The 144,179-nt window shown below is 38.4% G+C and overlaps 1 long non-coding RNA gene across 2 annotated transcripts; it reads left to right on the forward strand.

Moving 5' to 3' along the window:
* Positions 1-56,018: 56,018 nt before the first annotated feature.
* Positions 56,019-111,204, forward strand: LOC129203568 (uncharacterized). 2 transcript variants are annotated; one of them, XR_008576077.1, is made up of 3 exons: positions 56,019-56,087; positions 59,455-59,500; positions 65,098-65,226. It is a non-coding gene; the product is annotated as an uncharacterized LOC129203568 (long non-coding RNA). The 2 variants fall into 2 exon arrangements; XR_008576078.1 differs by lacking the exon at positions 65,098-65,226 and adding an exon at positions 111,090-111,204 and having other exon boundaries at positions 56,033-56,087.
* The last annotated feature ends 32,975 nt before the right edge of the window (positions 111,205-144,179 follow it).

The following is a 144,179-nucleotide window of genomic DNA, read 5'->3' on the forward strand; positions in this document are numbered from 1 at the left end:
ATAATGTAGTTGGTTGATCATAGGACTTCCCTTTGAAGAATATCTTCCAGAACCCTACAATTTGTTCATATGAAAGACTTCTGCTTCTTGCATTGAGGAGAGTATCATAATATGAGTTATTCTGCAGTTACTTATTATATATCCTAGATTTGTTTTCACTTTTTTAGTCTTATTTATAATCCAACTGGTGCCAACTTAAATAAATGCACCCCTTGTCCGATATAGTTCAAATATGTAAATGCAGACAGAAAAAATGTACTAGAACCAATTATATGCAGTTGTATATCTGCACTTCAGAAAACCCACACACCTTAAAATTTCTTAGATAGTCCATACGTTCAGAGAATAAGTACAAATGTCAACAGGACATAGAAATCAGCAACAAGGAGCTTTTTGAATAAGGCTGTAAAAGATTTATACCTCAGGACTACTAGGGAGAAGGAAGCTCTGAAATTAATGGCTGTCTTTATTATCTGAAAATATGTATAGCATTGAAAGCTTCTGAATTTCTAAAGTGTTGTTCAGTTTTTGAAACAGTGATCTGTAGGTCTCACATGTGAAAAAATATGTTGCCTTGAATTTCAACAATGAATTAAAAAAAAAATTCAGGACTGACTTGCCTATTTTGTTCTGGTTTATGATATCTCTTAATTAGGATGGTATTTCAAGCTCCAGCCCCACTATTTGGTCTGCAGCTTGCCAATCAACAAGGAATGAAAATGAGCAGCAGTGCCACTAAATAGTTTACAATTCCAGATCCAATGATAGGACCATCTTCTTAAAACAAGCAACCTGGTTTGTACTTTTACAGGTAGCCGTTCTGGAAGGTTCACTTTATCTTTCTGTTTGTTTATTTGTTTGTTTGTTTGGTTGGTTGGTTTTTTGTTTTTTGTTTTGGAAACTTCAGACGTCTTAATACTTGACATTATTTTCTGCACACAATCAAAATGTGCAGACAAAATCACCCCTGGCTGGTAGTATGTATCTCTCAAACACTGACAACTCAGAGACACCAAAATTATCGTACTAAATTATTAAGAATCTTGATATTTGTCTGCTCTAAATGTCATTGTGTGTCAAATAGACTAGAAAAATTATATCCAATGATAACAGTCTCAGTCAAGTAGAAAGATTCATATTTAAAAAGAAATGCCAAACAACATTTAGAAAAAATTCCAGAAATAAAATAACTGTTCTCAATTTATAAGGTATATAAATGGGATATAATGTCAATTTATAAAGTTCAGTCTGTAGTCAGAACTCCATTTCATTCTTGGGTTTTGAAATAAATAACTTTAAAGTAGCTCCAACATTTAAAGTCTCATCAGACCTTTACTGAAAGACCAGCTCAACTAAACACCCAATATTTGTTGTTATTATTGAATCCCTGTAACTGTGAGCAACATTTAGCAAGTTTGCATAATAAATACCTCTCCTCCGAGCAGATAGACTTATAAAAGCTGTGCCCTATACCAAAAGCTCTGAAACTTTAAGATAAATTCCTGTGAAGGCAGATGCACAAGTGAAAATATTTACCACTCAATAAATTGGATCATACTGCTTTCTGTTGATGAAGCAGTTTCCATGCCGTGCGTAGTCTAAGTGAAATTGCTCTCAGTTTTAAAATGTTTTGCAGTAATGTCAAATGAAAAATCTATTCTATTTTCTGTCAATATTAACAGTCCAGCAAAATTACACATTTCATGTTAAATAATATGCTTTTCAATTTCCCTTTCCTGTCATCTATTCCTAAGTGGTATTCCAAAGGCATTGATTTACAGTTCTGTGAAACACAATGTTGCATATTTTTTGAACTTTAGGATCTAGCTTACTTGGTTCATATTAATGGTCAACCTTTTAAATATTTAATTATTATCACTTTATGAGGTGAGGGTTTTTTTCAGCTTTCACAACTCTGAAATGACTTCTTTCTACATGCTGTGGTTAGCATGAGACAGCCAGTATGATTCAGAGATTTATTAAGTAGAATAAATCTTTCAAACTTGTATTAAAATTGTTGCAAGATTTTGAACTCTTGACACTGCCAGAAATATAAGTGACTTTCTCTTTAATGTAGAGTGAGGTAGAAGCCTGATAACCTGGTTCAGGGTGCCAGGCATGGCCAACAGGAGCTTTCACATCCCATGAAACTATAGGGCCTCCTCTGCCATATAAGAATAACTGCAAATATTAAAGCTGCACAAAGATTGTCTTATTGGGAAAAGGGAACATAAAGATTTCAAAAATGTACCTCTTCCAGAGACTGTTTGCTTGACAACATTTCCAAGCATTTACACTAGGTTTGGGCAAGGGTTTTATATGTTGGATTGTTTTCTAGTGCAATGGATTTCCGTACTTAAAAATTGAACTATTTTGCAAGAACTTATTTCTTTTCCATTAAATTCTCATTTAGAAAGGTTTCCCAATGCCAAAATAAAATTTCAGGACAAAAACACAATTCCTATAAAAACCAATAGCATAGCAGTTATCTGCAGTATGAGTGATACAGATTGAAATTCATTGAAAGGTAAAGTGCTGACAGTCACCTACAACCATGACTAATTATAATATATCTAGCCCTTTAGAAGACTTATTCTGAAATATAACATCCTTCAAAATGTTTTAATACAGACTCCTTGCTTTTAGACAGTTAATAGTTTGAATGAATCAAGCTCAAATCCTTTTCTTTCCTAAGAAGCTGTTTTCTCCAGTATGTTATTGTAATTCTTTTTACTGAAGATATTACAGCTATAAGCTGAGACTCCTCAATAACAACTAAATCATGACATCAATCATTAGCTCATAAAATCAGTTAATATGATTTAATTACAAAAATACTTTTCTCAGTGAGAGAAAACAAGATTTTTTTTTGTTCTGAGAGTTGTGATGCAAATGGTTCTTTCTTTTTAAAGAACTAGCCAGTTCTGTCTAATGCACAGTTTCTCTCAGCAAAAGAGGTATGGGAAAGAAAAGCAGAAGAGAAGAGACTGGAAAACTTTCTATGAGATTATACTTCATAGTGCAATAAAATTGATATTTAACGTCTCATAGAGGAGAGCTCAAGAAATATATATGGCAAATGTCTTTCCTAGGCAGTCACGCAGTTGACCCCCTACCATGGTCTCACCTAAATCAGATTATCCTGCCCTGTTTGTTTCTAATTCCCATTTTACAGATGAGGAAGAGAGGCACCAGACAAAATAAAGTTCGCATGAAGAAAGGAGCTTAGGAACCTCAGCAGGCAGATTTGTAGCTCCTGTAACTTATGGCTTGCCTGCCATATGTATGATCCATAAATCTAAATCTTTCTTCCATTCACAATATATGCTGACTACTTCAGATTACAGTTCCGCACAGCCAGTAGTATTGAGTGAGGTCCCATCTAAACTACACAGTAGCAAAACTAGGAGACAAGGCTATCACTTTGCATACTACGGCTCTGCTGTTTGAATACCTTACTCTGTGAAACTGTCCGCACAGGACTTTGTGCTATGGACTTTTCTGTGAGGGTGTCACCTGAACTGTGTTTTAAAGAACTTAAGAGGCAGGCATGCTTTCATCTCAAGATACAAAAACAGAACAGAACAGAACAGAATAGAATAGACTATTTCAATTGGAAGGTACCTATAACGATCATCTAGTCCAACTGCCTGAACTCTTCAGGGCTGACCAAAAGTTAAAGCATGCTATTAAGGGCATTGTCCAAATGCCTCTTAAACACTGACAGGCTTGGGGCACCGACCACCTCTCTAGGAAGACTGTTCCAGTGCTTGACCACCCTCTCAGTAAAGAAATGTTTCCTAATGCCCAGCCTAAACCTCCCCTGGTGCAGCTTTGAACCATTCCCACACGCCCTATCACTGGATCCTGGGGAGAAGAGACCAGCACCTCCCTCTCCACTTCCCCTCCTCAGGAAGCTGTAGAGAGCAATGAGATCACCCCTCACCCTCCTTCTCTCCAAACTAGAGGAACCCAAACTCCTCAGTCGCTCCTCATGAGACATCCCTTCCAGCCCTTTCACCAGATTTGGTGGCCTCCTCTGGATGCATTCAAGGATCTTCACATTGTTCTTAAATTGTAGGGCCCAGAACTACACACAGAACTCAAGGTGAGGCCACACCAATGCTGAATACAGCGGGATAATCCCCTCTTTTGACCAGCTGGTAATGCTGTGCTTGATGCACCCCAGGATGGGGTTTGCCCTCGTGGCTGCCAGGGCACGCTGCTGACTCATAGTGAGCTGCTGTCGACCAGCACCCCCAGATCCCTTTCTGCAGGGCTGCTCTCCAGCCACTCCTCGCCCAATTTGTACTTGTGTCTGGTGTTACTCCGTCCTAGGTGCAGAGTCTGGCATTTTGACTTGTTCAATTTCATCCCACTAATCATATCCTGATGCTCCAATCTGTCTAGATCCCTCTGCAAGGCCTCTTGTCCCTCAGGAGAATCAACAGCACCTCCCAGTGCCATATCATCAGCAAACTTGCTAATGGTGCATTCAACTCCTGCATCCAGATCGTTGATAAATGTATTGAACAGAACTGGCCCTAGAATTGAACCCTGAGGAACACCACTGGTGACTGATCACCAGCCAGATGCAGCTCCATTCACTACAACCCTTTGAGCTCTGCCCTTCAGCCAGTTCTTCACCCAGCGCACCGTGAACCCGCTCATCCCACAGTTGGACAACTTGTCCAGAAGGATGCTGTGAGGGACAGTATCAGAAGCCTTACTAAAATCCAGAAAAACTACATCCACCACCTTCCCTTCATCCACTAGGCAGGTGACCTTATCATAGAAGGATATCAAAGTAGTTAAACAGGACTTTCTCTTTGTGACCCCATGTTGACTGTGCCTGATGATTGCATTATGCTTTAAATGCTTTTCAATAGTATGCTGTACAATCTTCTCCATGATTTTTCCAGGAACTGAGGTTAGACTAACAGGTTCGTAGTTCCCTGGGCCTTCCCTCACGCCCTTTTTGTACATTGGATTAACACTGGCCAGCTTCTGGTCAGCAGGGACCTCCCCAGACTCCCAAGACCTTTGGTAGCTGATTGAGAGGGGTCCTGCCATAACACTGCTAGCTCCTTCAGAACTCTGGGATGAATCCCACCATGGACTTGTGAAGATTCAGCTGATACAGCTGGTCCCTTACAATTTCAGTGTTCACAAATGGAAGTTCACTGATCCCATGCTCATGATCCTCTGACTCAGGGGATCGGTCAGCCCAAGGTCCATGAATATTATTAAAGACTGAGGCAAAAAAAGCATTGAATGCCTCCACTTTTTCTTCATTCCTATTAGTCAGATGACCATCTTCAACAACTATTGGTCCAATGTTTTCTTTAGACCTCCTCCTGCTATTAACATGCTTACAAAAGCCCTTCTTGTTATCTGAATCAACATTGGCCAGTTGCAACTCTAATTGAACTTTCGCCTTTCGTGTCTTCTCCCTGCATAGACGAACCACTGCTCCAAAGGCCTCCATTTGCATGACAGATTGGTGGATAAAAATCCCTGAGCACAAATTAGGGAAAATCAGAACAAAGCCTGAGTTATTTGGGAGAGAATTGAAACCCATGTCACTTATGTCCAGGAAGTATGCCTGATACTAAGCATAGCTGTTTTCTGGGGGATGGGACACTTGCACTTCCCAGATGATTTTATTTTCTGAATTTGTTAATTCTACAGAGCAGACCTCTCACTTGAGAAGGAGAAGCCATAAGTTCCTTTTCAACATATTCCAATCACTGTTCAAGTGTTCTCGTTGACATGGTGCATCTTATAGCATAGTGCTTTTTATAGTTCATATGTAAACAATTCTTTAGTATCTTTCCTCCCAACAGGCAACTGCCTGATCGTTCAGGCACTTGTACATAATATTGTATTTGTATTGTAATACATAATACTGTATTTGTATTTTAAAATCAAATTAAATAACTAAATGCGTTTATGGTTTGTTTTGATATTCATCAGCCCATCAAATAGGCTAGCATTTTGTCAAAAATACTCTATTTGTCAATAGAGTAATACTAGCCTTATGAGAAATTTATTTCTTCAATTCTTTGGAGAACAGGAAAAGGCAAGATATAGGAAAAAGTCTGATATTGAAAATTACTTAGTACTAGACAGGAACCTCTTAGGATCAAGCAGATTCCAATATATTCATTTTAAAAAGATTTGGTTTACATGCAGGAGTTACTTTATTTTTTCATTTCTTATAAAAAGAGAAGTACATCATGCAAACAACAGGCCACATGCTGAATTTCCGAACAAAGAACAATAAAATTAGGTTCTAGTGTTCCTGAATACATAACCAGCAGTGCATAAGTAAGAGGAAAGTGAGGTAGCTGGGGAAGATTAGGCAAGGTTTGGGTTTTTTCTTTTCTTAAATCAATACCTTATATTTTCTTCATTAGCACTCAGACATATGATCCCTTTGCCATTACAGAAAACCTGCACAAACAGCTTTTTTCCATGATATAATGAATCCCTTGTTGATATAAAACGATCAAAAGACTATGATGAGAACTTTAAACTCTATGATAGAACATTGATAATTGTACTGTAATATTCAATACTGTGACCCAAATAAAGTAGTTTTCTCTCTTTTGAATTCAACCTTAAAGCTTTATAAAAGCTGTATATAATCTTTTGTAAGTCTTATTGTATCAACAGTTCTATAACTACCAATTATCTGCATAACATTTTGTGTTATAACTGCCAATAAAACTTGCAATTCAGGCTGCAATGAAGTATTCCATTTGGATTAAGTAGCAAATATAATTAGTTAAATGAATGAGAATTGTTTTAAGCTATCCATAAATGCTTAGGAAACTTGAATTAGTGTTGTCCAGGGCTTTTTCCACATTTTTGGTCTGATTCTAATTTGTGTAATGTGTCAGTACACTTAGGAAATTCATTAAAATGCCTATAACATAAACTAATGGGCAAACTTCAATAAGTGTCTATTATACAATTACTTGTTAATATTGCAAGCTCTTAATTGTTTGCTTAATTAGCTGATTTAATTCATGTAAATACCACATTACTTAAGCACTAATATTAATTTCTATGGTTTTAAGTCATTCAGCAATATATATTGGATCAGTTCAACCACAGTACTATGACACAAGAGAAAAAGTGAGATTTTTTGATAGTTCACTTTTTACCTCCAGTGCCAAAATTTATTTTATGCTAAACAGGTCTAATCAATCATTTTAATTAACAACCAGAGGTGGGCTGAGGTCTCCCACTGAACTGAACAGTGACTGCTAAGTTTAGTGTCATCTGCTTCAGGGCAGATTCAGGTTATTGAGTTTGTCTGGTTGTTGAGAAAGACTCTTGGATATGAAAATAGCTCCCCTTCTTTCTACACTTGAAGCAGGTCTCTATGAAATGTGGCATTTTGTTTTGTGAACAGATATAAAACTGTTTAATGTTTGTTTTTAAACTCTGTTTTTGTGACTGTGGATACCTTTATGTTTAGACTTCAGGGTATTTTCAAAGCTGTGTGTAGGAGTTCAGAAATTATACATCTGAATCCCATTATTTTCTAACAGGATTTGAATGCATATATTTGCCCTAAGATTTAATTATACTTCTTTGCAAATGTAGATCAATTAGACAACTAAAAAAGCTGCTCTTTGGGGAAATAACCGCCAGTTTCTCTTTTTCTTAGTGTCGTAATTATACCAGAAAGTTTGCTCTACCACTTTTTTCTTGACTTTCATTTTCAGAGTAAAAAAATAATATATATACACACACATATTTCTAAATTCTTAATTTTTAAATTAATGAGTACAGAATTATAGAACTGAGCTGGAAAGGATCTCAGGAAGCAATTGGTCCAACTCTTTGCTTCGATATGGAAAAAAGTATGATTATGTGCAAGATGTTTCTTGCCAGTTCTGAAAAATTTTCTGCAGTAGAGACATCACTGACTCTGAAAGTGGCCTATTCTAATATGTCATTATGATTATTATTTCGACATGCAAATTAAACTGCTATTTAAACCTATTAATTACCTATTGTCCTAACATTACTAACAGAGAACTGACAACTACTTTCCTCTTTCAGGTAGTATTTTACATATTCGAATACCCTTAAATCTTTGTTCTTCTTTCAGAGAACCAATCCCAAATCGCAGAGTTTCCCCTCACCACAAAAATTATCCAGATCTCTGATTATATTAATTTTTCTCCTCTGAACCATTTGCAGTATTGCTGTATAGCTTTCTTGATGGCCCCAAATGCTCCCCAAAACAGGTTACTCTACTCCAGCTAAGGTTTCATACATGATGAACAAAGCAGAGGAATTACTTTGCATTTCTTGTGACGTGTACTTCATTTTGTAGTTGGTGAAATATGAGTCAGCAGTGTACCCAGATGGCCAAGAAAGTTGATAGCACCCTGGTTTGTATCAGAAGCAGTTTGGCCAGCAGGACTAGGGAAGTGATCATCATCCTGCACTCAGCACTGGTGAGGCCGCACCTCGAGTACTCTGTTCAGTTTTGGGCCCCTCGCTACAAGAACGACATTGAGGTGCTGGAGCGTGTCCAGAGAAGGCAGCGAAGATGGTGAAGGGTCTAGAGAACAGGTCTTATGAGGAGTGGCTGAGGGAACTCGGGTTGTTTAGCCTGGAGAAAAGGAGGCTGAGGGGAGACCTTATCACTCTCTACAACTACCTGAGAGGAGGCTGTAGCCAGGTGGGTGTTGGTCTCTTCTCCCAAGTAACAAGTGATAGGACAAGAGGAAACGGCCTCAAGTTGTGCTAGGGCAGGTTTAGATTGGATATTAGGAAAAATTTCTTCACTGGAAGGGTCATCAAGCATTGGACCAGATTGCCCAGGGAAGTGGTAGAGTCACCATCCCTGGAGGTATTTAAAAGACGCGTAGATGTGGTGCTTAGGGACATGGTTGAACTCAATGATCTTAAGGGTTTTTTCCAAGCGAAGTGATTCTGTGATTCTATGATTTACATATCGCAGCACGATGTACAATGTTGTCCTTTACAGCAGCATGACACCACTGATTGATATGTGGCTCATGATCTACTGAGGATTATCCTCAGATCCTTTGATACTGAATTGCTATCTAATGAACTCATGTAGAACTGCTATCTTTGTATTCATGCACCTGATATTACAACCCAAAAGTAGAAGCCTGTAGTCACTTTATTGAATTGAATAAGACATTTTAAAATCTTTTTTTGCCTGTTGTTAAAATTACTTTGAATTATAATACAGACTTGCAGTTTATACCAGGAAAGCATAATCAGCATACTTTCTATTCTATCACCCAGGATATCAATGAAATATAAACTAAAATTCAAGTAGGATCCACTGAAGAGCTTTACTCAAAAATAAAGCTCCTTCCATTGACAATCTCTCTTTGAATAGCATCTTGTGATCCACTTTGCTATAACACTGTGGTGGTCTCATCTGTGAAGCTTAACTACAAAACTATGTGAAACTGAATCAGAAGTCTTACTAAGGTCACAATTCTTAGTATCTTTTGATTCTCTACCATCCATAAAACATTAAATCCAAATTAGATGTTACTTCATTATCTTTTAAAATGTTACAAATCATTTGATTGTGACAATATTTTAGAGGAGAAGAAAGGGTGGAACAGAGCAGAAAACTGAAATAATTTAGCAATAATTTCCCAACTCTTCTTCCCATTCCTCTTAAAAAAAAATATTTTTTATTTTCCAGTCTTCTAACATCTCATTAATTTTCCATGCACCCTCAAAAATAATGGCCAACAATTCTGACATAACTTTAATTGGTTCTTAAAGCAGTTTAAAGTACATATCCAGGCCAAAAGATTTGAGCAGATTCATTTTTACCAAGTATGCTCCAGCTTATTCTTTCTCTGGCAGTAAGAAGTTGTCATTGACATCAGCTATGACTGTAGTTGAACATTTCAGGGAATGTTGATAGAAATACAAGGCAATTTTCCCCTGTTGACAGACCATTGCCATCCCTGGCTTTTTTTTTCCTTAAATGTACTTGCAGAATGATTTCTTAGCACTTTGTATGTCACTTCCTAACTGTATTTTCTTGAACTATGTCTGTTCTGGTGTTGTTCCTACTTATGTGAGCTACTTTTCTTATCTTTCTAAGTTTCTATTTGACCTAGTTTCCATAGTCTCTATGATCCTTTTCATGGTTTAGGTCATTTGACCTTTTAATATACTTCCTGTTCTTCCTCTGTAATTGGATAGTTTGCACTTATGCCCTTGATATTGTCTCTTTAGAAATCAGCTGACTCTCCTTACCTCATTTTTCACTAAATTTGTTTCCAAGTGTCCCGAGTTTGTTAAAGTCCACCTTTTTGAAGACCATTATTTTTATTCTGCTTTTCTTCTTCCTAAGGATTGTGAATTCTATCACTTCCTTCCTACTAGTTAATATCAAAGCTAAAAGAGCTTCACCTTTGACTTTTTTTTTCCTTTCTCTGTGTAAAAAAAAAAAAGCCATTTGTACATTCCAGGAGCTAATGACTGAACAAAATGATTACTCAGACACAAACACAGGTTTTGTAAGAAACTGATAGGCTAAGCACAGTAATGTTCGAGGTTATTGTATGTTTCTTATCAGTAATTTAAAAAGCTATAGTTTGAAAAAATAATTCCTACTTAATAATTTTTCTATGGCTAGGACCTTTTTTTTTCTGATTTTCAATTATCCATGGCAAGTGTATATGAAATTACTGAGCCCTACATGTCATTCAGAATTGTTGAGAAATTACCAACCACTTCTTAGTTTGTGAATGGTCTGAAAGGAACTCTTTGCTAATACAATGCAAGCCCACAGTTCTGGGTGTCTACAAATATAACTAGTAGCAAAGCCTTCTTTCATCATCATTCCTATGGGCATTGTGCAAGCATCAGTAACACATGTAGAGTAAGCATACAATACTCTCAGATCAGAATGGTAACATTTTATTAACATGCTGCTCTAGTGTATATTACTGCATATTTTGAAGAACGGTGGTGATAGAGGGCTCAAGACTTTAATATTCTAAGGATCTCCTGAAATAACTTAGTCATAAACATACTGTCTATGTCAAATTGTAAATTTCATTAACTGACTACAAGAACATTCCTGGAATAGCATTCTATGTCATTAGTATCCAAACACGTCAACCCATGATGTCAATAGTGCTTTCCATACTAGGATTTCTAAACATAAGCAAAAGGCTCCTGACTCCACTCCTTCTCTGAAATCTCAAATGGTTATGGTTATGATGTCATTCCATTTAATGACCTTACACTAAGTCAGGCAGGAAAGAACAACAGACTTGTAAAAATCAGTCCAGCTGAAAATGAAAAAAAAACCACAATAAGTATATTCTCTGAAATCAAACGCAAGTTTTATTTCAGTGATAAGCACGTGAAAAAAAAAATATGCCAGCTGAAAACTTTTAGCTGGGAGAGGGGTGGCAGTCCAATGACTTCCAGATGCCTCTATCAACCTGAATTATTTTGTCATTGCTCTTGAAAAACAGACTCCATGCAAATAATTTCTTTTGCACTCTCTGCATTAACCAATCAAGTTAAGTTTGCAAAATTGAAATGAAATTATGCAGGTTTTATGAAATACAAATAAAAAAATATTTCTTATCAAAATTCCCCTCAAGTATTCTAGGATGGCTTTGTTTCCTTTTATGACTGCTATTTCCTGTGTTTGCCAAGAATGCGGGAGACTAGTTTCCATTTGAGAATTTTTGAACACACATACATCCCCTGTAGGGCAGCTCCTCAACCATCAGACCACGGTGTACTCTAGCATATGGGCTTGTGAACACGGGACAGATATCCGTTGGTTTTTCTTTGGTTTTCATAATCTTCTACTAAATCCAGACATCCTACCTTTATGTGAATGCCATAGCTATCATCCTGGAGAATCTTTAAAGGTTTTATACAAAAATATTTCCTGCCCCTCAGGGAAAGCTGAGAAGGACTCAAAGACTCTTCTTCAAATATCAATTACGTGGCTCAATAGAAATGTGTGATGCAGTTGTTCAGGTACCTCTGGAAGAATGAAACCAGGATCTGCCACCTCTGAGGTAAGGACGTTAAGCATGAAAGCACCTTGAGCTTTGATCAAATCCTCAAATCCTGCTATTAAGTTTTGTCTGTATGCATAAAGCACTCTTACTCAGTTCTCCATCTCTGAATTTCTTACACTTGGAAACTGGCTCTGAACCAGCACTCGATTAGGTAAGCACATTAAATTAAGTGTCCTAAGTAGGCTTAGCATGTTCCATTTGGAATTAAAGCATAGTTAATCTGTTAATTAATATTAATTATTGAAACAGACTTGAAGTTTAACAACTGCAATCAGGTTTATTTTACACACTCCTTGGCTTTTAGCTGGAATGTGGTTTAGGTTTCTGTTTTATTTATTGTCTTACTCAGTTTTAGGTCAATAAATTTGATGGGATGCAGCTTGAACCATGCTGTGATCTAGGAAATGCATTCATGTTCCTGGTGCTGTCATGATCTTTGTATATAGCTTGTGACAAGTCACTGAACATCCACTTCTCTCTGAACCAAGTGGAAATAGGACTTCTTTATACGTCTGTTTCTTCTCCTGCAGCATATACATAAATATACTTTCCAACTTTGATAAAATAAAATATTCTATTTATTTATTATTTCAGCTGAAAAGACACTGATGAGTTTTGAGCTGAGTAACACCTATAGATTTAAATTCAACTATTTTATTGTTCACATTAAATCCATCATTTACCAGATTTGAATATCCCAGTGATGGAGAGCTCTTGTATGTCAGGTATAAGAGTCAAGAAATGTAAACTTAATAATTATGTTTTTACCAGTCAACATACCACAACATGATAAAACACAGATACATTTCGATTCCTTTGATTTTGTGGACTTCTAGTATTTTGAAGTACAGCAGTCTTGCCTAGTCAGAGTGACAGGTTGATATTGATTCACTCTCCACAGATATATTGTAATTAACTTCCTTTCAGCCAATTTTTTTATGAAACACATATATGAACACACAATACAGCTGTCACATTTTCTTATATTTTGTTGGATTTTTCACAAGTTTCTAGTTTGTGTCTTGAGGTGGAATATTGACAATGTTTTATTAGTGATCCCTTTTATTTTGTCAATAATCACAGAATTGTTACTTTTAAAAGCCAAGACCTGCTACTATTAACTATCCAGTAGAATCTGACAAACTGCACTACCCCATGTAATTTGAAAATTGGAATAGAACTAGATATATAAATTATATAAGCTTCTGACCAGCATTCTGATATCTTTGGGTAAATGCTGTCAACAGCATCTAGACTATAAGTTATCATCTAGAAAGATGGCACAGGATATATTTCTCTATAATTTTAATGGGGGCTCCATCATCTTCAAATCAGGCTTGATAACAGGCTATTATTGCTATTGATCTTTAAACTCTACATACAGAAAACTATATGTTAACTAATGAAAGGAAAAATCCAGAGTTCAAAAATACCATCTTTTAAGCATGCCAGCAATGCATAAGCATCAAGAAAAGACCATTAAACACTACCAGCTAAAATTATTAGGGAAGATATTTTAAAGCAGTCTTGTTTTAAATCATGGTTTATTATATGTCAGTTGTAGCTAAGTATTTAAATTGTTTAGGTTCTTCTGTAAATTCTCCACCAGGAAAAGAAACATTACAAAGGCATACTGAAGTGGAATTTCTAAACATTTCCGTGAACATCCCCTACCCTACTATACCAACATTAAATTTCTCTTATTTTTTATGTCCTATAGTGCCTCTATGGTTCCAAACTCACTGACACAGTACATGCAAATCCTGTGCATAAATGGTGAATAGATCATTCTGATCACTTCTCTCGTCTGTAATTTGAAGCTATTTGCTAGCTGTTAGGAAGATTTCTTCTTTTCAGAAAACCTAGGAAGAAGAGCATGGTAACCAGACATCCTCTTCAACAGGATAATTAAAAAAATCTTGCTTTCAATCTCTTTTTATAAATGCTGTTTCATTTTAATTGTATGCTATAGTCTTTTTTAAAGCTCTATACACTAAGACAAAGGTACATAGTGGGCCTGCCATAGAGGCTGATCCCCCAAACCCCAAAATACATAAAGTTGCCATAATTAAACTATTTGACATCTCTAATAGAATCAAATACTGTACCATCAATAATGAAGTTAACTAACAAGTATGCAAAGATCAATTAGTTATATCAGAGATAGTTTTACCATCGTCTGTCATGGGATAAGGACATCAATCTAGATGAACATTAAAAGGGCTAATGTAAATTCAGTTGTATGTATCGCTTTATCTCTACATTTGACTGTCCTCTTAATCTAAGTTTTGTTCACAGTAACTACTAAGTACCTCCCCAATCTACAACTCTGTTTCCTTAGTGACATTATGTTGAGCAACAATAGTTTGCCATAAATAATCGGTAACAATGATAATTTTTGTAAGAATTATCCGCTCCTCTACCACAAATTATATTCAGACTGAAGATATTAGTATAAGCTGCATGGGCAGCTTCTTTTTAAAGAAGCCGAACTATACAACCTTAGAAAAACAAACAAAAAAATCTCATGATGAATCCTTAGCAGAGCATTTTGATATTAAAGATTTGCTGAAGCATGAGTAAAGACCAATATTTTTTGTGTTAGAACAAGTTTTAATGAGCATGAATTCCTAAAACATCTATCAAGAACTTCAGGGTTCACTTAGCCCTCCATTCATCACACATGCTCTGGGAATATCTAAACTATATTTTCCTCTTTTCATGACATCTGTGTGCTCTGTCTAGCCGCATGAAAGTAAAATCACATTCTTCTGCAAACTGGAGGAGTTGAAAGTGTTCAGCAAGAGCAAAACAAGATAAGAATATGGCAAGATGAGAACTCAGTGGCCAAGCTGAATATGTGTTACGATAAAGGTGAATTCCATATTCTCATCACTGTCAAAGCATATTTCCTGTATCTTGTCTCCAGAGAAATATATGCCATTGGTGGAAAAACACTGCTTTCTATCTTCTGATTAATGTAATGTCATTCAGTAACTACAGATACCGCATTCATCTTCAAACAGAACTGTTGTTTATAACATTTAAGTAGAGGAGCCATGAGCAGGATACACTTACACAAGGATGAGCAACAAAATTCTCATTTTTCAGGTTTTTTGTTTGCTTTTTTTGAGGTAATGAAGTGATAAAGAAAAGCTGTAAATAAATGTAAAGTTTTAAACTTGATTATTTTTAAGCTATTCAGACTTATTCAAAATGCTTCAATCTCTTCATGAAGCTTGAAACCTCTTGGGACAGCATCTCATAGCAGAATATATAACATTTTTAAATTTATTTGTTTTGGGTTTTTTTTCCCCCACCTTGAAATATATCAAAATAACTCTTAGAATGTATATATTTCACTATTTTTAGTTTTGTAAAGAGAATAGGTCTGGGTATTTCTTACATAGTGTGATTGACAGAAATATGTAAAATTATTTTGAAAATATTTACTTAATTTTTTTTAAATTCTGTCAAAATTATTTTGCCAGTTATTCTACCTTCCCTCTTAGAATAATAAGGCATTCTATTGTTCTGCTCTTTATGGAGAACAAAGGAGAAAGGACAGGTTCATAAATCATGGGTTTTTTCACTGTTTTCCTCAGTCTCTGACACTGACTGTGTGTTATAGCATGATGGGAAGATACTCAAGTTAGTTGGCCCTTCCTGTTAACTTTCCTGCAAACCGTATTTCTGAGAAACCTAGGCTTACTCTAAGAAGCAGACTACTACAGAAATTACAATTTCATTTTCCTCACATTTTTCAAGCACTTACCAATTAATCTGAAAGATGCCAAAGTCTCCACTGTATGGCACTTAATTATAATACTGGCATCATTTACAAAACTGCTTGATTGCCAGGACTGATCGAAGGACAGAACCTCAGTATTGACCTTCTCTCTGGCTTTCTATGTCTCAAACACCAGAATTCTCTCAATAACTCATTTTACATTCTTTTAGAGACATAACACTCTCAAGTACTTCCCTCATCTTCCTTCACCAGTATTTGAAAAATGTTTAGCTTGTTGCTATGGAATCTTAAAATGAACAGAAATTAAAGCATTCCTGGGCCTGTAGCCATGCATGTTTGGGTGTTAGCATTCTTAGTTCAACCAGAAAAAATACTGATTCAACCACCACCTATCAGATCTTTTGCAAGGCAAATGTATACTCCAAGATATAAAAGTAGACTGTATCATCATATTAACAGAAAAACAATGTGTCGCCAAAAAAAAATTCAAGCACGGTTCTTGTAAAACCCAATAAATTCTGACTTTTTGAAATGTTTGTTTCTGGGTGGAAGCAGGACCACTCAGGACATGTTCTCTTAGAAACAAGTGACAACACAGAAGAATCATATTAACTAGTACGAAGCAAATACTCTTCAATATTAAAAGGTTAGAGACACATGCACATACACAAAAATATCATCATAAAGTTATGATGGAAGGAGCACAATCCCCAAAGCCAACAATAAAATCAGAACTTGAAATTTTGAGACTTACTGTGGCTGTCCTGGTTTTCGGCTAGGGTAGAGTTATTTTCACAAGAAGCTGGGAGGAGACACAGCCAGGACAGATGACCCAAACTAGCCAAAGGAGTATTCCATACCATATGATGTCATGCTTAGCATATAAAGGAGGAGGGGCCACAGCTTTGGGGATGGGCTGGGTGTCCAGTCAGGTGAGCGAATTGTATTGTATATCACCTGCTTTTATATTCTAAGTACTGTTGTTGTTATTTTCCTCTTCCTTTGCTGTCCCAGTAAGCTGTCCTTACCCCAATCAATGAGTTTTACTTTTTTTCTTTCTATTCTCCTTCCCACCCCACTGAGGGGAAGGGGGTAAGGGGGAGCTAGCAGCCATAGGGTGCTGAGCTGCCAGCTGGGACTAAACCAGAACAGTCCTTTTTGGCGCCTAATATGGGGCACAAAGGGTTGAGATAAGGACAGATCTGACCTTAAGAGTGTGTTAAAACAAAGTTGATATACACATTTATTATATTAGGTAAACAGTTGCTGGCCACAATGGTGTTTTGTTTGTTCACATGGCTGTGGTATGTAAACCTGTACTTGCTGTATGCATTCCCTGCAGCACTGTTTATCACCTCCGGGAGATGGGTCAGGATTCTCATTTTGCTGGACTGTGTAATATTGACTTATGATATGATAACATCACGGGTCATAAGGTTAAGCTGGTATTTGCGTGTGGCATTGCTGTCATGTCCATACCATGGATGACATCTCTCGGAATTTATTAATAATCACACCCAATGTATGGGGAAGATGGGGGGAATACTTTCACCTTCCCTTTTTCCATCATGCTGGTTACAACAGCTTTTGAGAATTTTGAATATCCTTGGGATGTTCAAGCCAGCATGTTCCTATCGCTATGTCTCCTGAATGTGTTCCAGGTCTTGTTTAGAGTTACAAAAAATTGTGTTAAGAATACCACCCAGAGATCTGCCCTGAGGCTGAATAGTCAGGGTTGGCGTGGCATGTGGAAGAGTATGGACAGGTATCTAGAGACCTTCTCACCCCCAATGGTTTGGAACTTCACTGCCAAACAACTACAGGACCCTGATAAAGTGATAGAATATTTGAAAAGAAAATGCTGTGGCTATTCCAAAGAGGCACAACTTACCACACTGTGCTGGGCCCTGGCCAGTATCTACCAAATACTGCTCGACAGTAGGCAGCACCCTCAGGGGGAAAGAGAGGGAAAACAGAGTGACAGGCACTGTGGCCACCCCAGCCCTGGGGACGGGCACTGACACTACTCAAATCCCAGTGACAGGTAGTGCAGCTGAACCAAAAAACCAACCCGTGCTGGTCTCAGTATCATTCTCCACAATGATTCCACTCTCTAGCTATGTTCAGTTCAAGTTTTGCCAATTACCTCTTCTGATTACTATTCTTATCTCAAATTCCTCAGGCCCCACTTTGGGTGCCAGAAAAGGACTGTCGTGGTTTAGTCCCAGCCTGGTTTAGTAGCTGAGCACCACCCCCTCCTCTGGTGGGATTGGGAGGAGAATGGGAAGATAAAGGCAAACCTTGTGGATTGGGATAAGGACAGTTTACTAGAACAGCAAAGAGAGAGGGAAATAACAACAGTACTTATAATGGAATATACACAATGGATGATAACACAAGGCAATTTACTGACCCTACTACTGACCAGACACTCAGCTCACACTCAGACCATCCCAGAGCTGCGCTGAGATGCTCCTCCCCAACTAGCCTCCTTTCACATTTTCCTTGTCAAAATTAACTCTATCCTAGCCAAAACCAGAACAGTGTATCACATCCCCTATCATGCACAAGCCTCCAGAAAAATGGAATGATACGATGGACTGTTAAAGACTACACTGAGAGCAATGGGTGGTGGGACCTTCAAGCATTGGGATACACATTTATAAAGGCCACCTGGTTAGTTAACAGTAGGGGGTCTACCAATCGAGCTGGCCCTGCCCAATCAAAACTTCCATGTAGTGTAAAAGGAGATAAAGTCCTCATAGTGAACATGAAGAATATGTTGGAGAAGACAGTCTGGGTTAGCCCTGCCTTGGGCAAAGGCAAACCCATCCATGGGATTGCTTTTGCTCAAGGACCTGGGTGCACTTAGTGGGTGATGCAGGAGGATGGAGAAGTCCAATGTGTACCTCAAGGGGATTTGATTTTGGGTGAGAATAGCCAATAAATTAAATTGTATAATGTTAATTGATAAATAACCTTGCCATTTTATGTTATCACTACTACAACTGCTATATGCAGTATCAATGGTATTACAGTAAGAATCACCTAAATTAAAGAAGAATGAACTTCGATGAAACTGAGCAAAGTGCAGCAATGATGGAACTAGAACTGACTTCAGCAAGAAGTGTCCAGCAACTTCCCTGAAATCAACATCTTCAACCCACAGACTGTGGGCATGGGCTGTGCCAGATACACCAGCCATGAGCTCTGGATGCAGCATGCAGCAATCCAACACCACACACCATTGCTCCTGCCCTGAGAGACTGTCGTGACAGATGGAGCCCAAAGTTATGGACTAAATGAACTCAATGGACATTTTAGAGGGATTGCCCATAGACTAAGGGAATGATATCTGTGTATATGTGTATGTGTGTATATATATATATAAAAAATATATATATAAAGACAGGAAAAGTTGTGATTAACTGGATAGTGTAGGATCTAGGCATCATGTAGATGGTATAGAGTCACGGGTGGATAATGCCCTGTTTTTTGGCTGGGATAGAGTTAATTTTCACCAGAAGCTGTGACGGGACACAGAAAAAACAGGTGACCCAAACTAGCCAAAGGGGTGTATTCCATATCATATGATGTCATGCTCAGCATATAAAGGGAACTGGCCAGGGAGGAGGGACCACAGCTCAGAGGATGGGCTAGGTGTCCAATTGAATTGTGCATCACCCATTTTGTACATTCTAAGCATTGCTGTTGCTATTTTCCTCTTCCTTTGCTGTCCCAGTAAACTATCCTTATCCCAACCCCTAAGTTTTATCTCTTTCTTCTGATTCTCCTCCCCATCTCACCAGGGGAGGAGGGGAAAGGGGAGTGAGAGGCCACATGGTGCTTAGCTGCGGGCTGGGACTAAACCGTGACAGTGGTGCAAGACTCACAATAGAATTTACTGAAGGAAATGGAAAGTTTTCTATGACCTCAGTCCATGTGGGTGTTGGCCATTCAAAGTATAAGGCACCTTGAGTACTGTGTTCAGTTTTGGGCCCCTCACTACCAGAAAGACATTGAGGTGCTAGAGTGTGTCCAGAGAAGAACAACGAAGCTGGTGAAGGGTCTAGAGCACAAGTCTTATGAGGAGCAGCTAAGGAAACTGGGGTTGTTTAACCTGGAGAAAAGGAGGCTGAGGGGAGATGTTATCATTCTCTACAACTACCTGAGAGGAAGCTGTAGTGAGGTGGGTGTTGGTCTCTTCTCCCAAGTAACAAGCGAGAGGACAAGAGGAAATGGCCTCAAGTTGTGTCAGTGGAGGTTTAGATTGGATATTAGGAAGAATTTCTTCACCAAAAGGGTTGTCAAGCATTGGACCAGATTGCCCAGGGAAGTGGTTGAGTCACCATCCCTGGAGGTATTGAAAAGACACGTAGATGTGGTGCTTAGGGACATGGTTTAGACGTGGACTTGTCAGTGTTAGGTTAACAGTTGGACTTGATGACCTGAAAGGTCTTTTGCAATCTAAATGATTTTATGATTCTATGATTCCTTCATTTTTATCTTTTATCCAATGAGGCAAATTCAGCACAGATGGGACATATAAATATATCTTATAATGTTGCCCTTTTCCAATGAATGCATTACCATGAAATTAAGATGTGTGTACTTTGCTTTTCCCATCTTAAAATACACACTTTATCAAGCTTAAAAATAAAACCCCTTTCACTTCCCACTTAAAGTGATTTTACTGAATATTCTTTTAATGGCTAAGTGTAATTTCTTGACTGCATATTTTTAAATGGATCGTTATTTCTCCCTTTTAAGAGGACAATGATATGTTGGAATATCTTCAGAATGCTGAAAACTGGTGCCTATAGATAAAAATAAATAAATAAAAAAAATCATTACAACATCACTTATTTTTTACCAAACTGAAATAGCAGGAACTTTGAAGAGCAAACAGAAGCATGATAGAGACAGCAATATCCTAACCTTTCTTTAACTATTTATTCATAAAAGGCACTTCACTGTCAAATTTATAATTCTGTGTTGATACTACTTTTGGAATTTGCATTAAATGACATTTTGATTATAGTATTCAAATGCATGTGCCCTTAAAACTTTGCCATTTATTTTGTATGCAAAAATCTTCCAGCTAAATGTCCCCATTTCCATTTTACTCTGGATTCCACTGAGACTATATAGGAAAGAATAGCTAAGTTTCTCTTCCCCCCAAAAAAAATCTTGTCAGGTAAAAGAAATTCAAATTATAAGAAGGAAATTATGCATCAGCTGTTTGATTTTTAGCTCTAAATTACAGTGTTGAACTGATGTGATGTTTTTCTTTTGATAAAATTAGATTTTTTTATTTTTTTTTAAATCTTTGTCCCTAATAATCCAGGAAAACTCCTTGGCTGACATACTTAGACAAGGCAAGTATGTGTGCTTATTATGTAAATTCTCTGACCATGCCTCTGAGCCATAACCTTTTGAAACCATTGGGAGTTTCAACCCAAACAATTAGATACATTCAGTGAGGGAAAGAAAATTACTAATGATATTAAAACAGCAACAGGGATATGACCTCAGGAAGTTCTTAAGTCAGAAAGTGCTTGCATCTGCAAAACTGCGACCTGGGAAACTATTACTATGCGATTGCCCTGTCTCCTCTTTCCTTAGGTGTATACCACTGACCACTGTCAGTGATAAAAAAGTTAGAATGGTCATCTGTTTGAGCAGAATTAAGCATGTGTATATATTAAGCTTTACTATATATTCTTTTTTTCTTTAAGCCAGATGGAACACATTTTTCTTCCACTACAATCGCTCCTTGCAATTAGAAAACAAGACCAGATCATAATATCTCACTTTACATTTTCTAAAATGTTTTGCATCTGCAATGAACTGGCATCTACCAGTTTGCATTCTTCAGTCAGCCACTCATTTTCCTAAAAGTTCACTGTAGCAAACAAAAGCAAAATGCAAAACAGAACTATGTTTGCCAAAGTCATGGTGAGCCCAGGGGCACAGATGAGGAAAATGAAGATTTAAAAGCATAGCCAAGATGCCCATTAACTTTTAACATATTTTTTTTCCCCACTTGAATATAAAAGTAGTGTTTCAAAAGCACACGGTGAATATTGTATTTAAAAATCAAATCAAATTGCTTGGCAACAAAGAGTTACCTTGAGCACAGAATATTAAAGGATTAACTACTGTAAAGTTTTCAGAGTTTTCCAGTTGCTGGGATCCAAAGCAGCACAAAATGTAAACACATATTTGAAAAAAAAACCTGAGCAAATCTACTGTCTTAATCATCTGCCTAAACTCTTGGCTAGACCCAGGTTAGACTGTCCACTGTCCTTCAAAATCAAGTTCAATACACGCTTAGGACATGGTAGCCTGCGAGGAATACAGAGAAACTGTCTGAGAAACCAGGGATCAGGTTAGGAAAGCCAAAGCCCTGATAGAAATAAATCTGGCCAGGGATGTTAAGGACAACAAGAAAAGCTTCTACAGGTATGTTAGTGATAAAAGGAGAATGAGGAAAAATGTAGGCTCTGTCTGGAATGATATAGGCGACCTGGTTACCCAGGATATGGAGAAGGCTGAGGTGCTCAATGACTTCTTTGCCTCAGTCTTCACTGGCAAATGCTTGAGCCACACTGCCCAGGTCACAGAAGGCAAAGGCAGGGACTGGGAGAATGCAGAACCGCCCACTGTAGGAGAAGATCAGGTTCAAGAATATCTAAGGAACCTGAAGGTGCACAAGTCCATGGGACCTGATGAGATGCATCTGTGGGTCTTGAGGGAACTGGCGGATGAAGTGGCCAGGCCACTCTCCATCTTATTTGAGAAGTCCTGGCAGTCTGGTGAAGTTCCCACAGACTGGAAAAGGGGGAACATAACTCCCATTTTTAAGAAGGGAAAAAAGGAAGACCCAGGGAACTACAGGCCAGTCAGTCTCACCTCTGTGCCTGGCAAGATTATGGAGCAGACCCTCCTGGACACTATGCTCAGGCACATGGGAAATAAGGAGGCGATTGGTGACAGCCAACACAGCTTCACTAAGGGCAAATCGTGCCTGACAAATTTGGTGGCCTTCTATGATGGGGTTACAGCGTTGGTGGACAAGGGAAGAGCAACTGGCATCATCTCCCTGGACTTGTGCAAGGCATTTGACACTGTCCTGCATGACACCCTTGTCTCTAAATTGGAGAGACATGGATTCGATGGATGGACCACTTGGTGGATAAGGAATTGGCTGGATGGTCGCACTCAAAGAGTTGTGGTCAACGGCTCAATGTCCAAGTGGAGAACAGTGACGAGTGGCATTCCTCAGGGGTCTGTATTGGGACCAGCACTGTTCAACATCTTTGTCAGTGACATGGACAATGGGATCGAGTGCACCCTCAGCAAGTTTGCCAATGACACCAAGCTGTGTGGTGTGGTCGACACGCTGGAGGGAAGGGATGCCATCCAGAGGGACCTTGACAGGCTGGAGAGGTGGGCCTGTGCGAACCGCTTGAAGTTCAACAAGGCCAAGTGCAAGGTCCTGCACGTGGGTCAGTGCAATCCCAAGCACAACTATAGGCTGGGCAAGGAATGGATTGAAAGCAGCCCTGAGGAGAAGGACTTGGGGGTATTGATTGATGAGAAGCTCAACATGAGCCGGCAGTGTGCGCTTGCAGCCCAGAAAGCCAACCGTGTCCTGGGCTGCATCAAAAGAGGTGTGACCAGCAGGTCGAGGGAGGTGATCCTGCCCCTCTACTCCGCTCTTGTGAGACCCCACCTGGAGTACTGCGTCCAGCTCTGGGGGCCCCAGTACAGGAGAGACATGGAGCTGTTGGAGCGAGTCCAGAGGAGGGCCACAAAGCTGATCAGAGGCCTGGAGCACCTCTCCTATGAGGACAGGCTGAGAGATTTCAGCTTGGAGAAAAAAAGGCTCCGGGAAGATCTAATTGTGGTTTACCAGTACCTGAAGGGGGCCTACAGGAAAGCTGGAGAGGGACTGTTTATCAGGGAGTGTAGTGACAGCACAAGGGGTAATGGGTTTAAGCTGAAGGAGGGTCGATTTAGATTAGATGTTAGAAAGAAATTCTTTCCTGTGAGAGTGGTGAGGCACTGGAACAGGTTGCCCAGAGAGATTGTGGAGGCCCCCTTCCTGGAAGTGTTTAAGGCCAGGTTGGATGAGGCTTTGGGCAAGTGGAGGGTGTCCCTGCCCGCGGCAGGGGGGTTGGAACTAGGTGATCTTTGGGGTCCCTTCCAACCCTAACCATTCTATGATTCTATGATTCTATGACATGATCCTCTAATGAGTTGTGCTGAGGCACACCTCTGTGCCTTCTCATAGCTCAGAAAGGGAGACATGCATTTACCTTGGATGTACCATGCCAAGTTAGTTGTACAAAATAGTGAAACAATCCTGAAAAAAGGTACTACTACCAATAGTACAGTAGTATATTTTTCTTCATTTTGTCAGACTGACGGTAATATTTGTGCACTCACTTTGACAGGATAGTATAAAAAAACCCCACAGCTGGGGATCAGTGTTGACTCTGTCTATGAAGTAAAAATATCTGGGGGTTTTTTGTTGTTTTGTCTTTTAATTTTACCTGGAAGAAGTAGTTCAAGACTGTATTCCATGCAACCTCAGAAGTGCTCAGATGAAGTAGTTAAGTTTTTTGGAACAAAACTTTGGAAAACTTTAAGATCAGCCTTTTAGTACTAACTGCAGTTATTCAAGTTTTTATCATACCTTTTATTTCCAATATTTTAAGTAGACTTAATTTGGAGTGTTTTATTTGCTTAAAATAAAAGAAAACATGGGAAGTCCTGATTGACATGATAATAGGTTTGCTATTAAAATGTGCACTGTAAATCAACCAAATTACTTCACAGCTGAACATTTCTGCAGGAAGATGAAAGCTAAGCATATTTAAGTTAAAGATGTCATTTTTAAAAGCTCTAATTAATGCTTAAAATTTTTTTTTTAAGAGTTCTACATTAATATTGCTAAAGAACTTCCTGTTATAAATCTGTTGCACGAGAAAGAAGATGTAGAATTCAAAATAGAATTATTATACAATTTTTCTATAGGCCTAAATATCTTTATCGACATTGCCCTCTAAGAACATTAGCTCAATTGTGTCTGTTTACATAGTCATAACCATCAAGAGCACTGAAAAACACCCAAGGCAGTTAAGTCATAAGCCATTGGGTAGAAATAAGCCACTGTGTGTGCTAGGGGATGTTGCCCAGTACATTTTATTTTTCCACCACTAGTAAAATTTTACAGGCTTTCTATTAACCTCACAGTTCAGGGTCTCAGGACTTGTCAAGACTGTGCCTTTCCATAGTACTCCCTCTCAGGTAGCTGAGATAAGCACATATGTTTTCCTGAAGCAACATTGGCCTCCTCATAGATTTTTCAGCATTTCCTCACACAACATCTTTCTCCTCCTTTGCATTCACACATAAAATCCTTCTGCAAAAAACATTATGCCACAAAATTATATACCACCTCCTCATTTATAATACTGCTTCATTGCCAGTCAGGGATAGGCCCCAAATTACTTCCCCACCCTAGGACTAGACAACTTATAACATAACTTGTTACACTTAAAAAATTCATACCATCACAAAGTTGTCAACACCTACTAAAATTAACACATGGGAATTAGTGCATAGAAAACCAGTGTCACAGCCAGATGAGTCCTAGATTAAGGAAGCTCCTACATTCCTGACCTGACAATCCGGCTGAGAGGATTTCTGTGAAAAAATCTGGCAGTCTTGTGCCTCCAGCTAGATCAGGGTGTACTGTAAAACAGCATATGTCCAACAACCACCTACCTTCAAGCCTTCCACAGTTCCCCATAGATAATGCAAGGATTGACATTAGGAGTGCCCATATTATTTCCCACTTTCTCTACAGAACATGACAGAAAACGGAAGAGGAGCAGTGCAGGTCTTGCTACCCACTGTCACCTCTCCCACAGAAAGCCTGACAAGGGACAGGATGTGTCCTCCTGACTAATGCTGTGCAGATCCAACATGACTGCTACCAGTCTGTGGAGGAACTGACTCATGAGGGGACTGAGAAAGAGAAATAACCCCGTGGACACAACCCTGTGAAACAGTTCCTTGAATGACCTCTCTTCATGGAGGATAAGTATAGGCAGAATCTCCTATAGGAGTAGGAGCTTCATATTCTTCAAGAATAAAATCTTAAAGTCACAGGAGCAGGCTATCCCCATGTGCCAAAAGATGAGCTGGAGGGGAAGAAGACAAGCCTGGGTGAACAGAGAGCTCCGGATGGAACTCAGGAAAAAAGGAGAGTTTATGACCATTGGAAGAAGGGGCAGGTAACTCAGGGGGACTACAAAGATGTGAGGTTATGCAGGGAAAAAATTAGAAGTGCCGAAGTCCAGCTAGAACCTAATTTGGCTACTGCTGTAAGAGACATTAAAATTGTCATTGGCAGCAAAAGGAGGGCTAAGGAGAATCTCCCTCCTTTATTGGATGCAGGGGGAAACATAGTGACAAAGAATGAAGAGAAAGCTCAGGTACTTAATACCTTTTTTGCCTCAGTCTTTAATCATAAGATCAATTGTTCTCTGGGTACCCGGCCCCCTGAGCTGGAAAACAGGGATGAGGAGCGGAATGAAGCCCCCATAATCCAAGGGGAAATGGTTAGCCACCTGCTACACCACTTAGACACACACAAGTCTATGGGGCTGGATGGGATCCACCCAAGGGTGCTGAGGAAGCTGGCAGAGGTGCTCACCAAGCCACTTTCTACCATTTATCAGCAGTCCTGGCTAACCAGAGGGCTTCCAGTTGACTGGAGGTTAGAAACAGTGATGCCCATCTACAAGAAGGGCTGGAAGGAGGATGCAGGGAACTACAGACCTGTCAGTCTGACCTTGGTACCAAGCAAGGTGATGGAGCAGATCATCTTCAGTACCATCATGCAGCACACACAGGACAACCAGGTGATCAGGCCCAATCCACATGGGTTTATGAAAGGCAGGTCCTGCTTGACTAACCTGATCTCCTTCTATGGCAGGGTGACATGCTTGGTGGATGAGGGAAAGGTTGTAGATATTGTCTAGCTGGACTTTAGTAAAGCCTTTGACACAATTTCCCAAAGCATTTTTCTGGAGAAACTGGCTGCTCATGGCTTGGCCTGGCGTATGTTTCACTGGGTAAAAAATTGTCTGCATGGCCAGGCCCAAAGAGTTGTGGTGGATGGAGTTAAATTCATTTGGTGGCCGGTCACAAGTAGTGTTCCCCAGGGCTCAGTTTTGGGGCCAGTTCTCTTTCGTATCTTTATCAATGATCAGAACAAGGGCATTGGGTGCACCCTCAGTAAGTTTGCAGGCAACACCAAGTTGTGTGGCAGTGTTGATCTGCTTCAGGGTAGGAAGACTCCACAGAGGGATCTGGACAGGCTGGATTGATGGGCAAAAGCCAACTGTATGAGCATCAACAAGGTCAAGTGCCAGGTCCTGCACTTGGGTCACAACAACCCCATGCAATGCCACAGGCTTGGGGAGAAGCGGCTGGAAAGCTGCCTCATGGAAAAGGACCTGGGGACATCCTGGCTTGTCATAGAAACAGTGTGGCCAGCAGGACTACGGAAGTGATTGTCCCCCCGTACTTGGCACTGGTGAGGCCGCACCTCGAGTACTGTGTTCAGTTTTGGGCCCCTCGCTACAAGAAAGACATGGAGATGCTGGAGCGTGTCCAGAGAAGAGCAATGAAGCTGGTGAAGGGTCTAGAGAACAGGTGTTATATGGAGCAGCTGAGGGAACTGGGGCTGTTTAGTCTGGAGAAAAGGAGGCTGAGGGGAGACCTTATTGCTCCCTATAGTTACCTGAAAGGAGGCTGTAGCCAGGTGGGTGTTGGTCTCTTCTCCCAAGTAACAAGCAATAGGCCAAGAAGAAATGGCCTCGAGTTGGGCCAGGGCAGGTTTAGATTGGATATTAGGAAAAATTTCTTCACCAAAAGGGTTGTCAAGCATTGGAACAGGCTGCCCAGGGAAGTGGTTGAGTCACCATCCCTGGAGGTATTTAAAAAAACACGTAGATGTTGTGCTTCGTGTCATGGTTTAGTGGTGGACTTGGCAATGTTAGGTTAACAGTTGGACTTGATGATCTTAAGGGTTTTTTCTAACCTAAATGGTTCTATGATTCTATGATTCTTTGACTGGTGGCAGAAGAAATACCTTGCCGTCCTAACATGATACTCCCAGTTTGATCACAGGCCACAAGAGCAGATTAATGGCTTGCTACTGTATCATATCCTACTTCACAAACAATACACATGTGAGTATTATTGTGTAGTGAACCGCTGACCAAGCTCCTCTCTGCCGCTCCTTCCTCCTCACACTTCTCCCTGCTCCAGCCTGGGACCTTCCCACGGGCTGCAGGGAAACACCCGCCCCACTGGGGTCTCTCCCGGGGCCGCAGGGGCACCTCAGCGGGGGCGCCTGGAGCCCCTCCTGCCCTCCTCCCGCTCTCCCCTCGGGGCTCGCAGGGCTGTTTCTCACCCCGTTTCCCTCAGCCCTGGCTGCCGGGCAGCGCTTTGCCCTTTCTTACCCAGGCTTTCCCCGAGGCGCCCGCCCGTGGCTGAGGGGCTCAGCTGTGCCCTGCGGTGGGGCCCTTGGAGCCGGGTGGAACCGGCTGTGTCCGGCACCGGGCAGCCCCGGCCGCTCCACACAGGGGCCACACCTGCAGCCACCCATTGCCAGCACCTACACCCAGTGCAGGTTGCAATCTTTATGGACTGTGGCACAGTGGAGGCAAGTACAGTAGATCCTGACAAAGGCAGTAATCACCAGAAAGAGAGAGAAGGCTGTATAATATTTTGTAGCCAGCATTTCATCACCTAATAAGTCACTTCAGCTGGAGATATTTAAGTTAATAACTATTGCTGAATCCTCTGACTTCTCGGGAACTTCAACATCCAGTCTGTAGGATCGCAACCACCTGTGAGATCTAACGCAATTAACATTGCACCTAGAATAGAATATAAACGCATTTATTGGTAAGCAATTGAAAATGAAGATATTTAATTTAATCGTCTACAGAATCATGACTAAACAAGTCTAATTCATCATGTATTATCACAGAATACACCAATTAATAATAATTAAACTATATAATGGACTTCAAGCAGTATTTTAAATATGAGAATTCATACTTAAAATGCTCAGATGCAATAAGCATAGTACAGATGACTCCTCTATGTATAAAAATGTTATGAGAAGAGTTAATACTGAAAGATTTATTATTTTTTTTTGTTTAAGAACCAAAACAGGAAACTAAATTTCCTCTTATGTATATAATTAAGAGTCCCCATTACAGGCACACTGGAATTTATTCTGATGACTGACAACCGTGAAATTCTAAGTGACACTCTGAAAACTCTGTCATTTATTTTCCTGCTGTCCAGCTGCATTAAACTATCTGTCCTTCAATTTCTCAATATGAATACATTTAGACATTAGCTAATGTATCATTCTTGACATCTATTCACCTTCAGTAGTGCATTAAAAAAAGACAATAAATTTAAAGCAAAGTCAAGGGGCAGTCTTATCTGATGCACGATAAAATACTCTAATGCAAACAGCATGAAGTGCATGTAAGGGTGAAAGTTATACAATGCTTCTAAGTATATACTCCCTTTCAAGTTGTAATGTTAAGTTATATCAAGGTTTATCCTTATTTTAAGGACAGTGCTGCAGTACATTATGGGTCCATACATCATTACACACTCCAAAGCTTCTGAAAGCATATCCGATGTACCAATTCCTTTGGAGTTGACTCTGCTCTTAGTTCAGCCAGCAAAACTGTCTTTATTGTCTCCACCTGCTTTAAATATGATTAGCTTCACAGTCTGGTACTAAATGCTTAAATTTCCTCCATTTTATAAGTTTTTCTGCTTATTCTACTTTAAAATGCTAAGCGCATTACACATTCTCCAAAGCTGAGGTGAGAATATCTGTTGAGAATATAAAGCACGCATGGACAAGGTTGATAAGTCATAGAAATAAAATCATTGTATGGAAATGTTTGCTTTATACAAGTATTATGCTTTTTCAGATATGTGCCATAAAGTAGCACTTCAGAAAGCGAAAGTCAATTACAAATAAAACACAGATAAATTTAACAGAGACATCTGTAGCAAAGCTTGTATTATTCCTAAGCATTATATAAAAATTAAGCTTGAGCTGCTGCTGTGGCCTATCCAAACCATCCTGATCTCTATTCCCTTAGTGCTCCTGGTCCCAGGTGTTGTGTTCTCCTTTGCTATTGGTAAACCATTTCTTTTTCTTTCTATGTAATAAGTGACAGTCATGGATTCCCCTTTGGTGAACCTCTCTGTGCCGCTGAGGTTCTTTGTTCAGTCTTTGGAGCACACTGACTACCTCCCAGACTGGGAGATAGGCTATTTGTTTCTGTCAAAATCTGGAGGTGGAGCTAGGTACCTCAGAACATTACTGAGTCATGAAAATATGCCCTCATTTTCCATATTTTTACACATGAATTAGCTGGATAAAATTCACAGAGTGCTGATGTTGCTTTACTATTCTTTTGCAGTAAATTACAAACATTCTGACAGCAATTGTCCCAAAATGGATTCTTGCACAGAATGAGGGATAACAAAATATTCAGCAATATATCAGAGATTTTCCTGGTGTCAGATGGCAGACAATGTTGCCTAAAACCCCAAAACTAACTCTAATGTAGCCAAAGCTTTCACACAACAGTATCCCCTATCGCAAAAGCACTTTGGTTCAATTCCCATTTATGTTTAGCATTACAGACACTTGCAATCAGGCTCATTCAGGTAAAGAAGTTTGTTATAGTAATCAATGGTAACATTTTCTTCTTCTATACTTCCAGCTATAAGTATCATTTGTGTTTAGCACTGTTGTGAATGAGATTTTGTTGCAGGGCTTTGGTTTAGCAGCAATTTAGGATTTATTAATATCACAATATTAGGTTGTATAATTTTTAACAGCACTTAATCAGCCAGTTTAACAGAATGATTCAATGGAATTTGTTGCAATCAAAATAGTGACTTAGTTAAAGATTTGAAAATGGCAAGGGTTGCCCAAAACTTACAGCAGGGTTGCACACGCAGATGGGGGTTAAATCAAATTACATGTACAGACAGGCAGACAGACAATCCTGGATCAAATTACACAGACAGACAGGCAAATAGTTCTGAACGAAATTGGGCACACATACACACACATAGACAAATAGTTCTGAACCAACTGCACACATACACACAGAGGTTAACCTATGATTCAAATTTCCCTTTCATGAGTTTCATAAATTACTCACTTTTATGTGCTGGCATTCATCAACGGGCAGGCAGTGAACCACGAGAAATCAGGTCTGTAAGCCCTCGCGAAATCGTCGATGGACGATCTTTCAGTCCTGGCGAAATCTACCCTGCGAGGCATCCCGGCTTGGGGAGATCCTGGGTCACACAGCCCGCTGCGGTCCCGGGGAGCTCAAGGGTCTCGCTTTTGGATCGCTGTGTATAGGATCTAGAGATGATTGGCTTTGGTCAGGATTCTCCAGCCTGGCCACAGTTTGTGCTGAGTCACTCTGGTAGGCAACTCAGGCAGCAGGTGGCCCAAGCGTGGCCAGGGAGTGCCTGACCACCCCAGCTCCAGGCTACTGCTTTTGCGACCAAGATAGCAGCACAATGGGGCTGAGATCTCAGAGTGGTCCAGGGGGCTGCACCACCACAAGCACAGATAAGCATATTATCTGGAAGATCTTCTTCTGTAAATGAAGCAACCATATACTACTTAAATATACTGACTTATATGAGATGTGAAACTAATCTAAATTGGAATGATTTCCTCAGAAACATGAACATCTGCATGTTAAGCCCTAACACTGCCAAAAAAGAAAACAAACCTTAAGACAGTATGAAAATCAGCCTGACATTACAATAGGATTTTCTAAATATTTCTTTGTCCTTATTTTCATAAAAAAATAATTAATTTACAAGAACCTAGAAAATCAATACTTTTTAATGTTTTCTGTTGAGTGTATGCTTAAAGGAAAATGATTTGCTTAGGGAAGAATAATTTTATATTTCAAATATATCACTAATAGTTGAGGCTATGTGGAAAGACACCCAAGTCATAAAACAAAGTACTGTCAAGGAAAGGGTAAAGAGTGGGAAAGGCAGATTATTAACCCTAAGATTCCCTTGCTTGTAGGTTATTTTACATGTGCTGGTTTGACTTTTCACCTGCCCTGAGCTTTGGTGCAAAGGGAGACATGAACACTGTTAGAGAAAATTACAGCTTTGTACTCAATCATCTTTATACTTAAGACTGATATCTGGACAGGTGCTGAAAACTTCTCATATCTTCTACTTTACATAGCAAGCAGTGCAGCACCAAATGGGCAACAGTTAGTATGTGCAAAGAGAAACTAGCTAGATTATTCATGGTACAGAAAATATCATGAGAACATGTTTTGGAGAGATTAAGTTATATAATGAAGCCAATTTTCTCAGTTTTGTACCTTCCAGCCTGACTCATCTCTAAGTACAGGTGGCTCACTGACTTCACAATTTGACAGACAGCTTCTCAAAAAAAAGGAAGAAACAACATTCCTGACATAAAGTATACTGCTGGTGCACTTCATGGTTTTGTTTTCTATTTGAAAAAAAACCCAACCAAACAGTCCCAGATACGGGGGTAAAAAATGTACCTCTAAGATGGTTTTGCAATCCTGACGTTAGAGGTGAGGCTAATCAAAACTTAACAAGGTATTTTTCCATGCCAAAATTGACAAGCCATTTAGCATATTGTCTTACTAACTAGTATGAGTTTTATCTAGTGGTAGTTCAGTCAGATTAAGTATTTAGCGTAACTGGTGGTATGGGGCACATTAATCAAATGAGAAGCAGTTAGATATTCTTTGCTTTGTAAATTATAATAAATAAATGGCATTCCTAGTTGTTATTTATCTACCTTCAAACTTTAATGAATATTTCTAGTACTAATTGCTGATTTTCTATATTTAGAGGGAACAGGCACATATGGAGATAATAGCACAATGTGATATTTATGAGGTGCCAGTTCCCTTATAAATATAGAAATTGAGTAATTAGCACTAGAAATATTCATTGAAATTTCAATGCACACTTTGGGATTTGAAATTAAATTGAGCTAAAGTTGATGATCCTTGTCATAAATTAATATTTGGGGATTTGGAATTTAACTCGCTAGAGGTATGCCTTCAACTACTGAATAATTTAAGTAAAAGAAACATTGGACATAGCAAGCACATTTGGTGAAAGGAAAGGCATCACAGGTCAATTACAGCTATTTGACAGTGTGGGATTGTTGTTATCACAGTTTTAAACACATTTGTTATTTCCCATTATATCAGTCTATTTCACTCTTTCACTTTCAGTAGCAGATAGGTGATTTAAAACAGTGATGAGACTTACACGTTTTCCAGGTCAAGTCAGTACCTACAGAGGTATGAATCTATGATAACACAGTTATAAATTACACTATGTAAACTAAATGCTTCATTGACATAGATTGATTTTGAATTATTCTTTAAAACCACTAATAATGTTTTAAATAATAATAATGCCAAAATAAAATTGCTTATGAAGACTTAAAGTTGGTTTTGGTAACTTGTGCCCGCTTCATCAAGTTGGCCATTCTGCTGCCAAAGATTCCCTTGCCTCTTCTAAATAGGAGGATACCATCCCTCCCTAACAGGCTATAGTCATCAAAGAATGTCCGGTTGTCATGAAAGCCAAAATCCTTGCGATGGCACCAGCCGCATAGCCAGGAGTTGATATGCATTATACATCTATTTCTGGTTGCCCCCTTTCCTCCAACTGGTAAAAAAGAGGAAAAGATCACTTGGGCACCAGTGTTTTTCACTTGCACCCCCAGGGCTTTATAGTCTCCCTCGATTCTGCTGCCCAGGTTCTGGCTTGCAGTGTCAGTCATGCCCACATGAATAAGTAGCAGTGGAGAGCAGTCTGTGCTCTTGACAAGCTGTGGCACCCTCTTGGCAACTTGGACCTTAGCTCATGGAAAGCAGCATACCTCTCATGACTCCCTGTCAGGTCAGCAGATGGGGACCTTGGTGCCCCTTAACAGAGAGTCACCCACTATGAGCACTTGTCGTTTCTTTTTATGGTATCCACTATGTGCTGCTGGTACAGTTTCTCCTTGCAGACCTTGCTCGTGGTGTCTGCAGCTGTTAAAGCTTCATATCTGGTTTTGGTTGTGAAGCTGGAGGGTGGAGACTGAAGCAGAGTCCTACTTTTGTGGGTCACCAGGGTCCAAGGTGCCTCATTCTCTGTGGTGTCTGCTACTGGAACTTGATTACAAAATCACCTATCTCCACCTCAGCTCCTCTAATACTGTGCAGCCTTTTAACTGTTTCCTGCAACTCGGCCACCTGACATAACAGATCATCAACCTGTGCACATCTTATGCAGGTGCTTACCTTTTCACCAGGAGAAGGGTCTGGGCACTCACAACCTACCACCTGAAGTCTCCTTCCTTACGAGTTCCATCTCTGTGGATGAATCAGACATCTCAGGGGAAGATGTTCTCTGTATGAACACCAGCTTTAGCTGTGAAGTGAGTGCCCACCAAGATGCCCCTCTCGAATGTGAAGCTGCTATAGGTAGGAGAATGCAATCAAGAATCACCTTCAGTTACCACAAACATAGTTTTCTGTAGGAGGTGGATGTTTTTCACATCTTTTAAGCTGGCTATTAATGTATCACATACCCTAGAGAGCAAATTACTTGGGCAGATTTCTTATTTTTGTGCTCCAGGTACTAGCATAGCTTCTCTAAATGGATGTGACTGTTTCTATTTTTTTTATAACATCCATATTCCAATGCACTTACTTGCTTTTATCTATCGAAGTAATTTATTTTAAAGACCAAGATAGAATACTGGTTGGAGTTTGTGACTGTATTATGAAAAATAATTACAACACTCAATGTAAGAATATACTGATTTTTTTAAATGTGAAAATATTTACTTTGCAAAGAAATTAAAGTTAAGAACATAAATTAATCACTTCTTGAGTTGCTTCCTTAACTATGCAAAAGTGAAATAAATCATAATGTGATTATTTATGCTAAATAGCTTGGGTTTTATAAGAAGCTCATTAAGTGACTCCTTATCTAAGTTAAATGTTTGGGAGCTTTACTTTCATTAAATGTTATCTACATTCACATGAACAAATTCATACATAAATTCCTATTAATCAGTTTAAAATAGATTTTAATAAAAACTCTAAACAATCTGAATGAGCAAACGCCTTTAATATATACTGTAGACTCTTAACTTATTAGCATTGCTGTCCCAAAATGATAATGGCTTATTAAGCTTTAAAACTAAATGCATCTGACTACTGAATAAGTAAAACTAAATGAATGAAAGCTTTGAAAGCTCCTTGTCGTTAAAATTGGACCTGGATATTAAGGTGATTTTCTAATTAAAGTGAAATTAACAGCCTGTAATTCAAGCATGATACTTTGGAATCTAAGCAGTGGGCTCAAAAATTCATGCGATTCTGTAGAAGAATCATATTCTTCTAATATAATTTGGAAAGCTTCATTACTAAAAAAGCATGTCATACCTTAAATGCAGAGATTTTGACTGCAATTTAAAGCAGCAGCACATGTTCTCACAATGAAGATCTCCAAACTTGACACGTTTGTATGCCTTCCATTTCACAGTTACCTTCCATGTTTACAACCTTCCATATTAATTGAGCACTTGGCAACAGTATTCAAAAGCAGATGTGAAGTCTGCCTCTTTAGTGAATTAATACTGCGGCATTATGTACTACTTACTGATTTCACAGTTATGTGAAAAGAGTTCATCTAAATGTAATTCAAAGTGGACACAGAGAAACATCACAGCATTTCAAATTGCAATGAAATTCCTCATCTACAAACTGTGATGAAGGTTAATACAATTAGAAGAGTTCACTTAATTCTATGACCACTTCTGCTGTAGTATGCTGTTAAACAGATAAATGGCTCCCATAGACACTTGCTAGGTTTCTAAAGAAGTAGAAAATTATTTCACAGTTCTCCTATGTTTTTAGCAGACAATGACATTAAAAAAACCCACCACCAAACAAACAAACAAAAACCCCACAACATAAAGAGCCCAAGGAGATCTTGTGCAAAATAGATACATTTACAGGACATTGTTTTCCAAACAATGGAAAAGCTAGCAAGTGCCAGAACTATATTGTCACAGATAATCCTTTAATTCATCATATTTGTGCATATGCAATAGAGATTCCCAAATCAGCTTCTGAATTTAATCTGGATGTTGCTTCCCCTTTAGAAAGTAAAAACAAATTAATCCATCCAAAGCATTTGATAGTCAACTGTTAAATACATCAGAAAACTGCAGGAGGAAATTAATACTTCATTACTGAGAGCTGAGTCTGAACAATGTGGACTAATACAGGAGTAAAACCATGCCCTAAGCAAGGACAAAACATATAGAGCAGGTGCTGCTTCTACACACACTGTCTATCCTGCACAGTCAGTCAGGAAAAACTGAAACTCTTAATTTGACATTATAATTGTGCTTTATGTGCATTTTTTAATCACCTTATTAATCTGGAAAAATCACTTCCCGATCTTGATGCCTGACTTTTAAATGTTAGTATTCTTTTATTTTTTTTAATATTTTATTAAAAAAATCTTGGCATAAATGACATGTCTCCAATTATATTGACTCTCAGAAAGAACTGATCATCAAGAAGCTAAGAACTTTCAGATACTCAGAGCTTAATTCCCTGAGGAAACAGGGTATGTGATCATAATGATAGAATCTCACAGTTTACATGAGTTGCACAGCACATGGAAACTGGAAAAATTTTCCAGTAACTATTACACTATTTCTGATATCAAGGAAATGCTGAGGCACAGGAGTTGGCACTTCTGCCTTCTTCAGTATCCCTTTGCTCCAGCCTGTCCTCGGCTCTAGTTTTTACCTCCCATATACGTCTCATTTTTTCCCTTCCAGCATCTCATACCCATTGCTATTCCACCATTCACTCTCTTCTCCCAGCTCCTCCCAGGCTGTATTTTCATGACCACAATAAGTAGATGGAAGCCATTCAGCATCAAAGCAGCAATCTTAACACCTCATTCCTTCTCCCTGGCTCTCATTTCCACTCCCACTGTGTCGTGTGCTGGGTTAAAGTGAGGTGTGTTTTTTGCAAGCTAATGGACTGGAGAGTAGGAAGAATGTGTGAAGACTAGCAGCAGGTGATGGAAGCAGAGTGATTTATGCCCATTTTAAAATGACTTCTTGCCTTCATAAAGTCCTAGTATTTCTCCTATTAGTGCAGATCTCTCTCCCAGAATCATTCTCCTGAGCTATCTCACTCCCTGGCTCCTTAGTCTCCTCTGTTGCTTCAAGTGCCTCTCCCCTCTCTGCTCTAGTTGTCCTGTGTCCCATCCTTCTCCTTACAGCAGTTTTTGAGAAGAACAGCAGGGAGAAAGCAACGCTGCCTCTGCCCTAATTCCTGTAACAACACCTTGTCACCTTCACTTCTGTCATGCAATTAGCAGCCATCACCAGCCACCTGCCTGTTCCCTATAAATCCTACTCACATCTTCAGTCCAAACTTCTGGCCAACGCAGATTGAAACCTCAAAATATTTGATTATCAGCTTTAACTGCTTGTGTGCAGCAGTTTTTCATAGGAGTATATATTAAATAAATGTTATTGTCTTTTCATTTGGAAAAGAAGGAAAAAAGAAAAAAAGGTCAAAGTTGACACCAAGATGACTACATTTTATGTCCTTGTTTCTAGGTGTAAAAGTTTTGTTATATGTGCAAGATTAATTTCTGGACAGAGCTTCTCCTATTCTTCACTTTTCTCTTTATGAAAGTCACCCTGGCAAGGCCACCTTATCCAAACAGCTCCATGCCAAACAGTTAAACATGGCAAACATACACAAAAAAAATAAGATTCATAGTGCTATTTTGGGCAATTTTAGACATTACTGACAGCTATTCCTTAAAAAAAAGCACATTTGCATAATCAACACAGAACTGTAGAATATAATACTTTCTGTCAACACACTGTACTTTTTTTAGATAAAAGTGCCAATCTCAAAGTCCCATGTAAAACCAAACTGGGTGTAAAGACAAAATTAACTCTGACGATTTGTCATGTTCCCGAGAGCACTGTTAGCCCTGACAGAGTCTGCCCCGCGCCCCGGGTTTCCCCCCCCCACTACCCACAGCCCAAGACCCCATTTCAGCCCCCCGGGGCTGCCAGTCCCTGCCCCGGTGATGCCACAGCAGGGCCAGTCTCCAGCTCCCCACAGCCCTGCCTGCCTGGCCATGGGCCCCACCACATGGGCCCACCCACAGACCCACCTCCTGGCCTGGCCTCAGCCCATTCCCATCCCCAGGGAGGTGCCCCCAGCTGCCCTGCTCCTGGCTGTGGTGGTGGGATGGGCCATGGCTGCCAGGCCCTGCCCTGGCCCACCTGGTGGAGCCCCTGACACTCGCTTACAGCCCCAGGGAGCCACTGAACCTCCTGATGCCTTGACAGGATATTAGTGTCTGGCCAGATGCAAATTAATTCACGATCCTTTCCATTTCACTATTAATTAAACAAAAATAGTTTTCATTATATTACCAGCACTGGTGAAGCCACACCTGGAGTCCTGTGTCCAGATCCAGGCTCTCCAGTTCAGGAGAGACATGGACATACTGGACAGAGTCCAGTGAAAGGCCACAAAGATGATGAAGGGACTGGCGCATCTCTCCTACGAGGAAAGGCTGAGAGAGCTGGTACTGTTCGGCCAGGAGAAGAGAAGGCTCAGGGGGGATGTCATCAATGTCTACAAATACTTGAAGGGAGGTTGCAAAGAGGACAGGAGCCAGGCTCTTCTCAGTGGTGCTCAGTGACAGGACCAGAGGCAATGGGCACAAACTGAAACACAGAAGATTCCTCCTGAATATCAGATAACAATTTTTTACTGAGAGGATGATTGAGCACTAGCACAGACTGTGCAGAGCGGTTATAGAGTGTTCTTCCCGGGACATACTCAAAAGTCACCTGGATACGGTCCTGGGCAACCAGCTTTAGGTGGCCTTGCTTGAGCAGGGGGGGTTGGACAAGATGACCTCCAGAGGTCCCTTCCAACCTCAACCATGCTATGATTCTGTGATACAAAAGAATTATGCTACCAAAACTGATATTAGTGTATGGCCTATTTGGTCATAGTTCTCCAGCAGGCTGTATGCTGGAGAAAGCTCAGGAGAAAAACCCCAAGCCATCCTCCATCCCCTCTATTAACAAACAAGAGTTAAAGCTCCTTGTCCTGACTGTCAAGACCATATAACAAGACCATGTAGTCTTAAGTTCTGTCTGGCAGATAGTCAGACTTCCAGCATGCTCTATGAAAAGCCTTATTCACTTCCCAAAAAAACCCCAGCAACAACAAAAAAAAATGGAGCATGATCCCAATCCATACACAGGCTGAGTCCACCAAAGAGGGCAGGAAATCTCTGCCACTATGCACATCTCCAGTTCTGGTTGCTACCAAAAAGTATTTCAAGATCTAATTAAATTGCTGTCAGTGTGTCTTTCCTGGTGAATGGAGAAACATATGAAAAAATAATTAGGTCATGTTCTCTAGCTGTACAAGGCAAGCTGAGAAATTTAATTGGTGAAAGCTCTCTAATAGGTATCATGAGATATCTACACAGTGCTGCTCAGACCTTCCTGACGGCCTGGAGCAGCTGGAACTCAGGAGAATTCCTCTCCTGTTAATAAAAATTTGCATTGCTTCCACCTACCTGTTCTTGAAACAGAAGCTACTGAAAACCTAAAATATGCACCCAGTGGTAAAACCTAATTGAAGGTCATAAAATCTATTCCACTCACCAGAAAACACAAGGGCAGCAGCTCCTGATATGTTTTGCACAAGGAGGCAGCTTTAATCTTCATGCTTAACAGATTAAAAGCAGTCAGTATATAGGAAGTCTTAATGTAACTCTCAATTTCTTGTTTGAGCTAAGAGAAAAACAAATCACCACTACACACAAGGCTGTCTTTAGTAGAAATTGATTCTCACCTAAAGGACTAAGCTTGCTAAGAGGCTCTCAGAGGGATTCATCTAACCTCAATCAAGACAGAATTAATGAAGAAACAGACATCTCCTGACATATCTTGGCACATCACCTCAACAGGAATCGCTCTGTCTCAACATTTGCACTGAAATTAATTTAATTAACTCATCCATTAATAATGAATGATCTACAAGCTTGAAAATAACCATACATAATTGGTTTTGACTAGAATTTTCCAGTAAGCTGCAACAGAAATGGATATTTTCACTCCAGGGTAGATTTATGATATTAAAACAATATTAGCTGGGGCATACATAGTCTGCTGGAGTTCATAAACATCTTAGGTATTCAAAAACAAAGTAGAAAAATATCTGTTTGTTCTTCCAGGCATGAAAATAAGAACTGATATTATAGTGCATCTATTGGGTCATTAAATCATAACTTTCAATTTACCTTGTCACAGGCTGTTCTTTCTTCTAGTCTGAAGGATTATGAAGCTGTGGTAGATCTACTACAAATTATCAGAAATTAAGCAGCTCTCATGATAACCAGATCAAATACTCAAATCTCTTACTTGACCTATGCTTAATTCCAGTGGCCCTGAAAGATGTTAATGGAAATAAATATTTTAAAGAGCATTTAAGAGTAAATCTGAAAGGAAGGTTAACAATCAAATTCATAACACTCTTGAACTGAAAGCTATAATATTTATGACTTTTTTTTCATGAGAGATATCTCAACATCCCCTTCTGTATCAAAACAACAAACAACTTTAATAACACATTAAACTTGTAAAGAAATATTTTAATTACTAATTTACTGCTAATTTATCTCCTTCTAAGCTTCACATTACTGGTGTCAAGATAATTTACTCTTCATTGTTAAAGCCTATTCTGAGTATTGCCAAGCATTGATTTAATTTTTCCTCTTTCAGGAATTCTCCTGGAAGTTGACTAAGTAATTAAGACTGTCTTTGCATCTGACTGCCATTAATTGTTGTGACAGATTGTGATCAGCCTGTATCACACTGGGACCTTCATTTTGTCCTAACTGTCCATTTTGAACTTCATGCTGAAAACATATTTAAATGTAAACAATAGAGATTTACGTTCCACGTTTATTGTTGATAGCTCCTTCTACAGTATTCACTGAGAAAATCCCAACTGATTTAGTGCCTCAGCAGTTTCTTTTGACTACAAACCCAGTCACCTGACATTGTGGATATTTTGCCTTCTTCAAAGCCTGAAAAATATATCAGGGAGAGACTCAAATCATCCAGGGCAGGGAGAAGATTGGGACACAGCACTTGAAAGGAAAGACAGTTGCCATGATACAGAAAAGTAGCACATTGCTGATTTATTGACATGAATTACATTTCAGGAGCTCAAGGAATTTATCCAAAGAAGCCAAGTTCTCCAAAGAAATACTTTCAAAGGTTTCTGAAAATATTAATTATATAATACAGCAAATGACCACACAATAGAAAGACAAAATAAAATGCAATATTACAGATTTAACAGAAAGAAAGGATTGTTAATGCTACATTCTGAAAACCACGAATTGATGATTTATTTCTGAAGTCTTACCCAAGTTTTAGATGTTAACATGCAAAACATTAAGAGTATCATCACTCCTTCAGGTGGAAACCTTGGAGTGAATATAAGGAACATTATGTCAGTCATTCTTCTATCAAATCACTAAAATAAGACTGCTTTAATATCAAATGGAAAATGGATATCTCTAACTTGTTGCATGTCTTTGGGAAGATTAGATCCAATTTTTAGTCTAATTTTGTAACGAGGCTCTTTTCTAAAGTAGTCTGATTTTTTATCTGTGATTAGTTCAAGCTATTTCAGTTAAAAGGATGCTCCTTTTACAGTTTCTCACTTATCATTTCCTTTCCTTCTTTTTTCATTAATATCTTTTGGGCCCCACTTTCAAGTAAAAGGCTTCATTTATCATCTCCAAAGTACAAAATATATGGTCCTACAAAGCATCCAAAACCAAGCTAAAAGTCTAAAAAAGGTATTTTAGCTGTTTGGCTCCTTATCTGGTTTTGTTTGTTTGTGGTTGTTGGGGTTTTTTGTTTTGGTTTGGGGTTTTTTTCCCTTAGAAATTATCTTTTAGATCTGTTTTTTTACAAGTCCTTGTGCAATAGAGCTTTGGTTCATGGCTTGGGTTGCTGCGTGGTGCAGCAGAAGTCTCAGTCATACAGGGAAGTGAATATGAGACTTCTGTCTTAAGTGAAACGCTGAGAAGACTGAAAGAGAGATAGGACGGGTCAGTCAGTTGGCTAACTCTAAAGAGAGTAAAGTGAAATGGGTAAGTGGTGAAAAGTTTCTTTTGCTAAGTTTTTGTTCCTTGCTTTCCTGCCACCTTACATCAGGATTAAAGGAGAAGACTGGAGTACTCAGAAATTGTTGATGGGATGGCGGGGAAAGTGGTGAAAAATTACTGGAGAGAGAAGGGAAGGTCAGAGGGTTTTGTGTTCTGGGAGGTTAGAGAGATCGAGTGCCTCATCCTAAGAAAAGGCGTTGCTTTACACTGAATCTGACAGTATATCCTAAGTCCCAGAAAAAGACGGAATGTTTAGTTGCTAATCCGAGGCAGCTAACTTAGAAACACTTGAAATTACAATGGTTTTTTTAGTGTGGAGGGAGATGAGGAATACTTGAATAAAATTGGTCAAATGCATAGCTTAAAATCAGCTAGGCTTTTTTGACAGAAATAAAAAGAATACAAATTTATTTTTAAATTTAGTCAATAATGGCCTGACATCTGAGGTAGACATTCCTGCTGTTCTTGAACCAGACAAAAAAAATGCTGTCTTCTTCACTACTGCTCATTAACATTCTTGGTGAGGGATAAAGCTTGTTCAGTGCTTTGCATGTTAGTTTACTTTTTGAGAAAACTGGAAAAGTGCACCCAGAAATACACCAACATGAGCTCCTATCCAGTTCAGAACAGGTCTAATTGAAATAAATAGGTGAATACAGACATCAGAAGGCATTAATACAATCACTGCCGTGTTTCAGGTGCTTGGTAGACTATTTTGGTACAAAATTTAAAAAAGCTAATAACAAAACCACTGTGAATCACATTTAGATCATCTGCTTCTTGATTACCTTTTGTGCTTGTTTCTTGCAAACCACAGCAATAGTAGAATTGTCATTAATTAAAAATAACTACTCTTTTAACTTTCATCCTCTCTTTCTCTGTCAATTTATTTTTTTCTCATTTATGTCCAATGTATGACTCTGTGGAAGCTCAGGGTGGACTTGCCTTGATTTTATTAAAGCCAGTTTGGCCAAAGAAGCTGTATTTTAAGAACTTGAAATTTTTGCTTATTACTTGCATTTAAAACATCCTTCAAAAGGAGAACGAAAGGAGAATATGCTTTGTTCATAATTCATAATGCTGTCAAGTAGTAGAATTATTAGTATCTTAAAATTTTATGACATTTTCAAAAAGACATTATAAAAATACTTAGAAAATCTGACTTTATTGCATTTCACAAACTCAGCTTACATTTGGACTTAAGTAATAATTAGCATTTTTGAGCTACTGGAATTATATATCAGATAAAGTAATTTCAAAAGTTCAGTAGCAGTCAAAATTCTAATTTAAACTTTAGGAAAGCATTAAAGCTGGAATCATGTGCAAACCAGTGGAGCAGTATGCCTAAAGCATCAGCCTGTTAACTAAATTAAACCAGTTACCCATTGCATTGAAAAGACGTAACATGTGCAGGTGCAATTGCCCCAGGAGAGTATTTGCATTCTAGAGCGTCCAGACTTACCCTGTTCTGAGTTTTTAATTCAACAGTAATCCAGGCAAGACTGCAGGTAGACTCCCTCAATGGAAAATTACTAATTTTGCAATGAACAAAATGAATTTGTTCATTCCTCTCCTCCCTCCCTCCCTCCCTTTATTTTTCCCTTCTTTATTAGTTGTCATAATATTGGATAAATTTTTATTTCCATCTTTTTATGGGTACACAGATAATTTCAGTTGTTGGGGAGATTTCCTCAATTTACTGCAAAGACCCTTGCTGGTTATTTTTCATGAGAAAACTATGTCTTTGGAGTTTACGATGATTTTTTTAAGATTCTGTAAGACAAATTTTGCTAGGAACTTATACGCCCAAAGACACCAATAGACATCAGGGGGATTTTCAAACACTCTTACCTCCCATTCATTTTTGTAGAAGTTAGGTAATTAGGTCCTGTTCATAGGATTTCTCTGCAAGTCTGCCTATTGTCCCAAAGTCTCTAAGGGCAGCAGGATTCACCAGCAGTTTTAATGAGAACTAAAGAGCTTAGCAATTTGCAGAAGATCCAGATATATTACTTACCTCTCAGATCTGGATCGGCAGAAACTTGGACTAAGCTTAAAATAAAAATCTGTTGACAAAACAGCGGTTTGAATCTTCACCCAGAAGCTGAGGAAAATTTAAGCTAAACTTGCTGGTAAGCTAATTTTCTCTATTTGCAAATACTAATCAATTAACTTACCTAATAGCACTTTACTAAGGGAGAAAAGAAGATAGACAACTAAATAGAAATACAATACCATCCAATTCCTAATTCCTGAAGTATAACTTTAATTATATCACAGTTCTGTTGTTTATATCCAAGGTAATTTTGTGGTAAGGTAGTTGCTTCCCTCTTCCTCTAGCTACACGTCACATAACAGGGATTTTTAAGTCTCTAGCAGCATGGCTAGGTTTCAAGCTGCTGCTCAGCCTGTAGTGCAAGTTGTGCCTGCTCCACTTCTGAGTCCTTCCTCAGCATGCTCTGCTCCACACCCAAACTGCAGCCTTCCCCCTCCCCAAGGCTGGCATCCAGCTGTCTGAACAAAGTGATTCAAAGTTAGTTAGGAAGTTCTATGTGTAGCTTTGGTAAGAGTTCCTGTTAATTCAGTTCTCTACTTAAACGAAACATGGTACTTCAGAGCTGACGTGATCTTCTATATATTAGAGAATTTTAACAGATCTTCTGTTAGCTTCAACAGCCAATCACTTCTGTTTTCCTCTGTACTTTAATTTTTCAAATTCCTTGGTTCTTAAAAACTTCTTCTTCGAATTTCTTAAATTTCTTCTGTTCTTTAATTTCTTCTTCCCAAAGCCAAAATTATTGCCATAGGTTAACATGACCATTTACTCCAGGAAAGTTTAAAGTATAGTTAGTTGTCCAAGAGTCATATTTTTATTATTTTTTCTCTGATCTTACAAGCTTCTCAACAAAATATAGCAACATACATAACATAAGAATACTGTAAGCCTTTCCAATGGTGCTTTCATTTATCTTTACTTTAACATATGTCAATAGAACATACGTTCTTCTTTTTGGATACTCCTCACCTTTAAGATAGTTTTGAACAGGAATGGACTACAGTTTAGTTCTTTTCATAAACTGAATGATAGTCACCTAGAAACAACACAAGTGTGTAGAACATATCTGTGTTATACAGCTAGACTATTCAATAAATACAATTTGATAAGTAAATAAATCTGTTATATATGTGACGTGGTAAATGAAAAGGTCTTTATCATTTAACAACAATGAAAAATGTAATTTTTTGTGAAGTTAATATAAATTAGTCTTAAATCAAACCTGCATTTCACAAGACGCAATAAACTTCCTCAGGAAAACATTGCTTGAGACTTCTCTTGTATGCCTTTGCTTCCAAAAGACAGCCCAGAGAGGTCTCACCAGAGCCACGGGAATCCCCAATTCAGGGCTTGGGGTCTAGGACTCTGGGTTTCAGGACTACTAACCTGTATCCCTCTCTTCTGTGAAAGGAGTCCAAACTACCAAGTTTCTTGCACAAAAGATGTGCAATATTATGTGATGTTGCTGTGCTGTAGCTATGGGGTTTAGAAGTGTGGGAATTGTAAATCCCATCATGAATTAGCTAGAAACTAGGATTCTGTTAGAAGCCTCTGTGTTAGGTATGTCAGAGCCATCTCCGTTTTCTTTAAAAGTCCATCAACACAGAATGCCATTCAGCAAGATGCTTTGACTTAAATTAATTAGATATTTTTATTTAAAAGTGCTTGTTGAGAAAATTCCACCAAATGATGTCTAGAATAGTTTTTGTACTTTCCTTATATATTGATAGTGTGAAAAAAACCTCAAATTATATATTTTTTAAGATGATGTTTGGTAAGTTTGTGAAAGGGAATATATACGGTGGCCTGTTACTTCCTTTTACTCTTAATATCTTTTTGTCAGAGGCTCAAATCTATCCTGTTTAACTTTTGACATTCACAAAATAACTGTCGAGGTTGCAAGGTACCACTGAAGATCATCTAGTCCAACCTCTGTGCTCAAAGCAGGGCCAAATAGAAAAGGTTGTTCAGGAACATGTCTAGTCAGGTTTTGAACATCTCTGAGGACAGAAACTCCACAACCTCTCTGGGCAACATCTTCCAGTGTTTGAACACCCTCACCATAAAAAAAAAAAAAAAAGAAAAAAAATTTTCCTTAGGTTTAAATGGAATTTCTTGTATTACAGTTTGTCCCCATTGCCTTTTCTCCTGCCACTGTGCACCACTGAGAACAATTTGGCTCCATTCTCCCTACTCGCCCCACCAGGTAGTTGTATACATTGGTAAGTTCCCCCTGAGACTTCTCTTCTCCAGGCTGAACAGTCCCAGCTCTCTCAGCCTCCCATCATTTGTGAGATACTCCAAACCCTTAAACATCTTTGTAGCCCTTTGCTGGATTCACTCCAGAAGTCCATATCTGTCTTGTACTTCAGAGTCCAGGCCTGGACCCAGCCCTCCAGATGTGTCTCACCGGGGTTAAGCAGATGAGGAAGATCACGCCCCCTCTGCTTGTTGGCAATGCTTTTCCTAATGCAGCCCAGATGCTGTTGGCTTTTTTTGCTGTGAAAGCCTGCAACACTTGATTTGGGGCCCCTTCAGCCCTGTTTCACTGATTATGTGGCCTGTCTTCTCCACATCACACTGCACACTTTGCTTGTCAACCTAGTTCACCACTGTCTTACTTGACTGCGGGTCATCCTTGCCCTCCTTCACTGTTCCTTACTTAAAGTTCTCCTCATGAGGCTGGCCCACCAGTTAGCAGAAATATTTCTTCCCTGCCTAGATAGATAGATCTTCTTTCTAGCAGTCCTTGGCCCTCAGAGTTCCACAGTTATAAAAATCAAACCTCCGATATTGACACCAGCTGTGCAAAGACTTGCTGACCCACAGCATCCATCTGTTTTTTCTCAAGCCCTTCCCTATCACTGCCAGGATCAAGAAGAAAACCACTGCCCCCCCACCGCCTTCACCCTCACCCCCAGCGCTCTGCACTCATGTTTGACTTGTTCCAGGTCTCCCCTGGCAGTTTTGTTGGTACCCACATGGAAGAGCAGCAGAGCATAGTAGTCTGAGGGCCATACAAGCCTCAGAAGTCTTTTCATAACATCCCAGATTCAAGGCCCTGACTAGCAGCAAACCTCTCCAGACAACAAATCAGATCAGCAGATGGGGGCCTGCATCTCCTGCAGCAGAGAGTCTCCCACTCATGTCACTTGCCTTCCTCCTGCAAAGTCTGCTGACTTCCCCCTTCAGCTCCATTACTTGGTGACACATATACTATATGACACACACCTCCGGCAGGTGAGACCATCTCCTGCTGCCCCAGGCACCACTTCAGCCCCAGACCTGCAAATTTCACTCAGGAGCTCAGTCTGAGCCAAGGCCTCTGATGTCACAGAGAAAGTTGCTCCAGATGGTGCTGGGGACTGTGCCATGACACATCACTCCATTGTGGAGCCCAGTGACGCGGTTTCCAGCTGCTGGCCCCTTCTGTGCACCCTTTTGCATAAAATGCTTCACAGTCTATTGCGTCCGGTGGCTGTGCTCTGCAAGCTGAACTCTAGGTGACTTTAAATAAGATGCCCAAGTTAGGAGCCTAGTTATCTTAGCCTACTTCTACAAGTCATTCAAGAAATACAGAACTCCAACTGGCAGTTCAGCCAACCTAAACTTCTATTGGTCCTTCCATTCCCAAATGGAGGTGGTCCCCTGGACTGCAGAAGAATTCTAGAGGAATTAGTCTGCTAACTTCAGGTCTTCATTTGGTTACTAAAACACATGAGCACAAATCCTATGTGTCTTGGAAGCATCCTTTCAATTGTTCAAAATGGAGCTCTGCTAGCTGAAACCATCTTTTGCACCCTCTTACTGATGTGACAGGATGTTGTCTTAGCAGTCTTGACTTGTACGTCTGAAATTGGATTTGCACACGCATAATATATTGTGCTCACAGATAGACATATATAACTATATTCCAGTACACTCATTTATCTTAGATAGAATATTTGATATAGAGAATATATATATATTTATCTCATAAATAAAGAGTAAATTAAATCTATCTGCCTGATCTGATGTAGGCTTCTGTAAACTCCCATAAATTTTGTCTCTGGTTTTAAATTAATCCCATAATTTGCTATTACTTTGCAATGTTAGAGCAGCTTCACAATTGGTGACTCTATGATAAGGCTGTTACTGTTCTCTGCAGCTTCCGTTGTCATTTTTCTGAACTAAATATCCAACCTGACAGTTTTGAAATAATCTCTTTAAAACTCGTTTGTACACTGATGATCTGGCATGATCCCTTACTGTTCAGAAGTGATAAACTGATTACTTGTAAACCAAGAATACATAAAGAGCCAGCAGGATGAAGACAGTCTCTTAAAATGTATCTAGATATTTTTTCTTCTATGTAAAATGGAGAATTTAATGTTAAACATAGAAAAGTTAATATAAAACTAAGATAAAAGTTAATTAATTCTAGTGTTTTTAGAAGTGAACAATGAAGGTGCTAAGCAGTTTCACCTCAGAATGACCCTGTTTCATTACTTGCTTTCAAGTACCATAATTCATTTTAGTCTCAGATATAATGGTATTCTACAGAAACAAGAGCATCTTCACTTTTATTGTCTGAAATACTTGTGACTCCCTGCAAAAAAAGCCCCAGACCCCTACATGAGTCAATCTGAGGATGGTTTACCTAAGAAGATTAATCTACATAAAATTTATTTCATCTGATTTCATTTAAAATGAATGGGTTACTTATTTCTGTCCCTGTTTTCAGGTTCTAGTACACATTGCCTTAGACATATGGATCCTGGAAGCAAGTTCAGAAGCTACAGCAAACTCAGATCCAAATCAAAACAGCCTAAAGCTAGGATAGAAAGCAAGTAATCTGGAAAGACAGTTTCATTCTGTGCTACTATAACATCTACTATACAATTCTAGCTATTGTAAGGAATATTTCAATATTTCCCCCCACTGATGGGAAATGGAAGGAGATATCTGAACAGCTAACCAAGCAGGATTATATTAGAAGTCAAGAAATGGCATTGTATGGCACATTTTCTGAAACTGATTACCAACCCCAATGTGATGTATTGGTTTCAAGACTTAACTAGAGCTATGTGTATCTTTAATTATTATCCTTTGATGTAAAACCATGATGCAACATGCTTCTATAAAAAGTAATAAAAGTTCTTAAAGAAATTATGCTATTAAGATATTATTTCTCAAGTTTTCAGTATTTTTTTGAGTGTTCATAGACATAAAGTTTGATTACTGAACTACAGAGACTGAAATATTCAGCAAAATGAAGCATGATGTCCCAAACTTGTACTAACCCAGACTAATATGCCCATTTTGCACAGGTCTGGAGCACAGACCTGTATACTGATTCTGTAGCCAGTCACCTAAAATTTATCTCCTGGGCTTCTAATTCCAGGATTAATCTGAGTTCAGTGAGGTCAAGAGTCACACAGGAATTTGCATCACTTATTCTTTATTTTATGTAGTTTGAAAACAACAGTCTTTTGATCACTAGAGGGAAAAAAAAATATTCTAAACAGTAATTGAAGTAGAATTGGTCAAAAACTTTATGACAGTTCTGAATTTTCTGCTACTTATCAGAGTTTTTCAAGAATAGAAAAAGAAAAAAATCAGATTTGAGAGACTAAAAGACTGAGAGGCATCATTGCTGAACTACAGCCCTTGAAGCCTGACGACCAAACCAGGAGTATGTGTCCTTGAACCTGTAAATCTCGCTTCATCTAGTATCCTTATAAATATGCGCACTTCTCCAGATCAAGGATCACAGAAGCCTTGCAAGGTCTGTGAGTTCTGCAGCTGTGGAAACCTGTCTTTTATGCAGCGATTCAACTGAGCTATGAAGAAACTCAGCAGCTGCAGTGGTCTGGATTCCTCAGGCTTCTTTGCTGTTTTCTGGAAGTTCACAGAAGTTCATATTTTCAAGAAGTCCATGAAAAAAATTTTGGTGAAAATCGAGATTGAATCTTCATTTGAGTACTGTGTCATCAACACCTTTTTTTAATTGCTTTTTACCTTAAAGATGCAAGTTTTTAAATCCAAAACTCACTAACAATCTCTGCTTATGACATGAAAAGTCCTAAGGCATATGATAATTTTGCAAGTGTAAGAGATGTTGATAGGATCCTGAAACAACATTGTTGCCACCACTGAATATTTCATTCTAAATCTTTTGAATTTAGTGCATTTTTGAATCTCAGATGCTTATGAATTTATGAAACTTTACTTAAAAATATCTCTCTCAAGATTATTTCGAAAAATCTGAAACTACAAGGCCTGAAGATTAAAAATAGTTTTAAAAATCCATTCAAAAATAATTTTAAAAATCAATTAAAAATTGTGGGGTTTGATCTAAAAATAATTTTTAATTCTTTAATCTTTTTACACCATCCATTCTTACCTCACAATACTGGAATTTAACACTCACACTAATAAAAAGTTGTATTTTTTTTTCACTTGAAAAATTACACATTCATTTAGTCCTAATAGTGAACTTCTTTTTATTTCACTTCTAAAGTTATAGCTGACATATATTTGGTTGATTTATTTTAAATATCTCTACAAAGCAGGTACCACAGGAGTATATTTTAATATACTATCTATTCAATAACTAAACAGTTAGTAAAAACTAAACAGCTATCAATAACTACTAACTATTTAACAACTTAAATGCATTAAAAAACCCCAAACCAACCCAAAGCCTGAATTGCAAAGACAGAAGATTCACCGGACTACATCTCATTCAATGGCACTTGAATAGTTTTCCTGATCTTGTTTTCCGTTTTTAACTACAAATCAAAGACTAGCAGATCAAGTATTCCTAGGATGCTGCTTTTGCAGCACAGTCCTTGAAGCCCTTATGCCCCTGGCTCCACAGCAGCCCATGGAACAGGATTGCTTTGACCTGAAGTGATGTGGGAAACAATCTTCTCTTTTCCCATCTCTTAAAAAAAATCCAGAAGCTTTCCTATTACAGGACTAGGAAAAATAAATAAAATAAATAAATAAATAAATAAATAGACACCTTTTGAAGTATATGAAGAAGCAGTAAGATATCGCTGTCTATGATTCAGAACATGGATCTGATCCCTCCAGAGACATAGCAAGGCTCTCGCCACCTGTGACAGTGCCACGATTAGGATCACTATAAAGCAGCTATACACCTACATGTAAGCATCTGTTAATGATTGCTATTAAAAGCAGACCGGCCTTTGGACTGATCTGGATTTTTTAGGCTATGATTTTCATCAGACTTGAAACTTCTTGATGCTGTCAGCTGCTCAGTGAAAATTATTTCCTTTTAGCTTTTCTATGAACACCAAAAAAAAGTGAAGTGGCTGAAAGTGAAGAACTGTCGGCCCTGGAGGAAAATACTAGGCCCTGGAAGGCACAAGGCCCAAGAATCTAAGTTCGTTTCTTTGGCATGACCACCTGGATTTAGCAAAAGTTCATTGCACAAAAAGTGTTTCTGAGTATTTCTGAGCTCACTGACACTGACTTTTTGCTGAAAAGATGTTGTGCGGCAAATTTCACACTGAAGGTTAAAACCTAGAGAAAAGTCAGTAATTTAAAAAACAACATGGAGGGCTTATCTTTATGTTCCCTCCTTTGCCTGCAGCAGCACAGAAGATTGACAAAATAGAGCAGATTTCAGTTGAAAGAGGATCAAGTTCCAGTTAAATATACTTAAGCAGTGTATCAGAATCAGATAGTCATGACATTTTTACCATACTATCTTTTTATAGTACAAAAAGTGACACTGTTGTAACAGAAAGAAAACTAAACTGTACTTCATAGGCAAGTGGCTTATGCACTCCATCAGTTTTCTGTAAAAGTTCTTTCTTTTCAGTACACTAGGGAATTTAAATGACTGGCTCAATTTCTAATGCACTGAAGAAGAGCAGAACCTGGAAAGGATGCATGTTCTCCAAAGGAGCATTTAATAAATCCATTTAACTAAGATTAACGATGAAAAATGTCTTACAAGCCAATAAAATTTAATCAAAAATATACTTTAATTAAAGAACTAAAGCACTTGCACTGTCAAATTATAAAAGAAATTAGAAAATATAAAAATGTAATCGAAGATCCCATATATCTGCTTTTGAAGAGAAATGAAGCCAGTTAAAATTCATCTATACTACACAGAAACAAGTAACACCTACACATTGCAACATTCCTGATCTTTTCTACAAAAGGTTTGCAATACACATATTTATGAATTTCTTCTTAAATTCCTATTGTATCTATATGACCTCATCTAAAGGCAGACACAGTGAAGGCAGGATGCAAGTGTATCATATATACTGAGAAGCTCCCTTTATTTTAAATAGGGAAGAATGAAAAATAGGTACCCTGAAAGGTCACCCGCTCTATTTCCCTATCACATGGCAAAACACATTACACAACTGCCATGCACATGAAGAAAAAGTGCAAATGATACAATAACTGTATTTAAACAAGGAGACACTGTGCTAGGAATTATAAGGAAAATTTAGTATTATCTCATAATATTCACTTATTTACAAAAATGAGTGACAAATTGTTACTTTTTCAAAATTAGTAGTCATAATCTACCAAAATTCTAAAAAATAATTCCCCAAATAACTCAGTGAGAATTACATATGTGAAGGGGATATAGAACAGGCATGTGAATACCTCTGGGTACTGTATAATGATAGACAAGAACTGTAACCTGAGGTCATGATAAAATGATTGTATTTCAGGCCAAAGGAAAAAAAAAATAGTCATAGCTGTCAGCACAGTGACTGGCAGGGTTTCTGACTTTCAATAGTTTGGCTGCCTCTATCATACCCTGTCAGTATTGTTTAGGGTTGTTGGGGGTTTTTTTTATTCTCTACTTGCTTATTTTAAGGCAGTTGTCAGGGAGCAAAGCTAGCACAAAAGTGGTCTTATTCTCTCCTTAGACTATTATAACTCCGCTGAATTCAGAGAGGATTGTTCCCAATTTACACCAGAGAGAGAGAAAGAATGAACAAGCTAAAAAGAAACAGGTTTGATTGACTGCTGTGAAAATTGTTAAACATTTAGGCCTGACATAGAGTAAAATTACTGAAGCTCAATCTCATGTCACTGAATCGTCAGAAACATGCAACTGGTTGCACTGAAGCTTATTTGCTGGTGTGCCACCAGTTACGACTTTGATGCAGCCATTAGTGAAAGAAAAGCATCACTCCTTGGTTTTAACATGATAACTGCAAATATAGGTAGATTTCAAGATATGTATGTCCATAGGAAAAGGAATTACATTGATTTTATTATTTTTTTTATAATCCTGGCAAAAAGACTTTTCATTAACACGGCAGTGGGAAGCACCATTTAAAGCAGTGGGTCTGACATTCCTCAAGAGAGTAATTTCTTTTAAAACACTTAGGCAGCAGGAGTTTCCTTATCAGTGTCAAAGTGGGGGTAGGTATAGTTTAAAGTGACAGATTTAATTGTTTCTAATCACAGCCTTAACTTCCATGGCTAAATGTTCCTCTCAGAACTGAACAGAAAATTTATGCACTCCTTCTGCCCAGGTTTTGTGAATGTCATTTTTTTTAAGTGGTCAAATCATCACAAATTCTCTGAAACACTGGGAGCATGGGAGAGGATGGAGGAAACAATGGGAAAAAACCTAACTGGCCACAGCTTTAAGTTATCTATAGTAATACTTGTACTCTCTCATCAACTTTCAAAACATGTGTGGTGGTAAGGTTACCCCAGTATTTTGAATGTTGTGCATTTTCAGAATGTAATAGCATATGTTTCCATTTACCAGGTTTGATTAGTTGCAACTTATTGTAATGAGAGACTTAAATCTGCAGCTGCTGCCCAGACCAGGAATGTCACTGAAGATGAAAAGCATCTTGTTAGAGAAGCTGCTAGTCTAAGACAGGGTGAGGAGTTAGACCGCGGTTGCTTGGTGCTGGGGGCAAATGAAGGTAAAATGGTGAAAGGAATCAACCTGGACTCATGGAGGAGGAGGAAAATATGGGATATCTGCTCTAAAACTGCTGTATGAAACAACCATTATGTGACTTGTTAGAGGAGAGGGTTGTCTAGGAAGCACTAATGAAGATGGAGATCAGTTTGGAGAATGTGGTGGTGACACCGGAGTTCTGGTTTTGCCTGTGGCCTATGCTGTTGAAGGAGAAAGGACAGATTTATTTCTAGGATAGCAGACAATATTGGGAACAGGAGATTGTTCTGCAAAGCCCAAGATGTTCAATCCATCCTCCTTCCAAACATCTCTCAAACAACCTAAGCAAATGCAACTGACCATAAGCAACATAAAGTTTGAGAAGAACCCTGTGAAGCATCACAGACTGCGGAAAATGACGTGTCAAAAGTGCCTGCTATGAGACCTAGTCAAAAGTAGTCAAAGGTGGATCTTCTTCAGGATGCTTATGGATGAATGCAAACTAAAGATTAAATGCCTATTCCTCAATGTAATTTCTTTTGCAAGGGTTACTTTCTAGGGATACAACTACTACTATTTTCCAAACCACACTTTTGACTGACATGACAGTGACATTTTCAAAAGCAGAGGGTCAATTACTTGATATCTATTTATATATTTGCAATAGAAAATGCGAAAATTATTAGATTAAACATTACAATGTAAAGCTTTTTGTATGCAGTATTTGTGTGGAAAAAAACCAAAGAGATTATTTGCCTAAGATGTTCTATGGCAGCAGAGAGCTGATTTTTATAGCCTAGTTCAGTATGCGAATAGTCAGTTGAGATGACAGCTGAAGGGTAAACACTTCTGGTTGAAATCCTGTGCAATAAAATCTGGCTTCTTTTAATTTTTTAATTTTTTTTTTTTAATTGGAGCAATGCGTACGTTATACTTGACATGACAGCCGCCTTGTATCTTTTTGCCTCATCAACATCTCGTTTTATATCCCGGTTGAAAGTGCTTTTTCCCTTCCTAGCTTGTACTTCTTAATTTCTGTCTCCCTTTGCTATGTTTTCCCATTGAACTTGGTAATTGTATCATCTGGGATTTGGTTTGTATGCAAAATTCTATATCGAACATTTTATTTAATCTATTCCTACCATTATGAAAGAAGCCCCAAACTCACTTTTAAAACAGAGTAAGTACAAGGAGGTAAAAATTCTGGATATGAAAATCCCCTAATTTAGGAAAGTTCTGAAAGCTTTCCACTACAACTAGTTGATCAGCTGATAATAGCCTTTATCCTACTGGTCTAAAACTATCACAAACTTCAGGCCAGACTTGATGCACATGAACAGCCAAAGGAAATACTCTGACTGAAAATATCTGCAAGTTTTGAGGAGCAGAAAAAACTACATATAACTTGCCGCTTGGGGACTTTTAGTAAAGCTAACCGGTGAAGCACAGGAACTAAAATCCTCTTCAGTCTTTCTAACTACGTGAGAATCTGCTGCTGCTGCAAAATTCCTGTGTTGCTGAAGTCTCGTTAGCCAATTATAAATGCCAATACTTTGTGCCTGCTCTTGTTTTTCTTTGAATTCTCAGCTCAGCATTGTACAAACTTGATTCAAGCTGCTGTATAATCCTGTTATAAATTCATTGCCTTTTCATTTAAAGCCTTCAGTTTAATTCTTTCCTGGATGGATTTGTCAATTCATTCACACTGAGTAGCCACACAAGGGCTTTATTTCTGGCTTTTTAATGTGCTAGTCACGGATAGACATGAGATCCAACTGCAGTATCTCAAGTGAGCTTCTACAGTACAAATGTTCACACAACTGCAAGAGACAAACTTCATTTCATCTGGTGAGTCTTTGGTTGACACTAAGATTAAGAGCTTAACAAATGCAATGCTCTGCTCTGTTACCATTTGAGAGTTTCTCGCTTCACCGTGCTATGAAAGAGAAATGAAGGACTGTCTGACTATCTAACATTTTCTCATCTCTTGAGTGTTTTATGCGATTAAAAGGCAGGTGGGGTGAGGAGATTTGGGATAAGTCACACAAAATATCCAAATCTGTACCCACAGGAACCTTGTCCTTTGGCCACCAAAGTGTCTTCCTTTCAGACTGCAGCTTAAAATCATCCATTTAATCTGAACCTGACAGAAAACAGACAGAATGCTAAGTAAATGTAGCAGTAAATGAGTGCATTTGAATATGCTGGAAACTGTTCTGCTTTTTTGTCACAGTAAATCCTTGCATCATCAATTTTTTCTTTCTTGTTCTAAGATTTAATACCTTTACAGCTGATCTTATTTGGTTTTCACCTTTTGGGATAACTTTCATCTTTACTTTTTACCATTGAATACCCCATTTCACCTGAAAAAAAAAAATGCCATTTTTTTTTTTCCTCTTTGGGGAAACAGACAAAGCAGTGTGTTTTTAAGTTACTGACAAAGCTAAAAATATCCTATAATGCCTCCAGTGAAGTGCAATAATTTAAAGGACTGGATACAACGCCTTTAGCAGAAGATGAAAACAGCATCTCCATAGGGTAAAAAAATATTACTGGTCTTATATACCCATGATTATGATGGTTATTATTAAACTGTCACATCACATCAATGTGTAAACAAGTAGCTAAGCCTAGATCATATTAACTATTGTGACAGCTGTAAATACTGCAGTAATGACTCTCCTGCGGGCAATAGAACAGATAAGAAAATGATTGAAGCTCCATGGGTTTACTACACATTTACAGGTGATTCTGCAATAAGTTAGATAATCTTTTAAGTAAGAACAGCCTGCTTGCCTTAGAGGTAATGCAGTGCCTGAATAGCAGTCTGAGCTGCATGCTATTGAGCTTTCATCAGTAATATAACATTTGATTTTTATACTATTTTATAAAAAAATGCAAATGAAGTAGAATGAAAGTGATTCTTCAAAGGTGGTCTGTAAAAGAGAAAAACATCCACCTGTGTCTCTACTTTGTTTTTGATGTATAGTTTGAAGGTTTTTTTAACAGGGTGGGAGGTGGTTGCTTTGTTTAAGGAAAGGTTGTGTGCCTCTCAAAATATCAGGAATACTAAATGCAGTTTTCCTCCCCTGCGTACACCACTAGAGAGAGTAAGTAAAAAGATCTGTCCCTATGCAATTAGTATTCATTCACAAGCCTCCCCAGTTCTGTGTCTTTCTGCTTGCCAGCTCAGCAGATGCCATGCAAGGAGGAAATAATGGTATGTGCCCTATATCCAAATTACTAGGGGTGATGATTTCTGAGAATGCAATTAGAAGTCACGCCCTGGAGAGCCCCAAGTAGATGAGGAGAAGACAACTTTTTTATGCTTGCCGACCAATACTGCAAAAAAGAAAAGGTCAATAATATTTGAGCCTTAGAATCTTAATTAGCTAATTATGGTTCCTGCTTACTTCAAGCACAGGTCCATAAAAAGGACAAAACACAAAAAAATGAAATAAAATGATGTTGTGAAGCAGTGGAATGAATTCCATTTTTAAGGGGGTATTTTTTAGTTTTTTAACTGTACTTTTGATGTGTCTTCAAATCTACTCTTGAACTTAATGGGATTCATTTAAATAATCTAATAGAAACTTTAAGATTTCAGTATCACTGTTTTTAAAGCTTTATATTAAACAAAATAAACACCTGAATGCATCCTTTTTTATTAAAAAACATCGGGAAGAGATTTCCTAAGTCCTAGGATTTGACATATGGCTGCTGTTGAAGTGCCCTTTACTATCTTCTGCAAATTACCTAGAGGACTAGGCTATGGATTTTATAGTCACAGTTATTTAAGGATGCAGAGAAGGATATTAGTATCTACAGCAGTTTACAGAAGAATTTTGACTGAGAGAAAAAAAGAACCTTTTGATTTTTCTGTATTCAATGTCAATATATGGTACATCATGAAGGAGTATTTATTAATGAATGCTGATTCTTGAGATCATTCTTATAAGCAGTTTAAGACTTGTGCACAATTTCATATTGCATATTATGAAAAAGAATTACAAGTAACTATTTATTCTTGAACAATGAGGGATCAGAAGTTGTAAGAGCAGACAAAGAAATGTCTGCAAGATACTATTTTGTGGAAATAATGTGATTTCCACAGTTACTGAAAAGTTTTGTGGAACTAAGGGGTAAAAAGAATATTTTTTTTAAAGTATCTAATTTTTTTATTCTGACATATTTGTATTAAATATCATATATTCATTAATATGAAATAGGCATTTATTAAAGTACTGACTTGATCTTTGAGCTACATAAACATGTTTTCGGCAGCATAGTACAAAAGCCAATGCGAAGTATTTAAACTATCATGAACCAGAATATTTCAATACAAAAAAAGTTCAGTACAAAATTTAGAACTGTTGTTTAAAAAAAAACAGAACACTTAAATAATGAGAATATGTGTCTTAGACTTTTTAGAGTACCAGGTAAAGCACAGTTGCATGCACCTACATATACTTTATCTCTCCATACACATACAGAGGAAGGTGGTTTACATTTTACGTTAGTTTCACAATGCTACTTGATTTGGAGAAGCTACGGCTTCTGCAACAAAAGGCCTGTTTCCACATGCCTTGCAGTGAGTAACATTAATACCTCCTCCGGTATTAATTGAACACTTAACACTTGCTCTTCCATGCACAAATGAGTATGTACCTGAATATGTAATTTATTCTGAATATGTAATTTAAATGCTGTAGTTTCATTGACATTCCTCAGATACTATTCTGCCAGTTCATACAAACTGTCAACCTTTGCTACATACAGACATCTCTCTCCCCTCCTCTTCTCAAACCCTGCCTACAATAGGTGCACCAAGCTTGCTTCTGCAGTGCTCAACCCATCTTGCTCATCCCCTTTCCTCCAGATTTCCTCTCACGCAGCAGCAGTTCCTGCCACTCAATTCATTTGCCTCTGCTGCTACAGTTAGATTTAATTGAATAATTGAATTTCATTATCTATGTAAATATTTTTTTTTCACCTTAGTTAAGGAGTAAGTAACAGCATTAAATCACCTGTACTATATTCATCATTCTTACGGAAGTAATGATGTACAGGGAAGAGGAGTGAAAACACTGAGGCCATGGCAAGCCTCTGAACAACTGGCCATAACCTATGTGAGAAACAAACGAGCAACACAATTTTTTGCCACTGCTGCCATTTAGTAATTAATCTGTACAGCTCTCATTTTGTTACTTGATAGATTTGAACATACCAGTGCAACGACATTTGGAAATTGGAAACTCCAGGTTAGTATGTTTTACCCCTGCATCTTTTCACCTTCATCACAATGCCCCAGCAGAATACATATAAATCAGTACAGGAATGACACTTTACTGCTCAAGGATATGAGCAATTGTGACGCTCACTCGTAGGATTCCAACGCCTCTGCATTGTCAACCACAGACTCTCAGCACTCAAAAGAATTTCAGTGCTGCCACTGCTTAGAAATCCAGTGATGGGTAGGACCATCAAGAAGTTGGATTTAGTTTAGATAAGCTGATATTAACTAAACACTGTATCTCCTCAGGTCCCTGTTCAAATGTAACCTATACTGGCCTTGTAAGGTTCCTTTCTAACATTTCCCCACAAGGTGAGATTATTTCCATTGTACATGGTGTTGTGAAGCAGGATCCAATCATCTGTATTTGACGCAAGCCAGGATATCTCTTTCCATTGACCATGTAGGAGCTAGGCTAGGTGACCTCAGCTGAGGATGTCTCTGTTTATGTAAAAACTTCTTGGCCAGTGTACCATTTTTATTGAACATTTCTCTAACTGAAGCCACTTCAACCCTTCCTGAGCATGCCCATCCCTTTGGGCAGAACTTACTCCCAAGACAGAAGGACTCCTAGCATGTTGCTGGTGCTGGTGGTGCTCACCCACCACTGAACCCCTACCAGGAAGTCACCTGGTCCTGTTCTCTGGGTGCTGGGAATGTGGACTGAAGGTGGTACATGGAACTAGGGCATTTCTCTGCTACCACAAGGAGAATGAGTCAAGAGTTGTTAATATGGGGCAATGGGGAGCCAGTGGTGGTATCAGGGCTGGGGGCACAGGGTGAGGAGGGATCAGGGGAACCCCTGCTGCAAGGGGCCTACAGGAGTGTAGGCCTCGGTGTGGGCACCAGCACCCTGGAATGGGCAGGGCACTCCCATACTTTTGTGAGGCACGTGTGTGACTGTTCCTCGGCTCGTTCCTCTGTCTCTCCCTGCTCCTGCGAGGTCGTTGCTTCACTGTTGGCTCCATGGGCTGCTGCTCTGTGCACACTGCAGCACCTCTGGGTGTGCTTGTGTGCCACAGCGGGGGCAAGGGCGCGACATTTCCTCTCCTGAAATCCTCTCATCTGTGTCTCCTTCTGCCTGTGCTGTCTTCAAACTCATAAGACCTCCCACCTCGAGGATGAAAATGCACAGAAATGTTAATCTGGATCCTACCCAACTGTGACAGACTGGTTGCAATCAGGATTTGTCCTTGACACATGGCTGTAAGAGGACAACTGCTGAATATTTTACATGATCAGTAGAAAGACTTTGCCCCAGCGTGGCTCCGGTCTCTGCCCAAGATGCCTACGTGAAGCAAATGGATTTCTGACTGTGAAGAAAGTGATCAGGCTCAGAACTGATCATTGCTAACCTGTGCTTGGGATTTCTCCGTACTGACATATTACAGAGAGAAGTGACTGGCAGCTGGAGGGGGTGCAGTGCTGGACGCTTAGAAAGAGCTGTCAGGGGTGCTGCAAGGTTGTGGGCTGCAGAGAGTGCTGTGCCAAAAGCTGGCTGCCTCGCGAGGCGTCAAGCGAGAAAAGAAGAGCTCCAAAGCTCAGATTAGCCTGAAGTGGTGACATTCATCAGAACACACAATGGAGGTCCTTCAGTAGTGCCTTTCCAGCATGTTTAAAACTGTCGGAAAGGGTATGGAAAAGCTGGACTGTATTTCTCGACTGAATTAGTCAAGTGAGGGAGTAACATGAAACAGTCTTGCAGCTGTATAGATGGCAGCGCTCTTATACAAAAGCAGTGACACACCATCTCAAAATTAAGAATATACAATTCCGTGCCTGAGGATTTACACGGAAAAGCAGCACTCTATATACATCTTTGCTTTCTGAAAAGGTGAAAGGAAGCTCATGAAGCTGACACAACAGAAGCATGTTATTAATTGTTTTCTTTTCTAGGCCAGTATTAAGAAAGGCAATTTTCATGCTATCAGAAACATATAGAGAAAAAAAATTCTGTATCATTATGGTTGGGATATTCACCTATCTATAGATGCTCATTTTCTATTAAAACATTACCAGGCTAAAGCAACAATAGTCCCAGGAATTCAGGGCTCATCTACTAGGTGTCCTAGTTACTAAACTGCAAGATAGACCCTTCACCTTCCGAGCCACATGATTTTTCTGCTACAGAAGTTATGTACCATCTTCACTTGAAAAAATAAAGTTGCTCTAATGGCATTTTCAGGAAGCCCTATCTGAATAGCTTGTGCTAGGTAGGCTTTGAACGCATTCACTAGGTGCTCTCGGGAGACTTAGGCTTCATTCCACCTGGTTCCTGGATTTCAACATCAGAAAAGGCATCTCATTGCTTATATCAAGGCAGTTCAGAGGAAGCAAAAAAAGCTAGCTTCCAGAGAATATACAAAAGGTGAAAATAAAATGCCTACAGATTTTGGATACTTGCAGGGGTATAGTAAAAGAGACTTTTAAGTGGCTTTTTGGATGTACACGCTTAAAGCCCACCTATGTTCTATTTAAGACACCCCTATCATTATTTTGACTGTGGCTTCTCCTTTCTGAATGCATCTATAATTCTGTGTATTAAACATCTTATTCACTGATTGTCCATTACATATACATGGAGAAATACATTTAGGAAGTGTGACTTCTAAATCTGTTTTTCATAGACCTAAGATATTATAAAGAAAGCCTAAACCCACAATGATTTAATGCCTCCTAGAAGTGATTATGATACCATATAGGAAATGAGTGTAATTTACCAAGAAAATAAATCAAGGATTTACTAAGAGTCACTTTTTTAATAAATATGGAAATTAAAAGACTAGATTATACTTTTGGCTTTACTGTGTGACTGACTGTACAGCTGGAGTAGAACAGCACCTTGCACAGTGCACAAGGCATAAAATAGTTACATTCCCATCAGTAAATGACAGATTTTGATGTGTGTAACTTTATATTACATAAATATTACATTATTAGAATAAATATTAATAAATCACAATTGTATAACTGTTAACATATTTTTATTGATAATAAAACAATGTAATTAAGTATGATTTTTATCTTATATCATACTATGATTGAACATTGGATTTTAGTCCTGATCTGTTTATACTTCCTATGTGCAGGTCTTAACCAGAAGATACTAGTCACTAGTACTGCCAACCAGCACTTCAGATTGCTTATTTCTTCCCCTGCTGCCCTTTTCAAAGGGATCAAGCCCCAGTATTATCTGAATATAGATAGACACTACTATGTGTTCACTCTGCTATGTTGACTCTACTCTTACAGCTAAGTAATGGATTATTCTGACTTCTGATTTAAAGGAACCTCAAGCGTAGGCTTGAAGTTTTATTGGTATATGCAGGAGATGCATCAAGGATCATGCTGAGGTTTCTGACTATGTTTTATATGAAAGTAAACTTTAGGAAATGGTAGATCATCTTTACATAGGCTTGATTTACATAGACTGTTATGTTGTCCTGTATGCACTCTTTCTACTTCATTCACAGGTCGAATTAGTCCCCATTGCTCATGAAGGTCCCATAATACAACCATATATGCTCGTCTCATAGTAACGACAAGAGTAATTTGACTGGATCTTTTGTAATATTTAACAGCTTACTGCTGAAACTATAACCTCAACTGAATTTCTCAGTTTGCTTTTAAATGTTTTTTAAATTTGTCTGTAAAAGTTGTGATTGCTTCAGTTCTGCATCAGAATCTGCCATTGAAATATATGGCATACCTTCCAACAACATCAAGTCAGCTCACTTGACTAAGCTATTCAGGTTTACTGGATGACACTCTTAAACTGTATAGCTGAGCTGGGAAAACCTAATCTATTTTAAAATGGCCAAAACATAAAGATAAAAATCAAATTAACAAAAAGATACTTTTAACCTTCTCTCAGAAATGCTACTGATACTGATTTAAAAGCCCTTTTGTTTGAATTCTGTTTTTCATCTTTCTTCATATTAGTTTCTGCCTTCTATGTTTTTTAGCATGATTCAGAGTAAGAACAGTTGCTCATTAAGTTGTGAGGTATTCCTGTCTTCACTCACACACTGCTACTATCAGCTTTGAAGTGCAGAATCAGACATGGAAATTCAAACTGCTTGTTAGTCATAACAAGTATAAACTATATCAAATCAAGAAGCTAACATACAGAAGGTAAAAGAATCACGTTACCACATTAACTTCAGCTTGGTAGAGACTGGAACTATAAAATGAAACAGAAGTTGGCTCAATATTCTTATTTATAGGTAGTTATTTTTTGTAACTATTCTAGATAAACATTTCTGCAAGGTCCTGTTCATTCATGAGACATAGTGAAGGCATAAGAACTCCTAATTTGTATGAGGTGATCAGTAGCTGACTCTGAAAATGACTTTGTTATACACCTACATGACATTATATATTTTATTTGACCAATACATAATACATAATCCTACTTTTTATTTAGTACTTTTAAAAAAAGTTAATATAAAATTAACATAAACAAGAAGAAATGTCTAGAATGACAACTTACAGCAAGTAATTTGGATATGAAATTCCAAGTACTTGGAATGTGAAACATGAGTCCTGAATTTGTCTTAAGACTGCTTTTAGGGTGACATATCTAAGTGTGTGGTAAGCCAAAAACGTAGCTGCTGTAAAGCTATAAGTTTAGACAACTTTCTGAAATGTTGTCTCCGAACCTCTGTATCACGCCTATATTAGATTAGAGACCCTGGAATGTTTATCTGATATTGGAGTTACAACAAGTACGTTATAGTACTGTAGGTTATAGCAGGATGATAGATTGCTGCATTTATCCTGCATATTAAATTTGCTGATTATCTATGATCCAATATATTTCAGCTTCTGACCATCTGTTTGAAAAAGCTCGGAAGCTTCATTATTAGGTAATTGTTTCATAATTATTCTGAGAAGATGTCTAATGTAAATTTTCTTATTTAAATTATATTATAATTTATCAAAGAAATTTTTAATCTACTTGCTTTTTGCCTAATTGTTTTCATCCAACATCTGCCAAGTATGAAAGCTAAAAAATATATAGAGAGCCTCATATGCATCAAGGTTCTTCCCAGTGTTCAGTAAACACAGCAAATGTCCGGTAACAGTTGGCATCCACACAGAAAAAGACACTAACCATATTGAATACCTTCTTCCAGCTGTTGATGCAGAGATTTAGCCTAGGGAGCTGTTTACAAACGTATTTGGCTATTTTACCATCTGGTATTTACTGACTCTGGGTGCAGTCCTGCTTCTAGTCATGTGATTAATGCAAATCAAGTCTATAGGAACCAATTCCAGAGGCATAGCTGGGATCAGTTATGTTAGTCAAATAGTAAGAATTTGAGGCTCTTTAAAGAAATCTATAGGTATGAAATACTCAAACTTAACAGAAAGATTCAAGTTCCTTTGAGCACTATCTTTTCTGAAATTAAACATTTTTTTTCCTCCCTGTGAGACATTTGGTCTTCTTACTCCAAAGGAAAACTTCTTATTGCTTAAAGCTTTCAGCCTTTGGCTAAACATTTGCTCTGTAAATGGAACCGTTCACCATTTATTTAAAAGGAGTTTAAAAATTTCTTCTAGTAAAGAAGAAAGAGTCAGAAGGCAGGAAGAGAACTGCTGAAGAATGTGAAGAAAGGATGCATATTTAACCTAAGTTGACTACATACATGATGCTTTGGAAACCACCTTCAGTATTCCTCTAAAACAGGCAGTGGGTTCAACTACTTTGAAAAAAAAAAGTAAAATGTAAAAAAAATAAATTAAAAGGCTAAGAATTATTTATATGCTGGAGATATTTCAATTTTAGTGTGTTATACAAGATGTAGCAAGAAGCACATGGAGGAAACAGATGAATGCTGGGATAAAATAAGAAAGGCTAATATATTCCTGTAAGCAATATGAGATAGATATAAGTAGTTGGCTTTGGAGTGCAAACTATAGTTATAAATAAAATGTAGTATAACATGGAAGTTAAAAAAAGAAGTGAATTAAAAGCATTAGGTCTGGTTGTTTTTCTGAAACCATCCAAGATAGTGAGCTGGCACATCCATATGGCTGTTGGAAGTGTTGGACAGATAGTTCATTAGAAAGGTGATAGAAAGTCGATGAATACTGGAAGGGACTGGAAGCTAGAAGTTTTATAACAGAAGTTTTATAATAGAAAAGGAATGCCAGGTTTTGTTGTAGAATGGGGAAATAGGAATATTTGTAGGGAATTAGTGACAGGATTGTTTATAAACATCATTTGGCTAATGCTAATATGTTTGCTAGTCATACTGCTATGTTCAGAGACTCCTAAGAACAGAAAGAATGAATTACTATACTTCTCTGATATTTTGTATAAAATAGATTAGGTTCTACAAATCTATAACACTACTGTCAAAACCAAAATTGACTGGAAGAAAAATTCTGAGAAGTTCACAGCACAGCTTGGAGCTGGGAACTCTGCTATCTTGTGGATGCATACATACTTTAAGACGTTGTCCCCTCTGTTTTCACACCCTGAATTTATCAATATTTGTATGGCAGGTTTCATTCTTTTGTGCTACTACTTACTAAATTTCAAGAGACATAAACTGTTAAAAATCTTTCCTCCATTCAAGGTGCTTATGGGCTGTAATCAAAACATAGAATCATAGAATCATTTAGGTTGGAAAAGACCTTTAAGATCATCAAGTCCAACCATAAACCTAACACTGCCAAGTCCACCACTAAACCATACCCCTAAGCACCACATCTGTGGTATGCCATGTATGGTCATGAGCATCATAACCTCTGAGTACACAGTATTTTTGTTATTTTCTATACAAATGCATTAAATCCCAATAAAATCCCAAAAGCACAATTAAATCTCCACCATACATCTATAAGCACCTTCAAAACAGACTTCCATTTGGAGAACAAAGTCAATTTGATTGAAACTAAAGACAGGAAAGAGTCGATCCTAAACTAGTAAATTTCCTACAGATGAAGTAATAATTTTCATTCAGATGTCTAGCAATCTTGCAGGTTCCTACTGAGAGACTTTTATGCCAATGGAAAGGTTAGAATTAGAATTAAATTAGAATTAGGACTATATAATTAGTTAGGACAAAAACAAGAGTATTAGATTTCATGAGAAAACTTTCTTCATGGTTCATTAATATAACCTTAAGGCAAGGTTCATACAAGAGCTGACAATGGCCTTCCTAATTGCAGAGCTTCTATATATGCCCAATTAAAGCCTCTTTTCTACCACACTATCTGACACATCTATTATTAATAAGGCATGAAGGGAATATTGCCCGTTTACCAGTGTGATAACACTCATACAAATCCTGTCCTGATAGAAACTAAGAAGAAAAAGATGTACTAATAGTTAAAGTATTGGTTTTAGGATCATGCACACAGTTAGTTAAAATTCAGCTGACAAATTTGGCAAACATTTCTTGGTCTCCAGCTCTCTTTAATAATCAATTTCATGTTGTTTGTCCCTGTAACTTGGAAGTCTCATGAGGTCCCAATAATGTTTTAAGGATAAAGTAAAAGTATGTGCTAAAACTTTATTTTTATTACAGGCCATATGGAGGACTATAGTTTTTTGGCCATTGAAACAGACCTGGTTTTTAATATGAGGAAAAGATAGGAAGGACAAAGTACCTTGGTGATGTTTAAAGATGAAAGACTGAACATCCGACGGATTAAAAGCCAAATTCTGTGAAGTCTATAAGCATGTCCTTAAGAAAAAGATTTTGAATGGAACTCAGATGACATTCTGATAATTGTGATGAGACTAAGAACAGAACCCGGGCTTGTTACAGTCCAGCATCTTTTGTACAGAAACACTTTTCTTATGCACATGGAGCAAGGACTACAGTCATCTAATAATTGCTTAAATCACTGAATCTATATTCAGCCAGCTTTTGAAGCTCTTGTATTTAGTAATCAAAGTTAATATATAGGACATACTAAATTTAGACACTAAGTAGCACCTGTTTGTTCCATCGTGCACCACTCAGTCCCTGCTCTCTCACTTGTGAGTCGTTTAGTCATCCCAAGCGTAGTCTGACAAAAACTCCTTCATGCAAACATACATATTCTGTGTCTCATTTTAAGATAACTCCACCTTTTCATCGGTGGATTTTAAAATAACCAGCAGTTATACTTGTGAGTCTCACTGAAAACCAATGCAGCAGCTTCCCCTGCTGGCTATTGCGGAGATTGACTAACAGACATTCCTCACCTTGCCTGGTCTCAGCCCTGCCTTGCTACACAAATGCACAGAATTAAGTCAAAGAGAGCTACGTGAGGCTAGTCACATGTATACATTTTTCACAGGGCAACAGTTCATCGGTGAATACTGAGATGCTTAGTATCTGTCAGAAGAAAAGAAGTAAGTATGCCAGTTGAAATGCTGTTTAGATCTGCTCTGAGGAATTCTGTACAGTTGCAGCCATTTCAATATATTGGCTACACTTGCATGAACATTTTAGTCTGCCAGCACGACAGTGTATTTTAGCTATGTGACTAGCTACACCAGACCTGCTTTCTTCTTTTAGGGTCAAAGACATTGTGTTAAAGCATCTAAAGATGTCTGTATGCATTTTTATGCTCTGTTTCATCAATAAAATCATTCTACTTCCTTTTCAGAGTATTTTTTTTAATATTAAATTATCTAATTCCTACCAAAATTAATGGGAATCATACAACACTCCCTAATGTATATCTTCAAAAGTATCATTGTACCCGTAAACGGATAAGCTTTGACATTGCTATCCGCAGGACAATACCCTCTCAACTATTCTGTCTTCTGTAATAAAGCACGTAGCAAATCACCTGTAGGGCAAAAGATAATGGACCCAATGGTGCGAATTGTGATGGTCAAGACTTTCTCATTTAGCTTAATGGAAAACCGCAGGACTTTAGCAGCCCACAGGAATGGCACTGTATAATATCTCACACAAGGTCAGGCCAAATATTTCAGATAGACTGGGGATTCAGCGGCTATGAAATTTTTGAAGCTTTCTGTAATCATATAATCAACTGTTTATTCCTAGCCACTAGGCTAGTAACTGATCATGATTATTCTACAGGGTCATGCAGTGTCCACTTTAATCAGATGATTACCAGAAAGCTTTTACTATTAAATTTTATGTTTATTAATATATATTTATGACCCCATTTATTTAAAGCTGCAGAAGACGAGGAGGGAAAGGACAGAGCCAGTTATCTGAGTGTCCTGATGATAGAGTAAAAGTAAGGAGAAAATTGCATTTTTCTATTTTTTTTAAATATTTTTACTTTACAGTGCTGAACTCCTCTGATGCCTTGTTGCTGGTAATACTATTTCAAAGCCACTATGAAAGTAGGAAGGTCCTTGTATTCCCCTCCATCAGCCAAAAGCAATGAAGCATTACAATTCTCTGCCCATTCTATTAATAGACTTGTAACTGAAGCAGAAGAAATTCAAGGACTTTTCTTTCCTGACACATTTTACAATATCTCTAAGCAACATAGCACAAATCAAGGTGCAAAGCTTACATGTCTTTTCTGATGAACTAGGGCATTTGTTTAAGAAGCTGAAAATTAATTACACATATTACCTAATTCCTTTGGTAATGTCTAAGGGTAACATAGTCTCAAGCATTGCAGCATTTCCGCAGTGCACTAAGTATCCCATTCAACATTCAGTGTCAGAAAAAATATTGCAACAGTTATGCTCCGTAAAGCTAATGTGGTCATGCTCACACCTAAGTGAAAGGATTTTCTTCTGCAAGAACAAGTAGAGTCAAATGTTAAGGTATGGATACAATCACAGAATATAGCCTGAGAAAATATAAATAATGGTGGCTTGCCAACAAAAAATCTACTAGAACAAATTTCCTGGTTTTGTTAGACATCTTTTCTTAGATATTGTAAGGTCTATATTTCTTATCCATATATTAGATACATTTATCCATGCTTGTGACACTATGACTTTTTATATTAAAGTATTATTTCCTGCAATATGCAGAAGCTCCATCCAGGAACTCACTGTAATCTTGTATACAACCCAAAATAGCCCTGACACATTCTGGTCTGTTTTGCTTTTTGCCACATCTATCTTTCCCAAGACTGAAGTCAGTATGTGCATTTGCTCACAGGAATTGAGTGCTTGTGAGGCCACACCTGAAATACTGTGTTCAGTTTTTGTACCCGCTATGCAAAAAAGATGTGGACCGGCTGGAGAGGTCCAGAGGAGGGCCACCAGGATGGTCAAAGGACTGGGAAGCCTGCCGTATGAGGAAAGGCTGAGCAAACTGGGTTTGTTTCAGCCTTGAGAAAAGAAAGCTTAGGGGTGCCCTCATCACCATGTTCAGGTACTTAAAGGGTGGCTACAAAGAAGATGGAGACTCCCTTTTTACAAGGAGTCACACAGGAAAGATTAGGGGTAACGGGTACAAGTTACTTCATGGGGAGATTCCAATTGGACACAAGAGGAAAAATTTTCACAATGAGAACAATCGACCCTTGGAATAATCTCCCCAGGGAAGTGGTGGATTCCCCGACATTGGACATTTTTAAGATTCAGCTCGACTGGGTGCTGGGTCATCTTGTGTAGACTGTGCTTTTGCCAAGAAGAGTGGACCAGATGATCCTTGAGGTCCCTTCCAACCTGGTATTCTATGATTCACTGATTCTATGACATAAGTATGCTTTTATGTGGCTGTTGTGGTTTAACCTAGAAGGCAGCTAAACACCATACAGGCGTTTGCTCACTTCCCCCCACACAGTGGGATGGGGGAGAGAATCAAGAAAAAAAAAAAAAGTAAAACTCGTGGGTTGAGATAAAGGCAGTTTAATAGGACAGGAATATAAGAATTAACAACAACAATAATAGCATATACAAAACAAGTGATGCACAATGCAATTGCTGACCACATGCTGACCAATGCCCAGCCTGTCCCCCAGCAGCAAAGCCCCACCTGGCCAACTCCCCCCAGTTATATATATAAAATATATATATATATATATGATATATATATATGTCATATGGTATAGAATATCCCTTTGGCTTGTCTGGGTCAGCTGTCCTGGCTGTGTCTGCTCCAAGCTTCTTGTGTATCTGCAGCCTTCTCGCTGGCAGGGCATGAGAAGCTGAAAAGTCCTTGACTTAGTATAAGCACTACTTAGCAACAACTAAAACATCAGTGTGTTATCAACAGTATTCTCATCCTAAAACCAAAACACAGCACTATACCAGCTACTAGGAAGAAAATTAACTCTATCCCAGCCAAAACTGGGAAAGCAACCGATAGATTTAGGAGTTTGTTCCATTTCTTTTTCTAGTTAGGCATGTCTAAGTTACAGATAGATTTTAGGGCAACACTTTGGATGACTCTAAAGATTCTTACTGGTTTCCAATATCCCAAAGGTTTGAAAAGCTGTGCTGCTTTGTTATTGATGCTATAGATAAAATGCCAGATGAATACTCAATTTTGAAACTGGAATAAGTAAAAACATTTTTATTTAGCCCAGGGTGATCCAAGTTTCTGTGAAAATACCTATTTTAGCAATCTGAATGAAATTTGTAGGAAGGAAAACAGTTGCTGGAGGAAATAACTTGGAGAAGGTATCAAGAGATCAGTTTATAAACATGTTTAAATCCCAGCTAATATTTCAATATCTCTGTAAATATTTCTTCTAAACAATGAGCCATTTTAATTACACAACAAAGCAGTCCTCCCACAGTGCTACTTAATATATGACAAGCTGACATTTAATTGAATTCAGATCAAGACTTTCTTTCTTGATGGTATCCTTTTATATATTAATTTTTTTCCTTAAGCATCTAGGAAAAAGTAAACATTTAAGATAGATGAAGTTCTGCAAGGTCTCTAGAAAGTGTCTGAATTAAATCCTAGTCACAGCAACATCATTACAGTGATGGCATAGACAAGTTTGTACTTTTTTCTTTTCACTTTGGAAAATGATCCTTCTGCTTTGTATCAGAAAAGAACAAAGTATGTTAATATATGTTTTCTTGTCTTAAACAGCAACTACACATAAATACGTTAACTTGGATCTCTGTTTTCACGTAAGCAAATGTACCTCTGTCAGTAAATTAAAGATATTAAATATAAAGATATCAGTCTAATATCAGAGAAATATTTATTTACTAATCCTGACAGAGGAACAAACGATTCTTTCTTTAAAAAAAAAAAAAAATGTTTCTCACTGTTTTTCTCCCTCTAGTAGGCATAAACAATTCTCAAAACTTTTCTCATACTTAGATGGGATGTCAGGTTCTGGACACAACAGTATCTCTGTCTTTCTATATCTCTATCTCCTTTTTTTTTACCCCTGGAAAAGCTGACTCATATCATACTCATAGGCATTGTGCTTTGTGCACAGAAGCCAGATTACATGGGCAGCACTATTTACTCCCATACTCTTCATGAGAAACTTCTGTACCTTTGTGAAGGAGAACATGCCATAGAACATAGGTCCTCCTTTTTGACTTTTATTTGATCTTGCACAAGTAAGTATAAGGAATAGTTATTTTCTTCTTCATCGGGCCCTTCAGTAAGAGTTTAGGGCTCAAAGTACAAACCAGGCCAACCTAACTGAATCTGATTCAGTGTTTTCACATAGAATTTTCAGAAAAAGGCAAACACTACACTACATGAACACTAAAAATACTCTGACCATTTGCATTCTCCAGGTATTGCGCTTTGGTTAAGTGCCTTTTAACCTGAGCACTGAACATTTGGAAATAATTCTGCACCAACTTGTATCTGCCCAATCATATTGGTCAAAGTTATATCACTGCACATTTCAGTACTAATAAAACTAATGAAATGTACAAAGAATTTAGACTTCATAAGAATTTTCATTTTCAAAGAAATAGTGGTGTGAAATTTAATGTGCCAGTAACATTTGGACTGGTTTTGCTTATCTAACCTATGAAAAGGTAATTCTGCTAAAGCTACAGCAGAAGCACTTGTACAGCATGTCATGGGAAACAGTGCAAAATGGTTTATTCATTAGATCCTATTAGAACCCATGCCTTATTAAAGCATTGATGTCTCAAAAGGGTTTACAGTAACCATTACTGAAAAATAACCCTTCCCTCCCATCAAAAGCACTAAGAATTGAGAAATGTAAATAAAAGCTTCTGCTGTCACTGAGGGGAGTATGATAGCATGTATTTAACCACCCTCCAAAATTTCCTAAAATAGTGTAAAAAGATAAAGTACTCCGCACTAATACAGCAAACCACTTTAAGGAATTTGATACTATTAGACATTTTTCAGTTATATCAGGCATGGTAGTTAAAGCTGTACACCAAATTCAACAGAACTGTAGTTGATGAAGAACCAAAGAGAAAGAGCAGAGGAAAGCATATAAATGATTCTATGATTCTATCTCTAATTCACACAGGTTTTGCTTGTCTGATATTAGTATATGCTGCAGGTGGGCCTGATTATATTTTTGGCAGCTCCACTGAGGATCACTGGAAGTTACACAGCCTGGGTATACCCATTGAATGGCAATGGGTAGCACAAAGCATAAAACTATCACTGTATTTCTTTTGCATGAACCAGAGAAGCCTGGAAGTCCTATCACTTAGAGTTGCATTTGGCACTGGTAGAAAATTGGAAAAGGTGTTTCTAGCGCTTCATTAAGAACATCCTCTGTGGGATTCCTACTGGGTTTTTACAACCAGGCCTAGGCAAATCCAAAGGCAACTCCTCAACAAAACTAGTTCTCTTACTTTCCCTTTTATTCAGTTACAAAACATTTTCCTGAAAGCCCTTCCTGACCATTACAGTAAGGTGGGGTTTTTTTTAAAAAAAAAGTCTATGTAATTCTTCTTACATTGATGTTAAAAATCACTGGATCATGATTTGTTCGCCCTTATTCTCAGGGATCAGTATCATAAGGAGTCTTCTACAAAAATTTTTTTGTGCCTTACACCATTTTATTGCCAGTTATGAATGTGTATGTAAGTGCCACTATACACATCAGTTCTATTGGTGGCATGTTTCATTTCTTCCCCCATTCTTCACATACTACAGAGAAGTAGTATGAGACCTCTCCTTAGTTCCACATTTCTCCTACTTTTTCCTTTGCATTTCTCCATATGCCAACTCGAGGCTGCATGCAGTTCCATATTTCCCACATTTACACTTTTTGTTTTCCTCCTCACTCTATTCTTCTTTCTTGTAGAGAGAGGATAATTTAAATTATCCTTTAAGTGTCAACCTGTTCACTCGTACTGGCAGGAGGCAACTCTAAGAAATAGAGAAACAATATTGTCATAATAGAGATCATTAATGGGTGACTTTGACCAGCTATTTCACCTACAGACAAAATTCTCAAAACCATGGTTCTGCTAAACAGATGAGAGAGACTACATATTTTTTCCATTTAACTCCTTGCTGCTGTGATTTCTCGCACAAGAGTAGGTTGCTATCAAATAATACCATAGTCACTTTTAAATTTGATTTTTTTTTTAAATTAATCCCACTTCTGACACAAGTTTTTCTGATACCTACAGACAGAAGAACACAGAACAGCCTCCTGAAAATACACATGACTACACTAGAGACTATAAGATAGGTCTCAGCAGAGTTCCTCTTAGTGGAGAGGAAATACGTGCTTCCAGTCATCCTGCCAGCTCAGCTATATCATGTTCCTGAAACAGCACAAATAGTTAAACTGACAGAAGCACTCTGCATTCAGTAAAGCTGCACTGACATCAAGAGTTTTGAAGGCATAGTTGCATTAAGTAGAGCATATGCTTTCTTTCCCCACAGCTTTGACATCTTGGCAGAACTTAACAATAGAGATCAGTTCTACTGGTGGTGGTAGACAAGCACCAACACTCCCTGCTATAGCTATGGCTTGCCCACACATCACTAGTAGCAGCTTTTCTAGCAAAGACAGCAGAAGGGTAATTGTATCCTATCCACTGCTAAGCCTACTGTTTTAGTTCAAACTTACAATCCTCTATGGCTTAAGTTTAGACACTGAAAAAACAACTTGAAATGGCTCAGGCGCAACCTTTTGCCCCTTCTGTGACACAGGTAATATTTTTCAGAAGTGAGGCAGGCTAGACAATGGGGAACCATAACATCTCTAACTTTTGCAGCAAGATTTACTGGAGCATGGTCTATATTTTTGGCAGCCTCAGTCAGAACAGGTAAACTCAAAATATTTGTACCATGACATTCTGAAACATCTAAACATGCAGGGCTGCTGAGTTGCCGCTCTGTCTTTTCAGTCACCTCACTAATAAGTGTGAAAGTCTGTCTTCATATTTCATAAAGAGAAAGAGGTCTTGAGAGATCACAGAAATGAGCTTAAAAAATACAGTGCTTGTGAAAATACAGTTTATGTATCAGTTGAAATAAAGATTATTAATCACTGCTGTGACTCCTATATATTGCAAAACAATCATTATGTTTCACCTCAGACACAGTTTTAAAAGGTTGCTATAGGCCTTCCTATCTCTATTTGGAATACATTACACAGTAAACATATGGAACACACATCCAGAGAAATATATAAGTATAGATAGAAATTTCAGTTCCATAAAGCTTACAGTGGAATAAAGAAGTAAGATACCATAAAATACTGATTTATGACAAATTTAAAGAAAAGTGCATGAGCGTATGCAATCATGAAAGATCTACCTCTCGGACTAGCCCAGGAACTAGTTTCCCAATTAAAGAACAGAATCATTCATTAAGAGAGGGAAGAAAAGCAATTGTTGACAGTCAACAGGGAAATCAAATTAGACCAACTCATTATTTAAATGTTTTGATTTAAAGGCAGAGCTGTTAATGAGCTACCAAGAGCTATAATTATCTATGTGTCCAATTTCAGCAACAAAATGAAAATCCTGCAATAGATTACAAAGAGAAAAAAAAAAAAAGAAAAAAGAAAAAAAAACCAACGAACCAACAAACCATGCAAAAACTTTAAATGTCAGAATATTGGCATTTGCTCAGCTGTTGGAGGGTTGGCTTTTTGGGGTAGAAGGATTGTTGGGGGTTTTTTTTGCTATTGTTGATTTACTAGCTGTACAACAAATGAAAAGGATTTTCAAAAGTTAAGAGACAGTGCTCCAGAAATAAGATACTAGGGTCAGCCCTGCTATGTCTAGCCATATATGATCGTGAGTGCAATTTTGTACAGCTTTTTAGGGAACTAGTGGGAAAGTTTCTTGCATAGCTCATGAGGAGGTTGAATGGAATGGCAGAGAGAACCAGGGACAATTTCAAGATTAGAAGGGTGTGTGTACTCTGTCCCAAAAGCGATATCTAGTTACTAGCTCAAATATCTTCCTGTATGCAAGGATGAGGAGTAAAATGTATCTCTGACAGAGATATAGTAGTGACATGCTCATTAAGCTGCCTGTACTTCTTGTAAATTCATTGTCCCCTATTGTAAGCAACCAAAATGGTATAATCTAATTGTCAGAAAGACAGGATTTTGTGAGCTAATTGCAAGTAGTGTAGCTGGAGATCTAACTATTAAAGGAGCAAATAATTCAACCAGAGCAAATAAAACAGAAGCCCAAGAGATTAAATTAACAGTTTCAAAGGTATATCTCATCATGGCACTGGTAATAGCTAATATACCTATGTCATTATAACACTGTAAATTTAGAGGCCTGTGACACCAATTATTAGGCGCTGATATTACTACATTGCTGCATCCTCTGTAGCAATACTAGTGCTATGCCTTGCTCTGCACAGTCCAGTGCATTTGAACTTAGTCTTTCTCATCTCCCATTTACTTTGTCATGCTCCACTACCATAACCTGTGCCCAAAACAGCAGCAATAATACTGATACTTGCTCCACCTCTCTGCTGGGGAGGGGAAAAAGTTGGAAGGAGACTGCATTTTAGCCCCATACAGCCTGTGGTGCTCCTTCCTCTCAGAAAAATGCCACAACAGAGCTCCTATGGATCTTGGAAGAGCAACAGACAAAGAGAAGGTTGTCTGAAGGTAGCAGGACTTGAAATCGCAATGAAGGCCAAGCATGCTCAGTGTTGATTTTGCTATAGCCTCTTCCAGGAAACAATGTTTGACTCAAGCAGAGGCTCTGCCCCCATTGCAAGATGGGTATTAACAAGGGCAGAAAAAGAGACTCTTGCCCTCAACAGCAGTATTATGAAATCCCTCAGATGCCTTGTCAAAAAGGTTTAATAGCATTGCAGTACAGATAATACTGTAATAATTTACTTTTTGTTAGCAGTAACTCAAAAGACTCAAAGGATCTGAACTCTCACCTGAGGGAACCATATCCCAAAGCTAACATACGAATATACCGTTAAATCTTTTGGCCTTTTCTCCAGTGAACCTTTCTCCTTAGGGATGAACTGTTTGATACAGCCATTCAAAAGTATATTCTGTAAGATTAGGGAGGAAGAAAGAATTTCACACAAAAAGTTTGCTTAAAGTAACTAGACCCACATTGCCCATAAACCAAATTAAGTTAGACAGCATGCTTGTAGATCAGCTACAGAGCTGTGGTGACATTTTAACAAAGATATAGACTTAACTGCTTTTACTACTGTTTTGGAGCAAGAGGAAGACAGTTGAAAGCAAAAGAAAGACTCAAACACTTCACAACTAGTCAGTCTGATTATTAAATCTCATCACATCAGGAAAGATTTTTGAACAGCTGAGTTGTTCTCAAGGAAACTAACTTATAAAGAACATTCATTCATTATAAGTCTGTCCACTCATTGCTCTTGAAGTTAAACCATCTGGCTGGGATGTTGGGTTTTTTTCCTAAAGTTGAAAGAAATTTCCCTTATGCACTTTGGTTATGAAATAGTCATTTATTATGAAGTCATTGTCCGTCTGTCACAATTATTATCAAATCCTCATCTGAGACATATAATTGTATTGTGTATTAGTGCAAAACCATGTGGGACCCATGCTGAAGAAAATGGCTTTCCTCTCCCTTAAATTATTAGGCTTATGATAATAAAATTCTGTATAATGCATTATTATGGTAGTGAAAATGTTGTTTCATTGAGTAATAAACATTGTGTTATATTTATGAAGATGAACATTTTCTCTCTGTTCTTTCTAATTGGGCAAAAATTTTTTCTTATGGCTTCTAATATAAAAAAATGCAGAGTCCTTACTGGATTCTATATTCAAGCAAAATTCATAGAAAAGTAAAATACTCAAATCTTGATCCTGCTGAAAAACTAGGAGCTCTATTATTGACTTTAATACAATCAACAGTGTCTAGAAATTAATATAAAAAAGCAAGTGTGAGATTCTTATGCTTGCTCTGAACTCTTTATGCCAGGTGAAAGGGCCAACGCTTAGCTTCAATACAGTAAAGTCCAAGCATTGCCAAATACCTCATAAGCATCCTCCTGCAAATTCTATATGCATCCAAAAGATAGTTCCTAATACAGGATATTTCTTAGTCTTCCCTTGTGGTGCAGTCCTGCTCCCTTGGATTTACTTCTGTTTCTTGCAAATTCTTTGCACACTGTAGATCTTGCAGTACTGTTGGGATGTCTCACTATAGAGTCCCACTGGACGTATGAGTGGATATGGAGTCCCATGAGTAGTGCTGGAGTCTCCCCAATCCCTGAAACAAGTTTTGCTTGCTAATAGGAAGGATTACAGATAGCACAGCTTTTCTTAAGTTACAAATTGCAGACAGGCCTTTTCAGAAAACTTCACGCTAGTTCAAATTGGATTTTTCATCAGCAAATTTAACATTGACATGAATGTGATAAATAGAGCTGGTCAGACAGGAAAAAATGCTGTTTCACTGAAGCTGAAACATTCTGACACATCAGTTTTGATAAAGTTTTTGTCAGAAGGAAGCAGAAAAGAAAAGATTAATCATTGAATTCTTAAGCATGGGTGCAATAACTTGGTTTGAGGAGTCCTATAGAGATCTAGCATTGTGTTCCCTCTATGACTGATTAACACTCATCTGAAAAGGGAAACTGTGCTCAATAGGAAATGAACTACTACATCAGAATCCTCTATACATTATTGTAAGTGGAAAACTATGCCCCAGGAAGTCTCCTTTGACAAAGGCTTTCTTTATAATTTTTTTAGAGCTATTGTTTTTTATTATCTTTGTATGAAACCCAACACAATTGGCCCTCCATCCCATCTGAAGTCCCAAAACACTTCTATGTGTTAATGTTTAATAATAGCACTTCACCCATAAGCTCGTTTAGTTCTCAGTTATTTGTGAAACTATGGCAATATATTCAAACATTTCTAGCACACCAGCTGAGCAACTGAACCACTTGCTGGCTTCATCTGTTTTCCTCAAAGTTCAAAAGGACATGATTTCTTCCGAAAATCAGAAATTGCCAACACTGTTTGCAAACCACGGGCTTTTTTTTCCTAACACATATTGCCTTCAGCATAAAATCACCGAAAAGCAGTGAGAACTTAAAGCTCATGCTGTTTCTTAAAAAACGTTACTAGAATTGGGGCTCACACCATCTTCTTTGAGCTGCCTAAGAAATAGGCATCTTGTCATTGCTCTAGACTTCTCTAATGTCAATGAAATAAGTTTGTTACATTCAAAATATAATTTCACCCAATGATGATACAGCCAACCTTTTTTATTCACCATACTTATCTCTGTTCCTGTTACTTGTATTGGAAGCCTAAACAATCAATGTAAACTATATACTGAACTTTTATACACCTGAAAATCAATAATAGGAGCTCTGTTGTCTCATTCCAATTGTATTGCCTAATGTTAATGGAAATGTTCTTCATGGGATGTTAATCTAATTTCCAGCTGTGTATTACTAACTCACTCACTGTAAATGTATCTACATAAACACAGCAGTTCAAATCATGGCTACTTCTGAATCAAAGTTTCTGATAATTTCCATTTACTAGACTTTTCACTCTAGGGATAGCTTTAATCCAGAAAGTGTTTGAGGAGTGAATTTAATGCCACTTAATGGAACCAGTCTAGAATGAGTTTGAAACTTGAAAAAATAAAAACAAAGAAAGCATTTGACGTGTATAGCATGCACGTCAGGTCCTCGTCATCAGATTTTGCATTCTATAGTAGACAGCTACAACATGGACATTAGTTTCTCAGCACTAGCATTTGTGCTAAAAATCTACTTCTGCTTGTCCAAACTGTTTACCACTGTAGTCATAGTCAGAGACTTGCAGGACACAAAAGCTCTACTCATTTCCAGATCATGTTTGTGCCCTGCTTGCACCCTAGTATTTATGAAGAAGTTTTAGTATATGTTAAAAGGATGATATAATGTGTTCTGTGCTGGTGACAGAATATGGGGAGTATCCCCTTATCAAAGAATAACTGAACTGGCAGTGTAGCACAAATCTGTTATTAAGTTTGGATACAGACATAGTCATTTGCGGGCTCACTTTTTCACACCATCACTTCTGCAAATAAGCGATACAAAACATACATTACAAAGCAATGTGTTTGATTTACAGAAACAAAAATAGATGGATTCATATGAAGTACTTGCATACCAAAAGAGATTTCCATAGGGTTGTTCACAGAAAACCAAATGTATGCAAATTGTGAACATCGTTTCAATGCTTGATCATGCCCATAGCATATATTTTCCACTTGCCTCATTCTAGAATACAGTGTAGCATTTTCAGTTTCTGGTACACTTTGATGCTCTTGCTCACAGAGTGTCTAATTCAGTGAGATGACGAGCACCACCTGACAGAGCAGTCACAGGTTCTACTGATTCCTCTAGAAAAGGCTATGGCTCAGCAACTTGGAGGAGAAAGCTCATGCACTGCGCAGCCCAGCTGTGCACTATGCCAAGTTTCAACAGGGGTGGCAGAGACTTGCTGTGTAACTTTCTAATGGCACTGCTTGCCTCATACTGAAAGGAAACTGCAGGAAAAGTTAACTCAGGTTGAACACAAACATTGGATGTGATATCCAGCACCGGTCATGTCTCTAGGTCTAGTCTCAGGCCATGGCAATAAAAGTAGTATTTCTTGCATTATAGCTTATAATGCATATACTTTTGCCAATAACCATTATTCCAATCATAATCAAGTTTCTCTCAGTTTTAAACTGGAGTGGGAAAACAAGCCAGCTTCTATGCACTTTACCCAGTGTAACATGAGGAGAATTCAAACCTTTAAAATATGAACTTTTACAAAACTTTTATGTTTAAAACATATACGAATTGCCCCTTTTCGCATCAGTCAAATACAACACAGTAGACTTCGTGCATGAATGATACAATGAAATTATTAAGCAGCTCTCATTCACATTTTTTAATCAAGGAAAAAAAGTAGTAAACCAGAACTGCTTTGAAGTAGTCTACCTCATCTATTATTTTACATGTTAAACGTTTATTACATTTACAAATGATTTACTGTAGAATTTTTCCCTAAGGTGTTTGCAAATTTGATGTCACTATGAAAGATTAATGTGTGTTTAAGCAAACTGGAGTAGCCTAATTTAATTACTTAGGACAATTCTTAAATAATGCTTTACTGACTGCTCAGCAATTAGATGCATTGCCTTAAGAAAGATAAACTAATGTGTAGCATCGTGGATCTCATTTGACAGGAAGACATTTATTTTCATTCCTTTGTCATTTGCTTTTTAAAGCTTCAGGTGTAGATTATAGTTAGTTTGAGCAATATTTAGGGGGGCAGGGGGGAAACAGAGGTGTATATCTGATGTGAGGAATTACTGAAATGAGAGTATAAAATATTGAGACTCTGGAGAGGCTGGCAGAAATGATGGTGAATTGATTTGCATGTGACCAGACACTGAAATCCCATGAGGGCACTGTGGGGGCCAGTGGCTCCCTGGGGCTGTGGGCATCAGGGGCTCCACTGGCTTGGTCAGGGCAAGGCCTGGCAGCCAGGGCCCATCCCACCACCCCAGCCAGGAACAGGGCAGTTGGGGGGCAGCGGGGCAGCCCCGGCCTCAGGCATTGGGCAGCTCCCTGGGGATGAGGACGGGCTGTGGCCAGACCCGGACATGGGCCTGCAGGACAGCGCAGCTTGGGGGGCCCAAGGCTGGGTAGGGCAGGGCAGGGCAGGGCTGTGGGGAGCTGGAGATCGGCCCTGCTGCAGCATTGCTGGGGCAGGGGCTGATGGCCCCAGGGGGCTGAAATGGGGTCCTGGGCTGTGGGCAGGGTCGGGATGAACTGCAGACACTGGGCAGGGACAGTCAGGGCTGGTGGTACCCTCAGGGCCAAGACACATAATTCAGAAACAACCTTTAATAATACAGTGAAAAGTCTATTGATCTTAATATGATGACAGCTAAAACAAATTATCAATATCTTTCAACTTAGTTCTAATATGGAATAAGACTGTAGCTGTGGCCGTAAACACTTCGTATAAACATCAAAACCACCGGTACTGTTTTGTTATTCTGCCAAACAAGGGCTCCTCTGGTAGTCACCAGAAGGCAAAACGCAAGCTCAGTTCCTGGCATTATCTATATTCCTTCTGAAGTGCCCCAGCTATTGTGGCTGTAGGGACTGAGCTAAATATATTCCAGGAGTATTGTCTTGAGCAATCACTCTCTGCTTGCTTGCTTGCTTACTAACCCATAGAAAAATCCCTGCGTACTGTGGCCAGTGTTTAGCTTATACATTGCACCTGCCGCCTTTGCAACATAGCACAGTCTTGGTTACACCTGTAAGAATTGCAGATGCAAAAAGTGAATTTTTTTCTCATCTAACTTCCCACATGTACAATGGAAATGGAAATGGTCTGCCTAGCTGTCCCTTTATAGATAGTAGAAAGAAGATACGTCAAGAGGATGTGTTACATATTCATTAAATTATTCTGATCATTAAGCAGTCTGTGTTTTGGGCCAAAATCTGCACCATAAAAGGGACTAGATAAATATATCATTAAAATAACATTTTTCCACTGCAAATGACATTTTGCTGCATTTTGCTCAAGATGCTGAATTACTGCTTTATCGCCTACTCAAAGAGCACAAATGGATAGATCTATTCATCCATCAATGAATGTACATTAATACAATGCTGCTAATAGTTTTCTCTGTGTGAAGTAGTTTCAACATACTTTCCAATGAAAAACAAAATCAAGCCCTATTTAGTATTTCCATTAGATTTTGTTTGCCACATCTCTTTACTTATATCTGGAAATTTTACATCTCATGTTCAAATATTTTTAAAGTGTTGTGTAGAGAACTTTCTGTTCCATCTGAACCCAGTTGCAAATGTATTATTGATGTCAATTAGACAAAACCTTGGTTATTCAGGAGGTACTTTTTTTTTCAACAGGACATTATATGCAGTCCAGAGAAGGTGTAGCATTTTGGTTTGATTTAATCAAATTTGAGGAGTTTGTCAAATCCATATGGTGCAGACAATCTAAAGCCCTAACAGTATTAGAATACAAGCAATACTGAAGTGACTAGGAAGAGAAACAAACATTTCCAAAGGCATCTGATATATTTGTCGGGCAAAAAAGGGTTAACAGGATCCGAAAGTGATGTTAGCCAATTATTACTATCTTCTGGGATACAGAAACAACTGGAGAAGAGTTACAATATAGTATTAACTGTTTTGATCATTTTTTTTAAAAAGGCATATGGTAAAATCACGTAATTCATGTACACGTGAAAATCTGATCCGTGCATTCAGATTTATTTGCGGGTTCCTTCTCCATTTCCACATCTAATTTATTGAATGCCTCTGTTATGAAAATTTTAATATAATGAGTGTATCAAAGCTCAGTCTCATCAGCTACTCTTTCCAGTATTCACCATCCAGAAAGATACAGCTGTACTCCACTGGTCTGACATATGCCAAAAAATCCACGTGAGCAAAAGTAGCGATGAGTTGTTGACAGAAGATACTAAGTGAAAGATGCAGGGAGGTCATTTAATTTGCAAGAACTCATAATATACCCAATTTTATCTTTGTATTTTCAAGATACTCATCAGAACTCCCTGCTTTGGCAAACCCTTCTACTCCAGCCAAATTGTAGAAAGAGTGCTTTGAGAAGAAAAAAGCCCTATCAATACTTCTACCAGACATATCTTCCTTCAGTTTTCAATCTACTAATTCAAGGGGAATATACCAAGGTACTTCCAGAGCAGTGTTAACTGCTGTAACTTCTAAAGCAAAACTAATATTCTGTGTTGCTTTGTAAGGGTAAGGAAGGAATGACTACCAAAACTACAGAAAAAAATGCTCCACAAACATCTATAGGAATATTAACACTGAAGATGCATGCTCCCAACATGAATCAGCAATTTCTTTAAAAGATATGCAGCCACTTTTCATTCAACAGTAGATATTTTAGTATATTCAGATAATTAAGAGCTCCATCCTGGGTGACTGTTTTATGCTGACAGTACTTGCTTTCAGTTAGGAACAGTGACAAAAGCCCAGTCCCAAAGAGCTATGAGTCAGAACAGTCATATCTAATGAAAATACAGGAACCGGTTATGTAGAGCAGTACTGCACCCCTCATCGTGCTGCAAGATTCAGGTTAGAGGGAAACAGTGGTAAGTGCAGAGAAGAAATAAAAGATTCACTTCAGATTAACCAGCATTTCTTTGGCAAGGGACAGATGACCGAGAAACACCTAGCAACTTTTGATGATTCAAAGTTGTCGGAGAGATGATACAAATGTCAGTCAGACTTAAAATATATGGAAATTTTGTAGAGTGTTTTAGCATGCTATGTCAGTTGCAAGGAACAAGTGGATATTCAAAGAGGCTGAAGTTTTGTCAGAGCTGTACTTGCTATGCGATTCTGAGCTCCTGAATAGTTGGCAAAAAATTCTTAAGAAAATACAATGGAGAACTTTGACAGAAGATTATATCTATTTGTTCTGCTTCAAGAGGCTAAGAAACAGATTATGAAATGGTTCAGAGACAGCCATTAATGGGAGTTGGAGCAATGCATCCAGAACACAGGGCTTATACCTGTATGCTCCAGTACACTAAGGGTATATGAAAAAAAAATCTGTGTATGTATATATATACACATATATCAAAGACAGAGAAAGTGGTGACGATTAATTGGAAAGTGTAGGATCTGGGCATGACATCAATGGTATAGATTAAGAGGTGGATAATGTCCTGGTTTTTGGCTAGGATAGAGTTAATTTTCACAAGAAGCTGGGAGGGAACACAGCCAGGACAGGGGACCCAAACTAGCCAAAGGATCATTCCATACCATATGACGTCATGCTCAGAGGAGCAATGGATCCGGGACAGACTGAGTGTCCAGTCGTCAGGTGAGCAAATTGTATATTCTGTTAGTATTGTTGTTATTTTCCTCTCCCTTTGCTGCCCTATTAAACTGTCCTTATCCCAACCCACAAGTTTTACCTTTTTCTTCTGATTCACTCCCCCATCCCACCAAGGGGGAAAGAGTGAGCGAGCAGCTGTGTGGTGCTGAGCTGCTGGCTGGGGCTAAAACACGACAAAAAACTAACTTATCTATACATAGTTATTTAAGGATGTGTGTTTCTCTGCAGTCGTCCTGTCCTAAAACAAATGCTATTTTGTATAACTGTGCAGAGAATATAAATGCAGCTACTGCAAAGTACTCAGGATTGTTAATATTAAACATAGTGGTCTGAAAGAAAACCGCAGCCTTAAATCAGAATTGTATGGAAGGAGAAGATGAGTTAGCTTGAGTTCTGAGTAGGTTATTTCCAAACCGTGAAATACTTCTGTCCTAAGAACAAAGGATACTTGTTCTCCATCACATTCTTCAGTGGTCAGTTTGCCCAGAAGTATATTTTATCAATGCAATATTTTGTCAGTAGTATGAAATAATCTGTAAACATAGCTCTGCTGTTATTTATGTTTGTAATTAATAGGCTTAACTCAGAAAGAAGACCTGTACCTACTGTCATCATCCATTCAAGAAGACTGCAGGCCTGTGGTGCTGAGCTGATCCTTAGGTACCGGTTCAAATAAAATGCCTTTCTTAAATAGCAAGTGGAAGACGGTATCTAGTAAATGCCTCTGTGAAGCCTTGTAGCTGAGATGACTTTTCAATCTATGAATTGAATGGAGAAGAGAAAATAGATTTGAAACTGTACTGGGTGCAGGTGCCCAGGCACTGGTGGGGGCTCTGCAGGTGCGACCCCAGTGTGGAGCGGCCGGGGCTGCCCGGTGCCGGACACAGCCAGTTCCAGCCGGCTCCAAGGGCCCCACTGCAGGGCACAGCTGAGCCCCTCAGCCATGGGCGGGCGCCTCGGGGAAAGCCTGGGTAAGACAGGGCAAAGCGCTGCCCGGCAGCCAGGGCTGAGGGAAACGGGGTGAGAAACAGCCCTGCGAGCCCCGAGGGGAGAGCGGGAGGAGGGCAGGAGGGGCTCCAGGAGCCCCTGCTGAGGTGCCCCCGGTGGGGCAGGTGGACATGCCCAAAAGGAAGCTGCAGCCCATGGAGAGCCCACACTGGAGCAAGCCTGCCCTAAAGAACTGCAGCCCATGGGAAGGCCCCAGGCTGGATCAGGGGAATGGTGTAAGGAGGAAGGAGCAGCAGAGAGGAGCTGATATGGGCTGACCGCAGCACCCCATTCTCTGTCCTCCAGTGCTGCTCAGAGGGGAGGAGGTAGAGGAGTGAGGAATGGAGGAATGAAGTTGAGCCTGGGAAAAGGCGGAATGGGGGGAAGGTGGTTTAGTTTTTGTCTTTGTTTCTCACCATTCAACTCAATTTCAATTGGCAATAAATTAATGTTTCCCCAAGCCAGGTCTGTTTTGTCAGTGATGGTAACTGATAAGCGATCTCCCTGTTTTTAACTCTACCCATGACCTTTTCATCTTATTTTCTCCCCCTGTCTTTTGAGGAGAAAGGAAATGAGAGAGTGGCTGGGTGGGTGTCTGGCAGCCAGCCAAGGCCAACCTACCACAGAAACTAAAAGTAACCAAATTGAAACCAAATGACAGTTTTTCCTTAAACTCTGTACGAAGTTCAAAATCTAGCCAATAGAAGCTTTATCCTTTTGTTCTGTAAAACTCAGGAGTAACTGCTCTCTAGCATTAAACACCATTTCAGATTGCATTCACAAATGTTCTGCATCAGTTTCGCAAGTAGTGGTAAATATAACCAGGTAATCCAGTATGACTTACAAGCATTGGACTTGCCAGCATTTGATGGAAATCTTCACATTCTGCAGTAGTAATCACAATATATCAGGTGTGAGAGAGGAAACTGTTAGCTAAAACCTTTCTTTCAAAAAGCATAACAAAGCAGGATCCTTACATGCTGTGCTGGAAGTACATTAAACCCTTTAGTGCAGGTTTAAAGAAATATTTTGAACAGAATTACAGTTACTTTTATCTATTGTACAAGCATTAACAATTGTATTTCTACTATGCATTGGATTGCACTACCAGGAGCAGTGCATATGTGGTTTTTATCTCAGTAGTTTCTTACATTAACTCATGTAATTTCTATGGTCTGGTTTGTTCTGCTGATTCAAAGTAGCATCAGGCACCCAGGTTTTACTCAGGTCCAACAGAATGTCCTAAGAGAAGGCTCAGTATTTTTAGCAGCTGCAGTGAAGCCCACACAGCAGTTCATTAATTTTAGTTGAGGTATAGCCTGGGGTTTCACAGGCTTGCTTTGTTAGTTTAATGAACTGGGGTAAATATCTTAAATATCCTGGTGGGACCTGGTATTCTCTTATTTTGGGTTTGCGCGTATTTCTGAGGTAGTCTGATAGACTGGGGCCAATGCAAACAGTCGAACTTCTAGGGACAAGTCCTTACTTTCCAAAAAAATTCCTCTGATTATGTCCAGTAAAAGCATCTCATTACAAATGGTGTATTTGGTGAAGATGCTCCTGGTGTGGTGTAATTCTGTTTTGCAGCGTGAAGTGCCACTTATGTGTGTACTTTCAAAAGGTGACTGTTAGACAACTAATAGGTGGTGATTTCTCCTGGAGAGCTCTCAGTTTACTGTCATATTCTCCGGAGTGAATTTTTATATGCTCCTCATGTTATCTACCATGAGTGACTTTGCATCCTACTAGTTCTCCTAATATGCTTGCAGCTTTTTTTTCCTGACATGTTCCTTGTGCAGGTGGTACACTGAGGAGCAGTCTTTCAAAACTCTAGTGAGGAGCAGTGCAGTGAAAGTATTTACCCGCAGTTACTGCAGTCCTATTGGCAAGCATATTGATTGAGTGTCTAATACACTGCATGAATGTAGCGCTGAGACTATCCAAGTAATGCTGTCCTGGGGTATCAATGCTGTACTATTTCAAAAGTTCTTCTGGGCTAACGTGCATTTTGACTGATGTTTCTCTACGATATTTATTGAGGAAACTCTTTGCACTGGTCATCAGTCAATTTATTAGTCAATTTAGTAAATTGCCTCATATTCCATATGTCAAGCATCATAATTAACAGCAGTGTTCATACTCCTGGCATGATTTTCTGCTGATAGCTTGCTTTTACAATGTCTTGACAGGTTTTTTGTCTTCAGAAACATCTGGATATCTCTTTCTTTTATCTCATTTGCTGTAAAATGTTCTTTTATGGCACCAACTGACATTAATTTATTATTTTTCCCCAAAATGTAAAGATTCTAAGGATTTCAGAATCACTCGTAATTTCAGGTAGAAATGTAGATTTCTTGTTGTCCCTCCACTTAACATGGTGTTTCCTCTGTCTGTCATAATAATTGGCCCTTCTACTTTTCCCATCTCACTCATGAAGGTAGTATTGCTTCAATGCCATGAGTAGGCCTTATCTTGTTTATTCACACTACAGCATCAATTTCTGTATGAATAGTTCTTTTGGGCTCATATCTGATGGTTAGTGCTCTGTTTGTTACTTACGTAGCCAATATGAAAACTGTGTCATTAAAACCTGTGTCACCCTTTAAAGCATTTTTGAAGTTCTGGCACTGTAAGTATTTTTCTCTGGGGGAGGAGGGAGGGAGAAGAAGGTACAGCACATCTCCAGACTTGTAAATCATTGCTTTTAGTATGCCTCTCTAACTGTTCTAAAATTTTGGGGGTAGACAGATATTGTCATTAATAATCCTATCATTAAATCGTTTTCTCATAGTACTTTTGTGTTTTTCAAATGTGATCTCTTTAAATTCCTGTCCTGTAAAAGCAGTTTCTTAATATCAGCAGTAACTGTTCACCCTTCATCATTTGCCTCAGTGGGTTTCAAGTATCTCTCTTTTTTTTTCTTTATGTGAACAGCTTATTCCTCAGAAAAAATGTACCTCAAATGCCATGAACAGCAAAACTATACTTTTCCCTTCTGCTTAAATAAGCTTGTCACTTTTACTTATATCCTAATGTTTTGTCACTGTGTATATTAGAAAATGAGTGGCTTTATAGGCTGCAGGTCATTTATCTAGCTCAGGTCCTGCAAAATTTCAGCTCTGTTAGCTTCTTCTGCCTATTCAAGTTTTCTCAGATTTGCACATTGATTTCAAAGTGCGTGAAGTCATCTTTCTTTTCTAAATTCTGACCCCATAGTTTGAGTTCACTTAAGCTGCTAAAAGAACTGAATATCATATGACTAATGATTTTAAAACATATTCTCAGCAGCTCAACTGCAAGAACAAGAAGAACTCCTGAGTCACTTCTTTTTATCTTAAAAAAAAAAAAAAAGCCATAATAAAACAGTGGGAAAAGCTGCAGTTGGTGCTGTAGAGTTTTACAGACAAAACAGCATACCTATGTAAGACACATGATGTATTTAATATTTTCCTAATCAGTTTGGACCAACTCTTTAACTGATATCCATCACCATTACACTGCTGAAGTCCATTTACAATGTCAACTAACATCAGCTGCAGGTCTAGCCCCTCGATAAATGTAACTAGATTTATAAAGGAAAATACTTAATATAGTTTATTTTTCTGGCTAAAAAAAGCAACAAACCCTTTTTAAAGACTGGTTTGACTAAACAATTTTATATGGCTAAATATTCTGAAACTCTAATGACTCTAATTGAGTTATTACTTTATTACCAAGTATAAACACATTTGTATTTAAAGTTTACAATAGTTTGGACTATAAAAACAAGATTAATGGAACATCCTCACAAGTATTTCACTCAGTCAGAAGAGATCCTGACCTTCTTAATCAGTTGAGTAGTACTTTGCCTATTCCACTTTAGTACAGAATAATTTGAAATGGTTTTATTTATTTTCTTTATTCAATCAAATAATGAAACACTAAAATGCACATAAAGAAATATCCAATATACAGATTATTTTTTTAGTATTAAAAACCCCACATACATATGATCTGCTCTAAGAGTTGCAGTTATGTACAAAGGAAACCAAGTTAGAATTTTAAGGTTAGAAGTTGTTTACAGTCAGCTCTCATTCCAACTGTATCCACAGTGAAGGGACATTGACATATTTTCCAGGATGAGGCATTCCAGGGGAAATCCTCTCTGACATCTCTTACTATTGTAGAGGGAAGACTCAGTCCTACTTTAAATACAATGGAAGGATCACATGACTGTGCATTCTAGCAAGGTTCTAGGGGAGAAATTTGGTCCTTGAAGCATGAGTAGAGCCTTTCTGTAGGCTAAAACTGAACACCAGTAAGTATCATTATAATAGTTCTTTTTTTTTTTAATTAGGTCACTATTTCACTTCACTGTTTTTGTTATTTTATTTCAAATTTTGTATTTCTCTATTCTGTTCTGTAAATAAAACCATAGGTAATCCAAACTCTTTTGAATTTCAGCTATACTTGAATCTAACCACTAGGTATGAACCCAATTCTTTCTTCTTTTCTCTCAGTTCCTATATTCCTTCGCTCTCTTTTGTCAAAAGAGTGGCTCAAGTTTGGTTGTGGCCAAAGTCTAGTAAAAATCGGACACAGGAGAAATCCAGGATGGCAGCCTACGATTAATCTATGTACTTAATAGTGCCTGACTGCAATTTGTCTTTCTGGACATCTTTACTATTTCCCCAAATGTACTAACATGAGAAGTTCTTCAGAGTGTTCAGTTTAGCTTTTGATTACTCAATGGATCAGGTGTTCTTCCCAGAAATAGCCTGTTATCCCTTTCGCTTTATCTCACTCACAGCACATTAAAAAACCCCTCAGGTAAAGCCTCAAACTAGTTTTCTGAACAGCACCGAGTTCTAATATAGTTGTTACCTGGCCAGCACTCTTTTCAGCCAGTCATCCTTCGACTGACAAGCTCCTTAATTTCCTTTCTAAGCATCCAGGAATAGCTAACTGAGGGACTCCCCTCCTGGCTCCTTCCCTGTTTGCCCCTAACTAAAAATCTGATTCTTCATGCTGAATAGTTCCTCGTGCTCTGCACTGTCCATTAATTATCTTTTGATTGACTCCCAGCTCTTCCAGCCACTCTCTACATTCACTCTTTCAGAACTTAACTCCAGCTCGTATCAAACTCTTCTTCATTAATGACTTTTGCTGTCTCACTGCAGATAGCTCTCAAAGCTCTTGACTTCTCAGACTAGGTCACGTGTACCTGTCTCAAATGAATTTCATACCCATTTGAGATCTTGCCAAGAGGATACCGCACATTTCTGTGAGTTATTGTGGCTACAAGCCATTATTTCAAATGCAAACAGTCATTTGCTTTACTATAGCCTTTAATTAGTATGCAATTAACCTGGATCTGTCATCACTACATAGCTATTATTATTAATTATTCTATGCTAGCCAGGGCAGCTGGGTTTCTCTTATGTTTCCTCAAATAGCACTAACAGTAGATTTCCGAGCACTTCAAAAAGCCAGACTGTGCCCAGATTGTTAATGTTCTCTAACCTTTGGGGAAGCCTAATTAGAATAGTTGGGGAATTTCAAATGGAAAGAAAGAGGGTAGCAATTTATAATTAAGCATAAACATTTGGCTCCAGAAAGAGTTCAAAGGAAGTGATAGACTTCCTTGGTGATTTACCATGCACTTAACCAAAATGTTCTGTACATTTAAGATAAACCTGTTAGAATATAATGTGTAATAAAGAAAATGGGAATCACAACTATGAAAAGGTATCCGAACAGCATATTCTGTATTCTACCAGTGATCACCAGTTCTTTGCCCCTTTTCACATTAGATACTTTGGTTTCAGAGGCAAAGCGTTCAGAAGCAAGAGGAAACCAAAAATGCTTTGGTTCCCTCTTGGATCCATATCTTGTATGGGGGGGAAGGAGGAGTTAGGAAAGTTGCTGTTTGGCTCTATATTTAAAAGATCTCAGTAAGATCTAAGCAGGATATAATTACACAGAATACCAAATCTGTATCTTGATCCAGATGTAGACCTTGGTCTGAAATTATCATTATGCAAAGTCCAAACAATCTCTAGTTCCATAGATATATTTAATAGGAAATAATGACTCATTGCTTATTCAGAATAATTTCCTCACACAGTATGTAATTACGTAACAGGAAAATAGCAGAAATATGGAACTGAGAAGCAAGATAGTGTGGCAGGGGAATAAAGGTTCTAATGCTCTCCCTATCATTCTCATCCATAAGGAAGGATCTGTGGCTCAGACCTTTGACTTTAAGAGTTTCTAGTCAGAAAAAGCAGGTTGAGACGGTGAGAATATGGCAACACTGTGAACACAGCAGTGTGCAGTGATACCTTGAGTTAGCTTTAGCTGTTAGCTCCTGAGCTGAAAGCATTACAGCCATATTAGGCTCACGCTCTACCCACACTTGCTAGTCCTTCTCAGAGGCAGGCCCAATTAACCCAGCTTTAACCTCTTCCTTAGAGAGTCCTACCTCCGCACTGCACCACATTGTGGTTTTGTTCCCTCTCTCCAGCAGGCAAGTTATCTATCCCTGACACAGCATCTCCTGAGTAAGGAGACATGCTTAGCTGTCATTAGTTACCATTTCCTGCACACTATTCATTGTTTTCCTCATTGGTCATGTCAGTTAACCGTCTGCAGAGGTCTCTTCATTACTAATGTTTCTTTGCCTTTGTGTAGTTGCCAGCATAGGGCTAAGAAGAGTGAAAGAAGAAAATCAGTGCGAGTTCGGCAATGTAAAAGTGGCTCTGCTGTGCACACTTTGAAGCACAGATACGTCCAAGCTATTTTCCTAGATCGAGAGACTAAGTGAGAAAAGCAAGTTTCCAAGTGAACTAGGACTGGACTGGTTTTAAAACAAACATCTCAGTGCATCAATGTATAATGATACTGAAGTTTTAATGAAACAAAAACTATGAGCAGCAGTGACTAAGCTTCAAAACAGCTATTACCACCATAGCAGCATTGATGCTATGCAGATGGCATATGTATCTAACCTCTTAATTACATCTAGAAGCAACCGTTTAGGCATTCAGTTATTTTATTAAAAAATTGCAGGCACTAAATTAGCTTATAGTATGAGATAATTTTTAGCTTGAAGATGTAGACTTCTTTTTTTTTTAATAAATAGCAGGCAATGAGGCAAGAGTCAGACAATACACTAGGAAAATGTTCTGTACTGAAGATGGGTGTTCCTGGAAAGCAGTTCATGCTACTCTCCATGTTGGCCAAGGACATAGGTAGCTTAAGATAAGTCTCTGTACTTCACATGGTTCTGTGAGCATGTGTTTCATTTCACCATTTTTATCAACATGAGGACATAGGAAAGGGAGAAAGATAATAACAAAAGGTTCATGCAGTGCCATCTTAAACTATCAGAACTGCCTGCTAAGTAAACACAAGTTAAAGCCCTAACATATTTTCATTTGCAAGCTCAGAAAACCAGGCATTTTGTATGGAAGAAAGGTGTGAAAAAAATGACACATTATGATAACCTGTATGTATCCTGGTCTCTTTTTCATTCACTTTGTTGTACTGACCTATTTCATTATTATCATTTTTCAAATAAGTTTATGAGATATATTTAAGAAAAAAAAAAAAAGCTGGTTGACACTTTTTTTTCTGGATGACTGTATGCTGTGAGAAGCATTTTTTTTTTTTCTGAGCTACTTATTTTAATTTGTCTTAATATTTAAACAAAGCTTTCATTGAAAGCATGGCAAAAGAATGAGGAAAGGGTTCAAGAATGTGCTTTTAAAGAATCAGTCTTTTAGCAGGAAGCTGCAGTAAAAAATTATTTAAAGATTTCAACAAAAGTGTGTTTTTTACTTCTGGAAATACCTTTCTCCCAGAATCTGTACAGCTTTTTCCAATTATATTCCAAGGTCATGTCCAGCCTTCAGGATTTGATTTCACATTTTTATGGACATGTTTCTGATAGCAAATCCCTGAAGAGAAGCACTGGCATTTCATGTTAGTGAAATTAGAGGATGGTGTGTTATTTTGCTCTTGTGATTTCTGATAAACCTAGCAACAAAGCATTAAACTCCATCTAAATCCCTAGAGTGTTGTAGACTCCTCAGAGACAGAACCATAGCCCAGGAGATTCACTTATTGCAGAAAAAGATAATAAAAAACAATCAAAAAAACGTAATTCAGCTTTGCAGGTAATATTACACCGTATGATCTTAGGAAGAAGCCTTGCAAATCTGTTAACCTGCTAAGTAACTGTTTTTTCTTCTCTGAAAGGGGATTTCTTTCCTGATTTGTCTAAAGACCTAATGTTCATTAATGACTTAATGGTCAGAAACCAGATAATTCTCCTTTCATAAAAAAAAAAATGCTGAAAAGAGTGTGGGAGAAGAGACATACAGAAAAAAGTGCACTCTCATGTACAAAATCATTTGCTCATTCTGGAGCATAAAACATGCTCTTACCCGTAAAGCTGGCCACAGATTCACCATGAAAAAGCCCAGTATGGCAAGACACTTGAGCTGCGTCTTGGATGTATTTCTTGTCTGGATTTTAGCAGCTCTCCCCTTAAGTGTTCTTAGCAGTTTAGTTCCATGCAAAGTTTGCTGTCAAGTCCATAAAACAGCAATGTTTTTACCTTACATTTGACCCATCTTCAACCCATTCCATCTCTGGCCCTTTTAGAAACTGGATTCCAGACCCAGGAATCACTTCCTAATCTCCTTTTTTCCTTCACAGCATCTTTTTGACAAATAGCAATGGAAAGGAATGGTAGGTGACTTTCGTCGAGTCAGTCCACATTAGAAAGGAAGTTTCTGTGGCGTCCTGCCCCGTAGCTGTGCTACCACTACTTGGAAAAGGATTCACTTTCTTATACATCCTAGCTTCGAAAAAGTTGACTGTACTTATTTATTTGTTGAAGAGGTGCTTTATTTTTAGATGTATAGTCAGAATATTAGCTAACAGCATCTAACTACGCGGGCATACAAGAGCCAGTAAAAATTTAGAATAACTGTAGATGCTTAGTCATTCATTGCTGTATTTCTCATTTATTCATAATTCTAATGAAGATTCATCTCTAACCACAGCATGGAAAGGATCAAATTCCCAGCCTGGTACTGATAACATTCACAGGTTGGAAAAATATCCTTTGAAGCCTAACCCTGGTACAACTGCAATGCCCACCTTGGACCTTAACTTTAAAGCCATTTACAAAACCTCTAATTTGAAGATACTATTAGGCAATGCTTTATGAGCCACAGAATCAGTAGTATCATACAAGTTATATATATAAAAAAGGGAAAACAAAATTATATTTTCTAATTCTGGTTTAGGCTTTAATAAAGTAGTTGATATATCTCTATTTCCCTCACCGGTTATTGTATTTCTAGTTCAACTCTTTGTGATTTAGCTATGTAAGGATAATGTACTTTCCTTGATTCAAGCCACTGTAACATTAATAACATAGTTGCAAATAGTCTTCCATAAATACACATATAATACCTTCCTCACATATGTTAGAATAATATCCACGAAAATTGTAGCAAGATTCTGATGTTCTGTTAATTAGAGCCAGAAATGCTATCAAAATTTATTTAAAATATATTTGACTGACAAGTAATATACTCTAAATGACTACTGATATTTTTGACAGACACAGCTAATTACAGCTAATTAGTTTAGAATTAATTATAAAATGTTATGTTTATATTGATTAATATGCATCAAAGTGTAAATGGTCATTCTGAGGGCTTAATTATACTTCCACAAAAAGGAAAACACACAGGCAAATACACACAGGCAAATCTGGTCTTGAAAAAGAAAAATCTATGAACAGAAGTATTTCTGCATCTAATGATACATGCCACATTGCTTGTTGAAATAAGGCAGTATTTACAACATACTAGAAGTAATTGGCAGTTCTTTTGCTATAAGACTGAGCAGTTTTGTTGGGTCTATTTGAATTAGCCTTCATAATTAAGTTTTCCATATTTTCTTTGGGAAATGAGTAACAAAATTCCATAAGATTCTTTTGAAAAAAAATCTGTTTCTCTTGGTAGAATTTTTTCCTTTTTTTTTTTTTTTTTTTTTAGAACAATACAAAACTATCATACATCATGGAATGTTTTGGCTTAGAAGGGACCTTAAAGATCATCTAGTCCCAACCCCCCTGCCCAAAGTCCCATCCAACCTGGCCTTGAACAGTTCCAGGGAGGGGGCAGCCACAGCTTCTCTAGGCAACCTGTTCTAGTGCCTCACCACTCTCACAGGGAAGAATTTCTTCCTTATATCTAATCTAAATCTACCCTCTTTTGGATTAAAGCCATTACCCCTTGTCCTGTCACTCCATGCCCTTGTAACCAGTCCCTCTCCAGCTTTCCTGTAGGCCCCTTCAGGTACTGGAAGGCTGCTGTAAGGTCTCCCCAGAGCTTTCTCTTCTCCAGGCTGAACAACCCCAACTCTCTCAGCCTGTCTGCATAGGAGAGGTGCTCCATCCCTCTGATCATCTTTATGGCCCTCCTCTGGACTTGATCCAACAGGTCCATGTCTTTCTTGTACTGGGGGCCCCAGAGCTGGATGCAGTACTCATGACAGTGGAGTACAGGGAAGAATCACCTCCCTCGACCTGCTGGCCATGCTTCTTTTGATGCGGTCAGGTATATGATTCACTTTCCAGGCTGGAAGTGCACATTGCTGTCTCATGTTGAGCTTTTCATCTACCAACACCCCCAAGTCCTTCTCCTCAGGGCTGCTCTCAATCCATTCTCTGACCAGCCTGTAGTTGTGCTTGGGATTGCGCTGACCCATGTGCTGGACCTTGCACTTGGCCTTGTTGAACTTCATGCGGTTTGCATGGGCCCACCTCTCTAGCCTGTCAAGGTCCCTCTGGATGGCATCCCTTCCCTCCAGCATGTCATCTGCACCACATCATCATCATGGTGTCATCAGCAAACTTGCTGAGGGTGCACTCGATCCCGTTGTCCATATTGCCAACAAAGACGTTAAACAGCACTAGGCCCAATACAGACCCCTGAGGAATGCCACTCGTCACTGATCTCCACTTGGACATCGAGCCCTTGACTGCAACTCTTCCAATCCACCCATCCAATTCCTTATTTATCAAGTGGTACATCCATCAAGTCCATGTCTCTCCAATTTAGACACAAGGATGTCGGGCGGGACAGTGTCAAATGCCTTGCACAAGTCCAGCTAGATGATGTCAGTTGCCCTTCCCTTATCCATGGATGCTGTAACCCCATCATAGAAGGCCACCAAACTTGTCAGGCATGATTTGCCCTTAGTGAAGCCATTCTGGCTGTCACCAATCACCTCCTTATTTTCCATGTGCCTGAGCATAGTCTGCAGGAGGGTCTGCTCCATGATCTTGCCAGGCACGGAGGTGAGACTGACTGGCCTGTAGTTCCCTGGGTCTTCCTTTTTTTCCCTTTTTAAAAATGGCAGTTATGTTTCCCCTTTTCCAGTCGGTGGGAACTTCACTGGACTGCCACAACTTCTGAAATGGGATGGATAGTGGCTTGGCCACTTCATCCCCCAGTTCCCTCAGGACCCACGGATGCATCCCATCAGATCCCTTCAGTTGCACCATCAGGTTCCTTAGATATTCTCGAACTTGATCTTCTCCTACAGTGAGTGGTTCTTCATTCTCCCAGCCCCTGCCTTTGCCTTCTGCGACTTGGGTAGTGTGGCTAGAGCACTTGCCAGTGAAGACTGAGGCAAAGAAGTCATTGAGTACCTCAGCCTTCTCCATATCCCAGGTAACTAGGTCTCCCATATCATTCCGGAGGGGGCCTACATTTTCTCTAGTCTTCCTTTTATCACTGACGTACCCATAGAAGCATTTTTTGTTGCCCTCGACGTCTCTGGCCAGATTGGTTGGCTTCTCACGCATCCCCAGGCAGAGCTCCGTGCAATCCAGCTAGTCATTGACATAGAGGGTGACACACCCCCCGCCTTCTCCCCTGCCTGTCCTTCCTAAACAGCCTGTATCCTTCCATACTAACACTCCAGTCATAGGAGCCATCCCACCACCTTTCAGTGATGCCAATAAGATCACAGCCCTGCAGATGTGTGCATGTCTCCAACTCCTCTTGTTTATTCCCCATGCTACATGTGTTTGCATAGAGGCATTTCAGTTGAGCCCGCAATAAAGCTGACTGACTGGCTGGAGCAGCTGGAATTCCTTTGTGCGGCATTTCACTGGTGTTTTCCTGTTGGTTCCTGTTACCTCAGGAGCCCCTGCCTCATCTCCATAAGACTTCAAGTGTGCTGCACTGTATACGGCATGTCTCCAAGCAACAGGCTGAGGGCCCTTGCTAGCACCCCATCTCTCTAACCTTGGCATATCATCCCACAGCTTGTTGCAGGCAAGCCTGATATTATCCCCCTTCAAGTCTAAAGTTCTGTCAATGAGCCCTGCAAGCTCCTGGGACCTTCTTTCCCCTTTGAGAAAGGTGAATCTGATCTGATGCCAGCAAGCCAGGTGCTGTGTCGGATATCCCATTATAGAAAAACCAAAAATTGTGGTGGTGACACTAGCCATGGATCTGTGCATTGATAGACTGGGTCCATGTTTCTCCCAATGTCACTACCCGCAACTGGAAAGAGAGAGGAAAAAATGTCTGTGTTTACAGAAAAATGAGCTGGCCACTTGGGAGGAATATAGGGATGTAGTCAGAGTATGTAGGGATGCAACAACGAAGGCTAAGGCCCACTGGGAATTAAATCTGGCAAGGGACGTCAAGGACAATGAGAAGGGTTTTTCAAGTACATCAGCAGCAAAAGGAAGACTAGGGATAATGTGGTCTTACTGCTGAATGAGGTGGGTGCCCTGGTGACAGAGGATACAGAGAAGGCAGAGTTGCTGAATGTCTTCTTTGCCTCAGTCTTTACTGCTAAGGCTGGCCCTCAGGAATCCCAGACCCTGGAGGTAGGAAAGAAAGTCTTGCGAAAGATCTTCCCTTGGTTGACAAAGATCAGATTAGAGAACATTTAGGCAAACTCAACATCTATGGAGTGGACCCATGAGTGCTCAGAGAGCTGGCAAATGTTATTGCAAAGCCACTCTCAATCATCTTTGAAAGGTCATGGAGAACAGGAGAGGTGCTGGCTGACATGCCGTGCTGTTTGCCCACTCTGTTCACAGTGCTCCAGGTCACTCGCGCTCTCCAGGCTGCTTTTGATAGGCGTGGGGGTGGCCACCATTTCTCTGGCAGCACCCAGGCCTCGTCAGTGGCTCCCGTGAGAGCTGCTGGCTCCTGGTGGGTCTCTCCGCTCCCCGGCCTTTCCCTGCCCCAGGAATGCCCCTGTGCGCCAAGATCTGCTGCTCCACTGCAGGCCAGGCTGGCTCTGGAGGAGCTGCCCTCGGTGACTTGACTTCCTTTAGACTAGTGGAATGCATTCAGTGAGGATAAAATAAATGAATATCTGAGTGTGTGTAGCTGCATATACTCAGATAAATTAAAAAGATATATGTGGCAGCTATATTGGACAACTAGAATACATGAGAAAAAAATCGCTTTATCCTTCTATGTTCTTTTGCTTGTGTCTGCACAAGAGGTCATGCCAAGGACTGAGCTAAAATCCAGCATACTTCCTGTCCGCGATCTTCATGTCCCATTTCACAGTACAGGACTGTGTGATACATACACCGTGCTGTAAGAATTGTTCAAGCCTCAGCCGCCTTTGAGTGTGACTGGCCTCGCAGCAGACAGTTGAAGAAAAGCTTTGCAACCAGCATATCTGCCCATGGCTGCGTACAAATGATTGAATAAATGTTCATCAGTTACAAGTAACTGTGTATTTGATTTTGCATTTTACCCCTTCAAGCATATTTTGGTGCTCATCTCAAGCCTCTAAATGAACATAGACTAATATTTATGCAGCGCATTCTTGAACCCCATTCAATCTACCCAGAAGGCTGGTTTTGGCCTGCATTCAAAACATTAGAAATGTATCATTTGACTTAGTGGTATATTATGGAAATGCAGTGCAGAATGCCATTTGATATGTCAAATGTGACATGCAGTTTCTTTCAAAAGGTAGGAAAGTCTGACTGACAACCCTTTTGCTGACAGTTGGGATTTTGATCAATTTAAAATAAAATGGTATTTTTCCTGTAGGGGTTTGGTTTTTTTGTGCTGCTTGATAAAAATTAAAACCCTCTCACAGAACGAAATAGTTTAGAAGAAAAAACTACTGGAAAGAAATCCATTCCCTGCAAGTTTCTTGGCTAAAGGCAGGGATTCTTGGACAAAATTCTCTAACTTTGTTATTCAGAAGAGGAAATTCAGTGATCTAACATAATCATGAGTTTACACTGGGAGGAAGGTGCTGCTTATTAGCAAAAGCACATGTTATATAGTGTGATCACACAGTTATGTAGCTTTACAGAAGCTTTGTTCAACCTTCATCTAATGAGTGTCTCTAGCCTTAAAATATCCTGTGGTCTGGAGTGCTCTATAGAGTCCTATCAGTTGCATTGCAGCTACACTATACAAGTGTATTTGATCTGGATTTTCTTATAACCAGAAGAATTACAAAAGACTCCCATGCTGACTTTCTTTTCAACTAGGCACATCTGGCTGTTATTAATTAAAGAAAAAAATCTTGCTTCCTAAGCAGATACGATACATTAAAAAAAAGAAAAAAAAGGTAAAACGCATTTCTAACACTTGTGCATGTTTTATGAACATTTTTTCCAGCTACAGGCAGTTTGTGTGGTTGAACGAATAGTGCCTGATGGTCACTGATATTTAACACCTTTCTTTGGCATGAGCTAATGCCCAAGTTCATCACATATCAAAACCATGCTATTGACACAGCAAAGGGGGAGACAATAGATCTTCATCTTACCTCCTTATGAGATGCTCAGAAAGCACAGCATAGGCATACCCTGGGATTTAGGGATTTTTTAACTAGCTTTAACTGCATTTGAAATAATTAGTACAGAATCAGGCAAGCTAGCCTTTGATAGAATGAAAACAAAAATAAAGTTTTACAGTATCTAAAAGCATATGTATGACATTGTGCCATATTTTTTTACACCAGTTTTGTTTTTGAGGTTTCATTTGAGATGCCAGACTGGGTCTGAAACAAATAAGTATACATGAATGAAACTGTACCTTTAATTCAAGTAAAAATACATTCTTTCCACATTTCAGCCACTGCAGTGCCAGCCAGAAAGTGAAAGTGGTAGGAAAATGACTTCAAACAAAAATCAAGTTGACTAATCTGTTTTCAGGGAACATGGTAGTTTTTTACCTTTCTGCATTACCAGTCAAAACCAATTTAATTTGTAAATCATTTTCTAAAACTTAAGGTCGTATTACAGAACAGTTTATTCCATGTGCATGTAAAGTTTGTATCATCTTCCAAAAAAGGGAATAATCAAGCATAGAAGATTAACTTCTCCTCAGAGTACTTTTATTTCTCAAACAGTTTATTCCTTTACATGCTTTTATTTTTTTTGTTCATATATTCCTCTCTCCTGCTGTAAACATTGCCCTGCAGTTGGATACACAAAATTAAATCATTTAATGGATTTGTGGTTCAGTTGATTGAGGTCCCTGGGTCTCTCTGCACTCCTGGCAGCCATCTTATTTGGTCTGTTACTGTCATTCACTGTCATTTCCACTTGGCTGGCGCCTGCGACAGGTCAGATTACTGGATGTGCTCAAAATATGATATGAAAAAGAGGACTGTGATTCCGATACTGATGGGTAGTGGTCTGCTTGCTAAAGCTATCTGAGGAGATCTTGGTAAACGCAGTTTCCTCAGGCTGTTAGGGGAATCAGTGGAAGATATGATGGTAAATGGAGGGGCCATCTGTCTGCATTTACTAATAAGGCTATGGTTTCTGAAATCTGTTTTCACTACATGGATATTGTTAAAGCCAGGAGCTGGTTTACTGACATGGGATTATTTTAATATAATTAGCATTTTTAAACCCAGACCAAGTTGTGCACCTGTTCATGTATCTGTTATTCACTTTTCTTCTGTTCTGTTCATCTAAACAATTCAAGGTTTTGGGGTGTTAGATTTAATTGTGCAGCCCTTCTCTACTTGCCTTCTCAGAACTGCCCCATTTTCTCACACAATAGCTACATTATTTAAAGAAGATGCCAAGGGTTTTTTTCATAACAGCTTAATGAAACAGCTCAAAATATTTAATCTATGTGCTATTAAAGAACGTGACAGCTTGTAGAAAATGTTGGAACATTTCAGGGCTAGCAAGTCTCTGATTCAGCAACATATACTGCAGCAACTTCAGCAACTGCAGTCAGCGCATTGCTGTGACTCTACACGTATTTATAAAATTAAAATAAAAAGATCTTGGTATGCTAATAACAGGAGAAGAAACAATCTAGTTCTGGATGAAATTCAAATTGTAAATAAAAATGGTGACATCTCAAGGGATCAGTGCTGATCTACATTTTTCTTCAGTAGAACTTCAGAAAAAATGATAATAAAATAGAATATGTATTTCTGTAAAAAAAGATCTCTGAGCCTCTGTGGGACTTTGTAGCTCATTTCATCCAAAGTCTGAAGCCAAATGTATTGGCAATGCAGCATAAAATGTGAATTGGGATGAAATTGGGGAATCTGTTTTTGCTGTCAGAATAAAGATAATAAATATCCTAGCATGTTAATATTGTAAGGGGGCTAATGTAGATGACATAGAAAAGACAATAGTGAAAATCATGGCATATATGTAGTAGGCGGTCTTCTACAAATGGGCAGACCTTACTCCTAGAAGTTCTATGTTCTCCAGTCCTAGCAGTTTTTGTTGTAATCCAGAACAACTACTTAGTATGTCATAAAAAAGAAAATATTTTATTATAATCAGTTTTGTAAGGCAGATCATGCCTGTATACCCCTTCCTATTTTAGAGAACTTAATGTGGATACTTCTGATCATAAAGGTTACAACTTACACTGTTTTCATGTCAAAAAGAATGTCGTTAAAAATAAATTGGTCTTTCTTTTACATCCACATATGGTTATAGTGCTAATATGATTTCTAAAACCATTTTTGTGCTCTCCATGCACAATTATAATGTATAAGATATCCAAATGTCATTCCATCAAGTAGCTAAATTTGTCCTGCTAAAATAAATGTTTGGGAAAGTCTTAAATGCACTGCAGAAGACATGCAGAGACTCATTTTCCATTATAAACAGCAAATTCTTTCTGAGAGATGTTTCAGGGAAACTTCAGCTTATTTGATTTCAACACTTAAAGTGTTGCAGAAAAATGAGTAGCTCGTGGCACTGAAGCCTAACAGAAGTCTAGCAAAACGCCTCGTCTCTTATGCAGTCTTTTGCTATCTGATGGTTTGGGCTCAGAAAAGTAATGAAAGAGCCATGAAACAAAAAGAATTTGATGTGGCTGATAACTAACAAGAAAAAATGAGAATAATATATGAATGCTAAAATAGTTGTAAAGAAAGCAATTTTGAAGGCATTTCTAAAGACTAATTTGAAAAGAACAATAATAAAAGTGGTATTTTTCCTTACTTGTTATGACCCAATATGAAGGAACATTCTTCTATTCAGAAAGTTTCTAAGTATTTCATATACATGATGTTTTTCCTTTTGTGCCCATTACTCTACATGTCTTTTTCTTGTCACAGAAGCCAAGAGCTTCTTTTCTCCATTCAGATCATGTCTTTCCTAGCCTCACAGTCTCATCCTGGCCTCTGGAGAATATGAATGTCCTAGCTGATGCTTTTTCTGCCTTAGAGAAGAGGTGCCAATGAATATCTCTGTGACTCTATTAATATATGTACCTTCTTTAAGCTGTGACCTGGGAGTGCAAAGAAAATTTAAAGGAGCTGAGGCATTTCCATTGACACATTTCTTCCATATCCCACTGACCTCCCCTTGCCCATTGTATTGGGTTTGTGTGGCAAGGTTTTGGTAGTGAGGGGGCCACAGGGGTGGCTGCTGTGAGAAGCTGCTAGAAGCTTCCCCCATGTCCGACAGAGCCAATGCCAGCCGGCTCCAAGATGCACCCAGCACTGGCCAAGGCCAAGCCCACAGCGGCGATAGTAACACTTCTAGGATAACATAGTTAAGTAGGCGGGGAAAAAAAAAAATGTGCAATTGCAGCTGGAGAGAGGAGTGAGAAGATGTGAGAGAAACAACTCTGCAGACACCGGAGTCAGTACAGAAGGAGGGGCAGGAGGTGCTGCAGGCGCCGGAGCAGAGATCCCCCTGCAGCCCCTGGAGAAGACCATGGTGAAGCAGGCTGTCCCCCTGCAGCCCATGGAGGAAGGATGAGGGGGTGTAGAGATTCCACCTGCAGCCATGGAGGACCCACGCTAGACCAGGTGGAGGCACCTGAAGGAGGCTGTGGCCCGTGGGAAGCCCGCACTGGAGCAGGCTCCTGGTAGAACCTGCAGCCCCGTGGAAAGAAAGGAGCCCACGCCAGAGCAGGTTTGCTGGCAGGACTTGTGACCCTGTGGGGGACCCACGCTGGAGCAGTTTGTGAAGAACTGCAGGCCATGGGAAGGACTCATGTTGGAGAAGTTGGTGGAGGACTGTCTCCCATGGCAGGGACCCCATGCTGGAGCAGGGGCAGAGTGTGAGGAGTCCTCCCCCGGAGGAGGAAGAAGCGGCAGAGACAACATGTGATGAACTGACCGTAACCCCCATTCCCCATCCCCCTGTGCTGCTGGGGGGAGGAGGGAGAGAAATTGGAAGTTGACCCTGGGAAGAAGGGAGGGGTGGGGGGAAGGTGCTTTAAGATTTGGTTTTATTTCTCATTACTCAACTCTGATTTGATTTGCAATAAATTAAATTAATTTTCCCCAAGTGGAGTCTGTTTTGCCCGTGACAGTAACTGGTGAGTGATCTCTCCCTGTTCTTATCTCGACCCAGGAGCCTTTTGTTATATTTTCTGTCCCCTGTGCAGCTGAGGGCAGTGACAGAGCGGCTTTGGGAGGCACCTGCCCTCCAGCCAGGGTCAACTGCCCATACCCATGGAGTCAAAATTCAGAATGGGCAACTGACAGACCCTAATGGAGAGCCTGTGGTTAATGCAATTCTCTCAGGTATGTACTGGAGACCTCGAGCTGTCATGTAATATTACCTCAAAAGGCTCACCACAGGCTCTTTGCTCCCTTTAAAACTAGAGGGCTTAGAGAAAGGGAGTATGGTATCTTTACATGGCATCTTCACCCCTCACAGACCTTTCTACATCTAGCAGGAGAAGCACAATAGCATTTGGGAAGATTTTGGAGGAAGGCGGGAGGGGAAGGAATTCTTCACAGACTGAAACAGTGATCATTCTTTTAGGTATCAGGTATGAATTAATGAATCTTTCAAGGCAAATAGATTAGGGTAGATGCTGTTATCATTAGTGTCATGTCATCTACCTACGTGAAGCTTTTCACCTGCATTTCATGTAATATAACATGATGAGTTGCAGCAGAAATTCAAATGACAATCATATTTGCTCCCTTCTGGTATGGTACATCATAGAAGTCTGAAACAATGTGTTAGCACATTACTAAACAGCAAATTGATACTTGCAAGAAGACAGTAATTTCATTATTAGTAATCTCTTTGCTAAGGCAGAAGATTCACTTCCCACTTCTCTACCTTGTATTAAAGATGAAACAGAATTGTATTTTTACAATTATTGTACTGAGAGAAAATTAATAAGAGCCTACTCTGCTGAAAAATTCAAACCTTATGTTTTTTGTCTTTCAAATCTTGCAAGAATATTTTACCAATGACTTCAAAGGGGGTAAAAAAATATTATAAAAGTCATTATAATTAGACAATTTATGCTACATGAATGCTCAGAACTTAAAAAAAAAATCTAAGTTATTTATTCAGTTATGTTCTGTCTAACAGACGCAAGTCTTTACTATACTGCATAATTTATAACTTAGTAGGAAAACACACGTTATGGGCTTGCTAAAATTGTGATTTCCTCCTGCAAATGAAAGTCCTGCAAGCCTCACTCTGTCCTTCTATGTATATGCCTTCTAGGCCTTCATCCAAAAAGACACTTGTTTAAATTAAAATAAGAATACTCTTTTTTCTCAAGTTTATGTCCCTGCTTAAGTGCTTTGAAAGATCATGTCCTACAGAAAGCTTTAGCAATCTTAGGATTAGCACTGCAAGTTTTAGGAGGCCTTACAATCATCCAGTACACTTGACAGAAACCTGCCCAATTCTGCTGGAAATATTACTTGGTGAGAGGCAGATTTCCATTCAATGCAACGCCTTCATCAGCAACACCCCTGTGCAAGTCACTGCCTTAAATACATAGTAAGAAAAAGTGTTTACTCTGCCCCCCTTAACGACAGTAGGAAGACGGAGTGCTGGTGGGGAGAGGAGTTCTGCACCTGCCTGCATGCGGAAATAAACCAGATCCCAGCGCTGGAACTTGACTGTGTGCGCTGGGAAGCTGCTGCAACGGTGCTTGGGAATGCTGCAGCCTGGCTGGCTAGCGCTCTCCCAAACTGGCACTGCTCTGGAGTCAGCGTGACCGAACGACTGTCCTTACCAGACACTTTACATCTAGCCATCTGTTTTGCATGCTGAGATAGCTAATGGCATGTGTGCATAGGGGTTTGTGCCAGTCGTCCTCTGCTAAGGAATGGTCCCAGGCACATCTAATTTACTTGTTTGGATGTAGCTTCCAATTCTCATATATACCTGGCTAAATTTAGGCAGAAATTCTTTCCCTAAAGTTATTTCCTCATTCACGGAAAGCTGCTTGTATGTTTCTAGGACTAAGCAAGTATTGTTAGGTATGCTGAATATATATGACACAGAAAAGTATAAACAGACCGGAACAACAGTTCAGTTACTAACCAACCACATTTGACGTGTGGTGTTCTTCAGTTTTGTTTATGCATTTGCTATTCTCTATCATTTCTTGTAAATTTTCTGTGGACTGTAAAAAAAAGTGTGCTAACTGTAGAATTTAAAACATTTTATATTTTTCTTATTAACCCAAAATGCCATGCAAGAACACCACTGTAATAGCCTATGCTACTCAAGGCCTTGGTTAATTTGTATATTTGTTGGTGGGAGGTAAATGTTGTTAAGTTTTCTGCTTTCTGACTATGCAGAGATCAGTACACATGGACACAGTTTGCATGCATTTGGAGCATCATAAGCAGGCAGAGATGAGTTTAGCTTATTGTGTAATTTTTTTTCCCCAGCAGATTATGAAGAAATGGATGGGGGGGGGGAATTCGTGAACACCTCTACCCATCATCCTCCAGGTTCCCCTTAATTATAAGAACCTGTGGTGAAAAGATATAGAGCTTGCACAGTGCTGTAGTAGTGATGTCTCCAACCTCTTTTTGGACAACACATCTAAATCTTTTTGACAATCTTAAGCTTTTGTTTTCCCCCTCTTTCTGTGTCACAGTTTAATATTCAGCTGCCTTCCCTGTCTTCCAGGCTTATAACCTTACTGCAATCTTAGATTTTTTTCTTTCCTTTTGCTTCAAAATAGCCAGCATCTTCCCTTCCTTGTACCATTTTGACTTTGAAAACTTTAATAAACATGTAATGTCCTTTAATTTCATCAAGAGCAAGCTATCAGATGAGAAAATGACCATTTTTTTTCAGTTCTTCTACCCAATTTTCCCTTGGTTGTATAAGCAGTACTCATGGTTCTTTGAGACTGTTAAACATGCCAGACATAATAACATTTGCTTGAGTTTTTAATACCCAATTAAATTTTACTTTCTGACAATTAATATTTCATAGAATCTCTAGTTCATTTCTCTTAATGTGGCAGCTGGCAGAACATGGAACAAATTCTATAGCCTTTTGTTTTGTCACTCTAGCAAATTTTCTTTTTATATCTAGGAAAAAGAATTTCCTTAGTTCTGCTTTTATACATCTGTCTTAGTAGACAGTATCTTCTATGAAAACAGCTGCAAAATTGTTCTTGGCCAGCAATACTTCTGAATGTATGTTCATTACTTTGGAAAATAAAATTAAAACTGTTTGTACCACAATGGTCAGTACAAAAATGCAGTTTTGCAAGAAAGATGTTTTTGTTTTATTTCAAACATGGAATATGTTTCCAAAATTATCATGTAGATGCACCGTCAAATAGATCTTCCTGATGCTGCACTTCAGAATTCCTTGAAGTAGAAGAGGAACCCTCTGACAAGTCCACTCACACGCATGCCATGTCTGTTACCTTACCACATGTCAGCAGAAACATTTCATGGAAATGCTGGCAATGTGTCATTCTTTCAATATATTCATACATCGTATGAAAATGGAGTTAAAAAGATATCAACATTCTATTAGGTTCTTATTATTGTTACTTTAAATCCTGGACCTATAAACAATTTATGCAAGCGAACATCTTTATATTTGCGAAAATACCTCCTGAATTCAGTGAACCTCTATCAGCTAATACTTCACTTTCAGCTTCAGGGATGTTTTCACACTCAGAAGTAAGGATGGGAGACAAATCCAACAACTTCCAATAAGTATATAGATGTCTGCCATCATAAAATTAATATCCTGAAAGGCACATAAATACTTTAAAAATTAATATTGCCACATTTTCATATTCACAGTACATTTCACGCTGTCTTGAGCACACTTTCTGGAACTGTATGATTTATTTTTCAAAAACTAGTCTGATGTACCTTTCTTTCTCAACTACTTTTTTTTTTTTTTTTTTGAGCAGCTGAGGTGTATTTTAATTGTCACAGTAATTTGTGAGAGACAAAATCCCAAACTGCACCTCTCATGTAACTTAATTTGGAACAATGAATTGACCCACCTCACAAAAATAGGGATCATACCTTCTCTAAGGAGCCCAATAAGCATCAATTCTTAGCCCTCTCAGCTAACTAGTCTCAACTCTCAAGTAGATAAGCAAAGGTTGGGGTTTTTTAACATTACTATTACTATTATGTACCTGACAGGATAAATCAGAAGTCTCTGAATACTAAATGCATAGACACTAGGTTTATTCTAGTGATATTCAAATACACACTCACTGAAATCTTTAATGAGTTCTTCCACTCTGACAAAAATCTTAATTTATTCCTACAGTTCAAAGATAATAGCTAGCAAGGGCAGGGGAAAGAATTCACCTAAACTCATCTAAAAAGCAGCAAGAAACATATTAGGAAATTTAAAGGAAATATGGGAAAGTGGGGATCGAGGTGGGAAATAAAGTATTTTAGAATATCTGGAGACAACCATCAAAGCTGGCACTGTAAATTTGGAACTGAGATGTTTTTTCAGACAGACTTTCATAATATGAACATCACACACTGAGTTTAATGTGTGCTGGAAAACTAATATGTCTCAAAGATTCATAATATAATAAAGGGCTAGCCTATTGAATCATGTGTTATTTATTGTTCTCTGAGAAAGGAGCAAGAATTTTTTGTATTACCTCCCTAATGCATTTTTCCTATAATTTTAACCCTTTTTTTTTTCCCGATGAGAATTTTTAACTTTGAAGTTGCTCTAATTTTACATTTGTATCAAACCTTTAGCAGAAGCTTGCCTTGCTCCTAGAGCCTGCTCTAACCGTAGGTGAAGGCAGTGGAAACACATAGCAGCTACAACAGGAATGCAGTCACACGTAGGGGCAAGCCCCAATCAATTGTAGTCACTTGTGGATCAGAGTTCCTGTTCCCTTGATCCCACTTCTCCCCAACTTCTTCCATGATTTGAGATGCTAATGGCTGAGTAAGCCATGATGCTGGCCCAAGGAGTAAAGAGAAGTAAAAGGAATGGAAGAATTCGCTCCTCTCATTCACTGCTTCCCTTTCCTCCTTTGCCAAAATATCCATGGACAGGAAGGGACAAGTGTGAGTGACTAGACCTCTCCTGCCTATTTTTGTGGCCACTGATGCTATAATAGGAGACCCTCACAAAGAAGTGAAGATATGACTTTGGATTTTTAAATGTCTTTGGTATACTTTCAAAATCAGTTGCTCATACACGTGGTATATCATAGAAATGTAATCTGCAAGGAGCTCTCTAGTCCTTCATCTATTTCCCTACCTAAAGACATTTCATCTGCTCTTTCAAATTTCCAGTGAACAGAATTCTTGATTCCTCACGTGCCAGTGCTAATTCTAATATTGGAAGATATTTTTATGGTGTATATTTATCTATCTGATTAGCAATCATTACAATACTCACATAAGCCTATGCTTACATAAATACACACATAGGCCACATATTGAGCGTGTAAGATATTGTACATAAAAATGTGCATGTTTAAAAGATATCTGAGAGCATCAATTTTCTTCCTTTTTTTTTCTTTTTTTTTTTTTTCCCTACCATTGCCACTGTAAAATACTTTCAGCATTTATATTTTGCAGCTCAGATTTAGGACCAACAACATTTAGCAAGACATAGCAAGTTTGCTAAAAGTTTACAGAATTACTAGCATGTTGTAACTTTATAATTCAAATCTGAATTATCAAAAAAACCCCAAAACAAACTTGTCTATCTCTAATATTTTTCGTATTTCTTTTCCCATAATTTTATTTTTGCTTCTGTATTCCAACAGAAATATCATGTTACACAAAACACTAGCCTGAATCCTCTTAATTCCTTTGCCAAAATTGTGCTAAATAATCGATTTATTTCCAACATTTAAGTGACATCCCAAATCCTAATTCAAGCACAGCTGCTTTTTTTGTACTGAAAAATACAGACTCAAATGTTCACAAAAGGACATAATTTATCTTAATAATGGCATACTTGATGCATTACTGTACAGCACACAGGGGGCAGCAGTCCCACTGCTTGCTGATATATAACTTCAGAGACACAGGGAACGCAGACCTTGAAAGCAAGAGAACAACAGACAGATGACAGGACAGGAAATATTTCACAGGTCAGTGTCAATAAACTGACACTGGCCTGTGGTCTGAATTGCATATCTCCAGGTAGAATCATAACAAAGAGCACATAAAGCTTTCTTTTTTTACTGAGAACACAAAAGGGAAAACTAAAGAAACGTCAGCTAGATGGATTAAGTGAATAACTGTCTTTTAATTACATTTTTTACCAAAGGTAGAGATGCTATTTAGGAAAAAAATGTGCAAGTACAGCGCATGGAAGGGCAAAGAGAAGAATAAGATACACCCAGCTGGCATAAATGAACATAAATGAAATTAAGTTGCCTGAACAGCAGGAAATACAATTTGTGCCAGAAACTGTCAGACTTATTTGAGCCATCTCTCAAACAAGGCTATCAATCACTGTCTCATCCCTGTCTTCAGCGTGGTTTTTCTTACCTCCAGCTAGCTGTACTTCAGGAGTGGAGTCATGTTAGCTGAAATTCATCGCTTCTCTTTGCTCGTCTTTTATTCTTCAGAATTTCAACTATATCTGCCAACCCTGGAAAGGTATTATTCTGCCTACATAATTGAGCAATAAGCAGATCATCGGCAGGAATGGAGGCTGCAGTGCTTAGTGAACACAGCTGTGGACTGACAATCATGAAATCTGAATTTTATTTCTACCTCTGCAGTGGACATTGAAAATCTATCCTTCTGGGCTTAACTTTCCTCTTTCTGCAAGACCTCCACTTATATGCTGAAGCCTTCTTTATTATTTATGAATTTCTCTCTCGTGATCTATATATTTCACATGTATTCTTACATGTCATATTTATAATGTCAAAGGCTTAATCTTCCATGCCACGTATTTTAGGTTTCTAGAATCAGGGAACAGGCAAAGGATACTTCTTTAGAGAGAAAATTAAGTGTTTCTTTACTGTGCATATGCATACAACATGCAATTGTATGACTGTTCTCTGTTCAGGATCTTAAATTATCGGAATATAATACAGGAGTTAGCATCAGGGAGCACCGACAGCTTTCAGCTCCATAAGGGAAGGCAAACTGGGAGCAGGGGTGACAGCAAGGCAGGCAGGGCTGTGGCCTCCCTGACAAGGGCACAGCACCAAAGCACCCAGACAAGAGGGGGGCAGAGCAGGAAACAGGGTCAGCTAGCTGGCCAGGGATTGCCAGGCAAATTCACAGTGATGACGTAGGTCTGAAGTCAAGGCAGGAGGCTGCAGGTCAGCATCCTGGTCTAGATAAGCAAGGTACATGGCAAGAAGCATGGATGCAAGGTGACTCAGCCAGGGACCACGTCAGAGCGGCTCAGGATAAACACAGCTGCTGAATGAGACGGGCCTGCCCTGTGTCAAACAGCATCAATGCCAGATAGCTGCTTTATCACAGCTGGCCTTGAACCCTCACTGCTGAGTCCCCAGGATGATGGCAGAATTCACTCAGGGCTTGAACATTCAGTGCTAAGTAATTGTCATGGTTTAACCCCAGCCGGCAACTAAGCCCCACGCAGCCACTCGCTCATTCTTCCCCATCGGGATGGGGAAGAGAATTGAAGAGTAAAGGTGAGAAAACTCATGGGTTGAGATAAAGACAGTTTTATAGGTAAAGCAAAAGCCACGCACGTGAGCAAAGCAAACCAAGGAGTTCATTCACCACTTCCCATGGGCAGGCAGGTGTTCAGCCATCCCCAGGACAGCAGGGCTCCGTCACGTGTAACGGTGACTTGGGAAGACAAAAGCCATCACTCCAAATGTCCCCCCTTTCCTTCGTCTTCCCCCAGCTTTATATGGCGAGCATGATGTCATATGGTATGGCATATCCCTTGGGTCAGCTCTGTCCCCAGCCTCCTCACTGGTAGGGTGTGAGTAGCAGCGAAGGCCTTGGCTCTGTGTGAGCACTGCTCAGCAGTAACTAAAAAATCCCTGTGTTATCAACACTGTTTGCAGCACAAATCCAAAATATAGCCCCATACCTGCTATTATGAAGAAAATTACCTCTAGCCCAGCCAAAATCAGCACAATAATGTAGTTATAGTCTGCTTGAATTTTTCTCTGGAATATATTTTATTACATAGGTATATGATAAACTGTATTGAATAGTGTACGCTGAAATAACTGGACAACTTGTATAGTGTGTTATATAAGCATTACTCAAGTTACTACTAAAAATAATGGCAGAATCTGACTTTTCTTTTTTGGTTTCAAATACTCTTAGAGCTGCTTAATTTTCATGGAGTTCTTTGTGACAAAAGTGGCGAACACCAAGACTTTCAAGATATTTCTTGAACAGACATGCTTTTGAGAAAAATATCTATTGATTCATAACCAATAATGACTCAACACCAAAAGTCATTAGTAAATCAATTCAGGAAGATTACCATTGACTTTAATAGTAATTCCATGCATGAATGGTCTAAATGATCAGTCTGGCAAGATATCATGTTTTCTGACCACTTAGAAATTCCTATATGACTAACAGCTATGATGTCTGAAATAGCTCCAGAAGCTTTCTGCTACTGTGTATAATACTTTAGTTGCTCTGATTAGACCAAATTAATGTCTGTATTCTAAATTTCTGTGCGTTTACTATGGCTTAAACCTTTCAAAGGTAATGACCTTAAATTCAGAGCATGGTTGATATTGACAGATCATTTTTCAAATTGGTGGATTTTCTTCAAACTGCACTTCATCAGAGATCTGGGACAGCAGGACATTGATAACAGCAATGCTGTAAAAAAGACATATTGCTTACAGAAGGCACTTTCACTGTGCTTTGTTAGGTGAAAACATTTGAGCTGAGGTAGGAATATTATGAAATTGTCTGTTTTGTATGCATAGTAACTACTTCCAAATACAATTTTTTCATCACTACACAATGTCAGTAACCCCTTTTGGAAAGCTGAACTACCAGCTAGAGCTTTATTTCAGGTCTCAGATATCAGAACAATGGAACCACAGCAACATACAAGGAAAATAGTACAAATGAGTGTGTCTTGCAGACTGAGTCAGAAATTAATGAATAAAGAAACATTCAATATTGGTGGGATGTCTCAAACCAAGAGCACAGAAGCTGTTCTTCTCTAATGTCACTAGCTTATGATGATTATTGACTTACCTTTTTGATTTAAGGAAGACTACACCACTAATGCATTTTTCAGAACCTTTTTAATATTTGATCAAGGATAAAGTAGATTATACATCATACTTACTTGGAACAGTGCAGTAAGACGCAAACGGTGAAGAGTCAGTGAAAATTTTGATTGCCGTTGAAACAGAGATTACAATTGTAATGATCCATCAGATTTCCACTATGATTTGGAAAAAGTAGACTACATGTATATCTATTTTATGGGATGCTAATGAAGATATTGTCAATTATGAATAGACAGATGTCAAAAATACACCCTATTGTCTCCTCACCTAATCTGTGCCTTGCCAGAACTGCAAAGAAAGTGGACAGCATCTAACACAGAATTTAAGTTTATGGCAGGAACAAAAACATGACTAAATAATTGTTAGATATGTGATTAATGGCTCAGGGTGCATTGTAGGATCACGTTAGTATCATGTTTTTGGTATGGCTTCTTGTGAGGGAAGAGAATAGCTTCTACCAGCTTAAACAACTGTGAAAAAAATGAATCAGCAATGGTTTCACCTACATAGATTTTTAGATGAAAGGTATCACATAAATGTAAACTGGCATTGTTGTGGTCATGTGAGATAGACAGCAGAATTAGATTTATTCTCAGTATATGCATTTCCTCATATCAAGTGATTTCAGAAATGCTGCCAGATTAAGTCTTAGTTTTACAGCCTTTGCCTATTAAATTTACTTCTCTGTACACAGCAGACAAGCATGAAATGTTCATAGATGACTGTGAAGAAGCTTTAATTACTTTTATTGTTACAATAGCCTAATTCAACCAATGCATGCTTATTTGTTTAGATGCAAATCACTGTAGTTTTTAAATTGCAAGCAAACCACATGATTTTCAAAGGTATCAACCAATCTTGTTATACAATACAGTATCTTGAAAGATGTTCATGGCTCCTGCAAAATACAACTAACTCACGTTTTTCTGTACTTTACACCTTTTTCTGTATTTACGTTTTATCCGAGGTCTTAATTTGGTCAAGATAAATGGTAAAATGTTAATGTTATTATTCCTCTTTTGATTTCTGTCACCTAAGAATGGATCATTTCTTGTTTGTCCCTTAAGCACCACATTGTTTTCTGTTGTTATTGTTTGCATGACAAAACAAAGCTGTAGGCCTACTACAGGACTGCGTCAGGAATCTCACTGACAACTCAAATGACAGTGTTGTTATACCAATCAAATACAAAGAATTAAAGAAATTGAATGACAAAAGAAATGTCCAAAGAGATCATCACTGGTGAAGATCTTAATTCTTATGCAATGGAAAACCTCACTAAGGCTGAGTTGCCCCTATTACGATGATTTAAGTGACTGGATTGTTAACATTTCTTAAGACGAATGTAATGTTAAAGTAAGCCTGTAAAATAATGCTCCCTGACAAAACAGAGATACTGTAACTCTTAAAGTAAAAGAAAAGAATATTTAAGTCACTCAAATTTCTTTTGTCATTAATATATAAGAACATGTGGGTTGTGTTTACGCCAAGGTAACAGATTGTTAGTCTGAATTTACTTAGTCAGAAAAAGAGCTTTGCAACAACACATTTTCACACGATGATCCCTCTTGTCCACAAAAGTTGATGAAGCCTAATCCCCAAAATAACAAAGTCAGTGTGAGTCCTTCCCCTGTGTTATTCACAGATCATTTTCGGTTAAAAGCACATTAATTGTCCTTTGTGCTCCTTACTGGCAGTGTACTTAGGCATGAATCTAAAAGTAAGCACGAGCGGTTTCACAGAACATAGCTAAGTATAAATATGAACAGTTCCACGAAAGTCAATGGCATGTTCTTAGTGAACTGGACTCTGAGGGAACCCATGGGTCTTGAATTTATAATCTACTTTTTGGCAAAACATTTTCATGAGATAGCTCCTATGATGGTATACTGCAAATGCAATTTCCATGCAAAGTAGCATGAATATTTAAAATATGTTATCATAAGCTTCTGTTTGGAAGTTCTCAAATAAAGCACCTGTATATCTATTGCTTTTACATGAATCTAAGTTTGATCCACAACATCCAGTTCTTTTTCTAAGTGTAACAGCTTCAAAACCAACTTCCTAGAATATCATACATACTAAATGAATGGGACCACCAGAATTTTACACAGAATTTTGCCAAAAGTCCACAGATATCCTTCAACTGTCCTACAGAAATTTACAGTATAGAAAAAAGAAAGCTGTTGAAGACAGTAAAAAAGAAATTAATGTGGTACATTGGTCTCTCTCTCTTTTTTTCTGTTTTTTCTGGTTGTTGGGCTCTTTTTTGGGTTACAGCATTTACTAATTGCATATCCATACTGGTATTTATTGTAGCTCATAGAATTTAACAGCACTGATAGACAGGAGTATATCATGGGTATTTATTTATCTGAGTAAAGTGAAATACAGAAAAGTTAAGTAGAAAAAGCACTGTAATTTGAAAATGTCACCCTATCTTAAGTCAGAGTTCTTACACTTGATTTTAATGAACTGGCTTTTCCTTTCATACATATATCTATATAGGTTAATATTCAGCTGATTAGCTTCTTCAAAAGTTTAGTTTTGCAGGAGGACTCCAGGGTATGCTTTTAGAAACCGTTAATGTGGTTATCCTAATTAATTTTATCAAATTCAAAAGCAGCAATGACAGCATCAGTGTTAAGATCTTGATTTTTGACCCTGGTGGAAAATTCCAGTGAAACCCAGCAGAAAGTTATGCTATATTATTAAACTTTCTGATAGTATGTAGTTCAGCCTGCCACTGCTGTACTTAAACAAGACTGAAGAATACAATAAAAATAAAAAGGTAGACATTTTCTAATCTGCAAATGAGTCAAAAATTGTACACCATTCTAATCATGAAGCAATAAAACAATAATTCTCTGCAAGGTCTTGCAGTTCTAGGCTAAATGCAGAACACTGGGGAGTTCTCTCATACTTCTCTATGGGCAATTTACTTATTTACTCTAAAAAACATCAGCTGTTGTATATCTATTCTTAAAGTAACAGATATTAGTAATCTAGTCAGTTTATTCTGGGAAATTTTTTTAGCAACCTCTCTACTCATTCCTGGGCTTCTGTCAAGTTTTGCCTACATTGAAATGGTTTGCTTTTTAGAACCTGAACATGTGTCAAAATCATGTGATGGCTTGGGTTTTTTTCCTCTCACTCCTTTTTACAGAAAAAAAAGAATGGAGGCAAGGGCTTGCTTATGGTAAGATTTTTACAGGAATGTGTGTCTGGTATGTATGCACTAGAGAAGGTAAGATGCCCAGCTTGCACTTGGAATAGGAGTCAAAGTTGGTCATCTTTTTCAAGATAGTTCCTAGTTGTTAGCTTAATTTACCAGAATGCTGCAGCTGGTATTTTCTCCTAGAGAAACGAGACTCTACATGTTCTCTGCCAATAGAGAGCATTCCATGGTAACTCTATGGGGTACAGGACTGAGGGACTTCATGAGCTCAGTTTACTAATTGAGTATTTTGTAATAGTTAGCCAGGTGAATTGAAAGTTATCTTTTCTTATATTATCTTTATATAGGCTTGGGCTGTTCCTGGAGGTGTTGCCCTCCTTATTTCGAAATGTTATTAAAAAAATATATCAGAATTCTCCTTTAAAACTGGAAGCTATCTAAGAACCTTGCATTTATTATTCATCTTTTCAGGTGGAATTCTAGCAGCTGCTCAGTCTTTCTAGGCTACGTTTCCTCATACTTTACTTCACCTCAACAGCCTTTATTTATAACCTGAACTCTCCCCTGTAAACAGAGGTTCTTCTTCTTATCTTTTATATACCTTGAGACTTACAACCCTGCCCTAGATTAAGGAAAATAAAAAGAGGAGACTAGAAATGCCACAATATATTTTTTATGTTCTGTCCATTCACATGTGCTTCTTCTTCTTTTATGGCTTTGTAATGTTCCCATCTATCGTTCAGGTTTCCTTGCCCAGGTCTCAAAGTAGATTTGCCACACGAGCCTGGGAGTCTCGTAGCACTTTACTTGCCAGCATTGCCTACCCTTGTGCCTCGTGCCTCTGGTCAGACAGTCTGCGTTCTCCAGATCTATTCCTTTAGCGAGACCTGCCATTGCTGCTCTCTCCTTGTTTCGCTCTTCCCAAGTACCGCTGATCTTGCGATGCAGTCAGCCTGATTTTTGTTAAAATCCCAAGACATTAGGGGTCTAGCACAACATTTACAAAAATGCTGATACAGTTTGTCCCATTAGTGTGTAAAGAGATTAGAAAAGCATTCCTAAGTCTCTTTAAAGACAACAGGACGTAGTACTAATGTCTCAACTATTAACAAGAAAAATACAGTTAATAGCCCATCACGCTTCTTTCTGTGTATAGCTAAATCACGTCTCTATAGTTTCATCTTTATACTCAGTGATTTAGTTACAACAAAGTAGTCCTCAGTGAACTAGAGTGCTGTGGAATAGCTCCCCACACACGGGACACAGCCTTGTTATCTACGCTATTCAAATCATTATGTAATCTTTGACAAAATCAAAGATGTGACTTTTCTTGGAATTATGCTTCATAATCACCACGTTACTAAGAACAGTCACTTGTTACATCGGGGTGTCATCAGAACAGCTTGTATAATGCAGGAACACAGCTGATAGAACTTTGGTGTTCATAGGCCCTTCAGTTTGGATGTTGTTTAAGGGTTGGGGTTTTTTTAGTTTAGAAGATTTTTGCTACCTGTAATTTTCAAGAGTTCCTACCTGCAGCATTAAATAACTTTAACAAAACATTTTAGTAAGTTTAATCAGAGTAAAAGTAAAAAAAAAAAAAAAAAAAAAAAATTCCTCTTCATGCAGCTTTTTAAACTTCAAGTTGAAAGCTGCCAAGCCAATAGCAAGTGACTTTGAAGCCTCAGAAAGCACTTTTTCCCCTTCTTCATTCACATCTACATATAACTGAAGTGCACACCTATGGTTCACTTTGCTTATTTTAAAAGGTTACTTAGAACTTTTAATTAGTCCCTACTAAGCTGTCTTGTTACAGATAGAAAGGCTTGAAAGGTTTGAAAGGATTGAAAGGAGGTGCTCTTCTCCCCACGCCCCAAAGTGCAGGTGTGACAGATAAATGGTACCAAAGTCCCAGGCACGGTGAGGGTGCTGCTCGTTGCCACTAGCCTGGCTGTGGGATGGCTTCCTAGCGCTAATCCCTCCCACGTTGAGCCAAAGCACTGATATAATCTATCACTGTACCATGTAGAACAGGTAAGCAAACTTAAAATTTTCTATACAGAGATGACAGCTTGTTTAGCTGAGTTGTCGGCAAAGTTGTAACATTTTACTCAAGACTTTAGGGTTTTAATTACTCTTTATCAAGCAACAGCCTATAGAAAAACAAGATATAGGAGAAAAAACATATCGTATCTATAACCCTGTGTCAGAGCTTTACAAAAGATTAATACCTTTGCATCTTTAGAAAACAGAGATGTTCGCTTTTGCCCAGAGATTCAGTAACTATGGAATTTTTAATATTAATTAATTTTTTACAGTACATATATTAACCGGCGTTTTATAAATGAAAGTATTCACAGCCCTTTGAGAATAGGTAAATACCTTCATAAAACTGTTCTCCATTTCATTAATCCCATTGTAAGCCATCAGTTAAGCCTGCACTAAACAATCATAGTAAACCTCTAAATCCTGGGAAACTTGCCCACTTTTAAATACAAAACACAGCTTAATAAAGTCTTGCTTCATGATAATTCCTAAAAGACAATATAAAATAAATAATTAAAATATAATTCCCTCCAATTAATTCCAAATTATTCTCCTATCTGCAAACCAAACCCTTTTTCTCACTGTCATGCTAATATTTTCTTTTTGAGATGTCCTATTTTTGAGGACTGAGCTGCTGCTATCTGGAAATATTTTCCCTGCTTTAATTTTATTGTTGTTAATAGTATGTATTTTTTTTTAAGTACATTGCATTTTTTAAGTATTTAGTTGAATTAGGAGTTCACAAAAAATATTAGATGCTCAACATTTTAATTTTCTGGTCAGTTGTGTCTGTCACCTATGTCAAATATATTTGGTGCTTCTGTTTTATTCGGAATAAGTCTTGAAGAAACCTTTACAGTTTGAAAATACATGGAAGAAACAATATGGAATGAACTATGAGTTCCACAACAATCTGAAAAGATGTTTTTGAAAATCTAATCTCCTCAAATTTAAGAAGGGCACTGGTTTAACATCACATGATACCAGTAAAACCTCAAATGATAACGGAAAGCCTCAAAAATCTCACTTTCTATGAATGATTAGTCATTAATACAAACAAAAATGATAAATGATAGAGGACTGAATATTTTCCTTCTCTTTTTTCAATATTAGTGTATAATAACTTCTAATGGAAGCAATCTCTCATTGCTTCAAAGATGAACAAGGAAAGCATTCCCTTAATCAAGCTTATGTGACAGAAGAATGTGAATTCAGCAAATTCATATAGAACTGAAAATTATTTTATGTTTAAAAAAATTCAGTTTGCAATTTTGATATCTTCTCTATATTTTCTTTGTAGGTACAACATTTTAAGGAATGCAATGGTGCATTAAATGTTATGATTGAATAATTTAATTGTCTTTTAATGAAGACAAAGTAGTTTCATATTAGTATCATTATTTGTTCCTGTATTAAGAACTCAGTGAGGTGTTTACATTCCTCTGTTTCCTCACTGTGTCAAGATGACATCATCCTATACACAGGATTACCTTAATGTGCACTATTGCGCCCATGTTTAAATTTTCCTGCGTGTGGAGTTTGTTGTGCACACATGTCATCGCATAGTTACATTCTCAAAATATGTATGGCAATAGGACTCATTGTCTTCATTGTTCAAGATTTAACTGCAAATGCAGTGAATCAAGTTGTCTTTTCAAGTAGTTACTGTGCAAATTTGTTGCTGTACTTTTTTGCTTCTAGTGAACATATTTCTGAGCCAAAGCCTACTGATATGTATAAAAGTACAAATTCAACTAGAAAACTTTCTCTGTACTTTTATCTTTTCATCCATTAAAATACATCTGGGTACCCTATAGTAAACAAACACAGAAGGAAACCCAACGTGTTTGCAAATGAAGCATGGAATTGTTTGACAGTGTCACAATTAATATTTTCATCATTATTTATATGTGCATCTTTGTCCTCCCTCCTTTTCTGAGTCACAGTCCAGCATCTTCTGTGAAGCACCTATATTTACAACATATCCAGGTTTGGCTTATCCTCACTAGCTTTATTAGCCTTCACCTGCTGTGCCTAGCCATGACAGACTGCCTGTGCACCTCCTTTTCTCTACCAATGTGAGACGGCACCTTTTCCATCTCTTCTTCATTCATATTTGAGATTCTCTCTTCTCTTAGTCAAGAACCACAGAAGGAAGGCCGAAGAACAAAGGAAATCCTCCTGTTTCCTACTTCAGCACCGTTGTGGCCACTTCCGTATCCCATCCCACTTTTACAATTTCCTGAGGAAAGCAGCTGCTATGCAAATTTTGCTTTGTTCCCATTCTTAGGGTTGGGGCATACTCAGGCTTATCTCTGTGCAGGGTGTCTATGGGACCTGCACACAGTACACAAGCCACCACTGGGCACATACAAACTGAAGTTTTCAGAGGTAGCAAATTAAGTTCAAGTTTCACAGAATAGCAGAATTCACCCCTTGCTCCTAAACAAGACAGCTTGCTGATTTTCATGTCCATGCCACAAAGCTGTATGCATTTCTTTAAAATGGAACAGAATAGCCTTGGTCTTCTTTCAGATGAAAAACAACGTGCTTTCCTTAAACTAATTAGAAGAAACCTTTTGATCATTTTGCTGAAACTTTCCAAAAAGCTAGCCCGAGGAAGAAAATCAGCCTTCAAATTCCTCCCAAACAATTAAATTTTGGCAGACTTGTAAACAGCTTATAAACAATGAAACACTTTTCTAATAAAGCAGCCTTGTTTTGTCTTGCTTATAGGCAATTGCTATAATTTTAATTAGATATATGTGTGTATGATTTATGTATCGTGTATGCTGTATGTGCATGGTTTTTAAAACAAGACTAAGTGATCCTGTAATATATAAAGAACACTAGAGTTTTTCTTTGATCTTTCTTTGTAGTTGATTTCCTTCAAACCCTGTATAATTGTAATAATTTTAGTCTTACTAATTATATAACACTTTAAGTCTTCAAAACAACATAAACAAAACTGTAATGTTCTTTCTATATACTAACAGCCAAGTCTGCAGTCATCTGTTCTTTGATGAAGGACAATAAGAAGAAAAGTATTATAAAAGTTACCTGCAAAGCTGTGAGCCAGATTTTGCCAAAAGTTCTGGGTGTGTGAACCAGCCCTGGAAACAGAAGAGCTGTTCCTAGTCCCTTCAGAAGGATAGACTGCTTGAAGCTATCAAGGTATATGACATTAACTGTAGAGGGGGAAAAAAAAAAAGGAACTTCAACTATTTTACTATTTTTAAACCTTATTACTACTTGAATGAATATGCATTCAGTTTCTATACCATATTCTAATGTGTGAAAATATCTGAATAAAATAAAGATTATATCATCATACAGAAGAGGAGGCAATTTCTTGAGAAATTAGAAATGCAAGTTTAATGACATTCAAAGACCACAGATTAAAATGACACAGGCAAAAAATATGACATAGCTTTTAAAAATGTATTGATTTACCCTATATTTGTTACTATCTAAGCAAGAGAAATTAAAAACACACTTTTCCAAAATATATATCATGTTTGTTTTATGCTGTATATCTGCCATCATTTATCCATTTCATATTTTGGAAACGGATCTAGGGTAATTGAACAGGAAAATGTTCCTGTTCTCTCACCAAAGCTTTTAGCATCTTCAATAAATAGGCACTCTCTTGGAAATATATTGATCTGTTTTGTGAAGCTCATTGTAGATCCTTTGCGAAAGTTCATGTCAAGTCATTTTCTATGTTTATTATTTACTCCTAATAACATTGACAAACCCATTAGGTGCTGACACTTGTACAGTTTTTCAGATGAGAAATCTTGGCCCTTTCTTATTGTAGAAAAAGGTTACAAAACCCCTTTAATGAGATTCATTTGATTTCTAATTAGTAACAAATGCAAAACTCAAGTACATTTGACAAAAAAGAAATAAAGTCATTAACTCAGTCATCAGTATGTTAAAAAAAAAGCTAGCTGAAAACTTGAAACATCAAACAACATGGAAAAAGAATGCAAAGTAGACTTAAATTTTTGGAAGAACTCCATTAAAGAGAAGCTATTTTAATACAACACTGAGCAAGGAGGAAAGAAAAAAGAATAATTCTGTTTAATTATTTAATTTAAGAGCTGGTATTATATATGATGTCATCTACCTGGACTTGTGCAAGGCATTTGACACTGTCCCACACGACATCCTTGTCTCTAAATTGGAGAGACATGGATTCAATGGATGGACCACTCCGTGGGTAAGGAATTGGCTGGATGGTCGCACTCAAAGAGTTGTGATCAACGGCTCAATGTGCAAGTGGAGAACGGTGACGAGTGGTGTTCCTCAGGGGTCAGTACTGGGACCGGCACTGTTCAACATCTTTGTTGGTGACATGGACAATGGGATCGAGTGCACCCCTCAGCAAGTTTGCCAATGACACCAAGCTGTGTGGTATGGTCGACACGCTGGAGGGAAGGGATGCCATCCAGAGGGACCTTGACAGGCTGGAGAGTTGGGCCCATGCAAACCGCATGAAGTTCAACAAGGCCAAGTGCAAGGTCCTGCACGTGGGTCAGTGCAATCCCAAGCACAACTATAGGCTGGGCAAGGAATGGATTGAGAGCAGGCCTGAGGAGAAGGACTTGGGGGTATTGATTGATGAGAAGCTCAACATGAGCCGGCAGTGTGCGCTTGCAGCCCAGAAAGCCAACCGTGTCCTGGGCTGCATCAAAAGAGGTGTGACCTGCAGGTCGAGGGAGGTGATCCTGCCCCTCTACTCCGCTCTGGTGAGACCCCACCTGGAGTACTGTGTCCAGCTCTGGGGGCCCCAGTACAGGAGAGACATGGAGTTGTTGGAGCGAGTCCAGAGGAGGGCCACGAAGCTGATCAGAGGGCTGGAGCACCTCTCCTATGAATACAGGCTGAGAGAGTTGGGGTTGTTCAGCCTGGAGAAGAGAAGGCTCCGGGGAGACCTTACAGCAGCCTTCCAGTACCTGAAGGGGCCTACAGGAAAGATGGAGAGGGACTGTTTATGAGGGAGTGTAGTGACAGGACAAGGGGTAATGGGTTTAAGCTGAAGGAGGGTCGATTTAGATTAGATGTTAGGAAGAAATTCTTTACTGTGAGAGTGGTGAGGCACTGGAACAGGTTGCCCAGGGAGGTTGTGGATGCCCCCTCCCTGGAAGTGTTCAAGGCCAGGTTGGATGAGGCTTTGGGCAACCTGGTCTAGTGGAGGGTGTCCCTGTCCATGGCAGGGGGGTTGGAACTAAATGATCTTTAAGGTCCCTTCCAACCCAAACCATTCTATGATTCTATGATATTCCTACAAAATACAGGCTGATTTCACAGGGCATCCCAAGGTATCCCATTTAAAATTTTAATAGTGTTTTTGGAAATAATTTGTGAATTAAAGTGCTGATTCCTAGGAGAAAGAAACAGAGAATGTGACCTAAGATTAAAAATATCAGATACTGTGTCTTGTTTTTCCTAACTCAAAAACACTTATGCTTGAGGTTTAGTTCTGAGACTTTGATTCTCTCTCTTCTGTTTTGTTTTTTTGTTTGGTTTGGTTTGTTTTTTGGTTTTTTTTTTCTCCTAAGCAGCAAATATTTTTTGCTGTGTCTGAGGGACTGAAGTAAAAAACAACTCCTTTCATACCTCATTTGTTTTAGAATGGAATTACAGAAAACATTATGACATTTTGAAATTTTTCATAAGGACAAGAGTGAATCCCACAAAAATGGCTGAGCAGCTTTATTTACAGGATTAGTCCCAGTGAAAGCAACAGGAAAAAAGTCACCTGAATACTATAATTCAATGCATAGCTGCAGTCACACCAATAAATAAAAACTAGAAGCAAAGTAAACAAAGATATTTATATGTGTAATTACCCTTTGAAAATAAACTTTGAAACAAATAGGAGGTATAATTAGATTTAAAAGGCATGTTGATGCCCATGTTTCTTTTTGGGGAAGAGAAAAAAAAATAAAAAGATCAAATATATGTTGGTTTTTGATTTAGCAGTCTCTCTGGGTCCAGGCTTACTCATTTTACCAGGAAGACAGATTTTCAAGATTCTCTTTGGTGTATTCCCACACTGATACCCGGTAGGTATGATTTTAAGCCCTGCATCACAGACAGCACTAGTACAAACAGCTTACTTCTAGAAAAGTAATTCTTAATCTACAGTATAAATATATTGAAAATGTGCAATATGGGTGCAATTTTCTTTCTTTTTTTTTTTTTCTAGTGACATCAATAGGAAATAGGAATAATTTTTTTCTCTCTATATTCTCTAAGTTTTAAATTAGATGTTGAAAACAGAACCTGCAAAAATAGTTTTATATATAAAATCACACTGAAAGGCATGTAATGTTGTCCTGCTACTTGTATAATTTACTGGTAGTTAACATACAGTAATTATTGGAGTAAATTTAAATTCTTATCTTAGTCATTTATTTTAAAATGTGAACATAAAAGCTCTTCTACTTGTACCATACTACTATTCTTTCACAAATATACAGAAAGTTATAGAATATAAACATTTCTATCTTATGATCCTTATATATTCATACACTAAATAGTATCAAAGCAATAATATAGCTCACTAAGGTCCACAGTGCACGTACATGACTTCATCAACCTTTAGTGAACCATAAAGACCCAAGAATAACAATGCAAATCAGTCTTCCATCTACACAATGCACAGTGAGACAGTAATATTACAGGAATAGTTTTGTCTGCATACAGAAATAGTTTCAGATAATGAAAGTGTCACCATATGATATTGCAGAGGACTCCTCTACACGCTCCACCAGGTGGAATTCAGAAGAACTTAACGATCCATAGTTGCTCTCAGTAGATTTCAAAATGCAAATTGACTTATTATGTTTCTTTAAGGCAGCCAGAAAAAAATATCATAATACGTTTGCTGTCTCATGAGATGCTTATTTTTATACTCAACTGGAGGCAAAGCACATAGTCATGCATATGAGCAAACGCCTCTTAATTCTACAAAAGGCATAGCACCTTTATGCATTATGCTTCATAATTCTTATTTTATGATCATCTTGAGATTCACAAAAAATAACGAGAATATTTCAAGAAAATTTAACTGAAGTCAGAGAATAAATTAGGTTGGTTATCCATACCAGGAAAAATTTACCCCAGAAGAACTGTACAACGCTTTATTGCAGCCAATATAATGGGACTGAAGTGGTTCACATGGATTTGCCTTTTATTTTTAACCCCAAATAAAAGGTTCCGTTTAAGACACAGGATATATTTGTCTAGAAGGCTGCCCAGGTCACTTAGAAAACCAGTGACATAGTAACTGCCTGCTGGGGAAAAAAAAGATTGATCAAAATTGCTGTCCTGAAGAATTGGGACACTTGCTATTTGATTGCGGGGGGAGTGAGGGGGTGGGGAGGGAGAAGAAATAATTTAAATGGATGCTGCAAACTGTATTGCAGCCACTGTCAAGTCTTTTCCTTCTTTCGCATTGATATCTAATCTTTTTTTTGCTCCTGATTATTCTTGTTTCAAAATTAAGTACTACCAACTTCTAGCCTAAACTTCTTCCATAGGGTGCAGCTGGGAAATCTCTGTCCCAGTATCATTTATCCTGGGTCGTTGCTGCTCTGAAGGTAGAGGGAAATACAGGAATGTGAAGCTGGAAGTTTCAGTTTGAAGAAATAGGTATTGAAGCTTTGTTTGATCTGTTTTCGCATTTGGGTCCTGCTCCAAAACTCCTTCATAGAATCTCTTTACAACTTTTAAAATAAAAAATATTCTCAATTGGCTCTTCTGCTGAGGGTGGCTTAAATCTCCCAAATAATGCTTAATTTTAGCCATGAGAGAGGTCTCAAATTAAATCTTATGTTTAGATGATTATGGATATCCAGTAGAACAGTCATATGCCTTGACTGTAGAAAAAGTAGAAGATCAGAGTTTAGATAAAAATAGACTATTGTGCAAATGCCAAACATCACTACTTCTTTTTCTAGTACCACCCTAAAACAATCTTTGAGGTTACAGCCCGGTTTCTGGCTAACTACTGCTACTTTTGTTCTTTTGGTTCTGCATAATCGTGCCATTTGGGCCAACAGAATGCAAAAATATTTTTGAGGTAGAATGATAAAACATCCAGGGCAGATATACGTCACAATGCATATACTGTCTTTAACAGAAATCGAAAAATAACGGAGGAAGAAGAAATTCTCTCTTCTCACTTCACTCAACATTGTTTCTCTCAGGGACTTCAAATGTGGGTTTCTTTTTTTTTTTTTTTTTTTTTCCCTATTTCTAGCTTCTAATATTCCAAACATGATATCTATTTCAGAGGTCACTTAAACTGGTAACAAAATAATGTAGTACATCCCTTGGAAATTTCTACTAACGCTTGACTAATATCCTCGTAGGTATTTTGTCTGAAAATTACCTATAAGGGCATTATCTAGTACCTAAGGGTAAAGGAGTTTAGTGCAGCTTCTAAATATCTCAATTTATAACTTTTTATTGAAGCAAGAATGTTACTAATAACTCGCATTACAGTGTGCATATGTTGCTTTATATTTTATGTTAAAACATTTTATCTATTTATCTATTTACATATTTATCTACCTACCTACCTTTCTCTCTCTCATGGGAGATAAGATTTGGGGTGCCTGAATCTGTTTGCAGCCCATTTTTTTCATTGCTTTCATTTTCCACATAATTCGCAGATATAAGCAACTACATAAAGGGCTGCCATTAGTAAGAATGCAATCAGATGTCATATGAATATTGCTTTGAGAATTCAGCAGCCAAATCTACGTTTTGTTTAATTCAGCCCTTTAGAAGACTTGAAGAACAGGAACAATCGCAACGGTGGAAGTAGAAGAACAAGAACTGAAGCAACTTTCATCTTTTTGGCTCATTAACTCTGAAATGAGCAGGTATCATGATTGGTCATAAAGGTGCCTCAGAGAATCTAAAAGCTGCAAGGAAGCAACTATAATTAGTTTCCTTCTTTTATTTTATCTTTTGCCTCAGGGAAACATGCCAGGAAGATTATATTTGAAACTGTAAATATGTCTAAATTACAAGTACAGCTAAGAATATTTGTAAATTTTTCCAATCATCGGAAGCATAAATGTAATTTTAACTAAGTGTTCTATTATCCTATTGCCTTACTTTGATATATATACACTACATTTTCAAGCGCCTACTACCACATATGGGCAGGTCCGATAATAATTATATACATAATCAGCGTGTAACTGACAGCATCACTACAGTTACCAGTCAAGACTGACTCAGCAAAGAATTAATCAAAATAGTTCTCATCTTCACATCACAGACATAAGAAAATATCTTGGTCTTGAAATTTTCAAAGGTTTTAGGGTCCAAGGGAGGAGCTAATTTCATGATCAAGGCTGCACCTGGAAAATGTTTCATCCATTAAAACTGAGGACTCCAGACTGAGCTTCTCCACTAACTGTTGTTGCAGTTGCAGACACTTAGAATGTGCAAAAAGGCAGATTCTTGAAAGGAGTAATCCCAAATCAGCTAGAGGTTGAAGGTTGAAACCAATGAACAGTCAGAAACTTTAGAAAAGGCAGATTCTTAAATCTTGGTATCCTTGAGTTCTGATGCTTTCATTTTTGAAAAATGTACGCGAAATGTAACAAACTTAAATATTAAACTAACCCATGATTTTTACTGTTGTTTTACAAAATGAATGGGGAAAATGTTGACTTAACTGAACCATACCTAGTTCATAATAATTTTTTTAAAGCTGTTTTAACTCAAAGATGTTTGACAGGAACATTTTGACTGCCCTTTATACTACTTTAGATATTAATCAAAACCCTATATTGCAAACCCAAGTAATAAAATGTGCACAGGAATCCTTAGGAGCCTCAGTCATCTAGCCGACGTGAATGCCTTAATCTTCTCCAGCCATTAATTAAGGCACTCAATGGCTAAGCCAGGACGGGGTTAAAGAACCAAATGACATTGGCATGGCCAGACTCCCAACTCCCCACAAAATCTCTGACAGCTGCACATATGGGTTCCAAAGCAGAAAGACCAAGAGAGCACTGTAAAAATGAACAGAAAGAAATCACTGTAGAAGAAATACTTTATCTTATGGGAAAACTCAGGAAGAAAGCCTTCAGAGGTGATGTCTCTGGTTCAAGGGATGTCTAAGAACATTGACTGAGGTCAATGTCATAAGTAAGACACTCTAGCTGAAACGGAGGCAGCTGAGGAAAAAAGCACCTACCACTTTAAGACTAGACAAGCTGTGATTATAAATTTTATCCTTGATTTTCAAAGAAACCTCTTAAAAGATTGATTTCATAGTTTTCTCTAAGATATTCAATCTAACCGGAGCTGGTAAAGCACTGTTTCATGGTTTGACTCTGGGAGATTTTCTTATGAGAGAATAATAGACTGTTATGTTCATTTTTGTGGTTTCACATTCTGTCTTAGAATATTTATTATTCTTATGGAAGCCACAGCACCTGGAATGAAAAGAATGTGTAAGATTTCATTTAAAAGGAGAATGAATGCTTCAAGGTGTTCTGGATTTCTGAACCAAGGGGAAAGAAATTAGTTAATAAAGTCTATTCAGAAACAAACCTAACATGGTGTACATTAGGCCTAAATGCCAGACACTTTCTTATTAAAGTGATGGAGGATTTGTTGGGTTTTGTTTGGTTTTCTTCAGTGGTTTTTTTAATGAGTCATCTCTAGAAACAATGCAGAAGCAGAGAAATCTGAGCATAAAGAAGCAGAAACCCCAGAATACACCTATGTGCATTAGGCAAGTTGCAACTTTAAGCACAATCACAGCTGTCTTTAAATGATGTACTGAGTTTATACATCATGATGACAATTCAGAAATGTTTATATGAAACCTGTAACTGCATGAATGCTTCTGTGTGCCCACCACTCGAAAAATCAAGTCTTTAAGCCCTGTCCAACCTTTTTAAAATTAGTAGAATATATTTCAAATTATTAAAAAGAATAAAAATCAAAATTTGTAAATAGATTTCATTTTAACATGAAAAAGGCTTTGGTTTTGGTTTGATTTGTTTTTGTTTTTGTTTTTTTTTCCTGCATGCATTGCCATACACAGATGCAATTTCTCTTCATTCCTGTGAAGAATATTTGAAAGTGCAACTTAATATTTCTATGACCATAACTAGATACACAAACTCCATCTTGGACAGAGTCAAGAATTGCTAAACCTGGAGCAGATCAGCTTAAGTCACTGCATTATGTCTGTTCCAAATCAGGCAGGCTGCTGCGTGCCGGAGGAGCCCCCCAATATCTCACTATGTAAACAAATTGAGTAACTACTAACAGCTTTAACTCAAAGTATTCTTGCTGTAGTTGCTTTTTCTAGATATGAATACTATTTAAAAGTAGCACAGGTGATTATGTGACGGAAGTAACAGGAGAAATATACATTCATGTGCTTCGTTTAGAAGAAAAAAGGCTTCATTTAAATACATGTTTTAGTGACTTCTGGAGCAGGAGAGAACAGGTAGCCAAGAAGGATCTCTATTTCTGTCTGCAAAAAATGACCCCCAATCTGTTCTCTTTATATTTTCAGTCTTGGCTTCTACTGCTTGTCTTTAAATCAAAAACTACCTGCATTTAAATGAAAAACTATCTAACATTCAGAAAATAACTAACAGTTGAACTGAAGTCTTGTAAACAAACAAACAAAAAAAGAAATCTGACATCATCTTTATTGGCTTTAAAATTCCCAAGATGACCAGAACATTACTTCTGCTAATGCTTCGAACTGCTGCGGTACGGAGGTAATAGCGTATCACCATGTCATCGCTTGACAGGCCCAAACACAAAAGACCATCTCAGAGTGTGACTGGACCGACCTGCGCCTGGAGAGGGGAGGGCTGAATTCTTCCACAGAGCAGTTTTGACTAGAGACGCCATACGATTCCCTACTCTGATATAGGGACTTGTAGTCCCTAACCCTGCTTCAAGATTTAACGTAGATTTCATACTGGGATAATAAAGTAGCTTTCTCATTATTACTCATTTTCTAGGTGGATGGCTCATCTTATTTTGGGAAACTGGGGTAGTCTTTCTGTTCTGCGTTACAAAGCAGCAAGCCCTACGTGCTGTGGTCTGACAGCTGCGCGTACGTGCTACCACGTGACAGAGGATTGATGACAACCCTCTATCAGAAAGTTTGTGAGGAGACAAAGAAGCATATTACATATGAAATCATCACCTAGTAAATTGCTTATCTAAATAGGAGTCTTAAGAATAGTTACCTTTAAATTATTTTTGCTACTAATAAGGAAAACTTAAGGAAATGCTATAGAAAGGTACAATCAATACTGTAGCAATTTGACTTTATTTCAAATACAGTATAATCAGTATAATTCAAAGTAGCTAAGAAAGCTAATCAGAATCTTATACTCTTTCAAGGGAACTTTCATCTTGTGTCCAACTTACCAGAGGTAAAAATCCTTTCTTTTTCCTAAGTGCTATGTTCTTCTGTTTTCAGCCTTAAAAATCAATTATTGCTGGCAGTGAGTAATTAAACCAAGTAATGAGATGTTATTTTAAATTACAATCCTACTTTCTTTGAACTGTTTTTGCACTAAACCTTAACTACCATATCTGCATTATTCTGATCCCTTCATAGCTTCACAAGCTTGTTTATCTGTGGTTTGCTTTCAGTTGAATATCACCCGCAGTCATCCTAAGAAATAATTAAGTATTTTTATTTGCAGGTTTCCAAAAAAACAAAACAAATAAAACCAAATAAAATATAGGTCCATTCCATAAAAGGAATGTTATCTAATGCTACTGCATCACTAAAATACAGCTAGCTATAGTGCACAGATTCCTGTCATGTAAGAAATGGCCTACTGCAGTTAACTTCAGCATTCAGGTTAAATGCATTTCTTTTGTCTAAGTACACCATTGAGTGTTCTGTAAAGTCATTCAAATAGGTTCCTGACCTATTTCTGTGTTTTCTTTTTCAGACGTTGGTATTAAAATTATATTGTCTGAAGTACGTGCACCATCAAGGTTAGATTTTCTGTTGTGTAGTTTGCTATATTGTTTTCAAAATGTCTAGAACATTTTATGTATATAATGTTGAATGAAGTAACAAAGAAGATTTATGTAAAGTGAGAATGTGAACAATAAATATGTCACATGCTTTCTAAGCAATTACATTTCTGCTGGTTTATGAGTTAATAATATGAATAAATGGTCCCTTTAGCATCCAGCTCTCCTTCCTATCTATCCCTTACATCTTGCGATGCTTTTTGCAAATAGGAGGTTTATTAACATCATCTACTTTGCATAGCCTCTCTCCTTCAACGCACGTTAAGGGAAACTGTTGAAAGCAACCCACCCCATTCAGCAATACGGCATGAACAGCCACGCTCCTGCCGTCACCACGATTGAGAATCTAGTGTTGGAGGGTTCTCAGCAAAGCATTTACACAGACACTTTTATGCCTATGGCTATGCAGTTTGCCCTCTGGTCTCACCTTAACCTCCATCATATCATACTACAGTCCCCTACTCTGAACTTGTAGGAGACAGCTGAACTCCACAGCACACGGAATAGTGTTTCTGAGCAGCGTTCCCTCCTTTTCATTTTCCCTTTCATTCAGTAGAGCCTTAGGAGCCCATTCTCCCACTCTGGAGTAAAACCAGCCCCTATTCTTTCACGTAGAGTTGTTCTTTCTCTGATTTGAAAGCAGAGGCCTCAGGGACCCCTGAAAGCTTGTACAGTATTTCCAGTTCCAACTGACAAGTCCATCTCTCTTTTCTTTCTAGCCTGCATCTTTCTCTGCAAACTTCAAAGTCACTTACTCTGTCAATTTCTGTCGACGCTCTGATATAAAGGGCCACGAAGGAACAGGAATTAGAGAGGAGAGGTCTCATGTCTGCTTGACATGAACATCTCTTACCTCTGTTGCTGATGTCAAGAGAGTCCGAAACAGAGAGTGTTCCCTTCCGTCGCCCTGACTTTCTTTGCTGAACCTAATCCCTACGCTGTCCACTGTGTCCCCTTACTGCCGTGTCCAACAGCGCCAGAACAAGGAAGACTCTTTGCAGCATCTTCTCCTGGCCTCTGGTGGAGGGGAGCTCGGCAAGCGTGGCCTCCCTCTGCGTTTGCCTGGCCTCGCACAGAGAACGGAAACCCACAGTGGATTTCCTCAAGGTGCTGGTCTGCCCTGGGGGAATCTGTTGAAAGACAGGTTTTCCATCAATGCAGCAACAGTTGTCTAGGGGAAAAGCAAAGAATGGGAAGAGGAAAAGAAATGACAGAGGGAAGAGAGTCTCTAGAGACAGGTTTCTCTAGAGAAAGGAAGAACAGCTTTCTGGGAAGGAAGAGGTAGCTCTGAGGGTCAGGGGCAATTCCTGTTTCTTGAGGGGGGATTTAGATGTCCAAAAAGGAGCGTTAAAGGCAGTAATGATCAGCTGTGAATTAATGCAAAGAGAAGCATGTTCACGAAATGGAGTCCTAAAGAAAATCTGCATTTTTAATGCATTTTTAAATCTGTATCAGTTTTGTGCTCCTGGGTGAAAAAACACTGTGCTTGCAAGGGCATGAACGTGTTCATAAGAAACTTGGGGGAGCAGAGCAAAGTCAGAGATCATTTGTCATTATTTACTGAAATCATTCATAAGTCATTCCAGTGCCAAATGGGATGTCTCCCTCCTCTGGGCTTCTAGCCTGTAAATACGCAAGAAATGGCTTAAAAGCCAAAAAGAGGTTAGGACACATCTACGCTGATAGGCACAGACAGTCTGAAAGTCACTTTGCTAATCTGAATTGGACTGAATCTGCTCTGTTTCACAAGAATCAAAGGCATGCTACATCCAAGCTAATACCCCCTGCCTCTCTCCAGTTTTGCAGTGCAAATCTGGGTTGTTAATAAGGGTCTCAAGATCTGTCCTGTGACTTCTATCTTTCTGAGTATAGCAGAATGAAAGCTTGGCTGATATATGCAGAAACCCTAAGGTACTCGGTATTTAATGCTATTAGACTTTGAATTGTATATAGCACTATTCCAAAAGTACCAGATTTCATAAATACTTGTGTAATATTAATGCAAAATCAGTTACAGCAGCAACATAAACCGTAGTCTTTTTCACTGCTTTTTCTTTTTAAATCATTTACAAATCAACCACCACCAAAATCAAACCTAACCTTTACTTTTCACAGATTACAACCACAGTCCGCTGAGTTCTTGCCACTCTTAATGAACTCTGTTAGAGCTTAAGAGGTCTCTAATACCGACCAATATCTAGGTCTGAATGACACAGACACTTGATACAAGGTCTTCAGCCTTATGCCTACCCCAGGTGGAATTCTGTTAACACAGGCTGAGTTTTAGGTATCTTTTCAAGCATCAGAAGCTGAATCCAAAAGGCTGCAGAGGAAATGATTGAATATGCCCCTAGAATATAAATAAGAAGGTGCAATAACTGCCTTCCCCTGGTTTGCAAAGCCTGTCTTTCCAAAAACATTTATTTCTCCTCCAAGTAAGCTTTCTACCATAATGCCGCTGTTCAAGCTTTCTGCAAAAACAGGCTGTATGTAACAAACAGGGTAAATGTCATCCTTAATCGAAACTAAACGCTAGTTCAAATACCATTCTACAGTAGAAATATGGACATATTAGCCTATTCTCAAGTTGTCTCAAGTTTTCCTCAAAAATATTAATTTCAAATTATAATCATATTTCATAAAAGTTTCATTGACATAGCCTCTTTTCTCTCATCAATATCTCCTCACCAGAAATCAAGGCTAATTACTTCCATGCAGAATCTCTGACAACATTTCTCTAAATTATATTCAACATGGTATTCATTATGTCTTTCCGAAATCTCAAAAAATATGACTCGGTGCTCACTGGTACTAAAACCTGCAGAAATTAATAAGAATTACTGCTTTTCCTTTGTTCAAATATAGATGTATGACAACAAAAAAACAGAGGGAAAACTATACTAATGTCCATTTGTCTAGTATTTCCTAATCAAATACATTTTTTTTTTCATTATTAGCTGCCTTACTAAGGGAAGGACAGCAGGTAACAAGTGCTTTAAAAAAACCCCAAAACCTTAAGCATTTTAATGATGCCACTGTTTTAGTTGGCTTTGATACAATCTTTGCAGTAATTTTTATATTTAGTTTTGGACTGCATCTTAACAGCAACCTTAACGTTAAATTTACTCCGGTAGAATGAAACATTTTAGAGGTAAGAAGCTCCATCTGCTGGATATTCAGTTGTATATTCTAGCTTTTTCTGTAATTTTTATAACCTTATTACCTACATCTTTATTAACTGTCTCTCCCAAATGGAAATCTCATTCTTTTACATTATTGAAAGTATATAATTTACTGATAATATTATTCACACAATACAGTAGAATATATTAACAGTATTTACTGATATAAAACATAATAGTCTGGATTACCGTTTCACTTACTTTTCTTTCCACTTGACTTTTATTTCCAGGCAACTTTATTTCACAGTAACAATTTAATAAAGTCCTGAAATTGTTTTGGACCACAAGCTAAGTTAATGCTTAAATGTGTGATTGCAAGTCCCGATATGCAGCCCTAGCTGCTATATGAGATCCAACTGGGAAAAAAAAACAACAAAAAAACCCAACAAAAAACCCCCCAAACCAAAATCAGAAGGAACATTCATACAGGTTTTGCACAGCATGGCCCATTTTTCAACACCACGAGCGTGACACACAGTCTAGATGTTTCCCCTTTCATGATTAAGTATGTTCCAATCATTTCTCAGCAAGAAAGTAATTTTATTTAAATGAAGGTTGGTATCAATCTTTTCAGCTAGAGTTGTGTTATGAACAGCAGCTGCCAGAGGCCCATGATGGAAGAACAGTGCAAGCATCAGTGATGACAGTGCAAGCCAAATGATGACAGCTTTGACGGAGAATATGGGTAATATTGTTGCTCTCTGCTCTACCTCACTTTTCTTTTATTCATGCTGCAATATCTCAAGTACAAAAATTCAGATCACAAAATGTATTTACAAATCATGCCCTACATCATCTATCAAAGAGATGATCACCATTAGAAACATTTTTTAAATTAAAATTGAAGCTTAAAGGAAAGCAAATGTTTGCAGAGATATATTTAAGTCGGACAGATGTTATTTATGTTTCTAAAAGTTTAACTCAGCTCCACTTAGCATTTCAGGTAGTTGATAAATTAACTAATACTCTTTCAGCACCTTGTCTTCCTTTGTTATATGTTTTTATGTTTTGGGGTTGGTTTGTTTGTTTGGTTTTTTTTTTTTTTGTTATGATAAGAAATGGAAATCATAGTCTTTGAAAATGATAATGTGCTATTGAGCTGTATATTATTCTAATGCTGACTGCCAAAATCAAGCAGCAATGCTGCCTTTCATCTTACACCTGGCACCATTTTTTATGCATGTTTGCAAAATAACATTTGCAGGGTGTTTTAGGAACAATCGTCATCTTTAATTCATTGAGTTTACAATATTTTTCTATGAAGTACAGATGTATAGTTTTCTGGACTTGCCAACACAGAAACCTTTAATTATAAAATCAATAAAATATTTCACACTGGATCCAGATATAAAACTATCCCTTTTTTTCCCACAGGGAAATGAAAATGTCTTGCACCAAAAAACAAAACGAGGGAGAGAGGAGAGGGGATTTCTCTTTGCAGTTTCCACAGTCCCATGGCAAGGGATTTGCAAAACTTAAAGGGTGGAAGCACTTCATTGCTGTCTTCACTGTTCTTTCTTGTTGAGCACACTTCATCAAACACTGGGTGAGCTTAGCGGAGAGATAAGGCATTGGCACACTTTGCTGGCTCTATCTGTTGTCTGTACTGTGCACACAATGGTCTTAAAGTCAAGGAAGTGTTACTGAGGGGAGGGATGCACATTTGTTGCTTTGTCCTCTACGTGTGTTTCCTTGCTGAAAAAAACAAGAGAGAAAGTAAGCCGTGGCCCTCCACACACGTGCACTATTACATAGCCCCAAAATCCTGTGAGATATGAGGTAATTTTCCCAAAATAATGCTAATAAGTGACTGCTACAATTTCTAGAGTTTTTGCTGGGAAGAAGGCATGATTCCTATCCATTAGCAGCTTTAAATAAGTCTAAGAAAGATCTGGCATATGTTGATACACTTTATTGTCCTTGAATAGACTTTCATTTTTCTAAATCTCTATCTCTATATGTAGCAGACAAAAAAAATATAGGACTTGTCTGTATTCCAGTAAGCATTGTTAGTAATATCGTGGGTCTGTATCCTCCAACCTGGACTCCTTTGAAGCTCTTATTAAACTGTATGTGCATTTTGCCTGAACACAAAATTGCACAGATCAGTCATGTGGACAACACATGGTGATTTGCAACCAATATAAAATATCAGCCAAAGCACAACCTTCCTTTTTTAGAATGCTTTTTCTCAGTTCATCACAACACAGCCATTCGAACATTTAGACACAACTCATAGGTACTTCTTATAAGTAGAATTCTTTCTGAAACAGAAGTTGAAAGGTTTTCCTAAATACAGGGGTAATTCATATGGATATATATCATGTAAGAGAAAAATCATATAGGCTAGAATGTAAAGCACAGAAATATTAAGGGGAAGACAAAGCAAGTACTGGAAAAGAGGCAGATCAAGAGAGAAGAAAGGGTAACAAGGAGATAATCAGAAAGCAATAAAAAATTTGCAAGTAAAAAGGAGATTGGTATCTGAATTTACCTTACTTTTTGGAAATCCTAAAAAAAAATCTTTTAAAGTAGCTAGAAGTAATTAGGGAGAAATAATATATTTTGCCCTTTCCTCTTCTTCTAACCAATTGGGAATAAATACTCAGAAAAAAAGGAGAGATGAGCCCAGGGTAGTGCAAATGGAGAAAAAACTGAAAAGACCAGGAAAGACACCTCACTCGGAGCCAGAGATGGGCAAGCAACAGTTACCAGGAGAGGGTCTGAAATTGTAACTGCATATAATGGAAAAACTTTGGACCATCTTGGGGTTAGTTTACCAAAGTCTGAGCAGCTTCCTGTTTGGTGATTCAACAAAATCTCTTTGGACTGCACTACGAGCCTCTCTCATATTCAATCCTCTGATGATAGTGTAAGTATCACATTTTTAAAGTATGGCAAGATCTACAATAAGTAATTGTCTTGTATTTTTGTCCAAATTATAAGTTAAATTGGTTTAAAAAAAGTTTTTAAAATTTCTGCATTTTTGTCTGTGTGCAGCTATTGATGACATCTGTACACACTGTGAGATCAGAGATGTTCTTCCCAAAACAGCAACAACAAAAACTTGAAAGTGTTAGTGAAATCAAATTTTAGTGAGGTCATGTACAAAGTCTGAACCTCACAAAACTAGATCTAAAATACAAAATGCCTCTAACTGAGGCAAATACAAGACAATTATGAGTGTACTTTTAAAACCGTAAGTTTCACTTTTTTGATTGTAGATATCAACCTAGATATTCAAAATATCTAGTGCTTTTCTAATGGAATATATCTTGAGAGTATCAGAGAATATCAGAGAGAGACCCAGAAGAGAGGCCCTCCTGTCTGGAGGCATGTAAAACCAGTAGTCACAAAATCTTGGTCATATATCACACAAACTAACCCTGGAATCAAATGTCACATTGCTAATTCATAGCTGATGCAAGTTCAACATGCTCTGCTATTGCCAACATAAATAATGTTCTTTCAGCAGCATTAGAACTCTTCCTTTAATTTTTTTCTCTGATAGAAAGCACAGATTTTGTACAATTAAAATCTTTTGATGCAGGTCTTGCTTTTAATGATGTTTGTCAACTTCCAGTTGAGAAAATTGGTCATTTTTGCCTTGGCTGAACATCAAATCCATTTTGCATTAATGCCATTTTAAAGGCAATTTTCTTTCTTTTGTGGCCCACTGCCTTATTTGGACTGTAGTATGTCTAGACTTGCTCCTGTGCTTCTAGCAGTCTGGGAGCTCTCACGGGACTACCGGTCCCTTATTTAAAGAAAGAGACAACTGCAATTGTACAACTTAGTGTGTCATAAAATCAAACAAATGCACACAATTTCTTGGATATTTGTAACCTCTCATAAGAATTTTGTTGGTGCTGGGTCTTTTTGGTTGGTTGGTTGGGGTTTGGGGGTTGTTTTTTCTGCCTAAATTGAAGAAAAAGCTTTAAAATAGTGGCAATCATCCCTAGAAAGGAGCTGTAAATTGTGCTCAGTTCTAAGTTTTGCACCAGACTTTGAACACCTCTTTTACTCATGCTTAAGTTGCATGAGCATTTACTGTGCCAGCAGTTCCACTGAAATCAATACTGTTAAGTTAACCCCTATAAAGTTAATGAGAAGTTGAAATAAATTAATTGGCATTTCAGAGGAGAGTCTGGAAAGATGTCACTTAAGCTGCTAAGCAATGGACAGATTAGTGCACTGGGCAGTATTTTTTGACACTTTGTTTCAGCTGATGAAGAGATTTGGATTTAAATTCAAAAATTTATCTTGATATTGAAGTGGGGAGATATAAAGAGAAAGAAGGCCTCCTGACCGACACAATAAACCAAACAACAGGCCTTTCCAGCTCAAAGTCACAGCTGTGCCTTCAGATTATTTATGAGACTGCTTACAAGTTATTTAAGTCATGCGTTCATGGGAACTGTATCATTAAAATGGATTTTAAGTGAATGCAAAAGATAGTGTGGACCTTATGCTGTAGGAATAAGAGTGGCTTATTTGGGTTTAGGTAAATCTGTTCCCAAATGATTTCCACTATGCTGAAGTAAGCGAGTTATTTTATTATGACTGTTCACAGAGATTTTATACTGGTTACTGATTAAGCTATCTCAGTTTAAATTTATACTTTAAATCATAGTGGCAAAACTTTGTCAGGGGTAAAAAAAAAAAAGCATAAAACCTGACAGACTTAAAACATCTCTGTGCTACAGTTTTCCATCTGCGAAATTTGGTGAATCAATTCTTGATTTCTTCTAGCTTTTCTCGTCTTACACGTTGACACTGCAGGCTTCTGATGGGAAGAACCATCTTTTGTATGTTAGTACCATGCTTAGCACAGTAAGGCACTAATTTTAGAAAGGGCCTCCAGGTGCTACTGTAATACAAATTAGTATTACAAATACGTAATTGTTGCAGTATAACCATCCACATAATCAGTGAAGTGCCTTAATTTTCTTACCTGCTTTCAACATGTCTCTGAAAGTGAAATGGAGTCATATAATTCTAAAGAACATGTTAATACTCATGATAAGCAAAGAAGAAAATTCTAAGGGGATTAAATCTTCTTCCTTTTTACAGAATGAGCACGATAAAAGATGCTGTTTCTACAGGAACAGGGAGGTAGACTAATGCTGAAAATCCTCAAATCCTTCTGAATCCTGAGTTAATTAAAATGCTTAATGAAACTTTCTTGATCATGCTAGCAAAGCTTTAGCTAAACTAATAAGAAAATGTATCAGTTACTCATAGTTACAGCACGTGCTTTTATATTTCCACTGGAAAATATAATCCTAATGCTGATACTTAACTGCACCAAACCAGAGAAGCATTTTGCAGTTTTGTGTGTAAGTCATGTATTTTAAAACAGAAGTATCTCTCTACCCAATACTAATGCAGCTGATCTTATTCCAGACAATTCCTTTTAGATTTTCTTATTTCCATTATTTCACATTTTTGCAATTAAGTTTCAAGATAGAGAGAAAGAAACCTCTTATATCTATTTTTTTAAATTCTGCTTACTAGTCATATTACTCAATGTCCAAGTGGAGATCAGTGACACGTGGTGTTCCTCAGAGGTCTGTACAGGGACTAGTGCTGTTTAACATCATTGTCGGTGACATGGACAGTGGGATCAAGTGCACCCTCAGCAAGTTTGCCAATGACACCAAGCTGTGTGGTATGGTCGACACGCTGGAGGGAAGGGATGCCATCCAGAGGGACCTTGACAGGCTGGAGAGGTCACCCATGTGAACCGCATGAAGTTCAACAAGGCCAAGTGCAAGGTCTTGCACATGTGTTGGCACAACCCCAAGCACAACTACAGGCTGGTCAGGGAATGGATTGAGAGCAGCCCTGAAGAGAAGGACTTGGGGCTGTTGCTTGATGAAAAGCTCAACATGAGCTGGCAGTGTGCACTTGCAGCCTAGAAAGTCAATGGTATTCTGGGCTGCATCAAAAGAGGCGTGACCAGCAGGTTGAGGGAGGTGATCCTGCCCCTCTACTCTGCTCTTGTGAGACCCCACCTGGAGTACTGCGTCCAGCTCTGGGCGCCCCAACATAAGAAGGCCATGGATGTGTTGGACCCAGTCCAGAGGAGGGCCAGGAAGCTGATCAGAGGGCTGGAGCACCTCTCCTATGAGGACAGGCTGAGAGAGTTGAGGTGGTTCAGCCTGGAGAAGAGAAGGCCCAGGGAAACCTTATAGCAGCCTTCCAGTACCTGAAGGGGCCTACAGGAAAGCTGGAGAGGGACTGGTTACAAGGGCATGGAGTGATAGGACAAGGGGTAATGGGTTTAAGCTGAAGGAGGGTTGATTTAGATTAGCTATAAGGAAGAAATTCTTCCCTGTGAGGGTGGTGAGGTGCTGGAACAGGTTGCCCAGAGAGGTTGTGGCTGCCCCCTCCCTGGAAGTGTTCAAGGCCAGGTTAGATGAGGCTTTGGGCAATGTGGTCTAGTGGAGGGTGTCGCTGCCCATGGCAGGGGGGTTCGAACTGGATGATCTTTAAGGTCCCTTCCAACCCAAACCATTCTATGATATTCTGAATATATTATATAATAATTCTACTGTCTTAAATTATTCCAGTTGTGACTGATTCATTGATGTGATAATTTTCATAAATAAAGAAAATGTCTTTAGGATTTTTAGTGATAAGATTCTGATGCTGTTCTAAGATCTAACCACTAAAATATGATTCCAGCTTGACATTCTCAAGAAAATACCTTCGGCTTCCTTTTGTATAGATGTGTACAGCATGTCTTTTTGTGACATGATGCCTGTAATATCCTTTACATGTCTTGTTTGTAACTAAACATGGCTTCTGAAAACTTGAAACTGATTTCCAGGGAAGTTCTGTTTTATTTTTGTTTTAATTCCAATGGAGATTTTATTAAATTTCTCAATTTTCAGTAAGTTTTAATTCAACTTTCAAAGTCTGCTTTAAAATGCTCACATTCCAAAATAATGTCTAGACTTTGTATTCATATTTTTCTAAAATATTTCAATTTTCAGAAACCTAATTACTGCTGGCTTTTTTAGTGTTTCATCATGAATACCATTCTTTGATGAATCTCTAATCCACTCCGAGTATTTATGTTAGTGTCATGACATAACATGCTTGACAAGCTTAAGCAAAGACTTCCTGTAATCCATTCAAAATCATACCTGCACTTCTGACTAAACTGGTATTTTAAATACATGGCAAAAAAATATTTGAGAATTTGGGTGAAACATCATTTAAGTACTATGTTGTGTAAACCGCTAACCTGAAGATATATACTATACCGTTTATTTATACTCTGTACAATCTATTAAAAAAAGTCTTTCTGGGTACTACTTGTCAGATTCACACATTACCCCCAGAATGACCTTCATTAATATCTACCATGTCAGAAGGGGAAAAATCTTTCAGTTTTTGCACTATGCTTATAGTATAATACCTCAATCTGTTTCGTGGACGCAAAGTGACAGAGTGGCTGTATTCATTATGCTTGTTTGACAGGATGACAGAATCCAAGCAAATTTCTATTTTGTGACTTAACTATGATGAAATTTATTTTCTTCACAGAGTTCATTGGACAGCTGATTGCATTTATTTCAGCAACAGATTGTTCCACATAGATGGAAATGTGCTTTGACCACAAAATGAAGTATGAAGTCTGACAGAAGACACTTCAGCCAGGAAAAGTGATGGGCTGTCATTTGTCACAGTTGAGATGGCTGATTTTCAAAACCAGCACATGTTATGATAGTTTTGGAAATTGTCATCTGGACGTGGTCTTGACCTTGGCTGGCAAAGACTCACTGACAACTCATCATATATTGGAGAGCAAGGCTGGCCAGAACCCAGGGGAGATACAATCAACCACTCATAGTCCAAGACTATTGGGAAGATGGAGGTGGATGAGCTACTCAGAATAAGACAATTAGCAGCTTCTTCTATGGTCTCCTCTATGGCCTCTGGAAACTGCTGATACATGTTTGACTATTAACTAACTATACCCTTCACAGTTATAGGCCTTCCCTCTTTCATCACAGTCCTACAAACAAAAAGTTGCAGAGACATTTTTGTGGAGTTGGAAAATAATCATCTGCATAAAAACCTTTCAACCTTTGATCCCTATATCAATCTTCCTGTAAAAGTATGAACCTCAGTCACCTATTAACTACTCAGCAGGGCTGGTAGTGTTTGTGAAGCTCACACTGAACTCTGTATTATTGCACTTAAATTCTTTACTGGTAGCCTGAAGTAAGCTTTTATATGCCTTCCTGGGCTGTGATTAGCAATGATTTCCAAAGAAGAGAAAGAACCCAAAGTCAGCATTAAGGATGGAGATAGAAGGTTAATGCTGTGTTACTAACAGAGAAAGCAAACATCATCAAGCACCTTGAAGAAAGACCTTCTATCACACAGCATTAGGGAACTTTTCCAGTAATTCAAGACTTTTATTCTTTAATTTTAGATTTTTAATTTAAATAATTGTGGTGGGTTGGCCCTGGCTATAGCACAGGTGCCCCCCAAAGCCACTCAGTCACTGCCCTCCTCAGCTGCACAGGGGAGAGAAAATATAACAAAAGGCTCCTGGGTCGAGATAAGGACAGGGAGAGATCACTCACCAGTTACTGTCACAGGAAAAACAGACTCCACTTGGGGAAAAACTAATTTAATTTATTACCAATCAGATCAGAGTTGAGTAATGAGAAATAAAAACAAATCTTAAAACACCTTCCCCCACCCCTCCCATCTTCCCAGGCTCAACTTCATTCCTGATTTCTCTCCCTCCTCCCCCCAGCAGCACAGGGGGACGGGGAATGGGGGTTGTGGTCAGTTCATCACATGTTGTCTCTGCCGTCTCCTTCCTCCTCAGGGGGAGGACTCCTCACACTCTGCCCCTGCTCCGGCCTGGGGTCCCTCCCACAGGAGACAGTCCTCCACCAACTTCTCCAACGTGAGTCCTTCCCATGGGCTGCAGTTCTTCACAAACTT

The sequence above is a fragment of the Grus americana genome, chromosome 2, assembly GCF_028858705.1.
Source record: "Grus americana isolate bGruAme1 chromosome 2, bGruAme1.mat, whole genome shotgun sequence".
NCBI classification, from domain to species: Eukaryota; Metazoa; Chordata; class Aves; order Gruiformes; family Gruidae; genus Grus; species Grus americana.